Source organism: Capricornis sumatraensis, chromosome 6 (assembly GCF_032405125.1).
Source record: "Capricornis sumatraensis isolate serow.1 chromosome 6, serow.2, whole genome shotgun sequence".
In the NCBI taxonomy this organism is placed as follows: Eukaryota; Metazoa; Chordata; class Mammalia; order Artiodactyla; family Bovidae; genus Capricornis; species Capricornis sumatraensis.
The window spans coordinates 68,256,615-68,383,174 of record NC_091074.1 but is presented as its reverse complement, the minus strand read 5'-3'; the positions used below and the strand labels follow the sequence as shown (position 1 = coordinate 68,383,174).

Below are 126,560 nucleotides of genomic sequence, written 5' to 3'. Positions count from 1 at the left end.
AGAATGTTGTTGCTGAGTCACTAAGTTGTGTCCGATTCTTTGCGACCCCATGGACTGAAGCATACCAGGCTTCCTCATCCTTTATCTCCGGGAGTTGCTCAAATTTATGTCCATTGAGTTGGTGATGTTATCTAACCATCTCATCCTCTGTTGCCCTCTTCTCATTTTGCCTTCAATCTTTCCCAGCATCAGGGTCTTTTCCAATGAGATGGCTCTTTGCATCAGGTGGCCAAAGTATTGAAGCTTCAGCTTCAGCATCAGTCTTTCCAATGAATATTCAGGGTTGATTTCCTTTGGGATTGACTAGTTTGATCTCCTTGCAGTCCAAAGGACTCTCAAGAGTCTTCTACAGTACCACAATTTGAAAGCGTCAGTTCTTTGGGGCTCAGCCTTCTTTACGGTCTAAATCTCACATGACTACTAGAAAAACCATAGCTTTGACTAAATGGACCTTTGTTGGCCATGTGATGTCTCTGCTTTTTAATACACTGTCTAGGTTTTTCATAGTTTTCCTTCCAAGAAGTAAGAGTCTCTTAATTTTATGGCTGTAGTCACCATTCACAGTGATTTTGGAGCCCAAGAAGAAAGAAAATCTGTCACTGCTTCCACTTTTCCCCCATCTATTTGTCATGAAGTGATGGGACCAGATGCCATGATATTTATTATTTGAATGTTGAATTCAAAAAAGCCAACTTTTTCACTCTCCTCTTTCACCCTTAAGAGGCTTTTTAGCTCCTCTTCACTTTCTGCCATTAGAGTGGTATTGTCTACACATCTGAAGTTGCTGGTATTTTTCCTGGCAATCTTGATTCCAGCTTGTGAATCATCTAGTGCAGTATTTCACATGATGGCATAGAAGTTAAATAAATAGGGTGATACATACAACCTTGTTGTACTCCTTTCCCAATTCTGAACCAGTTGTTCCATGCAAGGTTCTAATTGTTGCTTCTGATCCACATACAGGTTTCAGGAGACAGGCAAGGTGGTCTGGTAGTCTCATCTCTTTAAGAATTTTCCACAGTTTGCTGTGATCCACACAGTCAAAGGCTTTTGCGTAGTCAGTGAAGCAGAAGCAGATATTTTTCTGGAATTCTCGTGCTTTCTCTGTGATCCAACAGATGTTGGCAATTTGATCTCTGGTTTCTCTGCCTTTTCTAAAACCAGCTTATACATCTGGAAATTCTCTGTTCATGTACTGCTGAAGCCTAGCTTGAAGATTTTGAGCATAACCTTACTAGAATATATCATGGGCAAAACCTTGATTAACAGCAGTAATAGCAACTTACTTTTTTTAAAGATTTTTTTTAAAAATTTGGACTAGTTTTTAAAGTCTTTATTGAATTTGTTACCATATTGCTTCTGTTATGTTTTGGTTTTTTGGCCTCGAGGTATGCGGGATCTTAGCTTCCTGATCAGGAACTGAACTTGCACTCCCTGTGCTGGAAGGCGAAGTCTTAACCACTGGACTGCCGAGGAAGTCTTGACATCAACCCATTTTAAAAGTACCGAAGTATGGACTTGTTTCACTAGACACATGATCAAATTCATTTTATTACAAGGATTATGTCGCTTCTTTACATGTGACAGCCTTGTCTGCTTTAGGAAGAAAATGATACATTGAAGAGGGTGCTTGCTCTTGGGCAGCTCCATGCTGACAGGGAAGGTGAGCTGGATCCTGAGCCAGATGACCTTTCCAGATCATTCTTGGGGAGTTGGGCAGAGACTCTGGGAAATGTGGCATGAAGAACGGCCACGAGAGGAGGATGGAGAGGAACTGTGGAGGCTGCACTCAGTGGGACCCTTCCAAAAGTTTAAACCAAGAGGCCTTGCCATCTTGGGGTGTGCTGGAAGGAGGGGGCAGATACTGTCACATCTCCCTCCTCTTACAAGGTACGGCCCTGATCTGTTGTGCTGGTGTCTTCTTCTTCTCCACTTCCTTCCCTAAATCACTCTGTGCCCTGCGGGGAAGGTTGACTTGCATAGTTGCAACAGGACCCCTTGTCCTCTGGCTTCTGATGGGGTTCAGCAATGGGCGGACACTCGAGGGAGTGGGAGGAAATGCCTGCTCCATGCAGTAGTGCCCTTGGCTTCTGGAAACCACCTCACCACTTTGTGCCAAGGGGTGTTAACAGCCCTGTGTTACAGCTCGTGCCCTGTACTCTTCCTGTGGTTTCTTACATACAGCTCACACCTTTGTAAATAGTTCCTTTATGAAGCCTTCCTCAAATTATCCTGATTTGGGTGGGCCACCTGTTTTCCTGCCGGTCTTGACCAACATGAATGCCTCCATGACTCCTCCCTAAAACTGCGGCTCACATCTCCAGTCGAAGCCAGCGGGAGATCGTCCAGGGAAGACAGCCCTCAGGAGGGGCACCTGGAGAGGTTCTGGCCGAGCTGAGGCCTCTACCTGTGAACCATCAGGCAGGGAAGTGTCAATCAGCAGGCAACCTCCCCAGTATGAAACCAAGGTCCTGAGGTAACCACCTGTGCCACCAAGCACAAGGAGAAAGGACCCTGACCCAATTGGGTGCAGAGACGGTTCTAGAAAGATTCCACTCTCACTAGTAGGGACAGGGGGCAGATGGTGCACTGAGGGTTACTTTTTCCTGTGTATATTTCCAGGTTTTGGGGGAACACACTAAGTTATTTTTCACAATAAGAAAACAATAAATTTCATTTAGGAAAAATGAAAGAGTGGGTGGAGCTGGGGGCAGGGGTGTTAGGAAGCTTCCCCATGTGAAGGCTCCTGCCTTACCCTTGCCTTACCCTTACCAGCCTCACTTCCTGAGAACCTAACCTGACCTTGGACTTGGTATATGCCCTCTCTGCCTTTTGCTGTGGGCCAGTGAGAGAAGCAGGTGGAGGGTGCTGTGCAGACTGTCACACAAAGGGCAGGAGGGCTGTGTCCATTACTTTTATGATCCCTGTTGCTCCTTGGACCTGTCAGACCCCACCCAGGTGCCTGCCTTGTCAGTCTGATCTGACACTGAACCTAGTTCACTCGGGCCACCCACGGTGTCCACCTTCACAGAGCGCTCCTGCATGGCTGGCTCCATCCCTGAGGGACACAAATCCTGCCCAGCTGCCTGGTGCCAGGGAAAGCCCAGACCTGGCCTCTGGCTTGGCTCTGACCTGACTTGCCGTGTGACCCTGGGCTTATATTGCTTTCCGGGCCCACTGCCCTCTGTGTACAAAATTAAAGTCTGCTGGACTGGGGAAAGGAATTTCCCTAGGAATGATTCTGCAGCTTTCCCTTTCCCTCATCTGGCAAAGCTCACAATGCAGCTGGGAGAAAGGGAGAGAGGACCAGGACCTCTGGTCCCTTTGAGAAATACAGTGCCTTCTGTGGGAATGTGTGGGTTTGATTCCCACCAGCCAGGGCTAAAGGAAAACCATTCAATCAAATGAAAGAAAATAAAATGTCTTCTATGGATTTTGTGTGAAGGCCATCAGTGTTGCTGGCGGGTTTAACTTTCTTCCCAAGGTGCAGCTGAAACAGACCCAGGCTGAACCCTGAAGGAGGGGGCAAGTTCTAGGGAAAGCTGGCACCCAGCCTGGCTCAATTAATGTTTCCTCAGTAGAGTCCAGGATGTTCACAGGACAGAGGAAGGGAGCATGAGATAACGAGATCAGTGGGTGACCTTGAAGGTCTCTCCAGTCACTGAAGTTGGGTGGCCACGGTTCTATGCCTGGGAACTATCCCAGGCAGTATAGCTGGGAGGGCAAGGCCAACAGCTCTGGGTGCCATTCCAGCCTGGCAGCCTAGGCTCCAAACCTGACCTGCCTTGTGCTTCCCCTCACCACCCGTTTCCAAGTCATTAACGCCACTATACTACCACTGGGACAGACCCAGTGCTAATGAAGCCCTGCACAGCCTTCTGTCTGCTCCTTATTGGATTTTCTCTCCCACTCCTCACACTTCCCACAGCACACTGCCTTGTTCAACTAGGTGACCTACCTCTGTTTTGTATAGGCTAACCACAGCTGAGGGCAAGACTACTCACCTCTTGGTTGACAAACTTTCTTAATAGAAATGAATGTTCCAGAGTTTGTACTGAAGACACCCTAATGTCTGTGACTAATGCCACTAGTGACATCATGACAAGCTCACAGACTCTGAGATGTGAGCCTTGCATATGTTTGTGGCAAAAAGACCATCCCTTCCAACCACCCTGTTCTTGAGCAAACATTTAGTCTAGGCTGGAGGAGGTGAACAGGCCTTTGCATTGGATATGGGATGGGAGTTTTAAAATAACCAGGTCAGAGGCCTGAGGAATGAAGTAGGGCTGTTTACGTAACTGGAAGAACGCATTAAAGTTATGAAATCAGACAGTTGCTGTTATGGGGTTTCACTACCTTGTTAGTGAACTAGCTGCAGTTCATGGGATCACAACGAGTTGGATACGACTTAGCAACTGAACAATCACCTAGTTAGAAACACCTATCACAGCTGGAGGTAGTTAAACAAAATTTTTCATATCTATACCCTAACAAGTTAAGACTGCCAAAAACTGACTTTATCTTAAGGTGAACGCTGTTGGCGGCCTTGGCCGACTTACTCTTGCCCTCCTGCACCTCAAATTGGTTGGGGCAGCAGTGTGTTTGCCCCTGACTAGCCAACCAACTACGGCCATCCTGCTCCCCTCGGCCAACTGTCTAGTGTTGGCCAATACTACCCAGTCCTGGGCAAGGAGATACACGGGACAACTGTTGAGGGATTTCTGAGAATCATTTTTTTTATTCATAAGATACGATGGCAGCAAAGAAGGTACCATGACTCTAGTGCCCTTTCTTCTTCCTCAGAATGCTGTGCTTGAAGCTGGGCTTGTCGCCACCACCAGGAGACCATGATGGAACTGTGATCTCTTTACCATGGACATCCAACGAGGAATTGGTGGCATGAATGACACACATTTGCTGTCCCTGGTTTACAGTAAATGATGACTTACGAGAGACCAACAATTTAGTGTCACTCTGTGACAATCGAGCCTTAAGCCTGCATCCTCTGTCCTGGAGACCTTGGGAAGACCCCTGACAGAGCTGGTTGTGGAGTGAGGATTCCAGGAGATAAGCAGAATCTTTCCCAAGTTCGCCTGCTTCTTTTTGCCCTGATTAAAAATGTTTACATTCATCCCAGTCTCTCCTCTTCATTGCCATTTTTGCTCTGAAGATGATTGACTTTATTACCAGTCACTTTGGATAACTCCCTTGTTTAATAGGCCTCTCATACAAAGCACCCTGTTGGCTGTCCCTGGGCTCTGGTGGCTGATGGTTTCACAGTTCCAGGTGCGCACCTGGCCCGAGGGTGAGGCACTGTTGTGTGCTCCCAGACTGAAATGGTCTGGGGACTAACGGCCAGTTAGAGAGACACATACTCCCCAGAGGACATATCTAGCAGCAGCCTTCTCCTAGGAACTGAGTCATTTCCTGTGAGAAATCCATTCTGTCTGGTTTAAGTGGGGCTGAAGCTCCCCTGACTTTCCACCTCTGCCAGAGGTGGGCATGTGACCCAGGCCAGGCCTATGACCCTCTTAGGGTCCACTCCTGCCCAATTACTTCCTGTAGGCTGGACAGGAGGTTATTTCCTCTGTTTTCCTAATGTCTTATTAGTTTAATTACCCATGGCCTTATGGGAGCCTCTGAACCTTTCTCTGCAGTCCACTTTTCATGCAGTTATCTCATCTGCTAAGTTGCCCACCTCCCACAGAACCACTTTCTCCGGACTTCCAGGTCCTCCCTGCCTCTAGCCCCTGGAAGAATTACAGAAGGGCAGGGCCCACATTTCTCTCTTTTGCCTGTGCCCCGTCTTCCGCAGAGCCTCTACTAGCCTGATACCCTTGGGCAGAGCCAACCAGCAGGAGCTCTGTCCTGCTCTGAGGCTGGGCAGCCACTGACAGCCGGTCCCCAAGGCAGCCTGGCTGTGCTCACCACAGCCACTGGCTAGTGAGGAGTGCCATCTCCTGAACTGACTGGACCTGGGCTTGTTTTGCCTGTGACTACCTATGGTCAGAGTTCTCAAGACTGTGATTCTGTCCTTGGGGCAGGACCAACCTTTAGATCTTTTCCTCCCTTAATATTCCCCCCTCCATCAAACCCAAGCACCTCTCTCATTTCTCATTTCCTTCCCAGACCAAAAACTTCTACTGCTTTTTTAATAAGAAATTTAGTCATTCCTGGCTATTGCCCTATCCTGATGAGAAAGGGCCTCTGCAGTAGACTGTATCATTGTTTAAAATACTCATGGTCTGCCCCAGCTTCTTCCCTTCTTCCCCTCAACACACAGATACACACACATACACAAGAGGACGGTATGTTCCTCACTACCTTTTGGAGTCAGGGGCGGCCACGTGACTTGCTTGGATGTTAGCCGTAGGCAGAAATGATAGCGTCACTTCTGAGCAGAGACCTAACCACCAGTTGTGGTTTCCTTCATCTCCTTCTTCCCTTTGTGAGGACATTGCGTGGGTCCTGGAGTGAAGCACAAAGAGAAGAAGCACAGCAGACATGTGGCAGGAGCAAGATGGAGGTTGGGGGCCTTAGCCTCAGCTGACTGGCAGAACCTCTCAGGCCCTGATTAGCTGGCTCTGTCTCCACAGTGCAAAGTTCACTCTGTTCTAGGATATACCATAGGGCTGAAATATCGGGATGAACCAGTGGGGAGAAGAACTGCCTAACCTACTCCTGGTCTTGGAGTGCCTGAAGCTCTCTCAGTCCTGAAGAAGCTGGGGTTGAACCAGTGGGCAAAAGGACTGCCTAATCTACTCCTGGTCTTAGAGTGCCTGAAGCTCTCTGTCCTGAAGAAGCCGGGGTCTTTGTCCTTGACCCTTCTGCCAAGAACATGCCAGGGTCTGTTCTGACCAGCTCTGTCCCAGCTGCTCTGTTTTCCCACTTTTGAAGTAATCACACTCCCATAACTTCTTATTCAGAGCAAAGGACATGGCTCGCTGAAGAGTGATCAGTAGTTTCATTGTAAATGTGCACTTTGCTTAGAAATACACATAATCATATAAAATTATTTTATTAAAATAGAAAAGCTTTCCAGTATATTGCATTGAAGAGATTTATAGCAATTGCAACAAACATGCTACATCAGCACTGAGAAATTCTGAAAGCTTTAAGTGCCCACTTTTAAACAACATTTTGGTATAATAAGCATAACCCTATATCCTTCAGAGGGTACATATATATAACACTGAGAAAAACACCTCATGTAAATTCTAAGTTTAGGTGCATATAAACAAGAAGTATTACACTGAATAGCTTATTTAAAACTGTGAAACACATTCAAAGTATTCAATTTCTTAGACAACATGCAAACATTTTAATACTTAGATTGACACTTTTAAATATATAAACCACACTTCTTTATAAATCTGTATCAAAAAAGAAAAACAGAACACTTACCTACATTGTGCATATCACAAAAAACAAATGTATCTTCATGAACGGAAAGTACTGGGTTAACACACATGATTGTCATTTTACAAATATGGCTATTCACCTTCTTCATAATAAAATAGAAAAATCATGTATTATTTACATGAACTACTAATTATTTCACTTTTTGGCAATTACATAAGTAGCAGCAATTGGTTTAAAGGTTAATGTTTAAAAACTCAACATTTAACTTGGATGATACCAAAAGATATACATCTGTTAATATAAAAATGCATAATACAAGATGCTTTGATGCAATATAACTTCTCCCTTTCACAGAAGTCACAGACACACTTTAAGAACCACTGAGACTATCACTTAGGTACAATATATCATGTGAGTGCCATTTACTTAGCCTACTTTTGCTTACTTAACACATTAAATGGATTCTGAATTAGATTTCTATAAATTAAATTTGCCTGATGACTTATATGATAATTCCAAAGATGCCTTATCTTTTTCTCATACTCTAATACAGTGGCTCTTCACTGTGACTCCTCACTTCTAGACAGAGTAGGGAATTATCTGTAAACAAACACACACACACTAGGGGCACCTTAATACTGGAAGAACTCTGAAATGAAGTTTCTGTGATACGAAGTCCATAGTTAAAGTGAGCTGTCTTTCTAAAAAGTGATCATCTCATTTATCAATGATATATAATTTGTTTTGGGTGGGGGACCCATTTAACGAGCAAAATGTAAATTGTAAGGCAGTCAGTGATCCACCAGAAGGAAACATCCTCTTTTCCTTAGTATTTGGAAGAATATATTGTAACACTTGTAGAAACAAGGCAAAATCCTTACTAATACTGGTAATTAAGAAAAATACTGTATGGTGAACAGAGGTTAGAGGTGACAAGTGCTTTGCCTTGGCCACTATTCAACTACAAACCAGCAGTCCTATATGTTTTTTCCAAAGTAAGAAAATTAGATCAAGGACTATTTTGCAGTTTTCATGGGCATCAGTTGTGTCTCCAGACCCTGTGGAAGGTGAGGCCCAGGCTGAGGAGGAAGAGGCGGGAGTGATGGGGAGGCCGGGCCCTTGGGGCGGCTGAGGGCATGCTGCTGGAGACCTGCACCTGGGAGATGACCAGGGCAGACAGAGGGACGTGGGCCGCCAGAGTGGGGCTGTCAGAGTTGATAAGAGATTCGATCTTCTCTGCTTCCTTATTGCAGGCCTCAATCTGGGAGAGGATAATCAGATCCTTTTAATATAAGTCACAGAACCCACGAAAAAGGTCAAGTCAGACAAATTCCACATATATCCCAACACACGGAATACGTCTTCTCTTTATCCTTTTTTTTTTAGCAAAGTAATATTCTAATAAAGTCTTAATTTATTACACAAATAATAACAGCATCAATGGAAATCAAATTTTAAAAAAAAGCTATGACCCACACAGCCGCTGCCCTTTCTTTCCCCACAATCCTGTTCACCCCTTCTTCACGTTTAGACATTATCTTTTCACGCTTAAACACAGTCACAGGGACTGGCCTCTCCAGGGCCACCTACACATCAGGAGGAGAAGAGAGCGCTGAGACAGAATGAGCTTCCTCACTGTGGCAGCTTAGAAACCGCTGTATTCACTCCTGTCACTGGAACCTTCCTATGTTGATGCTGAAACTTGTGCCTCCTGAGTGAGGTTCACCTCTAGATTATGAGGAAGAAAACTCGGGGCCCATCAGATCAGTTCTGGTGGGCTCCTCCTCCCCAGTAGGAGCACAGCCCTTGGGAGACAGGCCTGGCCTTGTCACTGAGTGGCTGGCACCTGTCCCTGCCCTCCCTGGGCCTCAACCGTCTCATCTGCAAGATGAGCAGATACCTTTCCTGTCTGCACCTTCTGAGTCACAGCACATGCACCTCACCCCCTCCCCCTCCCCCGCATTCTGTTGGAAGCCCCTCCCCTGGAGCAGCTCTGTCCTCAGAGCTGCCGTACTTTCCTCCCAATTCAACGTGACAGGATGGCTGCACAACGCGTGCTGACCTCACCTGTAAAGCCTTTGGATGATGGTCCACAGGAATGATAAGGATCACAATTTCTGACTCAATGCTGAAGTACCCAAACACGTCACACTGTGGGACAGACACGTGCATGCGGATCTTCTGAAGTATTTCCAGAACTGTGATTGGCTTTTTGTTTGTAACCTAGAAAGAGAAAACAATTCTATTACCTGAAAAAAGAATTCCTTACTACTGCCTAAGCTTCCTTGTTACCTTACCTAAAACAAGAAGGCTCTTTTAATCCTAAGTGTGGGGCAGGGCCTTGCTGGATGAATTCTAAAAATCCACAGAACCCATTCCAGTAGGGTTTTTTCTGACTGCTGAGTTTTCTGGCTGACATAAACACTCTCACCAGGAGCACTTTTTAAGGGACAGTTCTGAGTTGGATGCCATGGGGAAATAATTAAAGCCTTCCTGTAAAAATACAGTTGTTTTCATTGAAACGGGTGTAATTTTTTTAGGTAGTGGCAGGTGTTGGTTGCTACACTTCTGCAATCTCATCTTCACAAGAGTAAGCAGCAAAAGTAATGGTACAAAAAAGGAAAAGGGGCAAAACCATCACGGGAAGATGGTCGATTCTGGACATACCCCCAGAGGAATGGGGACCACCTGAGGGCAGGCAACCTTGAAACTATCTGGGAGTCTACCAGCTGCTGGCTGCCTGGCTCTGGCTCCAGCCCTCACTCTGCTCACTGTGCTGGCAGGAGACCTTTTTTAAGCAAGTGCAGGCTACCTGGTTGCAGAGCAAGGTCACTGCACAGCCAGGCTGTACAGGGAAGGAGCACAGGATGGGGAGGCAGATGCCCTGAGCTCAAAGCCCAGTCCTCCTGATTGGGAGCTACTGTGTGGCCTTGGGCAAGATGTTCCTCTGCAAATTAGTTTCTTCATCTATGAAAGGGATGACACATTCTGTCTGTATGATTACTGACAAGTTCGTTAATAAGGTTTCAATAGTACATGGCACATAAAGCAACTTACCTTAGCAATAGTATCCAGTTTTTCTTTGTCAAACAAAACTCTTAACATTCCAGCACATAATGGGCAACAAGCACCTGTATAACAGAAACCATTCTGTTTGTGTTCAGAATTAGAAATAAAGAAAATTCAAAATAGTTGGTGAAATTACCAGCCCTTCCGTTTGTGCTGGGAAAGTTACCAAAGTCCTTCCTGATGACTGCGCTTTCAGATATCTTCCCTGATCAACCTGGAGTCTAATGATCTACACATCTACCAAAATCCTTCCTCCACTCCTGCTTTCCTGCGCCACTTCTCAGGCAGGGCAGCTGTGGCTGTGGGCAGCACAGGGAGAGCTGGCCTTTCCAGAGACTCGGGGCCTAGACCCTGCCCTACCCAGAGCTCACTGTGTGGTCCCAGGCAAGTGTTTCCTGTCGGCAAAACGCAGGAGCAAGTGTTTCAGAGAGCCCATGGGTGTTTGATTCAAACTGAATTTTAAAAGTTATTTAACTGTTAAAAAAACAATAATAACATGCCAGACCATGGTCTCCAGGAGGAAGGAGGCTTTGTTCACTCACTACTGTGCCCCTAGCACCGAGACACTTGTCTAGGATATAGTAGATGCTCAAGAAACATTTGCTGAGTTTCTGGACAGAGGAATGAGCTTGTTAGACTCCAGGTAATCTGTTCTGTGCAGACTTGGGATAAAGCCTCTTCTGGTACCTCTGCTTAACCGAAGAGTATGAAACTGAAAGGTAAGCTGTTTGAAAACTGTTACTGCTTATAATAGCCTGTCTGAAACAAGACTTCTTGATTATATGCAACTGAAACAATTCAATTAGACGTTAAGGCCAGTCTAAGACAACAACTATATTGTTTTTCTCAATTTAAAATGTTTGTGTTCATCAAAAATACTTCAATTGTTCATTAATGTCCAATTCTTTATTCATTAACTTTATAACAGGCAAACATTATGCCTTTGAACTAATAACCATAATTCTAGCAGTTAAATATTGCTGTTTATCTATTGGTGCTTGAGGTAAGACTGAAATAAGTTTTCCATATTGTTTTAAAACCACTAGACCAGATGATGTCTAAGATAGATCCACTACTTATTAAGGTCAGCCCAGAGAAATGCATCCAATCAGCATTAGGTGGAGTCAAGACTTTCTGAGAAGTTTAAACACACTTAAGTCAGCTTTATTCTTAGTGACTCACTCTCTGAAGACAGATAAGCAAATCCTCCCAATTCCACCCCTGCCCCACGCCCGGCACTGCCAGCCTACCAGGTGGGATGATGGGTTTGCACTCAGTCGCTGAGAGTGAAGGACACTTCACAGCAGCACACTCAGCCACAGAACTGTACTCGGAGAGGACCCCAACAGCCTGGCAGGGCCCATAGTAATCGACGGCCACCCGGTCCGAGTAGGCAGCACACATGCTGCTATAGGTCTCCCCGTTGTGCCCACAGATGAGCTCCGGGGCCCTGCAAAAAGGCTGAGGGCAAGAAAGCATACTTAGCTGTAAACTTCTAAGGGGCACTTTTCCTAACCAAGAATAGGTCTCCCTACTTTCAAGGAGAAAAGACAGTATAAATTCTTGGACATTGAAAAGGCTGCTAAACAAGGCGTGGGGTTAGGGGCAACAGGACCATCCCAAGACTGACTGAAGAGACTACTTTTCTCAGCCTCTCAGGGACCTGGGTGTTCATTCTCTGAGAACTGATATGAGATAAAAAGCCTCCCTTCCTCCCGACTTCCACTATTCCAGAAGAGCCTGTTAGAAGAAAACAAGACCAATCTTGATGCAAATTCAGAGGCCTTATCATTTCACACTGCTTCATGGGGTTGCAGAGTCAGACACGACTTAGCGACTGAACAATAGGATAGAGAGGGAAGAGAGGAGAGATGAGGAGAGCAGACGGACTCTGCATCCATGCAGAACATGTAAGAGAAAACCTGAAGCCAGGAAGAGGGACCAACAAGAGGGAATTCAGAGTAAAGGTATCAGTGCACTTAGAACATAAGCTCTAAGGGGAAACAAGCCCAGGGAGATGAGCTGAAGGGACTTTTCTTTAGTGAAAACCAGGAAAGGAGAAGCCAGCATGTCAGGTGTCAGCCGGCTGTGGGCAGGGATTGCTGGTCCAAGGCTGGGCTTCCTCCAGGCAGACAGCCCAGCACACAGATCACTGGTGTGTCAGTGGGGTTGTCCTCAGGGTTATTTTTTGACATGAATACCAATTTCACAACCCTCAAAGACTAAAGTAAACTGATGAAGACATTAAGTTTTAAAATAAAATAAATTATATATATTAGGTGGGAAGGGGTGGGAAGTGAGAGGGAAGTTCAAGAGACAGGACATATGTATACCCATGGCTGATTCATGTCGATGTATGGCAGAAACCAATACAGCGGTGTAAAGCAATTATCCTTCAATTAAAAATAAATACAGAAAGAATTATATAAGACAAAGCCTAATCTTGTAAATTATACTAAGTAAATATAAAATTCTAAATAAATCTAAAAAATATCTTAAAAAAAAGACATTAAATTTTAGAGAAGTTTTCAGTCAGTTTTCAGGACCCTGGGTAGATCTTCAGTGGAAAGAGTGGGGGAAAAGCTCTTTTCTTGGTTGTTTTCCCTCACATTCTTCTTGGGCTGTTTTCTTTCGTTTTTATTAGTTTTGTTTGTGCGGTTTTCTAACGAAACAGTTCTGGGCCCACAGAACTAGGGGAAGTGAAGATGCTGCTGACTCATGCCAGGGGTGCAAGGCTTTAAATTCTTTTCTAGTGGTTGGTGTCAAGAAGCCTCTCTTTTTGCTCTGTACACTAGAGGTGCAAAGGGTCATGAGCAAGGGGGCCCTCCAGTGTTAGGAGGAAAAGCCAGCCTCAGATAGTTCATTTTTGATAGAGGACTGAGTGCTCTAGACTTGATGGGATTCACAGAAGACCCTCAATGGGGGTCTCACTGCTGATTCACATGTAAAAGATCATAAGCTGATTTCATGCTCAGTGTACTTGGGCTTGTCAGGCCAACAGTAGTACCTGGCACGGGCCTTTGTATAAGAGGCTTTTCCCTCTCTGGTACAAAGTGCAGAGATTGCTGTGCTCCATGTGGTTTGTATCACAAACAGGATCTCGGACCTGGTCACAGGTGAGCTGTCTTGGCAAACACTCATATTGGCTACATCCAAATTTATCAAATGTCGTCAGGCAGACTTGTGGTTTGGGTATGCATCTGAAAAACACAAATGCAGCACCATGAGTCAATGTTGTAAGAGACTATAGCGGGGCTGGCAGGCAGTGGTGGGGCACGGGAGGCTGAAGAGAAAGTAAGAGAGCAATCAGAAACAGTCCCTGTGCCTGAGAGCTTATGGAGACTGGGGAGTCGAGCATGCATGTAAAGCAGGCCCTCAGGTAGAAAACCACATGCCAAATGCTCATGAGAATGAGTCATTCTGATTGGGGAGCCTGGAGAAAGCTCATGGAGGAGGTGGAGCCCCAAGGATGAAGGCCTGCCAGTCAGAGGGAGTAGCAGAGCAAGCATGTGATGCCCCAGACCCTATGGTGCTGGGGGAGAGGGCAGGGGGCCCTGAGGGCAGAAGCGAAGGGTGCTCAGGGTGGAAGAGGCATGATACGAGACCACCAGACAGGTCAGGGTCCAATGCTGGAGGTGTTCTTATCAATAATAAATGAAGCATTTTTCAGGGACTTAATTATCAGCTTGGCTAATATGAGTCTATCTTAAGAGAAAACTTCACAGCATATGCTGAAAATTTCAGGCTTCTGTGTTTATAAGGCTGAAGACCTGATGCTGGCTGGTTGTGAATCACTGAGAGAATGCCACCCCATGAAGCTGGGTTTTCCTAGTAATACCCGGATCTGGCTTCATTCTCAATCTCTGAACTTCTTCAGAGGGGATAGGGAGGATGGTTCTTTTCTTCTTTAGACTTCTTTGCCTCTCTCATTTCTATAAAGGGTATTTATAATTTTCTGTAAGAAGACAAGACCTAAGAAAATGTTTAACTTTTACGGGGTATTTAAAATAATAGGATACACAAATATTCATCTATAACATAAAAGGGGAAGAATATATTAGCTAACATCCTATAATTTCAAAGGAAATTACTTCTTTTTACACGAAATTACCACCACCACCATCACTACTACTACCTATGGCTACCTTTTCTGATGAGATTGAAAATTAGTATGTATGTAAAGACAAATTAAGAAAACAATCCAATTTATAAGCACAAATAACTAAGGAAAACTATAAGACACTGATAAAATAAACTGAAGACAATACAAACAGGTGGAAGGATATATGATGCTCATGGATTAGAAGAACTATTGTTAAAAATGACAGTTACCCGAGGTAATCTATAGATCCAATGCACTCCCTATCAAATACAAATAGCATTTTTCATAGAACTAGAACAAATAATTATAAAATTTGTATGGAAAAACAAAAGTTCCTGAATAGCCAAAACAATCTTGAGAAAGAAGAACAGAGCCCTCCCTGATTTCAAACTATACTATATAGCTATAGCCATCAAACCATATGGTACTAGCACAAAAACAGACACATAGATCAATGAACAAAACAGAGTCCAGAAATAAACCCACATTTTTATGGGCAATTAATCTATGACAAAGGAGGCAAGAATATACAATGGGTAAGAGATAGTCTGTTCAATAAATTGTGTTGGGAAAACTGGACAACTACATGTAAAAGAATCAAACTGGACCACTTTCTCATACCATACACAAATATAAATTCAAAATGGATTGATGACTTAAATGTAAAACCTGAAACCATAACACTTCTAGAAGAAAACACAGGCAGTATGCTCCCTGACGTTAGTCTTAGTAATATTTTTTAGGTATGTCTCCTCAGGAAAGGGAAACAAGAGCAAATATAAACAAACGTTGACTACATCAAACTAAAAAGCTTTTGCACAGCAGAGAAAACCACCAACAAAATGAAAAGGCTGCCTACTGAATGGGAGAACATATTTGCAAAAGATATATGTGATAAGGAGTTAATATCCTAAATATGCAAAGAACTCAAAGAACACAACATCAAAACAAACAAGCAAGCAAACAAACAAACAAAAAAACCCCTAACCCTAAGCAACCCAATCAAACAATGGGCAGAGGATGTGAAGAGACATTTTCCCAAAGAAGACATACAGATGGCTTAAAGGCACAGGAAAAGATGCTCAACATCCTTAGTAACCAGGGAAATGCAAATCAGAATCACAATGAGACATCACCTCATACCTGTCAGAATGACTATTATCCAAAAGACAACAAATAAGTCTCAGTGAAGATGTGGAGAAAAGGAAACCCTTCTGTGTGCATGTGATTGATGCCACCCATGTGCACACACAGGATGGAATATTATTCAGTTATAGAAAAGAATGAAATCTTGTTACAACATGGATGGACCTAGAGAGTGCTATGCTAAAGTGAAATAAGACAGAAAGAGAAAGACAGATTTCAGTTATATGTGGACTATAAAAAATGAAACGAACATTGTAAAGGAATGTATCTATGTGTACCTGTATCTATGTGTAGATGCAGAGAACAAACAGGTGATTGCCAGAGTGGGGGAGAGTGGGGAGAGGAGAGAAATTGGTGTGGAAGACCAAGACGTACAAAATTCCAGTTGCACAATAAATGAATCATAGGTATGAAATGTACAGTATGGAAAACAGAGTTGATAATTATGTAATATCCTTATATGGTGAAAGATAGTAACTAAACTTACTTCAAAATGTATAGAAATACTGAATCACTATGTTTATACCAGGAACTAACACAGAGTTGTAGGTCAATTATACTTTAAAACAGACAAACTCATAGGAAAAGATCATATATGTGGTTGCCAGAGACAAAGGGTGAGGGGAGGGAGACTTAGATGAAGGTAGTCAGAACCAGACATGGAACAACAGACTGGCTCCAAATTGGGAAAGGAGTACGTCAAGGCTGTATATTGTTACCCTGTGTATTTTACTTAAATGCAGAGTACATCATGAGAAATGCCGGACTATATGAAGCACAAGCTGGAATCAAGACTGAGGTTAAAGCGTTTGCCTCCAATCCGGGAGACCTGGGTTCGATCCCTGGGTCGGGAAGATCCCTTGGAGAAGGAAATGGCAACCCACTCCAGTATTCTTGCCTGGAGAATCCCATGGACTGAGGAGCCTGGTGGGCTGCAGTCCATGGGGTCGCAAAGAGTCGGACACGACTGAGTGACTTTACTTACTCAGATATACAGATGAAATCACCCTTAGGGAAGAAAGTAAAGAGAAACTAAAGAGCCTCTTGATGAAAGTGAAAGAGGAGTGGAAAAAGTTGGCTTAAAACTCAACATTCAGAAAACAAAGGTCATGGCAACTGGCCCCATCACTTCATGGCAAATAGATGGGGAAACAATGTAAACAGTGAGAGACTTTATTTTTTTGGCTCCAAAATCACTGCAGATGGTGAGTGCAGCCATGAAATTAAAAGACGCTTGCTCCTTGGAAGAAAACCTATGACCAACCACAGAATATTAAGCAGAGACATTACTTTGCCAACAAAAGTCCGTCTAGTCAAAGCTATGGTTTTTCCAGTAGTCATGTATGGATGTGGGATTTGGACCATAAAGAAAGCTAAGTGCTGAAGAATTGATGCTTTTGAACTGTGGTGTTGGAGGAGACTCTTGAGAGTCCCTTAGACTGCAAGGAGATCCAACCAGTCAATCCTAAAGAAAATCAGTCCTTAATATTCATTGAAAGAACTGATGTGATGAAATGACTCATTGGAAAAGACCCTGATTCCGGGGAAGATTGAAGACAGGAGGAGAAGGGGACGACAGAGGATGAGATGGTTGCATGGTTGCATGGCATCACCAACTCAATGGACATGAGTTTGAGAAAGCTCCGGGAGTTGGTGACAAATGGACAGGGAAGCCTGGCATGCTGGCAGTCCATGGGGTGGCAGAGTCGGACATGACTGAATGACTGAACTGAACTGAACTGAGTCAAAAGGTAACAAATTTCTAGTTATAACATAGTGATGTAATGTACAACATGATAAATATAATTAACACTGCTGAGAGTTACATATGGAAGTTATTAAGAGACTAAATCCCAAGAGCTCTTAGCACCAAGAAGAAATTCTTTTTCTATTTCTTTAAGATGATAGATGTTCACTAAACTTACTGTGGTAGTTATTTCATGATGCATGTAAATCAAATCATTGTGCTGTACACCTTAAACTTATACAGGGCTACGTGTCAAGTCTATCTCAAAAAAACTAGAAGAAAGAAATTGGAATGCATTAAGTTATAATTTTATAGAAATTTAAGGCATTTGAAGAGAAATGAAAAAGAAGATTAGAACTTCACTATCTATTAACATGAAGGAATGAGGACAAAGAATATCACGAGAAATTTGGTAATTTTGGAAGGAAAAACATTACTAATTTGAATACACAGAAATAAGAGGATCAACAGGAAAGGCTGAGAATCAGGGAGGGGGCAACAGATTACAATAAACACTATCAGGGCAGGGACTTGGTCTTGTCGACTACTGTGTCTTAGTGTTTAGAAAGACCAGTACAACAGGAGATACTTGATGAATGAATATGACTTCATTTATTTTCAAATTTCTATTTTTTAAACAACTATTTTTTGAACAGATAATACAAGCCCATGGAGAAAATGAAAAGACAAAACTGTATATAATGAAAAGTAAGTCTCCTGCCTATTCTTTGTATCCCAGCCACCCTCCCTGGAGGTAATCACTTATTACCAACTTCTTATTCATTCTTCCAGAGATATTTTATATAAGAACAAGCATTTATACATGCTGATTCAAAGAGCATGTGCACTTAAAATTTTGATATGCTTGGCCAAACTGCCCTCCATAGAGGAGGTACCAATCTTTGCCCCAATCCTCTCTTGTATGGGAGTGCCTATTTCCCTATATTTTGTTATCAAACTTTTTTATCTTTACCAATCTGGTAGATGGAAAATGGTACACAACTGTAGTTTTAATTTATATTTCTCTTAATATGAGAGAGGTTAAGCATTGTGGTAGATTGGCTAGAGCTCATTCATCAAATTCATTTAATTTTCTTCCTGGGCATACATCTGGATTATATTTCCCCAGTCTCCCTGGAAGTGTTGGCCAAATGAATAAGTTCTAGACAATGGAATGTGGCTAGAAGTAAAGATGAATTTTAACTTGGCCTATAAAAGCTTTTCAGGAGCAACCTCCATCATCTCCCTTCTCTTATTTGCCTGACAGAGGAGGACTAGAGGCTATAGGAGCTGGCTGAGTTGCTAGATGGAAAGATCCTAAGTTTCTGAATCACATGTGGAAAGGCACCTGCTGACAATCCAAATGGACTGTATTTGAACTTCCACCACGTAGAAGTACTGATATTTGGGGATTTGTATACAGTAGCTAGAGTTGCTCCCCCCAACTAATAAAAGCATCTTTTTAAGTGTTTAAGAAGCATTTGTATTTCTTTTCCTATGTTTATGTCCTTGGTCCATTTTCCACTGGTTATAGATCTTTGTCTATTTTTATTAATATATTAAGTTGTTCATCTTTTTCATATTGATTTGTAGGGGTTCTTTATATTATCAGATATTGTACTGAAATCCTTTTCTCTTAAGATTTCTCTTAGTTTTTCATTTGTTACCATGCAGAAAAACTTCATTTTCATGTAGTTGTATTTTTCAAACTGTTCTTTTATATTGATTTTGTATTATACCCAGCCAGGCCTTCCCATTTTTGAGATTTGTGGTTTTATTATAAAAGCAAGTCAATCTTATTCAGAAAGGTTACCAAATAGAAGGAAGCAAGCAGATAAACAGATACCAAAACAACTCTCAATTCTACATCCTGACACAACTATATTATACTTTTGATTTATTTATCATGTTTTCTTATGCGTAACACTCTATCTTCTTTGCAGAACAACTCTTTGGGCTTAGTTTTCATGATGTAAACTTTGCTAGACAGGGACCAATTCTCTTTGGTAAAAGAGAATTTAAATTTGTTAAAATAAATTTAACACAAGAGAAAATTTGCCTTTCTCTCCCTTCATACTGCACCAAGGTTTTCAGGATGGAGAAGCAATTGCTTATTCTCCACAAAACCTTCAAAAGGCAAGGACTGTGGTGCTGGGACGTGTCTTACTCAGCTCTCTGAGGCAGTCAGTGAAAACTTCAATTCCAGAAGCTTGAAACCTAAGAGAATCAGCAGTACCCTTCACCTGCGACCATCACAAGCAGAAATCCATCATTAAGGTGACGTCAACTGCACTCTGAGCTCCTGAGGAAGCAACAGAGAGAGGAGTCCCTAAACAAATAACTTCATAAAATACTGAAAGTGCACTTCCAGAGATTTCTCATGGTCGATCTGTACAGTGGAGGCAGGTTTTAAGTAGACTATTTTCTATTACTACCAGGCATCAGTAGCTAATAATAAGAATGCATCCATTTCTCTTGTCTTAGCTGCCGCTTCTCCTTGCCTCACACTTTGTTTCTGTCTTACAGAACTGGTCTAGCTTCTGGCATACACCATGCTCTCTCATTAGCAGCCATGAGATTTGCTCTGGTTACTCCCTCTGCCTTCATGAATACCACTTTTCCTCTACCATAAACCTTGCTGGCAGTCTCCTTCTTGTTTTCCCAGCTAACTACCACGTGCTCTAGAGGCTTTCTCAGGTTCCTCCAGGCTGTGTCAACTGCTTGACCTCTGGGCCCCCAGTCACAGCATATCACCAAGCAGCTTTACCTGGATCTTTCCCTCGAGACTCTAACTTCTCAGGGGAGAGAGTATCTTAATTCATCTTTGTATTTTTACTGTCTGGTATAGAGAAACCTTCAGTTGAAAAAGACAAGGAGGCATTTGACTTACCTTTGGTTTTTTGGGCAGGGATTAGGAGTACATGGATCCTTTGAGATGCATGATCCAAACTCAAACTGATGGTCCTGGAGGCCCACACAGCGAGCAATGCAGGCGCTGGGGTAAGTGCGTCCATTCTGCCCACAAACGGGGACAAACTGATCTGCACAGTTGCAGGGCAGACCTGGAGGGGGAGAGCACCTCAGCGATTGCTCCTGTATGGCCCCTTCCTCTGTTTTCTAATTAAGGTAAACCACTGACAAGCAGCCAGAGGTCTCAGGTTAAAACAGAATTTAACATTAGGTCAGGGGGGTTGGGGGAGGAAGGGGAGCTGTATGGAAGGGGGGATATCCTTTCATCTCTGTTTTTAAAGGTGGGAAGGTTCTGAAAAGCCATTTGTCTGCACAACGACTTTCCTTTGTTCCATTTATTGCCTGCTAACTGAGGGCTTCCAGATCTTGATCCCAGGGGTAGAGATCCTTGCAAACTAAACTATGGGTAGGAAAGGTAAAGAACATTTCTCCCAATCTGATATACAGAATCTGGGATTTAGATGTCTGATTCTGGTTTTAGGGGATTTCCAGAATGTTCAAGGATAATACCAAAAGACAAGACAAAGAATGAAGGTTGTAAATGCCTCACATAGGTTCTTTCCACCTCCTTAGGGAGGCAGGAAGAACAAGAAGTTAGTAACTTGGGAAGTTATTGTAACTTAAAACTTAAGAATTTTTATGAACATCTCCTTCTGAGTCCTGTGTGGACTGGGGCCCTGAGTCCCCCCAAATGTGTATACTTTGTGGCCAGTAAAATCTCCTTAGAATCTGCTAGCTAAATAGTCTTTTTTTTTTTTTTTGTCTGTGCTGCATGCCTTATGGGATTTTAGTTCCTCGACCAGGGATAGAACCCAGGCCCTCAACAGTGAAAGTGTGGAGTCCTAACCACTGGGCTACCAGGGAAATCCCATTAAATACTCATTAATGTAACTTATTCCAGGACATGAGGGGCTACACACTACAGGGAAAGAGGGTCCTGCTAGTTGTAAACTTCAACTTCTAAAAACATTGTGATGTAAATAAATAAGTAAAAGTCTTCCTTGTAAATCTTTAGTTCATTTCTCATCCCACATCATTTTTCAGTTTCTCTAGGCAGAATGAATTGTCCTCATCAGAGCACAGCAGATAAAGGATAAAAACAAACAACAAGACAATAAAAATAGACAACAACAAGACAATAAAGTAGCAAACCCTGGTTCTCATTGGGGTGGATAGAGGATGGGTTGGAGCTGGTCCTGCCTCTACTTCCCCATCAGTCTGCGTTCACTTCTTGTTTCTGATCTCCCTTTTATTTCCAGTGTGCTGGAGATACAAGGTTGGTAAATCCTATTCTGTTCTCTTTCTACCCTATTCCACGTGTAATACCAACTCAGAGTCAAGCTGCTGCTGCAACAGCAAGAAATGGTTTAAGGGCAATTACCTAACTCCTCTTTGCCCAGAACCAGATTTGGGAAAAAAGCAGATACCAGTGAATACTGGCAACTATGCTTCCCTGAGGGGCTTCCGTGATGGCTCCCATGGTAAAGCATTTGCCTGCAGTGCGGGAGACCTGGGTTCGATTCCTGGGTTGGGAAGATCCCCTGGAGAAGGAAATGGCAATCCACTCCAGCACTCTTGCCTGGAAAATCCCATGGACAGAGGAGCCTGATAGGCTACAGTCCATGGGGTCACAAAGAGTCGGACATGACTGAGCGACTTCACTTTCACTTTCAGTGAATACTGGCAACTATGCTCTGGTTGTTGACAACTGGAGTTTCTACTCAAGAAAAGAGCATCTCATCTCACTAACCTTGTCACTTACTGTGGCTGATGTGAGCGTAATACCAGAAGCATAACTGTTCATAAAAATTAAGTTTAAAATTACAATAATTTCCCAAGTTACTTCCCTGTTTTCCCCCCTCCCTAAGGAGTTACGAATGGAAGGAATCTATGTAAGGTGTTTACAACCTTTGTCTTTGTCTTGCTATTGTTATCACCCTTCAACATTCCAGAAAACTCCCAGATTTGACATATCTAAATTCTAGATTTTATATCTAGATTGGGAGAAATAGTCTTTACTTTTTCTTCCAGTAGCTTTGTTTATAGAGGTCCCTGCCTATATGAATCCAGTAAGCCACGGTAGGACAAGGAAGAACATGGTTAAAAAAAACAAACACAGAAGCAAATTTACAAAATACATGGACACTTTAGACTATAATGGTAGGGGTAAATGGCTATTTCAGCAGGTGGAAAACTTCCATTTAACTAAAACTATACAATCACTGGCCCCGTTCTTTTTGACTTATGGAATTCCAAAAGGACCTTAAGAAACCACTTACTTTAATGCCTTCAATTTATAGAGGAGGAAGTGATCCAGAGAGCAAAGTACCTTGCTCTCAGGTTACGTATTTACTTTACTGTGCACATTTGCAGTTAATGAGATGCTGCCTTCAAGGGAGAATGGGTACAGAGGATGAGGAAAGCTGCTGGATGACCACGGTTACCTGTGAAGGTACGACGGTCATCTTCTGAGCTGTGCTCACTGAGACACAGGCGGGTAGAACACACCAAATTGCCAGCAAAACAAGAACAGATATTGCAGTCGACATTAAAGGAAGTTCCATGACCTAAGAGAAAGAGAAATAAAATACTGATCTGTGTCATAAATTTATAAATAAATCACAAATAAAAAATTACATAGTTTTAAAATAGAAATTCTTGAAAGATGACTTCTGAATATATAAACTAGGGAATTAAACTTGTAATACTGGTATTTTCATATTGACCTCCCACCATATCCCCTCCAAACCCCTAATATGCTCATCTCACTAGACTGCTCCAAATTCTCTCCTATCTTACCATGTAAAGCATGATTTCAATTCCTCATCCCAGGTTCTTTTGTACAGAAAAGGTATTTAGTCAGTGAAAGTTTATGGAAAGAATGAGTTTATCTTCTGATGTTTTGTGATTCAAAGTACCTATGTTACATTTTAGCTAATTAGCATATGGACTAAGCAATGAATACCTGACTTGCTGGTCTAAGCAGAAATTTGCAAGCTCTTTTTAGTCAAAAGTACTCTTCTTAAAGTAAGATCTCACACAGAAGAGTGGAACAAGAGGCACATAAAAGCTGAACTACTCTAGTTGATGGGTAGGAGGATGGATGTAGAGGTAGCAGAATGAGCAGGTGGGGCGGGGAGCACATTCTCAAAAGTGGTATTTTTTTTCACAGTTTTTGAGGTTATATATTGATATGAAGCGTTATTAAAGGCTATAAGCAAAAGATGGTTTAAGGAAGCAATGAGAAAGCAAGACCCTCAGACTTCTAGAGAAGGTGATCAAACAGGGAAGTACTCTTAATGTGCTCTCTCCTAACCCCTAACCAACAGTGTAGTTCCCATCCCTTTGCTTTCCATGATATCAACCTCTGGGTTTTACTTCTGGGAATGGGGCAAAGCAGAGAACAACTGTTGAGAAAGAGGTGGGAAGGAGCAGACCTGTGTCCTTGCCTGTGGAGGGCAAGGGCTTTGTTGTCAAATAGGCCTAGGACTGAATTCTGCTTTGGTCATTTACTAGCTGGGTGACCTCTCTAAACATCAGCTTCCTTACATAGTACCTGTATCAAACAACTGGGAGGATTTAACGAGATAACACAGGCCAAGACTTAGCACAGTATTGGCACACAGTTAAGAGTTCAGTAAGTGTTAGTTACTATCAGCTGTTAGTAGTCCCTTCTTGATGAGGCTTCTAAGAGGGTTCCTTAGAAGTCCTTGTGTTCCGTAGAGTTTGAAGTATTCTTCCCTAGAATATCTGATTTGTAGACTTTTACTCTCTGGTGAGAACCCATCCAATGTTCTCCCTACCAAGTTAATACAACTAATCTTGTGTTAAAAACAATACAAAAAAACCCCCAAAACAGTTCAAGACTCACTTTTTCTTTTTCCTCCAACAATACAAGACTTCTGAAGGTCTATACAGTGCATCTCTATACAGTTTTCTAAGAGTCCACTTTGCCCACATGAGCAAATTTTATAACAACCAACTTCCCCTGCAGATGATGGCACCTGGATCAGTGTCCCTTGACGGACAATAAAATCAGATGCTTCTCCCAATTTGCAGCCTGTAGGGACAAAAATGAGCTGAGAGAGCTGGTACTGTTCCCTGATATTGTTTTGTGATATCAGATACACTTCACATAGTTTTATAGATACTGTGTGGCCACTAAAGATTACATAATAGAACTTTCACTAAACTAGGGAATTGCTTTGGTTCACTGGCCACAAACAAACAAAAATTCCATGTTCGGTCTGTGAAGTGGTGGTGATTAAAGGACACATACCCCAAAGTTAGCAACAGTTCTTACAAAAATGCTGTAAGTTAAGTAGTTCTTAAAAATTTTTAAGGCTTATCAAATATATTTTAAAATCACAGATTTTTTTTAAATGTAACATGGCAACTGAGAGTAATTTTAGAATAATCTGGTCAGAAAACTTTTAGTGATGGAATAAAGACACATCATAAATTCAAAGAAAAGTGAATACTTGATTGGACTTAAGGAAAACCCATTTATTTTTAATTTTAACAAGATTTATTATGATGCTATAGTGGATGTAGTATTATACAAATATTACAAATGGCCCTTTGAGATATGCTTATTTAATATTTTTTTCCTTTTTACTTCCCATGTTTAAAAACTAGCCCAAGGTTCTTTTTTCCTTTGGTTGTCAAGAACCTTATGACTCATTATGAGAATCTGGTTTTGAAAGTGCAATAAGTTTACAATCTAAATGACTACTGAAAATTATGTTTTTGTCTTCCTCTGCTTACATAAATAATACATGTTTATTTGAAAAACATAATTTAGAAAATAATCTTATTCCAAAGATAACTGCTATAAAGAAACAATAGCAGCACATACCCTTGCCCATCCCACACCCTACCCCACTTCTTACCCTGAACACAAGAGTATGGAAGGCAGGGATCACCAGATGGACACCCTTTCCGGTTTACCTCACAGAGCTCATTAGCAGGGCAAGGGTTTGGGTTACAAGGATGAGTCACCTCTTCTACAATGTTACCTAAAGAACTTGGCCCTGAAAATACAAAAACAGATCAGTTTAAACACCCAAAAGAGTAGAAGAGGTCTGTAAATTGTCTGAATTAATGACATCTGAAACAAATGGACAGCTCATGAGGTCTGTATAGGCAAAGCTATAGTTTTTCTAGTAGTCATGCATTGATGTGAGAGTTGGACCACAAAGAAGGCTGAGCACCAAAGAATTGATGCTTTCAAACTGTGGTGCTGGACGAGACTCTTGAGGGTCCCTTGGTCAACAAGGAAATCCAATCAGTCAATCCTAAAGTAAATCAACCCTGAATATTCATTGGAAGGACTGATGCTGAAGCTGAAGCTCCAATGCTTTGGTCATCTGATGTGAAGAGCTGACTCAACAGAAAAGACCCTGATGCTGGGAAGATAGAGGGCAGGAGCAGAAGTGGGTGGCAGAGGATGAGATGGTTGGTTGGCATCATTGACTCAATAAACATGAGTTTAAGTGAACTCTGAGAGATAGTGAAGGACAGGGAAGCCTGGCGTGCTGCAGTCCATGGGGTGGCAAAGAACTGGACATGACTGAGGGACTGAACAACAACATGAAGTATGGTTCAAGTGAGTTATTGAAATAGATTTCCTGATCAACTGTGCATTTAGCATAAACAAACATTCATTCATTTGTTTATTTACTGGGTGCCTAAGATAATGCCTGGCAAGGTTCTAGGTTCTGGAGATACAGAAGTGAACAAAAAAGGCAAGTCTCTATAGAGTTTACGTTTTGGTCAGGAAATAAACAATAAATAGACTCTGCACGTGTGTGTGTATGAATATAAGTAAAAAGTCAGATAACAATAAGCAGTATAAAGGGATGGACTGTAACATGTATTTTGAATAAGGTGGTCAAATAGATGCTTATGTCTAAGAGGGATAATTTAGCACATTCACCATAAAAAATGATAATTTATTATGGTAAGATGAACCCAAAACCATGATCATATTGGTTAACTTATTAAATAATGACCAAGGAAAAATCTCACTTAATATACAGTCATCCCTCAGTATATGTGGGGGGTTGATTCCAACACTGCCATGGATATCAAATTCTGAGAATGCTCAAGTCCTTTATATAAAATGGTGTAGTATTTGCACATAACCTAAGCACACTCTCCTGCGTACTTTAAATTGTCTCCAGATTATTTATAATACCTAATACAATGTAAATACTAAGTAAATAGTTATAAATAAAATGTAAATGCTATGTAAGTAGTTGCCAGGTATACAACATTCAAATTTTGCTTTTTGGAACTTTTTGGAATTTTTTTTCCTGAATATTTTCAATTTGCAAATGCAGAACCTGTGGATATGGAGGGCAAACTCTGTGTGATATTTTAAGAGTATTGAAATGTAAACAAAAGCATTTCTTTAAGTTTCCTCCCACTGAAAATAGTCTCTGTCTACACATATATTTGACTACTCTAATGGTATCCAGGATTATGAATACGTTCATTTTGCTTACTTGATTTTAGGCCAGACTTAGACTCTAAGGCTAACAGAGTATAGGGCTTATGGAATTTATCTCATCCAGCCCAATCATTTCATAAATAGGGAAGCTGAGGCTCACAGAAGTCATCTGCTTAAAATCAGAGAGGCCTATGATTCTAGTCAGGCTAATCCTCTCTTTTTTTCTACAGTTGTCACTAAGGTTAAGGACACAGTCTGTTTGTCTTGATTAAAATATAGTGGATATTGTGAACTGCAAATGTAGTACCCACTCTTTTCTTTTTACTTACTACCAAGTTGGCAATGGGCCCACAGATAAAAAAATCTTTCCCAGCTTCCCATACAATGAGGGGTGGTTTTCCCTTACACAAGGTAGCTAGAATTAAAATACTCATGTGTGATGGTAAAGTACAAGCAGTAACCTTGATGATGGAAGCCAAGTACTAAGAATGGTGGAGAAAGAAAAGGGAACCTGGATTCCACTGTAACAGCCCTAGATTATTTATTTCTGGGCTTTCTTTTGCTTCCATCTGTTCTATTATTTGCAGTTGAACTTATTATTTTTTTTTAGTTAATTTAAATTTATTTATTTTAATTGGAGGCTAATTGCTTTACAATATTGTATTGGTTCTGCCACACATCAACATGAATCCGCCACGGGCATACACGTGTTCCCCATCCTGAACCCCCCTCCCACCTCCCTCCCCATACCATCCCTCTGGGTCATCCCAGTGCACCAGCCCCAAGCATCCTGTATCGAACCTGGACTGGCGATTCGTTTCTTATATGATATTATGCATGTTTCAGTGCCATTCTCCCAAATCATCCCACCCTCGCCCTCTCCCACAGAGTCCAAAAGACTGTTCTATATATCTGTGTCTTTTTTGCTGTCTCACATACAGGGTTATCATTACCATCTTTATAAATTCCATATATATGCATTAGTATACTGTATTGGTGTTTTTCTTTCTGGCTTACTTCACTCTGTATAATAGGCTCCAGTTTCATCCACCTCATTAGAACTGATTCAAATGTATTCTTTTTAATGGCTGAGTAATACTCCACTGTGTATATGTACCACAGCTTTTTTATCCATTCATCTGCTGATGGACATCTAGGTTGCTTCCATGTCCTGGCTATTCTAAACAGTGCTGTGATGAACATTGGGGTACACGTCTCTTTCAATTCTGGTTTCCTCAGTGTGTATGCCCAGCGGTGGGATTGCTGGGTCATAAGGCAGTTCTATTTCACAGCTGAACTTAATTCTATCTTAACACAGGAAAATAAAGCTAGTTTGAGCCAGCTCACAGCACTAATGCCCCTTAGTGGTAGCCTAAACACTTCTCTTAACTACGTGTACTTAGTCTCTCAGTTGTGTCTGACTCTCTGCGACCCTGTGGACTTATAGCCCACCAGCCCACAGGGATTCTCCAGGCAAGAATACTGGAGTGGGTTGTCAGGCCCTTCTCCAGGAGATCTTCCCAACCCAGGGATCAAACCCTGGTCTCCAGCATTGGAGGCAGACTTTTTACTGAGCCACCAGGGAAGCCCCTAGACTATATAGTGTCTATGAATTTTATTCCCTGGTTTCCACCATACCTCCTGCTGGGAAGCTTAGCTCCAGAATCCATCAAGGAGATACAAATTTATTCTTCTAGCTCTTGGTAAGAGTATTTGGTACAGAGAAAAACTCCATTTTCCTGTACTAACCCAGACCATCATTCCTTACTCCCTATTTGGTGGGTAAGTCCAAGTTTCCACTGATATTTAGATGACAAGAAGCTGAAGACTCCCTAGGGGAAATTCTACTTGATCAAATCATGGCAAGGAGACAGCAATGATAAAGAGCTGGTTATCTGAGAATGCTGACACATGACTCATCACTAAAAATCCCTGATTGACAACAGTTCACTACCCACTCAGATTGATAATGATAGTTGCTTCTGTGTACATATTTTAAGATGACAATTCTTTCCTGGGCTGAAAAGGGCAAGCATATAAGATAAGAGTCTGCAGATGAGATATTATCATTAAACCACATGTTCTCAACAGATAGATGCTCATGCAAAGCAAACATCAAGGGCAGAGAGAGAAGGGAGAAGCCATTAAATTAAAAAAAAAAGTACTTACTGAGGTATGTATCCAAAGGTATGCAATTCTCCAGGTCATCTGTGGGTGACAGAAGCTCACAAATACTTTCAGCTGTGTGGTCTTCAGGGAATTTGTTCTGGTCCCCACATTTCTTGAGAATCTCTACACAATCTGATCTTGAAAAGGAAAATACACACAAATTTAGGATTTGAGGAACCTCCTCACTCCTCAGGTTGCCTAGCCAATATCAATTCTGTTTCAGAAGCTTTTCAGAAAGTGAGTTTTTACAACTCAACAATGTTTCACACTTTGTTAGGTGCATGATAAAAGAACAAGAGTGACGCAGACCTTAGGTTGAAGAGTAAGTAATGAATTACACTATCAAAGCATCCCTAACTCTCTCTGACCTGAGATCAAAAGCCTTGCTCAAATTTTACACTCATACCTACTGCCACTACTATCAATGTGGTTTTCTACTGTCATTGAAAGGAAATTAACCTAGGCTAGTCTGATGTGCTCTCTGTGAAATCATATTCCTTTCTTTCAGGGCCCATGCATGCTTGCTTCTTCCTTTCTTCTTCCCTCACTCCCCTTCCTGCCTTTCTCTTTTAAAATATCTGTTTATATCAACATTAAAGTGTTTGGCCTAAAACAGTTGGGAAATCTACCACTTTAAAATTTTCTGTCTTCAATAGAAATTTGACCCCTCTATAAAGTTTCTGTGCTAAGAGTCTATAAATTTCCCACTTGTTGCCTCTTGCCTTTCACACAGTAGTTATTTCTCAACTCTCCTCTACTCAGGCCACCCCCAAGTCATATCAGAGAATGGATCTGGACCCTATTCAAGATTTAAATAATCTGCAATCAGTTATCAAGTGCCCAGAAACTTAGGGGCTGGATAGTAAATTGGTTTTGGGAAAGGTTTTTGGAAAAAAAAGATGCTTGAAGAGAAGCTGACAGAGATTACTATGTAGTTAATGTTTCTGGTTTCACACACCACAGCAACTTTCATCTTTATTTTATCCAGATCCCCCTTTTTTTTGTCTTCCTATTTACTTAAAATTTTTTTAATTTTTTAATTGAAGTACAGTTGTTTTATAAATGCTGCATTCGTTTCAGATGTACAACAAACTGGTTTAGTTTTACAGATATATATATATTCTTTTTCAGATTCTTCTCTCTTATAGGTTATTTCAAAATATTGAGTATAGTTCCCTGTGCTATTCAATAGGTCCTTAAACTTTATCCTATAATAGATCTTAGTAAGTAAATCATTCAGAAATGTTTATTAGGAACAGACCCTATTGACTATATTTACTAAGTCTTTTTCTCATCAAACATTTCTGGAATATCTATTGCACTGTAGGATTATGCTCATTCCTGGAGAAGAAAAAGAAGAGAGAAAAGATAAGAAAAAAAGAGGTTCAAATAAGAGTGTTTATCCTCAAGGAGAGCAAACCTAACAGGATATAAGACAAATACACAAATTAAAATAAACGAGTAGAATAGTGCATTGAAGGTACTCACTGTTTCCTGAACTAAGTTCCATGAGAAAAGTACAAATGAAGGTCCACAGAAATTTGTAGTTTGGATAAACTATTATCAGCTGGAGAAATCTGGGAAGATTCCATAGCAATGACTGGAATTTAAGAGGGGCTAAGAAGGACAGTCAACATTCTAGGAATCAGCGAAATAAAATGGACTGGAAAGGGTGATTTAAATCAGATGACCATTATATCTACTACTGTGGGTAGGAATTCCTTAGAAGAAATGGAGTAGCCATCATGGTCAACAAAACAGTCCGAAATGCAGTACTTGGATGCAATCTCAAAAACGACAGAATGACCTCTGTTCGTTTCCAAGGCAAACTATTCGATATCACGGTGATCCAAGCCTATGCCCCAACCGGTAATGCTGAAGAAGCTGAAGTTGAACCGTTCCATGAAGACCTACAAGACCTTTTAGAACTAACACCCAAAAAAGATGTCCTTTTCATTATAGGGGATTGGAATGCAAAAGTAGGAAGTCAAGAGATACCTGGAGTAACAGGCAAATTTGGCCTTGGAATATGGAATGAAGCAGGGCAAAGGCTAATAGAGTTTTGCCAAGAGAACACACTGGTCAAGGCAACCCCCTCTTCCAACAACACAAGAGAAGACTCTACACATGCACATCACCAGATGGTCAACACCGAAATCAGATTGATTATATTCTTTACAGCCAAAGAAGCTCTATACAGTCAGCAAACACAAGACTGGGAGCTGACTGTGGCTCAGATCATGAACTCCTTATTGCCAAATTCAGACTTAAATTGAAGAAAGTGGGGAACACCACTAGACCATTCAGGTATGACCTAAATCAAATCCCTTATGATTATACAGTAGAAGTGAGAAATAGATTTAAGGGACTAGATCTGATAGACAGAGTATCTGATTAACTATGGACAGAGGTTCATGACATTGTACAGGAGACAGGGATCAAGACCATCTCCATGGAAAAGAAGTGCAAAAAAGCAAAATGGCTGCCTGGGGAGGCCTTACAAATAGCTGTGAAAAGAAGAGAAGGGAAAAGGAGAAAAGGAAAGATATAAGCATCTCAATGCAGAGTTCCAAAGAATAGCAAGGAGAGATAAGAAAACCTTCCTCAGCAATCAATGCAAAGAGATAGAGGAAAACAACAGAATGGGAAAGACTAGAGATCTCTTCAAGAAAATTAGAGATACCAAGGGAACATTTCATGCAAAGATGGGCTCAATAAAGGACAGAAATGGTATAGATCTAACAGAAGCAGAAGATATTAAGAAGACGTGGCAAGAATACACGGAAGAACTGTACAAAAAAGATCTTCACGACCCAGATAATCACAAGGGTGTGATCACTCACTTAGAGCCAGACATCCTGGAATGCCGAAGTCAAGTGGGCCTTAGGAAGCATCACTACGAACAAAGCTAGTGGAGGTGATGTAATTCCAGTTGAGCTATTCCAAATCCTGGAAGATGATGCTGTGGAAGTGTTGCACTCAATATGCCAGCAAATTTGGAAAACTCAGCAGTGGCCACAGGACTGGAAAAGGTCAGTTTTCATTCCAATTCCAAAGAAAGGCAATGCCAAAGAATGCTCAAACTACCGCACAATTGCACTCATCTCACATGCTAGTAAAGTAATGCTCAAAATTCTCCAAGCCAGGCTTCAGCAATACGTGAACTGTGAACTTCCAGATGTTCAAGCTGGTTTTAGAAAAGGCAGAGGAACCAGAGATCAAATTGCCAACATCTGCTGGATCATCAAAAAAGCAAGAGAGTTCCAGAAAAACATCTATTTCTGCTTTCTTGACTATGCCAAAGCCTTTGACTGTGTGGATCACAATAAACTGTGGAAAATTCTGAAAGAGATGGGAATACCAGACCACCTTACCTGCCTCTTGAGAAACCTGTATGTAGGTCAGGAAGCAACAGTTAGAACTGGACGTGGAACAACAGACTGATTTCACATAGGAAGAGGAGTACGTCAAGGCTGTACATTGTCACCCTGCTTATTTAATTTATATGCAGAGTACATCATGAGAAACGCTGGACTGGGAGAAGCACAAACTGGAATCAAGATTGCCAGGAGAAATATCAATAACCTCAGATATGCAGATGACACCACCCTTATGGCAGAAAGTGAAGAGGAACTAAAAAGCCTCTTGATGAAAGTGAAAGTGGAGAGTGAAATAGTTGGCTTAGAGCTCAACATTCAGAAAACGAAGATCATGGCATCTGGTCCCATCACTTCATAGGAAATAGATGGGGAAACAGTGGAAACAGTGTCAGAATTTTTTGGGGCTCCAAAATCACTGCAGATGGTGACTGCAGCCATGAAATTAAAAGACGCTTACTCCTTGGAAGGAAAGTTATGACCAACCTGCACATTAAAGAGCAGAGATATTACTTTGCCAACAAAGGTCCGTCTAGTCAAGGCTATGGTTTTTCCAGTGGTCATGTATGGATGTGAGAGTTGGACTGTGAAGAAAGCTGAGCGCTAAAGAATTGATGCTTTTGAACTGTGGTGTTGGAGATGACTTTTGAGAGTCCCTTGGACTGCAAGGAGATCCAACCAGTCCATCCTAAAGGAGACCAGTTCTGGGTGTTCATTGGAAGGACTGATGCTGAGGCTGAAACTTCAATACTTCGGCCACCTGATGCGAAGAGTTGACTCATTGGAAAAGACTCTGATGCTGGGAGCGATTGGGGGCAGGAGGAGAAGCGGACGACAGAGGATGAGATGGCTGGATGGCATCACTGACTCAATGGACATGAGTTTGTGTGAATTCCAGGAGTTGGTGATGGACAGGGAGGCCTGGCGTGCTGCGATTCATGGGGTCGCAAAGAGTCGGACATGACTGAGCAACTGAACTGAACTGAGCTGAAGAAGGACAGGCAGTGGGTTAGTAAAGATGCAGGTAGGAGGAAGATTATTTTAGGCCAATATGGAAAAGTGGGAGAACATTTGACATGTGGGGGTGGTGACTCTACGGATAGGCTGTGGGTAGAGATCATAGAGGGTCCAAACCAAAACTGGAGAGTCATTATGATGAAAGAAACTTACTTGCAAATAATACTGCCCCGTGATTTACTATGACAAGGCTTAATCTGCAGCGAACAAGCTATTGCTTTCCACATTTCTGGTTGGCACTTTTTAATGTCAAGAACAGGTATGTTGATAAATGGCATCTTTATGCTTCCTTTTTCCCACAGCTTCATGTCATTCATGGCTCCTTGATCTGACTGAGCATTGCAACTCCTGAAAAGTTCTGTTGGCCTAAAGAGAAAAAAGGCCAGAAGGAATCAGAGGCAATTATATTCTAGAAAGAAGCAATGTGTAAAATCTTGACATGCCAATGTATCAGGAAAATATATTTTTTTAAAGAAGAAAGTGCATACAACCCATCAAAGAATGTTAACTTTGAATGTATGAAGATTCAAAGTAGACATCAGCACTAAGACTCTGATTGAAATTTTTCTTTATAATACAGATTTTTGTGAGGCACTTAAAAACTTCAAAACACTGTAGACTATCATCTCAGACCATACTATTTCTTTCATCTCAGAAAATAAGTTCAAGTTTTAAAAACTGAGTTATAATTTATAAAAATAAAATTTATAGATCTTATGGTTAGTTCAATTTGACAAACATATACATTCACATGGGCATATCCAAATCAATGAGCAGCATTTCTATCCTGTTAAAAAGTTCCCTTGTGTCCCCATCTAGTCAATGCCCTTCCCTGCTACTGCACCCCAGAGGCCACCACCATTCATATTCAGATCACCAGAGATTAATTCTCAAATGGAATCATACTGTATGTAGTCTTCTGGGTCTAGTGTCTTGAGCTAAAGAATCTTGAGATTTACTCATGTTGTGCATATAAATTGCTTATTCTTTTTATTGTTCAGTCGTATTTTATTAATAAATGTATCACAATTTGTTTATCCCAGTGGTTCCCAAACTTTTTGATCTCAGGACCCATTTACACTTTTGAAACTACTGAGTTCTCAAAAAGCTTTTGTTTATGTAGACTATATACACCAATACCCCATCATCATATTATAAATCAAAACAGAGATTTTTAAAGTACTTATTAATCCATTTAAAATGATAAACCCATTACACGTTAACAGAAAGAAGAGAAGGGTAGGTCTGTTTCACGGTTTTGAAAATCTCTTTTAATGTCTGGCTTTATAGAAGACAGCTGCACTTTCATATGTGCCCCTGCATTCAATCTGTAGCTATATCACACCTTAAAGCAGCTGGAAAACTTCACTGTTCTCTCTTTTGAGTGAAAAAGGCAAATGTCTTGGTCATGTATGGATGTGAGAGTTGGACTGTGAAGAAGGCTGAGTGCCGAAGAATTGATGCTTTTGAACTGTGGTGTTGGAGAAGACTCTTGAGAGTCCCTTGGACTGCAAGGAGATCCAACCAGTCCACTCTGAAGGAGATCAGCCCTGGGATTTCTTTGGAAGGAATGATACTAAAGCTGAAACTCCAGTACTTTGGGCACCTCATGCGAAGAGTTGACTCATTGGAAAAGACTCTGATGCTGGGAGGGATTGGGGGCAGGAGGAGAAGGGGACGAGAGAGGATGAGATGGCTGAATGGCATCACTGACTCGATGGACATGAATCTGAGTGAACTCCGGGAGTTGGTGATGGACAGGGAGGCCTGGCGTGCTGTGGTTCATAGGGTCACAGAGTCAGACGTGACTGAGCAAATGAACTGAACTATTATAAAAATAGTTTTAATCTCATGGGGTTTTGGGAAAACAGAACACACTTTGAGAAATGCCAGTTTATTCATTCATTCACGGGTTTAGTGACATTAAGGTTGCTTCTAGTTTTCATGTCTCTTTTCCCTGGCTATGAATGGCACTGTTGGGTTATAACTTTCTAAGAAACTGTCAAACTGTTTTCCAAAGTAGTTATATCATCTTCTGCTCTCACCAGAAAAGTATGAAAATTCTAGCTGATTTACATACTTGTCAGTCTTTGTAGTTAGTCACTCAGTTGTGTGTAGTGGTATATCACTGGTTTTAATTTGCATTTTGCTGATGACTAATTGGAATGAGCACCTTTTCATGCACTTATTGACCATTTTGATATCTTCATTTGTGAAGCATCTTTCCAGCCTTTTGACTTTTTAATTTGTCTTTTTACCATTGAATTGTAAGAATTCTTTATATATTCTGGACATTAAGTTCTTTGTCAGATATACGTATTAAAAATATTTTCTGTCAGCTTGTGGTTTGCCTTTTCATTTTCTCAATGGTGTCTTTCAATGAACAAATTTTTTTAACTTTAAAAATTTATTTGAGATACTGTATTATTGGGGTATTATTTACATACAATATAACGTGATGAGCTTAAGAGTTCAGTTCAGTAAGTTTTGAAAATTATATTCATCTATATAATCAAACCCCCAAATAAAATAGAGAACATTTCTATCACTCCATAAAGTTCCCTTATACATTCTTCCAGGCAATTTCCCTTTCTGCCAGAGGCAAGGACTTTCTGATCTTAACCCTTAATGATTACTTTTTTCTATTCTTGAACTCATACATGTGGATGTGTTTTGGGTTGGGCTTCTTTCACTCACTATAAGATTCATCTGTGTTTTGGGGTTTGTCAGTAGTTTGGCTTTTTTTCCTCTCCTGCTAGGTACTAGTTATTCTATTGTTTAAATACCACAATATGTTCTTTCATTCTCTTCTTGATGGATGTTTTATTTATCCGCCTCCACTCCCCACTGGAGAAGGAAATGGCAACCCACTCCAGTGTTCTTGCCTGGAGAATCCCCCAGACTGGGGAGCCTGGTGGGCTGCTGTCTATGGGGTAGCACAGAGTTAGACAAGACTGAAGTGACTTAGCAGCAGCAGCAGCAGCTCCCCATTTTGGAGTTCTTATGAATAAGGCTGCTATGTAAGCCTTTTGGGGGAACATATATTTTCATGTCTCTTGGATAAATGTTTCAGAATGAGATTGCTAGGGTACAGATTTAACTTTCTAAGAAATTGCAAGAAGGGTTTCCAAAGTGCTTGAACACATCTTATACTCCCAGCAGCAAATTATGAAAATTCCATTTCATGCACATGCTTGGCAGTCTTCTGATTTTAGCTATTTAGTGTGAGGGAGCATCTCATTGGGGTTTTAATTTGCATTTTTGCATGACTAATAGTAATGAACTTTTTCTATACTAAGTGTTTGGTTTGATGTCTTTTTTTTTTTTTTAATGTCCTTTCTGATGAAGTGTCCTTGGAAGTTTTTTGCCCATTTTTCAATTTGACTTTTACTATGCCATTATAGGAATTATCTATATATACTGGATATAATACCTTTGTCAAATGCATCTGTGTGTGATTGTGTGTGTGTGTGTGCATGTGTGATGTAGGAAATATTTTTTCTCAGACTGTGGCCTGTCTTTTCAAATTTTATTTTATTTATTTATTTATTTATTTTTTTCTTTTCAAATTTTAAATGGTACCTTTTAGTCAACAAAAATGTTTACTGTTGAACTCCAGTTCATTATTTTCTATTATAATTAGTATATTGTGTCCTGTCTACAAAATCTTTGTCATCATGGTTGTTTAGAGATTCTCTTATTTTTTTTTTCTAGAAGCTTTTATTTTTATTTCTATGACCTATTTTGAATTAATGTTTATGGTGTAAGATAGAAGTTAAGGTTCCTTTCTATTTTCATACAGATATTCAATTGTTCCACCATTATTTGTCAAAAAGCTGTTACTTTTGCATTGAGTTGCCTTGCTTTGTTGAAAATCAAGTATCAGCACAGTGTGGGTCTACTTTTGCTTCTCTGTCATTGACGTGTTTGTCTAAACTTATGCCAATATCATACTGATTTAATTTCTATTGCTTTATAATAAGTCTTGAAATCATGTACTATAAGGTCTCCAAATTTAGTCTTTAAAAATACTGTTTTAGTCATTCTAGGTTATTTGTATTTCCATATGAATTTTAGAATTAGACTGCCACTTTCTATTTTAAAAAGTCATTTGGGATTTTGATTGAGATTGCACTGACTAGAGTTCACATTGGTTTCAGAAGAATTAACATCTTAACAATATTAAGATGTTCTAATCTATGAACATAGCACTTCTCTCCATGTATTTTCTGTCTTTAATTTCCTTTTGCAAAGTTTCTGGTTTCTAGTATAGAGTTTTTGTACATCTTTTGTTGAATTTATCTCTAAGTATTTCATATTTTTTATGCAGTTGCATAGATTTCTTTATAAATTTCATTTTCTAATTGTTTGTTGCAAATAAACATAAATACAAATTTGCTTTTTTATGTTAACCTTATACACTATGACTCTGTCAAATTCAAGGATTTAAGGGGAGTTTGTATGCAGATTTTACGTCATCTCCTTTTTCAGTTCCCTCCTTTCTGGGATTTTCTATTTCCACATCCAGCTACTCTGGCAGCCCCAAACTTTGATCTCTTAACTCCTCAGTCCAATACTGCTACTTTTTGCTTGAAATCTATATGCCATGCCAGGGGCCTAAGAGTGCCTATGAAGGAAAAACTGGATAAAAGTGGCCCTCACTCAGTGTGGTCTAGATCTTTCATGAGATGTAGTTCTTCCTGCTTTAGGTCACTCTCAAAGGCCTTCAAAACAATTATGTTTTTGTAGTTTGTGTAGGGCTAATAATTGTTTTTTTTTTTTAATTTAAATTTATTTATTTCAGTTGGAGGCTAATTACTTTACAATATTGTATTGGTTCTGCCACACATCAACATAAATCCGCCATGGGCATACACGTGTTCCCCATCCTGAACCCCCCTCCCACCTCCCTCCCCATACCATCCCTCTGGGTCATCCCAGTGCACCAGCCCCAAGCATCCTGTATCGAACCTGGACTGGCAATTCATTTCTTATGTGATATTATACATGTTTCAGTGCCATTCTCCCAAATCATCCCACCCTCGCCCTCTCCCACAGAGTCCAAAAGACTGTTCTATACATCTGTGTCTCTTTTGCTGTCTTGCATACAGGGTTATTGTTATCATCTTTCTAAATTTCATATATATGCATTAGTATACTGTATTGGTGTTTTTCTTTCTGGCTTACTTCACTCTGTATAATAGGCTCCAGTTTCATCCACCTCACCAGAACTGATTCAAATGTATTTTTAATGGCTGAGTAATACTCCATTGTGTATATGTACCACGACTTTCTTATCCATTCATCTGCTGATGGACATCTAGGTTGCTTCCATGTCCTGGCTATTCTAAACAGTGCTGCAGTGAACATTGGGGTACATGTATCTCTTTCAATTCTGGTTTCCTCGGTGTGTATGCCTTGCAGTGGGATCACTGGGTCATAGGCAGTTCTATTTCCAGTTTTTTAAGGAATCTCCACACTGTTCTCCATAGTGGCTGTATTAGTTTGCATTCCCACCAACAGTGTAAGAAGGTTCCCTTTTCTCCGCACCCTCTCCAGCATTTATTGCTTGTAGACTTTTGGATCACAGCCATTCTGACTGGCGTGAAATGGTACCTCATTGTGGTTTTGATTTGCATTTCTCTAATAATGAGTGATGTTGAGCATCTTTTCATGTGTTTGGTAGCCATCTGTGAAGCCCAGAGATAAATCCACATACCTATGGACACCTTATCTTTGACAAAGGAGGCAAGAATATACAATGGAGAAAAGACAATCTCTTTAACAAGTGGTGGTGAGAAAACTGGTCAACCACTTGTAAAAGAACGAAACTAGAACACTTTCTAACAGCATACACAAAAATAAACTCAAAATGGATTAAAGATCTAAATGTAAGACCAGAAACTATAAAACTCCTAGAGAAGAACATAGGCAAAACACTCTCTGACATAAATCACAGCAGGATCCTCTATGACCCACCTCCCAGGATACTAGAAATAAAGGCAAAAATAAACAAATGGGACCTAATTAAAATTAAAAGCTTCTGCACAACAAAGGAAACTATAAGCAAGGTGAAATGACAGCCTTCAGAATGGGAGAAAATAACAGCAAATGAAGCAACTGACAACTAATCTCAAAAATATACAAGCAACTCTGGCAGCTCAATTCCAGAAAAATAAATGACCCAATCAAAAAATGGTATTTTTTTTAATATAAAAAATATTTAATTATATCAGTTTCCTATCAACATACAAGTCACTGAAGGCTGTTTATACTGGCCATTTCCATTGGTTGACAGGAGGCTCTTTCACCAAAGGATCCCATGGTTTTCACTGAACTGTTTTTCTTGTCAGGCTTAGATCCTTTTCAGCTTGAAGAATCAATCACCTCTTCCACTTGGCCACCCTGAAATTGCTCTCCTAGTTTTTTAACATCTGGTTCCGCTTTAACCATACTCAGCTTCTCATTTGTAATCTGTTCTATATACTTCCTATATGCTGCATTTTTTAGGTATCTGTCCAAGAACATCAAGAATCTTTGTATACAATATTTTTAGCGTCTCATATGGAGTCTTACATACAGCTAATCCCACAAGGTCAGTGGTCTTCAGCAAGCCCGCCATGAGAGCCATAATTGGTATTGGTATTAGTTCTATACAAACTGCTCCACCATTACTGTAAGTTGGGAATGTGTCCAAATTTAACTTTAAACATTTGATAGATTTCAAATTTTCTCAACCTCTAAGCTAGGTCCTTATTGGCTAATATTAGCTGTAAAGATATCTCAATTTTCTTTCTTAAAATAATAATCTGAATACTTTTAAGAGGATAGAACTAGCTTGAGGTAAACTCCTCAAGGTGTGTTAGCTTGAGGTAAACATCCTATGAACTTCCTTCTGGATCAACTGATTGATTCTCTTCCTTTTTGCCCTCTTGATCTCTGGGCTGTGCCTCAAACATCAACTAGCCCCCTTTTCTTTAGAAATTCTCCCTCTCTGGCTTCTCTGATACAGCATTCTCTGTGCTTCTGGATGCCCCTTTCCTGGTTTTCTTCATTCCTTCTTCAGCCATTAATTCAGTTCTTGGCTCTTATTTTTCTTACCATAATGATTATCTCAGGAAAACACCTATGCAATTGCTTCTGTAAAGAAAGCTTTTGTATGTCATAGTGGACTCACTGAGTGTGAACTTCAATCAATCTGAAGGTCCTTCACAGCAAATTGTCATAGGAGGGTATTTGGATGAGTAAATTGTTCACACTGCTTTATTCTACACTGAGTTATTTTTTCACTGGTGATGCAGAGGAAGGGAGAGAGGAAGAATGGGAGATTGAAGGCAGAGGGACTCTGCATTCCAGAAGTTTGAAGCATCTTTAGATCAGAAGTGGCTTTGTTGCAGTGCTTCCTTTCCCAGTGGTGATTTACCAGATAGAATATAGCCTTTAAAGATGAAATGATAAAGATATACTACCTCCTTTTAACTTCAGTTCAGTTCAGTCACTCAGTCGTGTCTGACTCTTTGCGACCCCATGAATCGCAGCACGCCAGGCCACCCTGTCCATCACCAACTCCCGGAGTTCACTCAGACTCACATCCATCGAGTCAGTGGTGCCATCCAGCCATCTCATCCTCTGTCGTCCGCTTCTCCTCCTGCCCTCAATTCCTCCCAGCATGAGAGTCTTTTCCAATGAGTTAACTCTTTGCATGAGGTGGCCAAAGTACTGGAGTTTCAGCTTCAGCATCATTCCTTCCAAAGAAATCCCAGGGCTGATCTTCTTTAGGATGGACTGGTTGGATCACCTTGCAGTCCAAGGGACTCTCAAGAGTCTTCTCCAACACCACAGTTCAAAAGCATCAATTCTTCGGCGCTCAGCTTTCTTCACAGTCCAACTCTTACATCCATACATGACCACAGGAAAAACCATAGCCTTGACTAGACGGACCTTTGTTGGCAAAGTAATGTCTCTGCTTTTCAATATGCTATCTAGGTTGGCCATAACTTTCCTTCCAAGGAGTAAGAGTCTTTTCATTTCATGGCTGCAATCACCATCTGCAGCGATTTTGGAGCCCCCCAAAATAAAGTCTGACACTGTTTCCACTGTTTCCCCATCTATTTCCCATGAAGTGATGGGACCAGATGCCATGATCTTCATTTTCTGAATGTTGAGCTTTAAGCCAACTTTTTCACTCTCCGCAGGAACAAAATCAGAGCTCTTAAGGAACTCCTGCTAAGGAACATTTTAGCAGAGTTCCTGCTAAAATGATCTTTTTTCACTTATTTAAAAATAAGACAATTAATGATAAAATACTTCCATTCCATTTATAGTAATTTGTTCTTACCTGTTGTTAAAATTAGTGCAGTAAGTAAGGTTTCTACAGCCCAACTGGCAAGGTTCCCGGACATCTGCTAAACAGGTCAACATGGACACTTCCACTGGATTATATTCACAAAAGCGATCAAACTCTTGCCAACTCTGTGTATTGCCCCAGCTCATGCTATAAAGTTTAGTACACAGTTCTCTGAAACAAAAGCACAAATACAGAAACATACAGATGAGCCTCATGAATATTTGATTTGCATAAAACTTAAAACTCTATGAACTGTGCTTTAGAATATAAATGAAAAAAATATATACAGAGATCAAAAGACTAAGACCTATCTTCTAGAATTTAGAGCCCCTAAAATTAACCTTTTACATGAAAAAGTTAGCTTTATCATCGATCTCTTTTCTTTGCCATGGTTGCTAGAAAGCTTGGTGCTCAATTTAATGTTTAATCATGGTATTTGTACATCCTTATTCTTGGCACAAGTATTCCCCTCTATATTTCTGATCTCTCTTTTACCTTTAAATAACCTGCCTGCAAATGCAGGAGACATAAGAGATGCAGGTTTGATCCCTGGGTCAGGAAGATCCCCTGGAGGAGGGCATGGCAACCCACTCCAGTATTCTTGCCTGGAGAATCCCATGGACAGAGGAGCCTGGCAGGCTATGGATCATAGGGTTGCAAAAAGTTGGACATGACTGAAGCTACTTTGCAGCAGCAGCAAATCAGCAAATGTAGAGCACATGGTTCTGCTTCTACCAAAACATAGTCCACTATATTTATGTTCCAGTCACATGAGGCAAAAATGTAACTTGATCCTCAGATTCCTTTTAAGAAGCATTATAGGCTTAGGGTTCACTAGCTTCTCCCTGAAAAAGTATCCCAAGCAACTTATAGTCCCTAAGATATACCAAGACAGCCTATATATAAAGGCTTTAAGAATTTCAAAGCTGCTATAAACTATTATATGTAGCAGTATATACTATATATATATATATTATTGTAGTATGTATGTATTCTTATTTTAGTACTCGATGATTACAAAGCAACTTCGGTGCATATACATATATAGCTGAAACAAAATCAGGATCATTTCCAAAGTGATTTCACATATTATACTCGGGAATTTTTAACATTGACAAATGTAATAAGAGTATAAAAAAATTAATACATAATATAAAATTTTAATACTACCAGAATATGCAAGGTCACAAGTAAAAATTCTCTACCTCTGTCACATTTTGACTCTCATAATTCCCTCTATAAGGAGGGTATCTTTACTTTTATAAGTTTGCTCATTCACTTTACCAACATTTATTGAGTGCCGATTTCATGTGAGGCCCTGTTTAAGGCACTGGCTATGCAGCAGTGAATAAAAGAAACAAAGTCCCTACTCCCAGTGGAGCTTACACATCATGGGGATGAGAAAGTTGAGGTACCTTGAGGTACCAAGATCCAACAGGCACCTTGATCTGGAAAATCAGTCCTTTCTCTAGTCCTAACTTTCTGTATGACCTTGGACCTTGTTTAATATCTCAAGTTAGTTTTCTATATATAAATAAGAAATTACACAATTGATGTCAATTACACAAATTGACATCAGTCATAAGATGATACCAGTCTTGTCAGATTTCATGAATATGAACAAGATGAAAGTGAAAGCATTCAGTAAACCATAAAACCTTACATCAAGATAAGAGATGTAGTGTTTCTTACCAAAATTCTTCTTGGATGACACAGGCATTCCAACCTCCAGTTGACTACAGGGCACAACTCTTTAGGAGACACTCAAAGAATTATTCAGGATCCTTCCCAAATATATACATTTATAATTCCTATCAGTAACCCAATTTCCAATTACAGGACCAACTTAACTTCTCTTTTAGCCCTTCTGTTAATTTTCTTTGGATGTTTTCCAAGTTTTTCATATCTTTGGTAAAGTTTAATGAGCTATTCTAGGCACAATTTTTTGGTAAAGTCTATCCAATTTAGGAAACACAGAGGAATTTCCTGTTGGTCCAGTGTTTAGGACTCCATGCTTCCACTGCAGGGGGCCTGGGTTTGATCTCTGGTCGGAGAACTAAGATCTCGTAAGCTGTGTGGTGCGGCCAAAACAAACAGCCCCCCGTCGCCCCCTCACAAAGGACTGCTTCACTCTTTGTATGTCATATTTATTTCAGGATATTATAGTAACATGTGGTACATTTTCACCCAAAATATCTCTAATAAAGCAAACTTCTGTTTCATCTGTGTTCTACCATTACTTTATCTCCATTTATTCTTGTCTCTAGATTGTGTTTCCTCGAGCCTACACAAGTAGTATTGTTAGTATTTTATCCCTAAGTGCATCACCTAAATAAATGCCAATACACTGCTGTCTAACTCTGGATACAAGTGTCAACTCAGGTTATTCACCAATATACACAAAAAGTTGATTAAGTTCAAAGTTTCATAGTTTAACAAAAAGAAAATCTCTTAGATGTCAGGTCAAAACATCTACATTATAGGCTTACTTGAGGATAACCTCGAGGGTAGAATTCATATTGCATCATCTTTAAATATTTAATGGCTGCCAATGCTACTCCTCTCATTCTAAAACACAGTGCTTTTAGCTCAATGTACAAAAACAATGTTCTATATATACATGATGCTCAATAAACACCTGCTGGATGAAAGAATGAGGGATTTTATATCTTCTGAACTCTTAACACTACACAGTGCAAGAATATAACATATATTTCCTTAAATTCATTAATTAAAGTGCTATTTTCTACTGGTTTTAATAAAGGAAAATGAGATACTGACCTACATGTTGAAGTGTTTGCTTTAGAACAACAATGCAGTTTAGCACCATCAAGGCCTGTAGAGGGAGGAGGATGCAGAGTGACTCCAGGGTGAACAGACTGTGAGCTTTCAAGAAAACACTGCCAAAGTGGATCCTGAGGCAAAGGCTGGGTCTTACAACCCTCGATGAGGCCATCGACAATCTCCATTTCTGTTTTCTTAGACATCAGAATTCTCTTGCAGGCACTTTGGCAAGCATGATCTTCAGCTCTGTCACAGCAATACAAACCTACAGTTTCAGAATAGAAGTGGATTAATTAGCTGGTTTTATAGCAGGCATTGCTCAGGCAGAAGAATCAAGTAGTATACTGGAATCCATTACTACTCTGAGTCATGTCAGTATCTCCAGGATATTGAGCCTACCAAATTCTCTTTCCATTGCTTTGCAGTGTAGCAAAAAAGTGAAAAGCTAAAGGTGGACTAGGTATCTATGATCAGATTCTCCACTGTGCTCATTCATGGGCTCTCCAGCATCATTCCTAGATAAATGAAAGATCCTCTTACACCGAAGAGGTCCTTACATGCAAGGTGTTTTATGTTCCTGGAAAGGATACAGTAGATCAAATTGGAATTATTTCATGCTAGAAACAACTACCCAAAAGGATCATGTTCTCGACATAATGAGAAAGATGACTTATTTTAATAGTAATAATCACAAATACTGTATTTCATCACATTTTGGGATAAAAAGATTTATAAATCTGTACAAATTAATCTAAGTAGCAAATGGCACCCCACTCCAGTACTCTTGCCTGGAAAATCCCATGGGTGGAGGAGCCTGGTAGGCTACAGCCCATGGGGTCGTGAAGATTCGGACACGACTAAGCGACTTCACTTTCACTTTTCATTTTCGTGCACTGCAGAAGGAAATGGCAACCCACTCCAGTGTTCTTGCCTGGAGAGTCCCAGTGACGGTGGAGCCTGGTGGGCTGCCATCTATGGGGTCGCAGAGAGTTGGACACAACTGAAGCGACTTAGCAGCAGCAGCAGTAATTTAAATAACACAATAACAAACTCTGACAAGGTATCAGTTTGTTATACTTTTCTATAAAAAACTAGAAAGCAAATGAACACTTTCAACCAGACTATAGAATTCAAATGGCTTCTTTGAAGTAGTTTTCTTAGGAGTTTGACTTCTTAAGCCTATTCAGGCATATCTGTTTGTAGCTTTCTTTTCCAGTTTTCCTATATATTAGCACAGACATATGAGATGGTTGTTCTTTTACCCTTAAAACATTTTCTGCCTTTTTTTTTTTTTGACCTGCTATCTATCAACTTTGCTTCAGCAGCACCTCTTCATAGCCTAAATGTCAGTGAAGACAGATCTCTCTTTAAAATAAATGAATGTTATTTGCAGCAAGTGCTTCACCCTCTGATTTTCCTCATACAATCACAGAATGTCACAAGCCTTAGCTAGAATCTGGCCAAACAAAGCATAGCACTGCTTTTGAGTTTACAAAAACAAGTCTTTGAATATCCCAGTGTAAGTCAAAACACTGGCATCTGGCTTATAAGCCTTTTGCCAGTTTTACTTAATTAGTCAGTTACTTTAAGTCTGATCACCTCTAAATGAAGAAAATGATTTATAGGCTTTACAAAGCTGAGATTCTAAAGATCCCATAAGGAGCAAGTTCATCAGGAGGTCCTGACTTTTAAAAAGTATGAGAATCTCATTTATATTGACATATTTATTATAAAAGTAACAAATGGTCATTGGTAAAATTCAAATATTACACATCCAAACAATGTGGAACAAATAGGTATTAACTAAAAATGAATCTTACTGTATACATTTAGTTCTGCAACTTCCTTTCCTTGCTTAATACATCTTTGACTTCTATAATAAATATACATTTTTTTGGTATTGTAGTGGATTTACAGAATTGTGTTAGGTCCAGGTGTACAGCAGAGTGATTCGGTTATACATATATTTAAAAATTCTCTTCCATGTTAGTACAAGATAAACAATATAGTTCCCTGTGCTATATAATAAATCTTTGTTGCTTATCTATTTCATATATGGTAGTGTATATCTGTTAATCTCATACTCCTAATTTATCCTTCCCCACGCAACCTTTTCCTTTGATAACCACAATTTTGTTATCGGTCTGTGAGTCTGTTTTGTAAAATGTTGATTTGTATTATTTTTTATTAGATTCCAGATAAAAGTGATATACTATTTCTCTTTGACTTATTTCACTTAGTATGAAAATCTCTAGCTCCATGCATGTTGCTGAAAATGGCATTATTTCCTTCTCTTTTATGGCTAATATTACATTCTATGTTATCACATTTTCTTTATCCATTCATCTGTTGATGAACACCTGGGTTTTTTCCATGTCTTGGTTATTCTAAACAATGCTGCTTTGGACACTGGCATGCATGTTTCTTTTCTTTTCTTGTTTTATGTCAACATTAAAACTAACAACTAGATCAATACAGCTAATAATTTAAAAGCTTAATATATGAGAGAAAAGTATCAGCACTATAGCCCTGGAAAAAATCTTTATGTTCACCAATAGACATCCATTATATCTGTTTTGTGTATCATGTTCCTTCTAATCTGTAAAAATCTCATACAGAACAATGAGTTCTGGGTTGCAAAAGAGGATTTATTTTTGCACCTGTCTATATAAGTCTTTGTCTACAAATGAAACACAAGTGGTAGTATGTTTCTTTTCAAATTAGAGCTTTCATCTTTTCCACATATATATCCAGGAGTGGAATTGCTGTTCATATTTTTAGTTTTTTAAGGAACCTCCATACTATTCTGCATATTGGCTGTACCAATTTAAATTCCCACCAACAGTGTAGGCAGGTTCCCTTTTTTTCACACCCTCTTCAGCATGTATTATATTATTTGCAGACTTTTTGATGATGGCCATTCTGATTGGTGTGAAGTGATACCTCACTGTAGGTTTTTTTTTTCTCTCATTGTAGTTCTGATTTGTTTTTCTCTAATAATTAGCAATGGTGAGCATCTTTTCATGTGCCTGTTGGCCATCTGTATGTTTTCTTTAGAAAAATGTCTATTTATGCCTTCTGTATATTTTTTGATTAGTTTATATTTTTTGATATTGAGTTGTATGAGCTGTCTATATATTTTAGAAATTAAACCCTTGTTGGTCACATTCTTTTGCAATTATTTTTCTCCCAGTCTGTAAGTTGTCTTTTTATTTTGTTTATGGTTTTCTTGCAAAAGCTTATAAGTTTCATTAGGTCCCATTTGTTTATTTTGTTTTTATTTCTTTTGCCTTGGGAAACTTATCTAAGAAAATATTGCTATGATTTATGTCAAAGAATATTTTGCCTATATTCTCTTTTAGTTTTATGTCATCATGTCTTATAATTAAGTCTTTAAGCCATTTTGAGTTTATTTTTGTGTACGGTGGGAGGCAGTATTCTAACTTCATGGATTTACATAACATACATTTCCTTTTTTGCAGGTTGTATAATGTTATTATTACAGAGATATGTAGTTTATTTAATCAATTTTAATCAACATCCTATCAGTGGACATGTAGGTTATTTCTAGTTTTTCTCTATTAATAGCAATGTTGTAGTAAACATCCTTTATGTGAATAGATGTGTTTTTACAAATTTGTAAGTTTTCTTAAAGGACAAATTCTGAGAAATGGAATTACTAGATTAGACCAAATTCCCCCTCCCACCCCCAAAACACCCATACCAATGAATTCTCCCTTCAGGATAGAGAGGGCCTGTTTCTTCATACCCTCAACAGCTCTGTCTTTCTTGGCATCTTTTAGCTAAGACAAAAATGACCAATCTGCCAAATCTAAAGACCAAAGGAGGTCTAGTGTTTCCCAAATGACCCAGACTATAGATATCTTCACGAATTTATTTCCTTTTTACAAATTATTTTACCAAAGATTGAAATGAGAGGAATACATATGGCTTTTACTTACTATCTGTTGGGTTCCTCATTGGATAAGACTGGGTGTAATTGTTCACACAGTGTATTAATCGTGGACTAATAGAGGCACAATAATTTTCCACTGCTTTGATCTGAGAAGGACCAGGAGAAGAATCTGTTCGGAAAATGGCTTGACAGTATTCTCGGCAGTTTGTGTGATGGCCTGCATAACTGCAACAAACTGATCCCACTAGAGGAAAAAAAAGATGGCAGTGAAATGAAATCAGCCATTCATTAACATTCAATCATCATAATAATGCTGAAACAATTTGTGTCTTTTTGAATTTGAGAAATAAAACCACGCCATAGAAGACATGTACTTAAAGTCAGAACTATTGTAAGCATAGCCATGGGGATACTCAGGTGGTCAGTGGTCTGAGAAAGTCATTTTTTGTCAATTTATAGTCTACAATGCAGTGGTCCTCAGCAGGAGCAGTACCAGCCCACAGGAGAACTTGAATGCATGTGGAAGTATTTCTGGTTTTCATAATAACTTGAGGATATCTGCTGGCATTTAATACATGGGGGTCTGGGCTGTTAAATGCTCTGCAATGTACAGGACAGTCTCATACAATCAAACTGTCTCCCAAAAGCTAATAGCACCCAGGGTGAGAACCACCAGACAGTTTCTTTCCATGTCAGATTAGTAGAGATTCATAAGCAAAGCAAAAAAAAAAAAAACCAAAACATACCAAACAACAAAACTCCAAATAGCTCCTTTATAAAATAGGACTGGTAAAAACTAAGAGATATCAGGACCATTTCATAAATTTGCAAATTATATATGTCTATCTTGAAATAAAACCCCCAAAGTTCTATGCTGTTTAAACATCTCCAAGACTAGGACTAAATTGAAAGTTCTCAACTTATAACTGATATGACCTGCTTCAATACTGAAAAGTAAAACCCACATTTGAAATAATTGATTCTCGATTTACATATTTTTAAAAATCAAAGTAGACTGTTTATCTGGGAAGAGCACGATGAGTGGCTAGGGGTGAAGATGTGGGATTTATAATGAAGAGGAGCAAGAGGCCCTCACAGGAAAGGCTAAGGGGTCTGTGGGAGGCCAAAGGGAGCCAAAAAGGTAGAGGGATGGCCATAAAAGGTTAAGAAAAAGGCAGGTGGGAAATCTCTGATAATTATTAGGGATGGTTATGGAGGAACCAGACTCAGGTTTTGGTGACTTCTATAGAACAGGGAATTCAGGTGGCTTCCAGAAATAATAATAATGATAAAATTATATACAAATGAACTAAACTAGTACCAGACTAACAGCAAGACAAGCCTGTTTTCATTCACAGCTACATTTATCACTGTCAACCTCAATAAGGCTAAAACTGAGGGTAGAGGTGATGGATGCTGAGGACAGAGAGACAAGAGAGAATGAGGCTGGCTTCCCTGCAGTGTGGGAGGACAGAAAATTATGTGTCAAAGACTATCTGGGAAATCTTGAACTAAATCCCAATAAAAAAGGTAGCAAATAAAGTAGAGACAGATAATGTTTCTGATATTTTAATACACCCACTACCAAGCTCATCCAAACAACTCTTTGTTCCTTGGGTGCATTTCCCCATCTCCAACTGGTCTCATTGTTTCCTTCACCTCATTCCTTCCTCCAATTTCTACTGTTCACATGTCTGTCCTTCTAGGCCCAGCTCAGGTACCAACTCCACAAAGTTACTTCTAAGCACCCTTCAGGAGGTGACCTCTCCTTCCTCTGAACTCCCACAGCACGTTCTCAGTAACTTAAACCCATACCTACCACGTTCCAGGGTTCTTTGTGTACAGATTATGCCCTCCAAGATGTGTATCTGCCCTGCACAAAGCAGGGCAAGCAGTCAGTGAATATCTGGAAGGAACTGAGAGGTAGCCCTTAGCAACTGCTGCATTATTTTACATCATATTATGTGTGCTCAACTTCTGAAAGTTATCCAAGTGGGGCATGATCTTCCTCTAAAACACCCAGCACTATTATCTGCTTTGTAAATCTCCAACTAAGACATGGGAATTGTTAGAATTCATGAATGGCTTGAACGCTCTAGAGGAAGCAGCCTATCAGAATCCTGCTGTGCACATTCCTTCAGATGGTTTAGCAACAGTCTGTTATAACAGCAAAGTGTTGGCAATATTTATAATAGCTAAATCATGTTCTGTAAGCTGTGTTGTGCTCTTTGGATTGCTGGTATAACCACTGATAATATACTTACTTTCATTTCTGCTAATGCAACTGAAAAGAGCATTCTGTAAATTAAAGAAAAACAAATAAAAAATTAACAACCACACAGAATTTCTAATTTTATTCCACTTTATAGTTATACAGAAATCAGGATATCAAACTGCTTAATCTTTCTCTAAATCCAAGATTGACAACAAAGAGACTATGATATAGCATCCTGGTGAAAAGAGAAACCATCTTCAAACACATTTTGTGGATCAAGATTATCACCTAAGCCATAAGTTGACCACATTACAGCAAACCAAGTTTATGTAAAACTTTACCAACGAACATATGAGGGGGAAACTACCATGTAGTAATTTCAATTACTTCTTGCAGAATATAAAAAAGCTTTTAGAAAATAATAAAGGATATTTAGGGAAATACATTAATATATTTCATATAACCACAGTATTTTAAGAGTTGAAAGGACCTTACAGATCACTTCTAATTATACTCAAACATGGCCATACACTAGACTCACCTGGGCTTCCTAGACTTTACCCTAGACTACAGAATTGAAATCAGGAACGAAGCACAGAAATCTAAGTTTTAAACAAGCCCTCGAAGATGATTCCTGTATAGCCATCCTAAGGACCAGAGTTGGGGGATCTCTACTACTTTACAGATAAATAAAACATTTCCTCAGCAAGGAAGAGACAGCCCCAAGTCACAGAGCAAGTCAAAACTAGAACCTGAGACGACAATTAACATTTCTAGATCTCTTAGATCACTGTTTAGAAAACATCATCCTGGCTTAAAGTAAGGAAAATAAGAAACAAGACAAAAAAATTTCTTGTACAAAGTGAGTCGAATGATCAGGGCTTGTTGGCTAAGATTAATATCACTCACATTTGGAAGAGGATGAATTATTAAAAGAATATGTTGTTGTTCAGTCCCTAAGTTGTGTCTTGACTCTTTGTGATCCCATGTACTGTAGCACGCCAGGATTCCCTGTCCTTCTCTATCTCCTGAAGTTTGCTCAGATTCACGTGAACTGAATTGGTGATGCCATTCAACCATCTCATCCTCTGTTGCCCCTTCTCCTGCCTTCAATCCTTCCTAGAATCAGGGTCTTTTCCAATGATTTGGCTCTTTGCATCAGGTGGCCCAAGTATGGGAGCTTCTGTATCAGTCCTTCCAATGAATATTCAGGGTTGATCTTTAGGATTGACTAGTTTGATCTCTTTGCTGTCCAAGTATTGAAGCTTCTGTATCAGTCCTTCCAATGACTATTCAGGGTTGATCTTCTTTAGGATTGACTAGTTTGATCTCTTTGCTGTCCAAGAGTCTTTTCCAGCACCACAGTTTGAAAGCATATGGGTATAAATAGAAGGTAGATAGAAATCAAGGGCACCCTTATTAATGAATACAGATGATTTTGGCTTTTAATTGTAACTAACTTCCAAGCTGGCTATATGATCTGGACTTATTAAAGGATTAGCTTTACTGACATTTAAAACTTAGCTTCAAGGATCCATCTATGCAGTTGTATGAAGCTGTGATGCATTTTCTCTACTCAATAATATTCTACTATAGGAATAAACCACACTTTGACTTATCCAAAGCAAAACAAAATACTAGGACCCATAGATAAGGGTCAATAAATTCACTCAGTATGACTTCTTTCGGCTAGAGGCCTCATCAAACAATATAAAATAGTGAAAAGTAAGTATTCTTGGTATTCTTTAGTAGTGGTCTTTTTTATATTTCTCTTCATCCATGTTTCTGTGTTTTAGTTTAACTTTTCAGCTACCTATTATAGGTAGCTCTCTATTTTGGTTCAATGGTTTTAGGAACACCTTCAATAAAATGACCTAAATCAATATTAAAAAGTCATCTGTTACAAACTTTCCAGCCCCTCTTGATTGGGTCAATAAAATTCTCATTGTCTTTCTCCTTCTAATATGCCGGTTGTTCCTCTAGGTTTTAGCTTTTTTGGTCTTGTTCCTAAGGAAGTATGGTTATTATCTTGGTGGCCACCCTGATTGCATGCAGGTTGCACAGCCTGATTTCCATTTTTGTTCTTCTTCCAGTTATTCTTAAATTCTCTAGAGCTGTAGTTCTGAAGTGGAGGTGATTGTGTTTCCCAGGGAACATCTGACAATGTTTAGAGACATTTTTGGTTGTCATAACTCATGGAGTTGGGGTGCACTACTGAACTGACATCTAGCAGGTAGAGGAGTCTAGAGGTGCTGGGAAACATCCGACAATGTGCAGGACAGCCCCCCTACAACAAAGGACTATCCAGCCCCAGATGTCAACTGTGTGAAGGTTGAGAAATCCTGCTCTAGAAACTTACAAACTTGTTCAAGCTTGATTTTTAAAAACCTCGATCTTAAAAGAAATACCACTCTGGGTCACTCTTGTGGATCATTTAGCTTCAGCGAGAGACACTAATCATCTAATCCAATTCCTTATTTGACAGAAGCCAACGACTGAAGTCTAGAAAGGAGAAATACTTGTGAACCCTAGCTTTCACCCACAAACGGGTCAGCAAACTATGGCACACGGGCCAAATCTTGATCACTGCCTGTTTTTGTAAATAATTTTATTAGAACACAGCCACACTCATCATTTACATATTATATATGGCTACCTCACACAATAATGGCAGAGTTGAATGGACAGTAAGCCTACAATGGTCTATAAGCCTAAAATATTTGCTATCTGACTCTTCACAAAAAGTTTGCTAACCCCTGACATAGAAGGACTCAGATGTCTCTCTTGATGTCACATCCAGAGCTCAGAGATATTCCCTAAGCATTTCTCATTTCTCTTAATGTTCACTTAAAGACCCTTCATGCATACAGTTACTCTTAACTTACTGAACTAAAGAAATATGAACTTTCATATTTCTGCAAGGCAGCACCTCTAGTGTTAGTAACATATTTACATCTTTCTTTATCAATTTTAAGGTTTCAAAGAATGTTCCTTGCAGAGAATAGACTGGTGGCTGCCAAGAGGGAGAGTGTGGGAGAGGGCTGGATTGGGAGTTTGAGATTAGCAGATGCAAACTGGTATATACAGAACTGATAAACAAGGTCCTACTGTATAGCACACGGAAACTATATTCAATATTCAGTGATAAGCCATAATGGGAAAAAGAATGTATATATGTGTATAACTGAGTCACTTTTGCTGTATAGCAGTAACACAACACTGTAATTCAACTATACTTCCATAAAAATATAAAATTAAAAACTTAGAAAATAAAAGAATGGTCCTTCATTCAAGTATACTGGTATTTGATAAATTCATCAATTCTCTGTTGCTTACTTTATATACATCATGATTTTATCATATCCTTCTCTTTGATAAAATTCTTAACTGCATGTAACTACACCTAAAGTATAAACTATAGGTAACTTTTTCTTTGGCGGGGGGCACACAGCATGTGGGATCTTAGTTCCTTGGTCCGGGATCATATCTGTGTTTCCTGCATTGTAAGCATGGAGTCTTAACCACTGGACTGCCAGAGGAGTTCCAGTAACTCTACATTTTTACTGCTTATTGTTGTTCAGTTGCTAAGTCATGTCTGACTCTTTGCAACCCCATGGACTGTAGCCTGCCAGGCTTCTTTGTCCATGAGATTTCCCAGGCAAGAATACTGAAGTGGGTTGCTTTTCCTTCTCCAGGGGATCTACCTGACCCAGGGATTGAATCCCGGTCTCCAGCAGTAGCAGGTGGATTCTTTACCGCTGAGCTACCAGGGAAGCCCTTCACTGCTTAAACTACTGCTGGTCAGTTTGACAGGGCTTAGGACACAAATGAGTTGCAGCACTGGCTTACAGTTTCTTCATTTCTTTCAACGGTCAATCTTGGAGGTCTTGGCTAAAGTCAAGTCTTAAGTCTGGTGATCGGATCAAATATCTGATCGCCATCTAGTGGCAAAAGCAGGCAGTAACTGAGGGTATATACTTGGGTTTATATGGAGTCTCTGTTGACCTCCTGCCACAAATACTATACCCATATAAACACCCCCCCACACACTCATTTTACGCTAGAAGAGATCAAAATTAAAGGGTAACTGAGGTGAGAACCTACCACAACCTCAGAGACCCAAAGGACAAGCCAGCATGTGGGAGTTGACAGTGTCCCAAAAGATCTTCAAGTCCCAAAGCCTTCATGGTATAGCTGGTGAGACAGATATATACAGTAAGCAAAGGGCAGAGCTGGGGCTAGAACCCAGAGTGCTCCGCTTGTGCTCTCCTATGACACTATCCTGTGAGAAGACTTTGGATTATTATTTTGAAAGTAGCCAATGCAAAGCTGAATTTATGTCCATAGAGTGATCTATTTTAACAGTCTCTGTTTTTAAAATCAACCTCTTAAATTGTGAAAAAAATAATCTTCTTGGTTATTATATCCTTTAAGAATTTTTGAACATGAAGTCTTTCTTCAGGCAGCTGCTTTCATTAACTAGTTCCCTGCCCTACCTTCAATGGTTTTTGAGACCTGCAATAAGCCCTTCCACCTAGTACTGGGAGCAGGTAACCTGTGGGCAAACCTAGCAGAAAAACTAAGATACAGAGTGAAATCAACAAGAACCCTATGTGATCTTTCATGTCACATTAACCTTCCTTTTGGGGTCCAAGTAGGAGGCACATTCTGCAGCTTCAGCTTCTTGTTCATAAGTTAGCTCTGTAGATTTATTTTTGACCTGGTCACCTGCTTTTCCACTTCAGTGACCCCTTCTAACATTTCTCCATTTGTCCACTTGTCTCAATCCTGTCTCTGTCCCACTGCCCTTCTACTATAACTGGTCCCCCCAGTTCCCTTCCCCATTCTCACCAATGATGATGATAAAAAAAAAACAACAACAAGGATCGTATGAATCTTATTAAAAACAAACAAAATCAAGTTTGAATCTTGGATATTTTAGTCACTTCTGGAGAAAGACCCAAAAGAACACATTCTATGAGATGTTAATGTTTCCTATTCCCAAGGCTGCTAGTTAAAAGTAAAAGGGGCTGTTTTGTTCCTAAAGCCTCAATAAATAATATCAGTTTGCTTTGCACAGATGGACTGAGATTTCTCCCAGTTTGAAGTTTTGCATGAAAAGTCTAGCTTATTAAATGTTAAATCAGAGATTAAATAGTTGACCTTTTTTTGGGTCGCACCACGCAGCTTGTGGGATCTTAGTTCCCTGACCAGGGATTGAACCTGGGCCACAGCAGTGAAAGCACTGAGTCCTGACCACCAGATCGCAGGGAATTCCCCAACAATGGAACTTTAAAAACATGTTTTTTTAAACCTCTACAAGATGTTTTCTCCTTGTTGTGGACACCATGGCTTTTTAGTGAAAAAAAAATCTAAGTGACTAGAACATGTAAAGGAGTTTAATATGACATTGTTGCTGTTTAGTCACTAAGTCATGGCTGACGCTTTTGTGACCTTATGGACTGTAACCCATCACGCTCCTCTGTCCATGGGATTTCCCAGGCAAGAATACTGGAGTGGGTTGCCATTTCCCCCGACAGGGGATCTTGCTGACCCAGGGATTGGACCTGTCTCTCCTGCATTGGCAGGTGGATTCTTTACTGCTGAGCCACCAGGAAAGCCCCTTAATGCGACATGGACATCACTAAACAAGTGATTCTTCAATTTCTTCAGCATTTCAAATAATGTCATTTCAATAGTGGGGAAAAAATGAGACCCTAAACTAAGATTAACGGGTCTAGACTGCTCAGAGGTTCATGATTACCACAGAGTAAGCAAATTCACTGGCAAGTACTATAACACCTGCAGAGTAACACAAGGTCTAGAAGAGAGCTTACATAGAGTATGTGTCTGTGGCAGACTGACTGCAGCAATGCTTTCAATTTGTCACACTTCTCTGTGTCTTTTTCTCTCACACTAACTCTGGACTTAATCATGTGATTTGCTTTAGTTAAGGGGACAGCAGTAAGTGTGAGGAAAGTAGCTGCTAAGTCACTTCAGTTGTGTCAGACTCTGTGCGACCCCATCGACGGCAGCCCACCAGGCTCCCCCATCCCTGGGATTCTCCAGGCAAGAACACTGGAGTGGGTTGCCATTTCCTTCTCCAATGCGTGAAAGTGAAAAGTGAAAGTGAAGTCACTCAGTCGTGCCGGACTCTTAGCGACCCCATGGACTGCAGCCTACCAGGCTCCTCCATCCATGGGATTTTCCAGGCAAGAGTGCTGGAGTGGGGTGCCATTGCCTTCTCTGAGAGGAAAGTAGAGGCCTGCACATATATCAATACTTGCAGGTTTCACTTCCTCTCTTGGGCTTGGGCCACCACCATGGGAACTTGTCTGAGCCAGGCTGTGAGAGCGCTGGGAGAGACTCGTGGAAGAGAGCTGAGCTGACTTAGCCAAGAGCATCCTAAATCAGCCAGGCCCTGGCTGATTTGCCAGGTGATGGCAGAAGCATAAGTGGGCCCAGCTTGCTCAAATCAGAACTGCCTAAATGCATAAGAAATAATAAATTGTTATGGTTCTAGGCTATGGGGTTTAGGGATGGCTTGCTACACAACATTACTGTGATTACAGATACAGTATTCAGTGCTTTCTCTGCTCATTCAAAGAATGACTAATTCATAGACATTTACACAGGGTTTTCACATAAAACTGCTATTTACTCTGAAACAAAGAACCTTGTGTACTGTCCAGAGTGGGAAAATTTTCTATTAAAAATTCTATCTGTAAAAATACTAACTGTAGAACCTATTTACAGGCAACAAATTTCTGTTCATCCTTTAAGTCTTACCTGCTCTGTGAAGACTTCCTCATTACCCTGGGCAGGGTTTTTTTCCTCCAGGCTTCAAGGTGTCTTATACAGACTTTTAGCAATGTACTTGGATTTGTATTATAATGGACTATTTGAATTTCCCTCCTCCCATGGACTAGGCTATGGACTTCTTACTGTTCTCAGAGTACAATGATCCTTCCATCTTTGCACTCTTAAGAACAGTGCCTGGTACATATTAAATGTATCAACTCAATGAACACTGAAGGAATGAATGAATGACAGATGCAAAGAAAAGTGAGACATGGACTCTGCCCATAGGAACTCAAGCAATTAGCATTAAAAAGTGACACGCAAACAAAGAGCTACACTATAAGGTGACAAAATGCTACAATAAATTATGCAAAGTGTTTATGCTGCTGCTGCTAAGTTGCTTCAGTCGTGTCCGACCCTGCGCGACCCCACAGACGGCAGCTCACCAGGCTCCTCCGTCCCTGGGATTCTCCTGGCAAGAACACTGGAGTGGGTTGCCACTTCCTTCTCCAATGCATGAAAGTGAAAAGTGAAAGTGAAGTCGCTGAGTTGTGTCTGACTCCTAGCGACCCCATGGACTGCAGCCTACGAGGCTCTTCCATCCATGGGATTTGCCAGGCAAGAGTACTGGAGTGGGTTGCCATTGCCTTCTCCGAAAGTGTTTATAAATAGCAACTAATATTTTTGAGTGTGGAGGGAAGAGGGCTGAGCAGACAAGATTTTAAAGAGGTACCATCTAAGCCAGAATTTGGATAGGGGCTTTGGTATTCTGCGGTGGGGTGGGATTTCACAGGTGTGCGGGTAAAAGGGAGTTCTGATTTGTAATATTTGCTGATATGTGTGGCATAAATACCCCCAACATGGCTGCTTTTCAAGTTAAAAACTGGCTTGCAAAATTCCTGAATATTTAACAACTGACCAGTTCTCCCTAGCAGGTAGGAGTTGGCTCTAGCCTACTAATGGATGGGAACGATAAGATGGATTCAGGGAGCAGGAATTCCAGGAGGACAATGGGTGGTACAACCCACAACTAACTAACAAAACACACAGCCAATGTGGTAAGTATAAGCAGTAACCTACAGAACTGTCAAGGAGGGAAGAGTTAGGACCAAGAAAAGCTTAAGTACACCAGGTTGAGGAACATGAACTGTATCTTATGGGTGAGCCACTGAAGAATTTCAAGGAAGGGAGTGATATGACCATATCTGGTATTTAAAGAGGTCACCCTAGAAGAAATGGAGATAGTAAAATTAAAAAAAAAGAGGAGAAAGTAGAGACAGGGAAGCTACCTGGGCAGCTATTGTAGTAGTTCCCCAAAGTGGTATAAAGGCCTAAAACAGGCTATAACTGAGGGTCTGGAAAGGAGGCCCATTTAAGACATATTCCACAGGCAAATCTTTAGGGTTTTATGGCTAGTTGTTGTTTTTGTGGGAAGTGGTGAGAAAGAAGAAATAGTAGACAAATACCTCTTAGGTTTTTAGTTTGTGTATCTGGGAGGACTGTACTTGAACAACCAAATGAGGAATATAAGAAAGATGGTAAGTTTTTGTCTGGGGATGAGTGTATGTGTGGTGTTGTGCAGCAGTAGGGTAGAGGGAAGGAGAGGTAGGGAAGATAAATTAGTTTGGCTGATTTATTGGGGCAATCAAGGTAGATGAGATTCAGTTCAGTTCAGTTGCTCAGTTGTGTCCAACTCTTTGCAACCCCATGGACTGCAGCACGCCGGGCCTCCCTGTCCCATCACCGGAGTTTACTCAAACTCATGTCCACTGAATTGGTGATTCCATCCAACCATCTCATCCTCTGTCGTCCCTTTGCCTCCTGCTTTCAATCTTTCCCAGCATCAGGTTATTTTCCAATGAGTCAGTTCTTCACATCAGGTGGCCAAAATATTGGAGTTTCAGCTTCAACATTAGTGCTTCCAAGGAATATTCAGGACTGATTTCCTTTAGGATGGACTGGTTGGATCTCCTTGCAGTCCAAAGGACTCTCAAGAGTCTTCTCCAATACCACAGTTCAAAAGGATCAATTCTTCAGCACTCAGCTTTCTTTATAGTCCAACTCTCAAATCCATACATGACTACTGGAAAAACCATAGCCTTGACTAGACGGACCTTTGTTGGCAAAGTAATGTCTCTGCTTTTTAATACATTGTGTAGGTTGGTCATAACTTTTCTCCCAAGGAGTGTCTTTTAATTTCATGGCTGCAGTCACCATCTGCAGTGATTTTGAAGCCCAAAAAAATAAAGTTTGCACTGTTCCCACTGTTTCCCCATCTATCTTCCATGAAGTGATGGGACCAGATGCCATGATCTTCGTTTTCTGAATGTTGAGTTTTAAGCCAGTTTTTTCACTTTCCTCTTTCACTTTCAAGAGGCTCTTTAGTTCTTCGCTTTTTGCCATAAGGGTGGTGTCATCTGCATATCTGAGGTTATTGATATTTCTCCCGGCAATGCTGATTCCAGCTTGTGCTTCATCCGGCCCAGGGTTTCTCATGATGTACTCTGCATATAAGTTAAATAAGGAGGGTGACAGTATACAGCCTTGACGTACTCCTTTCCCGATCTGGAACCAGTCTGTTTTTCCATGTCCAGTTCTAATTTGTTGCTTCCTGACCTGCATATAGATTTCTCAAGAGGCAGGTAAGGTGGTCTGGTATTCCCATCTCTTTCAGAATTTTCCAGAGTTTGTGGTGATCCACAAAGTCAAAGGCTTTGGCATAGTCAATAAAGCAGAAATAGATGTTTTTCTGGAACTCTCTTGCTCTTTCGATAATCCAGCAGATGTTGGCAATTTGATCTCTGGTTCCTCTGCCTTTTCTAAATCCAGCTTGAACACCTGGAAGTCCATGGGTCACATACTGTTGAAGCCTGGCTTGGAGAATTTTGAGCATTACTTTACTAGCGTGTGAGATGAGTGCAACTGTGCAGTAGTTTGAGCATTCTTTGGCATTGCCTTTCTTTGGGATAGGAATGAAAACTGACTTTTTTCCAGTCCTGTGGCCATTGCTGAGTTTTCCAAATTTGCTGGGATATTGAGTGCAGCACTTTTACAGCAGTAGATGAGATTGCCTAGATAGAAAAACCTGGCTATTTGGATTAGATGGGGTCATAATCTAATCAGACTTGAGCAGATTTCCCTTTGGGGATTGTCTCATTCAGTTCACTTCTGAGAAGAATGGACTAAAGAGGAAATATATAAGCTCAACAGACTAAATGGGAGCTATTCCCTTCCACAATACAAAATATGACAAAACCAAAGAGCATACAAATGGAGAATAATCATGATTTTATACTGTCTTAAGCCAGTACTGCAGGACCTAATAGGTTTCGCTCTTTTTGGAGCTCATCAGCTGCAGGTAACGGCTCAAATCTAGTCCCATACAGCATACCTGTAGAGCATTTTACCATTACAAAGCCTCCCATCCACCATCTTCTATTTATTATATTCTGACAATCCTTGGAGTTTCCTTGGTACTAACTAAAAAAAGCTTTACATTTAGGTGCTGAAGGCTCTGCTGAGGCAAAGTAATCACACGACTCTTATTGTTAAAATTCCCCAAAGTCAACTGTCCACAGCCTAGGCTGTCATCTGCCATTCAAGAAGGCCTACTGTATTCTTGGAACTACTGCAGCACAGATCCAATCACACCGAGGCACAGAAGGCCTCAAGCTGTCCAGAGAATACTGCTGGTCCCTGCCCTCCCAGCTCTAAATTTCGGGAGCTATTTTTTCATTCCTTTCCTTTATGCTTCTGGTAGTAAATCTAGAATCAAAGTTAATTTGAGAGAAAAGGAACAAAATAAAATTAAAATAGAAATATTTAAAGCAGAATATTTATTGTGACATTTCCTGACGATACACTATATACCATACAGACATACATAAATATGCACCAAACAGTGGCATCCAGGGGTACCATGAAGTGTGTGGTAAGCTACCATTTGTCTACAGAAGGGTGGAAAAGAACTACGTGTACATATTTACTTTCATGTGCATAAAGTGTCTCTGGTGACTTTAGGAACTGGGTGGCTGTGGTATAAGAGGTAAGAAAGAGACTTTATTGTATACTGTTTTGAATTCTGAACATGTGAATACTAAAACAAATAAAATGAAATTTAACACATACCTGCACTCTTCTCTCATGCATTTAGCTGCGTGTTCAAAGAACATTGTTGACAGAACTGAGCTTGGAACTCACAAGGCTGACCATCTTTGTTCTTGTGGTTCTTAGAGCCTCTTTTTAACATCCTCAGAGTCTTAAATTTACCTCAGTATTCTCACAGAACCAGAGTCCCAAGACATAGCATTATTTTAGTTTTCTTTATCAACAATTTAGTTTAAAACTTTAAATGGCTTAACTTAAAAAAAAAATCCTCACAAAAATATCTTCTTCTGGCTTTCCTTCATACTTTCTTACCTTCCTTAATTAACATCAAATAATGAGTGAAGGAAGCTAGGAAGAAATAGAGAACTGAAAATTGTATTTCTGAAAAGAATATAAAGAAAAGCATAGAGAAGGATCTGTGAAAGAAGGAATAAACAAGTAAAAACATAAAAGTCTGATGATAAATTTGCAACACTGTATTTCAGTGGTTCATGCAGAAAATGGAAAGGTATATAGATTTATGGCCATTATGTTAAGAGAATGGCAGGTAAGGTCTGACATAAAGGCATGACACAGGTTTAAGAACCTAAAACTAAAATTTGTCTCATCATGTTAGAGACATTGCCAAGTCTCTGGAAATATATCAGCCTCACATCATCTTGATGTTTATTCTGACATTCAAGAAAATAACCACCAACAACCAATTTTTGTTTTTAACCACCATCTTGGTGGCTAGAAGAAAATGTTTTCAGCTAGCCTGTAGACAAAGACTATGCATAAAGTTTCACACCTCCTGGAAAATATGACTACGTTTTTACTTTAGTTCTAATCAGCAAATTTGCCCTAGTGTGGCTAAACGTATATGGCTCTACTTTATATCCAGCATCTATTCTTAGTGCTTTCATTCTAGTTGTTGAATATTTTAAATGTCATCCCTGGTCTAACATCACACATGAATAGTTGTGGCCTGATCAATACTTCTAGGTGGGTTAAGACCAAGTTTGTGAAAACATATGGTGAACCTAGAACTGAGCATGCCTGTGACACTTGAACATGTCCATGACAGAGTTATCAAACTACTGGTTGATCCTGGCAACTCTAACCAAATGGGTGTGATTCTGAAAGAAGTACTCTCAAATACTGAAGGAAGTATTCTTTCTCAGGTATTACTCAAAATAAAAGAACTGCAGAGACAAGTCTCTGCAGACTCTCTAGCCAAGTCTACTGTCCCACTGCAGAAATCTCCACAGTGTGTTTATCCAGTAAATCTTTGCTTAAACACTTACAGTAATAAGAATTTCTCTTTTTCTTGGAAATATATCAATCCACTATTTTCAATGAACATAGAAAGGATCCTCCTACTGAAATGTCAGATCAGTATATGGCTCCTCCTCTTTCCATTCCCTAAAAATGCAGTTTTCAAAATCAGCTCTCACTTTTTTCTACACTTCCTCTTTCACAGAGCTTTCCTTCACTCTTGAGATTCAAGAGTTACTTTGTGGTTGACTTTGGGCATGATCTCTCATTTTTAGTCTGGTATTCCTAACTACCTCTGTGTGTGTGAATGCTCAGTCACTAAGCTGTGTCCAACTCTTTGAGACCCTATGGACTGCAGTCTACCAGGCTCCTCTGTCCATGGAATTTCCCAGGCAAGAATACTGGAATGGGTTGCCATTTCTTTCTCCAGGGAATCTTTCCGACTCAGGGATCGAACCCACATCTCTTGCATTGCTGGCAGATTCTTTACCACTGAGCCACCTGGGAAGTCCAACTTAACCTCTGAGATATGTGATTTTTACATTTAAAAAAGACTTAACACTCCATATACTTCTATTTCTTTAAAATCCCTTCCCATGCTATCTTTGCTGTGTATTTTCTCTCTTTTTTAAAAACTCAATATTACCATTGTTTTCATATAACTTGTGTGTTTTAATTTAGTCCCTTTGTATTTTTATTGTTCTTTTTCCTTTGCATCTCAAATAATTATAGATATTTTAGAACTTCCTTTAGAGAAGGACTTTTAGAAACGGTCCAGTAACAGCAATTCTCTGTCTTTGTTGTCTAGAAACACCTTAATTTTGCCTTCTTTCTTGAAAAATATTTTTACTGGATATGACAGTTATTTTCTCTCAGAACATTTTAGGTATCATTCTACTGTCCCTGGCTTCCTCTGTTGCTTTGAAAAGTCAGCTGTTGAACTCCTTTGAAGACAATGTCTTTTTTTTTTTCTGACTGTTTTTAAGATCTTTGGCTATGAAGTATGTCTGCAATGTATGGATATGAAAAAAAAAAATTCTGCCAGCTCCTTCTTGGGCCTGTGTTTTTTCTCCTTCCTCTAGTATTCCAATTAGAACACTCATATCCTCTATGTCTCTTACGTCTCTTTCAGCCTATCCCACTGTGCTGCTTTTTCATATAGCTTCTTTAGTCCTATCTCCCAATTCATTAATTGTTTTTTATACTTCCCTGAACATCATCTCCTATACTCAGTTCACCATAACAAATCCTGAATGATGGACTCTTACCTTCAAACCTTTGATTTAGTCCCAAATATTTGACTCTATTGCTATCATCCTAGTTGTGGGCCATATTTGTTTTTAGCTAAGTTAGAGAAATTTGAGGGATCTAAAACTTAGCTTGCACATATCTATGACTTAAAGCTTTTTAAAATATTGGACTTATTTGTTATGCTGATCTCTTATCACAGAATCTTTATTGTCTCCTTCTACTTAATAATGACTGAGCCCCCAAAATATAATTTTTCCAGGATCTGGTCCCACTTTACCTATCCAAGCAGATTCTCAGCCCTAAATAGGCCTATCTTCTTTTTAATCCCCTGTACAAGCCATGTGCACGTTTGCTAACATGCTTTTGATACAGTCTCCTAACCCAAATTATATAAATCCTTTCAGGCCTCTCTTTTTGCAGTTTCTGCTGATAACTCCCAGCATGCTCAGTTTGCTTTCTCATTTCCTTGAGTCCCTGTGTGTTCAGTACATATTTTAATTATCTTGACTCAATTAGATATAATTCTTTAGTATTTGAAGTTGAGCTATATGTAGCTTAACCATAATTCTAACCTAGATCTGATCCAAAGTTTTTATATACTTTTATTTATTTTTGGCCAAGCCATGTGGCTATGTGGGATCTTAGTTCCCCAACCAGGGATGAAACCCATGCTCCCTGCAGGGGAAGCACAGAGTCCTAATCACTGGATGGCCAGGGAATTCCCAAAAGTTTGCTTTCTAATATAATAAAATTGCTTCTCACTATTCAATAAATATTTGTTGACTTGTGTAAAAAAGAAACCAGATGTTGCAAAATCATATATGAAAATGCTTTACATTTAACTAGTTTATCTTAGCTTAGCTGGAACAAAGTAATCTTAAATGGCATTAAAATTTTTAAACTTTATTCATTTAAATAAATTTCTCAGGAAATCTCCTCAAAGGGGATTCTGCAGCAGTTTATCAGTAAAGATAAACATTAGCTCCTTCAAAAATGACCACTCATTCTCTGACTCACTAGTCAAATTATGCAACTTCATCCTTTAGAGTAAATGTTAACTCCTAAAATTGTAAACCTAAAGTAATAGCTTACATATTTGGGGAAGTTCACTTCCAGGGGCCACTCCAGTGTTAAGGAAAAGGTACTAAAAACCTAGTTTTATGTTTTATAAACTATTCTCATGTTGATAAACAACTGATCCAGTTAAAATAGGTTTCACTACACCAAAGTTACCCACTTCACTTTATAACAAATAGCCATTATGTCTACACTAGAGTTTATCAATCTAATGAGAGTGACTGTTATTTGGGGTTTATAAGGCAGAACCTTCTTTCCATGTTTAAGTGCTCTTGCCTCTCCTTCTCTTTTTATTTCTAAATAACATACAAAATATCAAATTGAATCTCAAATTATCTTGATAATGCGTACAGTCAGTTTTTTACATATGTAAACATAATATTATATATATATATAACATATATATACTTTACACATATATATTACATATGTATTTTATTTTTATATATATGTGAAAGAACCATCTTGACATGTACATTTTTGGAAGATATTAATAGTTGCTTAATTCTAGGCCAAATAAGGGAGGAGAGACTGAAAAAGAGAAACTACTCTGCGTAGTTCTCTCATAGGACAGTGATTATCTCTCTTACCTTTCCTGTCCCGTCCTTCATCAACACATACTGGCAGACTTCCTAGGTCAATGCAGAAATCCAGACAAGAGAAGGAAGCACACTAAAATAGTGGAGGACAGGCTACAGGAGGTGGACAGTGTCAGTGTCATGGACATCATGTGGGAGAAAAGAAGGAATCGTGGCAGTTAGTCACTTTGTTCAAGAGAAACTAAAGCAGTTACTTCAGTGGTAGAGAGCAAAGAAAAAAGATCTTTTACTTCTTTGTAGAAAGGCTCTTTTCAATAAGAACAGACAAGAACTGCAGTTAATTTGGAAATTCGTCTTCAGAGAAACAGATAAAACTTAGCAATAGTATAAAGGAACAAAAGATAAATAAGACTTTTTTTTGATTAAAAAATATTGAGAGATTATTTATAGGCTTTGAGGAAAAAAAAAATCAGAACCATAATCTAGAACCAGTGAAGAGGTTGTTCTATTTTTCTTCTCCGAGAGAATACAGACTATTAAAAGCAATAGGAATCCCAATGTTTATATATAAAAATGATGAATGAGTAATGTGGACTTGTATGCTTAATTATACAGCTTTGTACTATGAAAAAACATACTGTCACATTTAACAATGAAGTTCTAGAAACTGACCAAATTTTAGTATCAGTGAGGAGCTTTTATTTCACATCAGGGACAATCTTTTGTACATACTTACATGATGTGAAATACTTCCTATACCTCTGCCCCTCCTCAACCTGTGTCCCCATGCCCCACCCAATCTATCAATAAGTACTACAGTGCTTGAAACACCACTGCTAGGAAGAGTCCCTCGAGATTTAATACAGCCTTTGAAATTTAGTATGTACCTCTCCCCTCCAATGTATGATGCTAGGAAAGTATGAAGTTACTCACGCTAGCAATGTGATTATTTCTTCCAATTAGAAGTAGTTCATAAAGGTGGATACCTGGATGAATCAAGGTATAGGAAAAGGGGCAAAAGAAGATATGGAACCTAAGAAAAACTATTTTACAACCTAGGATACAACCAGTAGCTGTATTATGAAAACATAGGTTAAAGCTTCTGTATGTGTGATTTAGGCATTTCTTTCAAATTAATGCTTAACTGCAACAAGTTAAAGTCATAACATTTCTAAACAAAGTAAATGACATTTTTCTCAAGACTATCTTTTCTATAAAGTAAAAGGTAATTTATTTAACAATGAATTCATTTTTAAAATTTGATTCTATCAATTCTGATAACATCTGATTCATTTATCCAAATTTGTTAAAATGCATACCTCATATTCTTTTCTGCAAACTCTGGAAATATCATTTTTTGACGATGCCTAAAAGATAACAAATTTCTCAATTAATTTATTACACATGCTCTTCAGTATGAAACCAAAAAGAATACAAACATAAGTATATGTAATTGCTGGCACAGCAGTCTTTACTTCATCAGGGAAAACCTCATGCTCAAATATTATCCAAACAAATCTCATAATTTTTTAAACAAGCATTAGCTCCAGATATGCTAGAATTTCATTCTTCTATGGCTTTAATGTCACATAATGACACAGTCCTTTTGTTATTTCAGAAACTAGATAAGTTTGAAGGAAATGTAAATCAGAGGACTTTTTTAAAAAAGTCTAAATTCCATTCTGTAACAAATTTTCTTGGGAAGCTCTGCTGCAGTAACTTTTCTTATGAAGTTCTGCCAGGGCATTTATAATTTGCTTTTTCTTTAACCCTTCATATTCTAAGTTCCCGTATGAACCCATATCCTCAGAAAAAATCCATACCTAACAAAGGAGACAACTAAAGAGGGAAAGGCAATGCCAGGCAACTAATTAATAAAAGTTATTTTTATGTAATTTTCTTAACAAGTTTATGAAGAAGAAATTAACCCTTCTACAGATGAGGAAACGGACACATAGAGAAACAACATGACTTACTAAAGTATATACTTTTCATAAAAAACAAGCCAAAACACATCTGCTGAGGGGTGGCTATTCTTCCACCTGAATACAGTCCCCACTTAGAAATACAGTCCCAGAGCCATGGGCTCTGGTTCCTTTTTCTATTTCCTCCTCTTCTATTACCTAGGCTCACGCAATTCTTGACAGATAGCTGATGAGGACAAGGAAAGCGAGAAGCAGAATGTACTGACAACTATTCTGTGTCTCACGAGATACACTACAGTTCAAATCCTCTACAACTCAGTTTCACCTCAATGCCTGCAGGAGAACAGCAGATAGTTAGGCTGCGTGCTGCCCAAAGAGTGTGGTTCAGAGGTCTGTATGAAAGTGAAGGTGTCTCATATACTTCTGTTCAAAGACCAGTCACTAGAAGAAGAAAATAAGACAAGGCTTTGCAGCTGCAGTTTCAGGGCCACTTAAGTTTCCCAGTTAAGAGTGCTCCCACCACTTGGAGTAAGAGGAGCCTGGAGACCAGTTTTACCACAGCACTCTGACAAATCACTATGAGCATATAGTGAGGAAGAGTTCAGGGGTCTAACTTGATTCAGACCTGAGATACATCAAATCAGAGAGAAGTCATAATTCACTGTAGGAGTCATGCTCACCTGAGGAGCAGAGAAGGAATAAAGAACACAGTCAGAGTAAATCCATGATGAAAGACAGAGGGAAGATAAAAGCAAAATAAGCCAACTGTGTCAACTGCTTTCATCCAAGCATGCCTGAAATTTATACCACTATTTGGAGTCGTTTAGCACTGATTAAGCATGACCACAGGCAGAGTACAAAAGTCCTTGATTTCAATAACATTTTTTCCTTGTGTGGCAGAGAGAAGTTAAAGCACAAGAGAAGGCTAGCGTCTTACAGGCAGCAGATGTAACTGAAAAAGCAGCATGTCTAAAAGGAAATGGTCTATGCAAGGAATGCTAAATTTGCAGCTGCTATGGGTCACCTCTCCAGAAATAGGCAAGATCCAGGACACAGCTAAAACTCAAACTATACTGCACTCTGCTTAAGAGCCTCATTGCCAAGTGTTACCTGCTTGCATGCCTGTCGACATTCCAAGGTAATAGCCAGTTCACAGCAGCCTAAGCCAACCCAGCCATCAGACTTCTTAAACACACCTTAAAAACAAAATGTTCAAATGTTTTGGTCATAAGAAGTGACAAAACAAACTGGTTCAAGGATACCACTCAAGTCAAAGCAAGTTTCCGTAAGAAAACTAGCTTAGATAGCAGGGTCTCAAAAGTATGAAGCCTCTCCTCCCACCCTGATTCTCAATGCTATCAGTCTTCTCAGGGTCCCTCACAGCCTAATTACCAGGTCCTTTGTTTTTTCTCTCTTCTCCCTGCTCACCTTCTCTTTAGCTCATTCTCACTCTAGGGTGGACAGAATCTCTAGAGGGCATACAGGTTAAGGAAAGCAATGACTTTTTTCACTTCTGGACTGTGGGTTCACAGAGGCAGGACTCCTATTAATAACTTAATAAGCAAGCAAACAAAATAGGGCATGAGTATTATTGTATTCAAAATACCTAGAATAGCATAAAACCCACGATGCTGTTTAACAACTGATAGTAAACAGACAGGAACATCTCCTGTGAGCCATGACTGATTTTGATAGGTACACTTTACTGTGGGGCAAAATGACTATACTGATGCAATTTATGCACAGTAGCTATTTCTCCAACCAAATTACAGGGATACCAAAAGGTGGTAAAATTATAAAAAGAGTTCTAAAGCAATTTTAAGATCCCTTTTTGCAATCATAAATGTCAATGAATAACTCCTAGATAAAATTAGGAGATATAAGTAACGATTATGATAAAAGAAAAGATTTACTTGTAGGAATGCTGTAAATTCCTTATCTCTTTTAAGAAATGCTTTATGCTGCTTCCATGTAATACACAGATCTGCAAATTCACATGTACATTAAATTATTTCCATTTGAAAAAAATGTCAGGGATTCAAGGCAATAGGTCACATAGTTCTCTATACGAAACTAACACCTAATATAAAACACAGAAGCATTCCACTAAAAAAAAAAAAAAACAAAAGCAAACAAATGGCCCATGGACAGACAAAGCTCTCAAAATATAATCATAAACCATCCCAACTGTTAAAACTGGCTAAGAATACTGCATATCATAAGATTCTATATCCCTATATGTTTAAATGGTATTAAAGGGCAGCAGACTCCCATCTAGTCCCACTGCCTAGTATAGTTTCCTCTTGATCTTTGCTGCTTGCTACTCAGAATTGCACATATTCTATAAAGAATTTTGAATGGAATCAATGTAGGTCATAAACTCTGTGAACTTTTATACCATAATTCATTTTCACATATCCAGTACCTTTTGTGTTAGTCGCTTAGTTATGTCTGACTCTTTGCAACTCCATGGGCTGAAGCCCTCCAGGCTCCTCTGTCCATAGAATTCTCCAGGCTTGAATACTGGAGTGGGTTGCCATTCCCTTCTCTAGGGGATCTTCCCAATCCAGAGATCAAACCTGGGTCTCCCATATTGCAGGCAGATTCTTTACCATCTGAGCCACAAAAGGAGTTCTTACCTCTTAAAAAATATTAAAGTATTCAACAAGCAACTACCTTCACTGAACCCTTACTATATACAAAGCCCTTTATCAGGTATTTTGTGGGCTAACGAATAGATAAAAATATATGATTTATCCCTTTATGGAGATTACAGTTTGGTAGGAACAATACACACACATATATAATTATAGACATTAGGTAGAGGGATAATTAGGAGAACAAGCAAGGACGGGAGCAATTCCAAGAGGGAAATAGTTCAATTTGTTTGAAATGTAAACTTTCAATAGTGTGAAAACCTTTAGAATTCAGAGAAATGTAAGCTATACTCCCTTTTTTCAAGGCACTGGCTTTAACCAGGACTGGAAAACGAGCTCTCATCCTAGGAGATCAGGAATGCCAACAGGGAGTTTGGGCTTTATTCTGATTGAAGTGGATAGCCCCTGAGGGAGTTGTTTTGAAGAGGGTGGGGAAGACAGCTATGGTGTGTTGAAACATGAGTTATGAGGTTACTGCACAAATCTACCCCAAAAGTGTAATAATAAAGGCTTGAAAGGAATAGCAAGGATGGATACAAGATTTTACAAGAGGGTGAATGAAGCTAAAAAGAAAAAACATTCAGAGATAATGACTTGAGGGTTTCCAGTCTACTGTCATCCATAACAAAAAGCAATTATAAGATGAGTTTGGTTTTGAGTCATGCTACCTGGATGCAGAGATCCAAGTAGAGAAGACCAGAAGTCATAAATAATAACTTGTATTTGAAAATTATCTTCTCAGAGCTGATTAGATAACAGTTCTGGGAAGGAATGTGGTTACCAGGGTGAGTGTGGAGAAAGAAGGGAAGAGGACCACACACAGGAATAGCCATGGTAGTTACAGGGGTGATGGTGTGTGTGGGGGGTGGGGTGGGGGCGGCGTGGGGATAAGAGAAGACAAAGTCACAAGGCCAAGGTGAAGTCACAAGGAGGTAGTGGTTAATATATCAACTGTCACATGGAAGTCAAAAAGAACAAGTACTGAGAAAAAGCTATAAGATCTAGGAACCAAGAGATCTTGGTGATCTTTCAAAGCCCAGTTTCAACAGAACAGTTGAAGTGGTAACAAGAGTACCAAAAAGGACTGAGTGAATGAGAATAAATTATACATTTGAAAATTTGGATGCCTCCAAGGAGAGGATAGAAATCCAAGGGTATATATTAGGTTACAGGACTATGACACAGATTTTACAATCACAAAATAAATTTTAATGTTACACTATTGCTTACCTGGCAAAGATGAATTCATACAACTCCAAATGTCAACCTAAAATTGTAATCACCAAAAGACTTTTATGTAGAAAACCAGTTTCAAAATACAATTTCTACAGAAATTATGTATAGCTAATTTGATTATGTCTGTCTCTATACAATCAATGATCTAGAAGCATCAACCAGCTATCTGGGCAAGAAAAAATAGAAATGAGATGTAAAAATACTGCTTGCTGTTTTCTTAACTTCCCATCTGGGATACCAAGGACAAGTATGGTTACTCAGGATGTTTACGGGAATAACTGTTTCTAAGCACAGAGATAAAAGTGCCCGTTGAGTGATTAAAGTAAAATATGTCAGTCAGAACTGTTTGATCATCAACTTTCCCATTTAACCCAACCTACCTTATCTAAACAGGCTTTCTAATGCCAGTTCCGACTTTCTTAGCTTGGCCATGAGCATCCCAAACATGGGATGGTCCATGCATTAGAGACATTTTAAGTTACATGATTCAGACAGGCATGCAATGTATTTTTAGTACACCAGATACTGAGAAGACAGAAGTAATGAGAAATTACACATTTTCCCTTACCCTAAATCTGACTTTTTAAAACTTAAAATAAATATAAGATTTAGTTATGGTTTTCATAAAATTGTCAAAATAATAATAAGTAAAATTCTCAATTTCAGAGAAACTATTATTATGAAATTTAAAGACTAGAACATATTTTTATATAATACTGTTTTTATACCTACATCATAAACAACAAAAGATGAAAGACAATATTCCATCCAGCAATTCATATGAAGATCTTTTTAAAGTATCCAGTTAAATCTAATATTTTACTTTGACCACAAACCCCAATCACACTGAAAAATTTGCTAAATCAAAAGTAACTCAACAGAGTGCTTCATTAGACAAAAACTTCCATAGTTAAGTCAAATAATACCTACCATTGTTTCAGGGCAATAATCTGGGGCTCGCTGCAACAGATGTTTTAGTCGCGATTCACTTTTTGAGGAAAATATCTACTTGACAAAGACAAAAAAGTTTTATGGCATTTTTTCAATAAAAAAATGGAAGAGGTAAATTTTTTTATCCTCTAGGTTTATCAGTTGTCTAGAATATTTCCCAATTTCCCTTCATAAATGTGCTTTATTGTAAAACATCAGTCACGACTTCTTATATAAATTCAAATTCTAAAAGTTTTAATTTCAAATCTCCAACTGCCTTCACACAGTGGTTTTCACTGACAATTCAGCAACTTACCCCACTATCATCTTCCTAACTTTCTACAGCCATCAAGTGCATTAGTATTCACTCCAAATTAAAACCTAAATATCAGTAGAATACCCTTTCTTCGCTCCTTACTGGTTGAAGAATTAAAGACTTCTTATTCCTGGCAATTCTCACTGTCAGTGAGCTCTGCCAGCTTTAGCATTCTAGCCTCTCACTCCTTGGGTGATTGGGGCGACTGACTTACCTGATTGTTGAATCTGACCAGGGAAAGTGAATCCAATTCTTACCTCTCTTCCTCTGCAAGTAAGTCTATCTGGAGTTTAGTGCATACCTGGAGATAAATGCTATCTACGTTCAGCATTTGCGTAACTAGAAATAAAGTAATTTGGTCAGGGAAGAATTTTTTTTATTAGGATGACTATAGTATTCACTTACTTTGCTACATTATAGAATTTCTAACACTTTAGATTTTAACAAATTAGTCCTTGCCTGCTGCAAGTACCTCATAAAAAATAATTTACCCTATGGAACATTAGTGGAAAAAACAAGAGGAAACAAGGCAAAAAGTCAGGAAAGAAATGCTTCCAAAAGTAGGAGAGTTACTTTAAAAGCTCTCTTATGGTGACACCATCAAGAGGCCATTTTTGCTTTTAAAAAGCTATTGTTCTGGCAGTAAATTTGCAGAAAACTTAATCTGCTATAGTGTTTTGACATGAATTCTCTAGCAGCTATTTAGGTAAGACATCTTGTTATACTTAGAGTATCTTGAAAAATCTTTTTAGTCTCTGTTAGGTAGTGCTCTCATTTTTAGGAAGTAACAAAATCCAGGTTATTACTTGAAAACTCCTCAAAAGATGATTAAGGCCATTAATTCTCAACTGGTAAGGCTACAACTACACAATCAAGATGATGAAAAAAAGGTAAGACATTATGAACAGCTATTGTTTCAGTGGAACTTGCCTTAAAAAGGTTCAAGCAGAACTACAGAAAAGTTTCAAAGGTGGGAAATCAGTCCTGAATATTCATTGGAAGGACTGATGCTGAAGCTGAAACTCCAATACTTTGGCCACCTGATGCAAAGAACTGACTCATCTGAAAAGACCCTGATGCTGGGAAAGACTGATGGCAGGAGGAGAAGGGGACAACAGAGGATGAGATTGTTGGATGGCATCACCGACTCAATGGACACGAGTTTGAGTAAACTCCGGAGTTGGTGATGGACAGGGAGGCCTGGTGTGCTGCAGTTCATGGGCTCCCAAAGAGTCGGACATGACTGAGCAACTGAACTGAACTGAGTACAATGAACAACCACATAAGCCTTCATCTAAATTCACCCATTATTAACATTTGCTTTAACTTTCTCCTCATATGCACATTATTTTTATTACTTTGATGAAACATTTAGAATTCATTACAGACATGATCATTCATTCCTAAATTCCAGCATGTATCTTCTAAGAATAAGGACACCATCCTAACTAACCATAATACAATCATCAAATTCAGTTCACAGCACTGGTAGGTACACTATTATTATAGCTCATATTTAAATTTCACCAATTTATCTCAATCACATCCTCTATAGCAGTCTTTTTTTTTTTTTCAATTCCAGGACCCAATACAGAATTATACACTGCATTTAGCTGTCATATTTCTTTAGTTTCCTTTAATCTGGAAGTTTCTTGTGTGTTCTTTGAGGCCTCAGGAACTGCAGCCTGCCAGGCTCCTCCGTCCATGGCACTTTCCAGGCAAGAATACTGGAGTGCACTGCCTTTTCCTACTCCAGGGGATCTTCCCAACCCAGGAATCAAACCCGTCTCTCTTGTGTCTCCTGTATTAGCAGGCGGGTTCTTTACCACTAACACCACCTAGGAATTCCTGGGACATTTCTTGACCTTTGTTTTTGTAACACTGGTATCTCTGAAGGGTACAGGCAATTGTTTTGAGGAATACCCCTCAATCTGGGTTTGCCATATTGTTTCCTCAGGATTCAGGTTATGTATTTTGGGTAGGAATTCCACTTCAGATACGGTGCCCCACCATGTTCGCAGACTCATGTTAACTTGTTCCATTACTGCTGATGTCAACTGACCATTTAAGTGCTGTCCAACGGATTTCTCTGAAACAATTACACTAAATAATATCCTCAATAATTATCATGCAAGCTTACCTGTTCACAAACATCACGGCACATCTGGTTATCCTTTGAGTGATTACAACACAGTGCACCTAGGGAGAAAAAATGAACACCTAATATTGCCTACTGTTAAAACACAATGATTAAGCTAAGTCAGATGGTTACACAAACCACTTATTCGACAGATTATTACTATTATTATCCATTTTAACTCAACAAACCTTTGTTGTGTACCTATTTCAAGTCAAAGCTGGTGCTATTTGAGGACACGGTTTTTGCCTTTAAGAGCTTGCAATTTCACAGGAGAGACTGTCATTTAATAATAATTGCTACTATATACTTTTTATGGGCCAGAATTTTACTACTTGCTTTATGATTATCTCATTCAACCCTCAATAATTATCCTATGGACTACATTCTATTATTATTCCTATAAAGGAAGGTTAAATGATAAAAAGATACTGAATTTTGTTTTGGACATGTTAAATGTAAGTCTCCATTATCTCAGTGAAATAAATAGAGATTAGGTTTGAAAACAAAAAGAGTTGAGGGCTTGAAGTGAGGTTGTATATGTCTCTGATAGCCACTGTGGAGAACAAAGGAAGCAACTACAAATGTTTCTCAAACTGTTTTCTATGAACACTGTTTCATGATGTGTTAATATCTATTCCTCAAGAGAAAATGTTTCATGTTCAAATAAATTAGGAAACAAAGGATTAAAAAGTTAAAGAGAAATTTTTAAAATTATTTTATTTTTATCCCCTGGAGAAGGGAATGGCAACCCACTCCAGCATTCTTGTCTGGAGAATCCCATGGACAGAGGAGCCTGGCAGGGCTAGTCTATGGGGTCGCAAAGAATCAGACAGGACTGAGTGACTACACTTTAATGCCATTTTTATTTTTTAAACACCAAAAAAATTTTGCATTGGGGTATAGCCGATCTTAAATTCTTAAGAATCTGAGAAATTTCTTTCTCAAATCGGAGAATATTCTTAAAGAGATGGGAATACCTGACCTGACTCCTGAGAAATCTGTATGCATGTCAAGAAGCAACAGTTAGAATTGGACATGGAACAACAGACTGGTTCAAAATCAGGAAAGGAGTATGTCAAGGCTGTATACTGTCGTTCTGTTTATTTAACTTATATGCAGAGTACATCATGCGAAATGCTGGGCTGGATGAAGCAGAAGCTAGAATCAAGATTGCTGGGAGAAATATCAATAATCTTAAATATGCAGATGATACCACCCTATGGTAGAAAGCAAAGAAGAACTAAATAGCCTCTTGATGAAAGTGAAAGAGGAGAGTGAAAGTTGGCTTAAAACTCAACATTCAGAATACTAAGATCATGGCATCTGGTCCCATCAATTCATGGCAAACAGATGGGGACAATGGAAACAGTGACAGACTTTATTTTGGGGGGCTCCAAAATCACTGCAGATGGTGACTGCAGCCATGAAATTAAAAGACACTTACTCCTTGGAAGAAAAGCTATGACCAACCTAGACAGCACATTAAAAATCAGAGACGTTACTTTGCCAACAAAGTCCGTCTAGTCAAAGCTATGGTTTTTCCCTTGGTCATGTATGGATTTGAGAGTTGGACTATAAAGAAAGCTGAGCACTGAAGAATTGATGGTTTTGAACTGTGGTGTTGGAGAAGACTGAGAGTCCCTTGGACTGCAAGGAGACCAAACCAGTCAATTCTAAACGAAATCAACCCTGAATATTCATTGGAAGGACTAATGCTGAAGCTGAAACTCCTATACTTTGGCCACCTGATGCAAAGAACTGACTCATTGGAAAAGACCATCAGGGAAAGACTGAAGGCAGGAGGAGAAGGGGACGACAGAAGATGAGATGGTTGGATGGCACCACCGACTCAATGGACATGAGTCTGAGTAAGCTCTGAGAGCTGGTGATGGACAGGGAAGCCTGGTGTGCTGCAGTCCATGGAGTCACAAAGAGTTGGACATGACTGAGTAACTGAACTGAACTGAATAGCCAATCAATAATGCTGTGACAGTTTCAGGTAAACAGTGAAGGGACTCAGTTATATATATACATGTATCCATCCCCCCCTCCCCCACCCCAATCCTGCTCCCATCCAGGCTGGCACATAACACTGGGTAGAGTTCCATGTGCTATGCAATTGATTTTTGTTGGTTATCCATTTTAAATATAGCAGGGTGTACATAACTTCCCGAAGTCCTTAACTATCCCTTCACTCAACCCTCAACCATAAGTTCGTTTTCTAAGTCTGTGAATCTCTGCTTTGTAAGTAAATTCATTTGTATCATTTCTTTTTAGATTCCACATATAAAGGATGTCATATATTTTTCCTTCTCTGACTTACTTCACTCATATAACAGTCTCTAGGTCCGCCCATGTTGCTGCAAATGTCCTTATTTCATTCTTTTTAATGGCTGAGTAATATTCCAATGCTTACATATATGCATGTGTGCGTGTGTGTATACAGATATATATATATATATACACACCACATCTTCTTTATCCAGTCCTCTGTCAATGGACATTTAAGTTCTTTCCATGTCTTGGTTATTGTAAACAATGCTGCCTTGAACACTGGGGTGCATGTATCTTTTCAGGCCATGTTTTTCTCTGGATATATGTCCCTGAGTGGGATTGCAGAGTGATATGATAGTTCTAGCTTTAGTTTTTTAAAGAACCCCCATACTGTTCTCCATAGTGGCTGTACCAACTTATATTTCCACCAACAATAGAAAGAGGGTTCCCTGTAAAGATAATTCTTTACTGGACTTTATGAAACCTTTAATATATTAATATGCATCATTAATCTCCTAAAAAGGATCTAAGTAGACAGATTTCTCAGAGCACGAGATATTTTTCTCATGCCACTTATTTTACATCTCAGCATGCCAATTTCAGAAACATCACAGAAAAGGAAAAATGTTGCCAAGCAGCATTATGAGCCTAGAAAAATTAATAAATTAGTGATATAGATAATCAGCAGGGGCATGTCATTATTCTAGAATGAAGCTAACTGGGAAAAACGATAAAGCTGAATTGATCAGGGGCTGTTATAAAGTGCTAAGTCAAAAGTGACAAGGACATGAAAATATCACATTTCAGGCAGCTAGATCCAATACAATGCCTACATATGTGTGCATGTATATATATACATACACATCTATATCAATCTCTTTAAATGAAATCTATATAATTTCAGTATATAAAATAGATGACAGCAGAGCTTTTTTGATTGAAGGTAAGATTGGTATTGGGAAGAAATGAATGAATAAAAAAGGTTCTCTTTAGCTCTTACCAATATCCTTTTAAGCTCAAAACTGATATTGTTACTCCATAAAACAATAACAGGGCATGTGATATTACTAACATATTGCCACAGTTTAGTTTCATAAAACACTACTGTGGGACAGGCTTTCTAATGCTATATGGAAAAACGTGTCTTAAAGTTTTAACATTTGACTTAAAAATTCTGAAAAAGTGAAAGTGAAGTCGCTCAGTCCTATCTGACTCTTTGCAACTCTGTAGACTGTAGCCTGTCAGGCTCCTCCATCCATGGGATTTTCCAGGCAAGAATACTGGAGTGAGTTGCCATTTTCAGCATGTAGAAATTCCATTAAGTTTCAGAAATTAAAAAATTCCCTGTTTATAGGCTATAGCTACCTTCTTAGAAGCACTGTATTCAAGGATGGGCCCAATCACTAATGAGACTTTCTCACAACATCCCTCTCTTCTCTGCCATGCCACACCATGCTGAACCCCCTCCCTTTTAAGATCCTGTTATGTCCCCAGCCTCATTAGAATGAAGAAGACAGGCAAGAAAAGAAAGGTGGGGCGGGGGATCTTCTGTGTGACATCGATGTGATCTTTTGAAATGCTCAAGTTGTTGCCACTTTCTACTATCTTCCAACACAAAAGTCACATGAGGACAGAAAATCCAGCTGATGGAGAGCAAAGATAACTCAGGATAATACATGATCCCCATAAGCACAGGCTTAACAAAAAGAAAACAGGCAGGCAAGAGTCTGACTTGGGCCTAGGAATTTTTGGAAAAAAAGTTTCTTGTAGCAAAGGTCTATTTAGAACAGAAACATGAAATGTGTCGCAATTAAAACTCCAATAACAATGAAAGATTTGTTAAAAATATAAAGGTTTATTTTTTCCTATTTAATAGTGAAGGTCAAATTTATAGTGGGGTGATCCCCAAAGTTAAATTTTTAAAATGATTCACTTTTTCATTAAGAAATCCCAAAATCTGGAAAAGAAGAAAAATGATCTAATATCCCCACTGTCCTGTCAGAACGTGTATTGACATTTTTGACATATTTCTTTCTAGTCTTTCTGACCAAATGGGATTAGAGAGCAGCCTGAAGTCTTCTAGTAGTAATGCCCTTCCCCCTCCTAACCAAGCATTCCTCTGTAATAATACATTTCCTCTCTTGAGAGGAACTGCCACCCTCCTAGAACAGGCTAGGGGACCTATACTAAATCATGTTCTCCACATTTTATTTTTAACATTAGTCATCATTATATTTGTACACATTTTTCTTTCTTTGAAACAACAAAAACTTACTAGACTCTTAAACACTGCATACTTTATGTCTACAAATAGACATTAAGTCATATGCCTTTATTAAGAATGAGGGCAAAGGATTCAAATGCAATTAATGTGGCAATTAAAGGTCTTTGTCTTTTCAGAGCTTTTAAAATGGATTAATTGGGTCATTCAACTATTAGAGTACAAAAAACTCTCCAAGGCCTAATGTTTTATACAAAAGAAGACAGTGAATTCTAGAAATGCTTCATTTTTATAATTTGATTCTAACCTAATTTCTGGTTCTTTAAGAATAGTTTAAAACTCTGGTTATCTTCATAAAATGGAATTGAACAGATAAAGGTAAATTAGTTCAAAATAACACTTGCTATTGACAGGATGAAAATAAATAGCACAGATATCATCCTTATTAAAGACATAAGCATGAGTGTAATATTTTGCATTCTTATTTCTAAACTCTGAAAATATAAAATTAATAAAAACCCAAAACTGATTACTAAAAGCCACATATATTGGATTTAAGAGAGTATTAGTGCAACCTAGAAATATTTGAGCAGAATTACCCAGTAATTAGAAACATCAAGGGTTGGCTGCTGGTTTGGGCCATGTGCCTACTAAAGACAGGCAAGCAAGCAGGAAGCACATGCTCCAGCCACAAGGGAAAAATGCAACTTCTGAGACCAACTAGCATTTAAAAAAACAATTACACACTCTAATCTAAAACTAAAATATTCATAGAATTATAGGATATTTGAAGTTAAAAGAGAGTTTGCTATAGAAGACTCCCAAAACCTCAATTTGGTTAATGAAAAGCCAGTATTGTTTTCTTTTCTAAAGAAAATAAAGATTCTTTCTAATTAATGTATTTTTAGAGAATTACTAAAACAGAATACATATATGCTGCACTACTGACAGGGAATAAACTAAATCTGAGCTGATACTGCAAAAAGACCATTCCAAATAAAAAAGGTATGTTAATTTTAAAAATCTTATCTTATTTTCAAATTTTTATTTCCCAAACAGTCTGGAAATTGACCATCCCTTAAAAACATTTAAATGACAACTGCAACTTTAACTTATAAATGCATTCTTACAATTGTCACATTTATCCCTTGGAAGGTGGATGTGTGCCTGTGTATATACATAAAATATATCATCAGCCAAGAAAGAGCCAAAGAGTAAAATGATTATTTATATACCTACTACCTGGATTCAACACTGTACCTTTTTCTTGACTCATTTACAAGTTACAGATATCCTCCACTGCTTGCCTCAAACTGTAATGCTACAACTGCCAATTAGGTTCATTCTCTTCTGTTATCAATATGACTGCCAGATTAATTTTTTAAATTACTTTTCATGATGTCACTCTTTTAATCAAGGGTCCACAATGGCTTCCTGCTATTTCAGTTCTAAATTTTCTCAAGTCTTCTTCTTACCTTCCCCTCCCTGATCTTCTACTATTTTTTTAACAAGGAAAGCCTCTATTTATACAATAATACCTTGATCACAGCCTTCTGCCTGTAATGCTTAGTGCCCTCTTTCCAGCTGACATAAATCCCAAACATCTTTCAAGGCTTAAAATTAAGCCCCATCTCAACTCTAAGTAAGCCTTTCTTCTCTAACAACTCCAGGCCATATTGTTCTTTTGGTTAATGTCCTACTATTCCAGTTAGAACTGAAAACTTTATCACTTAACTCTAATAATTTCATGTGTGTACTAATGATATTTCCAGACTGAATGGGAACTTCTTGTACACAATTTAGCACAGTGCTCAGCTCAAAAATTTTTCTTATTCACTGGTTAATAAGTAATAATTTCCTACTTATGCAAAGTATTTTTAATCAGAAAAAAATGTACAAAAAGTTTATTTCTCTCACTGTATCACTGTCATACCACATTTCCCATGTGGTAAGGGTCCCATTATGGACCAAGCCATAATTTAGCAAATGTCATAAGAGTTATTGACCCAGGTCAAAAGATAGGCTGGACCCAATCATATGCACAGGCACAGAGGTATGTACCCAGAGGATGGTGGGCTCTACAGATATCAGGTCAAGATGAGCTGCAGCTGAGTAAGTTTTATGGTATAGAGAAACCATGAGTAAGAAAAGGAAGCTAGTGGTGGAGAATGGGGAAGGCAAGAGATGTAGAGAGACAAGCTATGAGAGACAGAGGAAGACTGTCTCTAAAAGTAGTCTTGGCCAGTCAGAATGGCTGCTATCCAAAAGTCTACAAGCAATAAATGCTGGAGAGGGTGTGGAGAAAAGGGAACCCTCTTACATTGTTGGTGGGAATGCAAATTAGTACAGCCATTATGGAGAACAGTGTGGAGATTCCTTAAAAAACCGGAAATAGAACTGCCATACGACCCAGCAATCCCACTGCTGGGCATACACACAGAGCAAACCAGAATTGAAAGGGACACGTGTACCCCAGTGTTCATCTCAGCACTGTTTAGAATAGCCAGGACATGGAAGCAACCTAGATGTCCATCAGCAGACAAATGGATAAGGAAGCTGTGGTACATATACACAATGGAGTATTACTCAGCCATTAAAAAGAATACATTTGAATCAGTTCTAATGAGGTGGATGAAACTGGAGCCTATTATACAGAGTGAAGTAAGCCAGAAAGAAAAACACCAATACAGTATCCTAACGCATATATATGGAATTTAGAAAGATGGTACTATAACCCTGTATGAGAGACAGAAAAAGAGACACAGATGTATAGAACAGTCTTTTGGACTGTGGGAGAGGGCAACGGTGGGATGATTTGGGAGAATGGCAATGAAACATGTATAATATCATATGTGAAATGAATCGCCAGTCCAGGTTCAATGCATGATACAGGATACTTGGGGCTGGTGCACTGGGATGACCCAGAGGGATGGGATGGGGAGAGAGGTGGGAGGAGGGTTCAGGACGGGGAACACGTGTACACCCGTGGTGGATTCACGTTCATGTATGGCAAAATCAATACAATATTGTAAAGTAAGTAAAAAAAAATTAATAAAAAATGTAGTCTTGGTTCCTGGCAGCTTTCCAGTTCCCACAGCAGTCCCTGAGGTTGTGCTCAATTTCCTATCCTTGGATTTCCATGTTCCCTGTTAGATGCTATCTAGCTAGCTCCCTACTCCTAAGCCACCTTGGTTTCTGTTCTTTTGGGGGTCAAAAGACCCTAAACACATTATTATACATCATTATGAAACAACTAAGCAAATGACTCCTCAGATCCACCCCCACCCCACAGACGCTAATAGCCAGTATTCTCGGATAATTCCCGTCTCCATTCTATGCTATCTATTCCCATCTATAAAACAAGGGATCTCAAAGTATTTGTGTCTGGCTCCCAATGATATAGTCCATGGTGAAAATGTTTCTCTTAATACTTATTACACTTTTCTTGAAGTCTTCTTCATGTAAGTTATGTGCTCTACATTATGTACTACATATTTGACTAAATCGTATGATTTTTCCTCAAATATATTCAGATTTAGAATATAAATGGATATCTACAAATATAACTACACAATACTAGTAATGCAGATATTACACACTTTTTGGTGATATTTAACTTATATGCAGAGTACATCATGAGAAACGCTGGGCTGGAAGAAGCACAAGCTGGAATCAAGATTGCCGGGAGAAATATCGATAACCTCAGATATGCAGATGACACCACCCTTATGGCAGAAAGTGAAGAGGGACTAAAAAGCCTCTTGACGAAAGTGAAAGAGGAGAGTGAAAAAGTTGGCTTAAAGCTCAACATTCAGAAAACGAAGATCATGGCATCTGGTCCCATCACTTGATGGGAAATAGATGGGGAAACAGTGGAAACAGTGTCAGACTTTATCTTTTTGGGCTCCAAAATCATTACAGATGGTGACTGCAGCCATGAAATTAAAAGATGCTTACTCCTTGGAAGAAAAGTTATGACCAACCTAGATAGCATATTAAAAAGCAGAGACATTACTTTGCCAACAAAGGTCCGTTTAGTCAAGGCTATGGTTTTTCCTGTGGTCATGTATGGATGTGAGAGTTGGACTGTGAAGAAAGCTGAGTGCCAAAGAATTGATGCTTTTGAACTGTGGTGTTGGAGAAGACTCCTGAGAGTCCCTTGGACTGCAAGGAAATCCAACCAGTCCATTCTGAAGGAGGTCAGCCCTGGGATTTCTTTGGAAGGAATGATGCTATTAAGCTGAAACTCCAGTACTTTGGCCACCTCATGCGAAGAGTTGACTCACTGGAAAAGACTCTGATGCTGGGAGGGATTGCCGGCAGGAGGAGAAGGAGACGACAGAGGATGAGATGGCTGGATGGCATCACTGACTCGATGGACGTGAGTCTGAGTGAACTCCGGGAGTTGGTGATGGACAGGGAGGCCTGGTGTGCTGCAATTCTTGAGGTCGCAAAGAGTCGGATACAACTGAGGGACTGAACTGAACCGAATGTCTGATATTCTCACTAAACCATAAACCCCATGAAAGCAGAGACCACGTCTGTTTTTGTTTACCAAATTATGTACCTAGTGCTTGTCACAGTGTCTGGCACTATTAACCCCTCAATGAATATTTGCTGAATGGAATACTTACAGGTGTGACATTTAATTTAGTAAGCAATGGACCAAGGGGAGTTAGTCCTAATATCCACCTTAAACATATATGAAAACAGAAATTTTGATTCTCTTCCTGACTCACCTGCCAAACTTCCAACTTACTTCTCCCCATCATCTTGACCTCAGTAAATAGCAACATTTTCCACAAAGTTGCTCAAGGTGAAGATCTAGAAATAATCTTTAATTCTTGCTTCCCTCACTTTCCACATCCAATCCATTAGTGATATATTCTGAATCTGTCCTCTTTAATCCCCATCATCACTCTAAGAATTATCTCCTACCTTGACTACTACAGTGGCCTAATAGCTCTGCTTTGATTCCTACCCTCTTACAATAACTTTTTAAAATTCAGCAGTCAGTGTGATCTAAAACAGAAATGAAAGCATACATCTCTTAAAGGTCCACTGGTTTCTATTTGCACATACAATAATAACCACAATCCTTAAGTGGCCTTTTGCACAGCTCAGTACTATCTGCATGCGTGTGTGCGAAATCGCTTCAGCTGTGTCTGACTCTCCTGAGTTCAGTTCAGTTCAGTTGCTGCTCAGTTGTGTCAGACTCTTTGCAACCCCATGGACTGCAGCACGCCAAGCCTCCCTGTCCATCACCAACTCCCAGAGCTTGCTCAGACTTATGTCCATCAAGTTGGTGAGGCCATCTAACCATCTCATCTTCTGTCGTCCCCTTCCCCTCCTGCCTTCAATCTTTTCCAGCACCAGTGTCTTTTCCAATGAGTCAGTTTTTCACATCAAGTGGCCAAAGTATTGGAGTTTCAGCTTCAGCATCAGTCCTTCCAATGAACATTCAGGACTGATTTCCTTTAGGATTGACTGGTTGGATCTCCTTGCTGTCCAAGGACTCTCAAGAGTCTTCACCAACACCACAGTTCAAAAGCATCAATTCTTCAGCGCTCAGCATTCTTTATAGTCCAACTCTCAAATCCATACATGACCAAGGGAAAAACCATAGCTTTGACTAGACGGACCTTTGTCAGCAAAGTAACATCTCTGCTTTTTAATGTGCTGTCTAGGTTGGTCATAGCTTTTCTTCCAAGGAGCAACCATCTTTTAATTTCATGGCTGCAGTCACCATCTGCAGTGATTTTGGAACCCTCTAAAGTCTGTCACTGTTTCCATTGTTTCCCCATCTATATACCATGAATTGATGGGATCAGATGCCATGATCTTAGTATTCTGAATGTTGAGTTTTAAGCCAACTATTTCACTCTCTTTCGCTTTCAACAAGAGGCTCTTTTGTTCTTATTCACTTTCTGCCATAAGGGTGGTGTTGTCTGCATATCTATTATTGATATTTTTCCCAGCAATCTTGATTTCAGCTTGTACTTCATCCAGCCTTGGTATTTCACATGATGTACTCTGTCTATAAGCTAAATAAGCAGGGTGACAGTATACAGCCTTGATGTACTCCTTTCCTGATTTGGAACCAGTCTGTTGTTTTGTGTACAGTTCTAACTGTTGCTTCTTGACCTGCATACAGATTTCTCAGGAGACAGGTCAGTTGGTCTGGTATTCCCATCTCTTTCAGAATTTTCCACAGTTTGTTGTGATCCACACAATCAAAGGCTTTGGCATAGTCAATAAAGCAGAAGTAGATGTTTTTTTGGAACTCTCTCACTTTTTCAATGATCCAGTGGATGTTGGCAATTTGATCTCTGGTTCATTTGCTTTTTCTAAAACCAGCTTGAACATCTGGAAGTTCATGGTTCTTGCACTATTGAAGGCTGGCTTGGAGAATTTTGATCATTACATTGCGAGCGTGTGAGATGAGTTCAATTGTATGGTAGTGTGAACATTCTTTGGCATTGCCTTTCTTTGGGATTGGAATGAAAACTGACCTTTTCCAGTCCTGTGGCCACTGCTGAGTTTCCCAAATTTGCTGGCATATTGTAGCACTTTGACAGCATCATCGTTAAGGATTTGAAATAGCTCAACTGGAATTGTGTCACTAGTTTTTTTTGAAGTGATGCTTCCTAAGGCCCCCTTGACTTCACATCTCAGGATGTGGCTCTAGTCTAGTGATCACACCATCGTGGTTATCTGGGTCATGAAGATCTTTCTGTATAGTTCTGTGTATTCTTGCTACCTCTTCTTAATATCTTCTGCTTCTGTTAGGTCCATACCATTTCTGTACTTTATTGTGCCCATCTTTGCATGAAACGTTCCCTTGGTATCTCTAATTTTCTTGAAGAGATCTCTAGTCTTTCCCATTCTATTGTTTTCTGACTCTCCTGCTGCTGCTGCTAAGTCGCTTCAGTCGTGTCCGACTCTGTGCGACCCCATAGACAGCAGCCCACCAGCCCTGGCTAATTCACCTGCTCATTATGTTGCAACCATACTGACCTTCAGTTTCTTCTTGCTTCAGGGCCTATGCACTTTCTGGTCCCCACCCTGATCTTTCCTAAGGACAGCACCTTTGGTCTTCACATTTCAGATCAGAACTTTACCCTCTCAAAGAAGCTTTTCTTGACATCATTATAGAAAGAACCACTCCTCACTACTCACACAATTCTTTATGCTACCCTCTAGTTTCCTTCACAGCATATTTATCACTACTAGAAATCATTTTATTTATCTGTTTATTGTCTATCACCGACTCAATCAACATGAATCTGAGCAATCTCCAGGAGATAGTGAAAGACAGGGAAGCTCCAGTCCATGGGGGCGCAAAGAGTTGGACATGACTTAGTTACTGAACAACAGTCTATTTCCCCTCTACTAGAAATCGAAGCCCTTTGAAAGCGGTAACCCTGAACCTAAAACAGTGCCTGATATATAGTAAGCGTGCAAATTTTTTGCAGTATCTCTTTTGCTCTTAAAAAAAAACCACATTTATAATATATAAAAACCACCTGTTTGACATCATTCTACTTTCTTCAAAAAGTGGCAAAGGATGAAAGGTATGATTAATGAAAGACTGTTTAAATCTAGGACTATAAGACAGGAACCTTTAGTAGCATACCAGAATAAACTGTTATATCTGGCTTCTCACTCCTTTTACAGTGTGGGCCAAGATAGTTCTATTTGAAAGGAAAGAGAATCTGTTTCTTATTACATTCCTCCAGATAGGCGGTCACTTTTTCTAACTTAAAATTCATTACATTCTTTTTCAGGATCCTAGGCTATTACATAATTTCTTAAATATCAACTTATTGAAACCTAGACCTTAATGTTACATCTTTCTCTCTTTAGTACAATTAGAAAATATCTTAGATAGAAACAGAGCTAGTATCAGGTGACATGACACACAGATTCTCAGACTGTAGCACAGGGTTCCAGCCTATCCTTCAAAGGAAACACTAGAGGTGCTGAGGAGGAGAGCTGGGGGTCAAGGAGACCAGAAAGTACACTGTGGAAGTGTGGCGTTACTCCAATGTACAGGGTGTGGCCAAACTTCACAAGAGATAATAACTAACAAGTCAAATCATTCCTTCCCTCTCCTCCAACAGGAATGAAATCTCCAAGTCAGAACAAATAAGACTTGTAAAATGCTTTATACCAGAGGAGACAGGATTACTCAACCTTGGATGGGGTAAGGAGATGAGAATGAAGACTGAGCAGGAATACAAGTCAGGCCTTTATTGAAACACAATTTAATATTGTTTTCTTAATTTTTGTCTAGGATTGAGGAACATTTTCCACACTTTATACAAATCCACAGTGGAATCCTTTGTTCATTATATTACTCAATGTCTTTTATGTAAGGAAGCAGGCAATATATGCCTAAGAATTTAGTACAAGAGACAATTCTCACTTTTACATCAAACTTGGGGGTTTTCCTTTTTTAGCAAACAATGCAAATTCTGTGTTGTCATGGATGTTTTGAACTGGTAGGGCCTTTAGAAATCTGCTAGCCCAGAATTTCCTAAATTGGGATTGAGGTGCTATGAAGAAAAAAACAGTTCTTTAAGCAAAAAGGTTTCTTTCTTTCTTTGCATAACAATTTTACTGAGATAAAAGTCATGTTAAATTAATAAAACAAGACCACTAGACTGAGTTGGCGTCAGTTCCTTAGTAGCCTACCTAAGTAAACCAAAACTTAAGCCTATAATGCCCCAAGGTTAAGAGATCAAAATCCTAAGGACAATCAATCAGGAACAGTCACCTGGGCTTTCCCAAATAAGACACCTGCTCAAACTATAGCCAATCAAACATTTCCTTGCTTCGTCTCCACCTTTTCTATAAAAGTCCTTCCTGAGCTCCTGTTACTTCCCATTTGACACTGTCCAAATTCAAATCAATTTTTGCTCAAATAAACTTGCAATTTTAATATGACCCCGTCTATCTTTTAACAGTAACACATTATAAAATTCATACTTTTAAAGTGTACCATTCAGTTGTTTTTAGTATATTCACAGAATTGTGCTCACTATTTTTCAATTTCAAACATTTTCATCACCCAGAAAAGAAACCTCATACTCATCAGCAGTCATTTCCCCATTTCTCCATTCTCCCAGCAACAAGTTTCTTAACCACAGGAATCTTTGCAAACTATTGTGAACCTAACCTGTTTGTGAATTTATAAGAGAGGGGTACAGTGTACAGTGTTTCCCAAACTTACTTAATAGCTAATATGCATGTGAAGTGAAGTGAAGTCACTCAGTCGTGTCCGACTCTTTGCTCTCCCATGGGCTGCAGCCTACCAGGCTCCTCTGTCCATGGGATTTTCCAGGCAATAGCCCTGGAGTGGATTGCCATTTCCTTCTCCAGGGCATCTTACCAACCCAGGGATCGAACCCGGGTCTCCCACATTGTAGAGAGACGCTTTACTGTCTGAGCCACCAGGGAAGTGTGTGTATTATCTCAATTATTGCGATAAAAAATCTATGATAATCTTGAATCTTTTTATACAATAAATGTGGATATTAAAGCACAAAGAATAAAGCTACCTAAATTTGTTCAAATATTCTTAACTATATTCTACTCTACTATTTCCCACAGAACTGACCAGCTATGGGATAATAGGCAACTAGTTTTCTAATGAATCAAAACTTTGAAAGTGCTTTAATTCAATTTCTTTAACTTAAAGAGAAAAAACAGGACCCAGGAAAGTAAGCTGATTTAGCCCCAAATATACAACATTCTTTCTTTCTCCTTTGATTTGTCTAATTGACAGCTTTGTTAGAACTCAATTATAATTAACTATATAACCCCAGGCTCCTGACAATTCTCTCCCTTCTTGAAATACTCTTGGCTCAAACAAATCCTTTAACTCTTGTATGCTACCTTGAAACCTGTTGAGGCTGATTTTGCTCTTTCCAGGTGTGTTTCCCTGTGAGCAATGCACTTCTCCACTTTCGCATGTATAAATTCCAGCCATCTTTTAATATCTAGTGAAGCTGGGGCATCATTCAATTATCTTCCCAACCTGAGTGGACATCATCATCTCTCTCCCTGTGTGCACTCACAGCCCTCATCGCTTCATGTGGATACTTCAGCCTGGAATTGGAGCCGCTCCTGTCTTGTGGCACCCCACCCCCTAGCTAAAGCTGGTGGAGGGCAGGAGGTGGCAACAACTACTAAAACCCAGCACGTGGGAGACACTCAGCACTGAACAGCTTCCTATCCACTCGTGGTCTAATTCCTCCAGAGCAAGAACAAAACTCTCCTCAAGTCAGCCCCCAAAGAGAGACTTCCCTGATTTCTAATCTCTCCTGCCAGAGCCCAGCGCTGTCTTGGACACACTGCATACCCACAGAGAAGAGCAGCAGAATCGGCTTTAGGAGACTTGGACCTAGTCTCTGCCTGAGACTTCAGAAGTCAGTCAGGCTGCAGAGCACACAAGTGCTCGCTGCCCGAGGTCGGCCTTTCTGAACCGAGGGTCAAGTAACAAGCAACAGTAACTGGCCAGGGTGGAGGTAAGGCGGAGGCCCCTCCAAAATCCCGTCCCACCCTCGCGACGGTCCTGGGCGAAAGCATTTCGCGCTCTTCGGACAGAGACCCGAGCCGGATGAGAGGATACGGGCTGAACTGAGGGCTCCTGCTCGGTGGGTGACAGGGAAAGGCCTCGAACCCAGGTCACGGCTCCCAGTTCAGGGGATCTGGGCGGAAAGAAGGAGGGTGGAGAGGGGTCCTCCTCGTCCCGCCTCAGTCCCTCCTGCCGCCTGCTGGGACCTCCCGACCCTGGGTCACCAGACTTGGACCGGGTCTGGGGGTCGCCGGCACCCCCGCCCCCTGCTCCGCGCCATCTTGGAGGGCTGAGGCGACCGCTCTGGACCTCCTCGAACCGCTGCTCCAGAAGTTACTCACCCGCACTGCCCGGGGCCAGGCCCCCTGCCACCTCCGCGACCCCAGCCACCGTCAGGAGAAGCAGCAGCGCGCCTCGCGGGGAGGCCCGGACGGTCGCCATGTCCAGGCCTGGGGCTCCAGGGCAGCTTGATGCTCGGACCCAGCCTGCCCGCCGCGGCAACTCGCGGAGGCCCCGCCTCGGTGGCCCGGACCCTTGGTGATTGGCTGCGGCGCGAAACCCCGCCCCTCGGCCGCAAGGATTTTCCAAAACCTGCTGGGGGCGGGAACCTGCCCGAGACCCCGCTCTTTGTTAAGGCCCAGCTAGCTGTCTGTCCGCTTCTGCTGCTGAATCTGGCAGCCGGCGTTCTCCAAGAGGCGAGTCAGAGGATGTCAGGGTTGGGAGGGTCCTAAGGATGACTCGATCTCCCGAGGTTTGCAGATCCGGTCACTGAGGCACAGCGGAGAGACCATTAGCCCAAGGTCACGCCGCAAGTTCTCCTGAGAACTGGGTCACAGGCCAAGGCTGAACCAAAGGGACTTGTCCCTTTCACGTACTTCGATGATCTTAATATCCTTTCTGCCGGACGCTGCCTCACACCCCAAGAGGGCGTGTCATCCGGGACAGCTCCACCTCCCCTGAAATCGGAGGGGCTCTGCCTCTGACAATCTCCTGACAAGAGCCCGAGGCAAGAATTCGCCACCAAACCTCTTCGGCACGTGTAGCCTCACTGTGTCTTTGATGTTCTAAGGACACCTGATGTTGCTATCAGGAGAATGTGGAGAGGAGAATGCTTGTGTATCTAAATATGGAGAGCCTTGAAGGCCAGGCTGGGTTTAGACTTTAAGAGACAATTTAGAGGTGGGTCTGCTTATTATCAAAGTGTTCAACGCCCACCCCGTTCCTGTGTCCCTCCTTCTCTCCCTCTCCTTTCCTTTTGTCAATTACGTAATACATTTTCCCCTTTCCTCTTCCTTAAAAAAACAAAAAGCAAACATAACCACTGTTACATTTTTTAATATGGAATATCATTAAATATCCAGTGTTTACATTTTCCTTATTGTCTCATAATTTCCTTTTACAGTTTTCAAGTTCCAACCAAAGTCTATGTATAGAAGTTAATTTGTCTTTTAGGTCTCTGTCTATTCTCTCCTTTAGGAAAATGTGAATAAGTTACAATAATCTTTCTAAAACGTTTGCTCTGGCAACAACCCTCTTGCTTCTCTGAGAGACCACCTCTTTATTTACAAGATGGAATGATGTACAATTATTCAACATGATATCAGAGGCTCTCAACATTTAGACCCAATCATCTTTATCAGTTTCATCTCACCTTACATCCCACTCCTCCCTAGGAGAGAAGAGTAAAAAAACCTAGATTTGCGCTGATATGGTAGCCACTAGCCACATGTGGCTGTTGAGTACTTGAAACATAGCAATTCCAAACTGAAATATGCTGGAACCGGATTTGGAAGACTTAGTATGAAAACAAGAACCTTGCTTATTTAACTTATATGCAGAGCACATCTTGTGAAATGCCAGACTGTACAAAGCACAAGCTGGAATCAAGATTTCCGGGAGAAATATCAATAACCTCAGATATGCAGATGACACCACCCTTATGGCAGAAAGTGAAGAGGAACTAAAGAGCCTCTTGATGAAAGTGAAAAAGGAGAGTGAAAAAGCTGACTTAAAACTCAACATTCAGAAAACTAAGATCATGGCATCTGGTCCCATCACTTCATGGCAAATAGATAGGGAAACAATGGAAACAGTGACAGACTATTTTCCTGGGTTCCAAAATCACTGCAGATGGTGACTGTAGCAATGAAATTAAAAGATGCTTGCTCCTTGAAAGAAAAGCTATGACAAACCTAGCATATTAAAAAGCAAAGACATTCCTTTACCGACAAAGGTCCATCTACTCAAAGCTATGGTTTTTCCAGTAGCCACGTATGGATACGAGAGTTGCACCGTAAAGAAAGCTGAGCACCGAAGAACTGATGCTTTTGAGCTGTGGTGTTGAAGACTCTTGAGAGTCCCTTGGACTGAAAGAAGATCAAACCAGTCAATCCTAAAGGTAATCAGTCCTGAATATTCACTGGAAGGACTGATGCTGATGCTGAAACTCCAACACTTTGGCCACCTGATGCGAAGAACTGACTTACTAGAAAAGACCCTGATGTTGGAAAAGATTGAAAGCAGGAGGAGAAGGGGATGACAGGAGATGAGATGGTTGGATGGCATCACCGACTCAATGGACATGAGTTTGAGCAAGCTCTGGGAGTTGGTGATGGACAGGGATGCCTGGCGTGCTGCAGTCCATGGGGTCGCAAAGAGTTGGACATGACTGAGCAACTGAACTGAAAATGTTATTAAAACTAATTTCACCTTTTTTTTAAAACTTGGTTTTGTTTTAAAATGACTTTATTTTTTAGAGTGGTTTTAGGCTCACAGAAAAACTAAGCACATTACAGAGATTTCTCGTATACCCCCTGCTTCAACATACAATATACTCACAGACCCCTCCACTATCAACATCCCACACCTCAGTGGTGCATTTGTTACAACTGATGAAGCTGCACTGCCACATCATTATCACCTGAAGTCCCCAGTTTACCTTAGAGTTCATTCTTGGCTTTACACATTCTGTGGGTTTTGACAAATGTATAATGACATATAGCCACCATTATTCTTTTTACTTTTTTTAATGTGACTGTTAGAAAACTTAAAATTATGTATATGGTTCACTTTGGGGTTCATATAGTTCTATTGTACAGTGCTGGTGTAATTACTTTTCATTTTAAACAAAGGTTAATGTTCAGAGATCATCTTTAAAGTGCCACTTTTAAAAAATGTTACTCATCAATGATTTTTTCCTGAGCTCAAAACATGTTTCTATATTTCAGATAAATAAAACCCATCTAATCTTTTGATCCATTTTTGTGTATTATGATTTCCCCATCATTTTACTTTCATTTCTTTATAAAGTATTTCCAGTAAGCTTCCTGGAGAAATCATATAGTTGGTTGCTTTTTAAAAAAAATTTAATATGATAATATTTGCCTTTTAATGCGAGTGTTTGGATTTAATGTAATTATTGATATATGGTTGAGTTTAAATCTGTCTTGCAATTTGTTTTCTATTTACTCCAGTTGTTCTTTTTTCCTTTTTCCTACTTTTCCTACCTTCTCTCAGAACAATAAAAGTGTTTGGAGTGTTGTTTTTATTATTTCATTATATCTCTTCTGTTGGCTTATCAGCTCTACTTCTTTGTTTTATTTTTCAGTAGGTGCACTAGAGTTTAGTATACAGTTTAACTTATTACAGTTCACCTTCAAATAATAATTATCACTTCATGTCAAATGTAAGACGTGACACCAGTATACTTCCGTTTTCTCCTCCCATCTTTTGTGCTAACGTTATCATACGTTTTGCTTCCATGCACTGTTATTATTTTGGTTTAAATAGTCAATTATTTAAGAGATTATAAAATGAGAAACTGTGTTTTATATTTACCCATATGTCAAGCATTTCTGATGCTCTTCATTCCTTTATGTAACTCCAGATTTCTCTTTGGTATCTAGAGGAAGATAAATATTTTGATTAAGAACATGGCAGGTTTTGCTGATTTTAATTAACTAGGACCCCATACATTGGTTTTGGGAGTTTATGCATACTATTAATACATTCCTGAAGTTAATTTTTAATAGAAATGATTTTTCTCAGTTTATTTAGTTTAAACACATTTTCTTACCAATCAGAGTCAGTCCCTCCACTCCCATCAGTCCCCAGCAACTTGACTCACTGGGATGGGGAAGGAAGCAAGCCCCTGGAAAAGGGAGGCTGTAGTGGGCTGGGACACAGAACCCCAGAGAGGCTTGAGGTAAGAGGGGATCTGAGCCTTGTCTCCCATGGAGCTCAGAGAAGTGACATACCTCATAAAGTTCCCCTGCCCTTTGGTTGCAAATGTGTCCTGTTCCTTGCTCCCCATCGAGAATGACACAGAAGAGGAGCTAAGTGTTTTCTGTCTCTGGCTCAGATGGTAAAAAATCTGCCCAACAATGCAGGAGACTCGCGTTCGATACCTGGGTCAGGAAGATCCCCTGGAGAAGAGAACGGCAACCAGTATTCTTGCCTGGAGAATTCCATGGACAGAGGAGCCTGGTGGGCTACAGTCCATAGGGTTGCAAAGAGCTGGACACGACTGAGTGACTAACACAGGAGCTGAAAGAGCGGAGAGCCCAAAGAGGCCTCCAGATCAGAACAAGGAGGCTGTAACTGGTATCTGCATGGTCTACACAACTGGATGCCAGATGAGAATGCAGGTATCAATGGGGATTGATTATGACGACTGAGGACCAGATGTCCTGCCTTCTTCCCCAGTCCCAGCTGGTGGGTTTGACTCTATATTTTTCCTCTCAAAACTATGGAGGGGGTTGGGGAGAGGCCTTGACTCAGCTGAGATCCTACTGAATTGACTGAGATTAAGTTTCAGTCGTTCGGCAGGAAGGGGACTTGCAGAGACAAGTAGCTGTTGATCAAAGATTTGTGCAGCCCTGCTACAAACTGTCGCTTAGAAGCAAATGCCCAGCCAGAACAAACATTTTCTGAGTGCTATCATGTTCTCTGTTCAGTTTACTGCCTGTGACTATAACCTTGGAGAACAAAGGATCCAATGCCTTGGAGCAAAATCGGTATTTGACAGTCCCATTGCCCCTATATTGAGATCTCACAGGACAGAGAGAAGCCCTAACACCAAGTCATTCAATAAGAACACATTATAAAACTTAACATTGTGACCTCAGTCTGTGATGCTGGTACACTATCTTGCCAGCGTCCAGTAAGCCCTCTAAACATATGAGCCTGTGAGTATGAAATTGTCCCCATTCTCTACTTTCCTTGCCTTCTTACTTCAGCAATTTTCAAACTTAAAAAATATTATTTTTATTTTTTAGCAATGGAACCCTTTTCCCAACAAAATCTTACAGAGTCCTACCATATAAAATAGAATAAAAAAGCTACATTTATTTTCTCAGTTCAAATATATAATTAATAATAATTAATTGGTTCAAAGACAATAAATGAGAATTCAGATAATAAATGAAATTTTGATGAACACAAAAGCTTGAAATTGGGAATATGTATGATAATTGTGGGCTTCCCTGGTAGCTCAGCTGGTAAAGAATCTGCCTGCAATGCAGGAGACCCTGGTTCAATTCCTGGGTCAGGAAGATTCCCTGGAGAAGGAATAGGCCACCCATTCCAGTATTCTTTGGCTTCCCTGGTGGCTCAAATTGTAAAGAATCCGCCTGTGATGTGGGACGCCTGGGTTCGATCCCTGGGTTGGGAAGATCCCCTGGAGGAGGGCATGGCAACCCACTCCAGTATTCTTGCCTGGAGAATCCCTGTGGACAGAGGAGTCTGGCAGGCTATATTATAGTCCATGGCGTCCCAAAGAGTTGGACACGAATGAATGACTAAGCACAGCACAGCATAATAATTGTAGTCACACCAGTTTGGCTTCCATTTCTGTACTTTGTTTTTGGTTGCCTGTTGTAGAGAAAATCTTGCTTCATACAGATGAGTAGTTTGTAAAGGGTCTTGGTTTTTGAATTAGCCCACCTTGCATTCTCTGACTATTCTTCGTTCAAATTAACATGGTATCTTGAAAAAGAAATATTGACAGATTTTTATTTCAATACTGACTCAGGAACACTTATGTCGATACCAAAATCTGCACGTGGATATTTGTAGCAGCTTTGTTCATAACTGCTAAAACTTGGAAGCAACCAAATGTCTTTTAGTAGGTAATTGGTTAAATTAACTGTGATACCTCCATACAATGGAAGATTGTTGAGCAATAAAAAGAAATGAGCTAGTCAAACCACAGAGAGTGTCGTATGGAAGGAGAGAAGGTTAGCACCCACCTTGACAAGGATGGAAGAGGCCCTTGGGCCTGACAACACACAGATGGTTAAGGCATTGATACCTACTTTGTGGCATCTAACCACTATTTTTAAAAGGGGACGGTGGCAGCAGAGGATGAGATGGTTAGACAGCATCACCAACTCAATAGACATGAGTCTGAGCAAACTCCGGGAGACAGTGAAGGACAGTGAAGCTTGGCATGCTGCAGTCCATGGGGTCGCAAAAAGTCAAGCACGACTTAGCAACTGAATAGAACAGAATAATAATCATGATGTTGGAAATTAAAAAAAAAAAGAAAACCAATATCAACAGCAAAAAAACACCCCACAAAAAGACAGGGATGAAACTTAAAAAGGCATATTTTCTGAGTGAAAGAAGCCAATCTGAAAATGTTACATACCTTCAGATTCCAACTCAATAACATTCTGGAAAAGGCAAAATTACGGAGACAATAAAAAGATTAGGGATTGCCAGGGGCTAAAGGGGGAGGCCGGAGAAGGCAATGGCACCCCACTCCAGTACTCTTGCCTGGAAAATCCCATGGATGGAGGAGCCTGGTAGGCTGCAGTCCATGGGGTCGCTAAGAGTCGGACGCGACTGAGCAACTTCACTTTCACTTTTCACTTTCATGCATTGGAGAAGGAAATGGCAACCCACTCAAGTGTTCTTGCCTGGAGATTCCCAGGGATGAGGGAGCCTGGTGGGCTACCATCAACGGGGTTGCACAGAGTCGGAGACAACTGAATGAAGCGACTTAGCAGCAGCAAAGGGGGAGGGAGGGGTGTAGAGGCAGAGCACAGAGGCTTTTCAGGTCAGTTAAAGTGTTCTGTTTAAAACTATAATGCTGGATACATGTTATTATACATTTGTCCAAACCTACACACCAGGAGTGAACTCTAAACTATGAATTCTGGGTGATGATGTGTCAATATAGATTCACTGATTGTAACAAAGATACCATTCTGCTGGTGGATGTTGACAGTAGGAGAGGACGTCGGCAGAGGGGGACCTGGCATATGGAAACTCTCAGTAATTCCTGCCCAGTTTTGCTGTGAACCTAAACTTGCTCTAAAACACAAACTGTACTGATTTTTAAAATGCCAGTTTGACATTAAAAGTAAAAAAATATTGATTCACTAATAAAGTTTGGATAATTGCTCAAATTTCTTATCATAAATGTAGTCAGAGAAGTAACACTCCCAAAGGTCTGGTTAACTCCAATACTATGTATAATGTGATGTTATTACTGTGTGGCCACTTCCATGTTCCTTTGTCATTGTGCAATTGGCTATGACACTATGATGAGAACATGCACCAGCAGATGATTCTGAGCTTTGCCCAACGCTTAACTGGAAACAGTGCACATTTGTATTCCTTAGTACTATTATACGTAAGCAGTTGAGCCGTAGGCTTGGATTTGAGAAATGATCAGTGCAGATTTACACTTTTTCTAATCAAGGACACATTCAAAGAAGATAAAAGAAATATGCAGAGATGGTAGGAAAAGATTTATTCTGAGGTCTATGAACAGCAATCAACTCAACAACACACATACTATTGTGATAGTGGTTTCTTGTGTGTCAAAAATCAAAATGCAAGTTTGTGTGTGTCCATGGTCTTACTTAAAAGTTATTTAGTTATTTAGTTTATACATTAAAGAAGCTCAAATCAAATATTTGTAGAGCCCATTTGGGAGCAGCTTGATTAGACTATATTATTCAAGAGTTTTGTACAAGAGTTTTGTATGTTGGAACATGTCTGTTTTAATTCTGATACCCTCTTTCTCTTCCAAAATAATGAATCATGCTCTCTTCCACAGCTGGAATAAATATGTCATTCTGTTGTCTTTTTTCGCTTTGTATAATCATGATGGTGTTTACGAATTCTAATCCATCCTGTTTCTGGCAGCATGTGGTGTGATGTATGTATCAAAGGCAAACCTTCATTCAGTTGAATGTCACTGTTGTCCCACTGTTTATTAAAAACTGGTTCCTCTTCATGCTATTAATTTTGACCTGATGTGTATATGTATTAAATTCTTGTAGTTGGAATTAATTTTCTGGTATCTCGTAACCACTGATTTTACATACAAAAAAACATCAACACTTAGAAGACTCCAACATCATTACCTTCAAAAGATCCTTGTTCAATTATACTTTACAAGCTCAGTAGAGTCTTCTGGGGAATTAAAAATACCAAACAACTTTGTTTCTAAGCCCAGTTTTCCTATTGGCCTTACCACAGACACAGTAAAATTTGAAATGTTGTAGGGTAGAGACCAGGAGAAGGCAATGGGAACCCATTCTGGTCCTGTTGCCTGGAAGGTCCCATGGGCAGGGGAGCCTGGTGGGCTGCAGTCCGTGGGATCGCGAAGAGTTGGACACGACTGAGCGACTTCACTTTCACTTTTCACTTTCATGCACTGGAGAAGGAAATGGCAACCCACTCCAGTGTTCTTGCCTGGAGAATCTCAGGCAAGGTGGAGCCTGGTGGGCTGCCGTCTATGGGGTCGCACAGGGTCAGACACGACTGAAGCGACTTAGCAGTAACAGCCTCAGAGACCAGAAATGTGAATATTAAAGAAGCTCTTTCATTTGTTATAATTTGAGAGCTTCCACCTTAAAACATTAAGGTTATTGTCTTATATTTATACTCTCAAGCCCCTGGTCCATCACTCTGCCTTCCTTTATACTCCCCAAACACTCACCATTTTTTCCCTGACACAGTCTGTCATGTCTAGAATTATGTTTGTTCTCAATTATTTGGTACTTTTACTAGTGTAAATAAGATATTATTTCTGTTTTTATTTTGCTCTATATTGATGGAATGTAGGAATACAATTGACATTTGAGAAGTTATTTCTATATCCTTAACTTTCCTGAACTCTTAGTACTGATAATATTTTTTTAGTTAATACTTAGAAATACAATCATTATGTTTTCTGTAGAAATTGACATCTGTTTCTTCCTCTGCTATGTTAATGCCTCATATTTTGTACTTGACAACATTTTTATATCTATCTGCACTTGACTGCACTTTAGTGCTATTTGAAGTGGGAATGGCTGGTTTCTGGTCTAGCATGGAAAAAGCTTGGGAGATGCCATACTGTACTAACAAGCGAAAATCTGAACAGACTTATTGATAAACCAACAATTCTTCTTAGACCTGGAAGAGAAGTGAGGTCACAGGGCAAACTGCTACCCCCAAACTGGAGAGAGCAGCCTGGGTTGCTGATTGCTGGAGGACTTGGTACCTGCAGGAGTTGCTTCCTTGCCTCTCTCCTCAGTCCCTTGTCCCTAGTCCCAAGTCTTGCAGGGCCTACTACTCAGAGGTACAGCGTCACCTAGGAACTTGGCAGAGATCCAGAATCTCCAGCCTCACCTCTGACTCAGTGAGTCTGGATCGGTATTTTCACAACCTCCCCAGGTGACTTAGGAACCTTTTCAGGTTTCACAAGTACTGACCTCAGGAGCTTGCAGAAACGTCCACCAGATGGCAGGTTTGCAGCAGGCACAGGTATCCAGAGACACCACCGGCCACCCAAGTTCATTGGCATAAAGCAGCTATGATGTGATGTCACCGTGGTTATGCACAAAGTCAACCATTTCTAGCCAGCACTTCTAGAAATTCGAAGCTCTTTCCTTCTAGGTTCTTAGATAGAAGTTTCCGTTGCCTATGAAACAAAGGCATGATGGTCAGTCTACTTTTTAGTTTTATTCACATGGTCCACAATGTGAACCTTGGGAGACTCCCTTCTGTTTGCTGGGTTCTCACTTCTCTACCAGGACAATGGGGAGTTTGGAGACCATGTGTTCTGGAGTCTGAAAATCTATGACAGTCACTCAGTTAGGTGTTTCTGACTCACCACAGCAGCCTTCACATCCTTGTTCCTCAGGCTGTAGATGGGGTTGAGCATGGGGGTCACCACCCCATAGAAGAGGGAGGTGAGCTTGTCTGCAAGGTCCTGTTTGTCTGCCCCCAGAGGGTCCTTGGATTTGCGCTTCCCATACATGAAGAGGATGGTCCCATAGAAGATGACCACAACTGTGAAGTGGGCAGAGCAGGTGGAGACCTTTTTCTTCCCTACTGCTGAAGGGATCCTCAGGACAGTAGCAGTGATGAACACATGGCAGAAAAAAGATGAACAGAACTGAGATGCCCATGAAAATGACAGTTGTTATCCCCATGGTGATCACACTGATGGAGATGTTAGCACAGCCCATGGCACTTCAGGACAGCCAGGATCTCACAGGTGAAGTGGTTGATGACGTTGTCCCCACGGAAGGGCAGCCTCACAGCCTGGGTTGTCTGAACTACAGAGTTGGTGATACCAGCTGCTCAGGAGCCAACAGCCATGGGCAGGTAGGCAGCCTTGCTCACGATGACAGAGTACCTTATGGAGTTGCAGATGGCTACATAGCGGTGAAGTGCCATCATGCTCAGGAGCACATACTCTGTTCCCACAATGGTGAAGAGAGGAACATCTGCATGGCACAGGCTGAGAAGGAGATGGTTTTCCTGGGGGTCAGGAAGCGGTCAAAGATGAGGGGGACTGAGGAGGTTGTGTAGCAGATGTCCAGGAAGGAGAGGTTCCCCAGGAAGAAGTACATGGGCGTGTGCAGGCGGGAGTCAAGGATGGTCACCAGGATGAGGACCCCATTGCCCAGCAGGATCACCAGGTACATGAGCAGGATGAGCACAAAGAGCTTTCTCCAGCTTTGGGTGGGCTGACAGGCCTAGGCAAATGAACTCCACCAGAGGGGAGGTCTGATTGGACCTGTCCACAGCGCATCTGCTCTGTCACCTGCAGGAACTCAGAAGCTCAACCTCAGCACTCTCTGACTGAGGTGCTGGCTTGCTAGTGAGGAATGCCCTCTCTGCTGAGCAAGAGGAAATCAACTTTAACAATGACGGTTTCTCTGCAGTTCTCAGTAAGATTCTGGGGACTAGAAAAGAATCTAGTTTGTCATCTTAAGCCACCTTCTGTGCAAGAGACATCTGAGATGCCCCAGTGGGGATTTAATTCACCTGATCAGACATACTCATTTCTACTGAAATATCCTAGATGGTGGACTTCTCTTGTTAAATCTTGGTCAGAGAGGTAGCATTGAAACATAAATTGTTGTTCAGTCGCCCAGTCGAGTCTAACTCTTTGCGACCCCACGGACTGCAGCATGCTAGGCCTCCCTATCCCTCACCATCTCCTGAAGTTTGCCCAAGTTCATGTTCATTGCACTGGTGATGCCATCCAGCCATCTCATGCTCTGATACCTTCTTCTCCTTCTGCCCTCCATCATTCCCAGAATCAGGGAGTTTTGCAATGAGTCATCTGTTCGCATTAGGAGACCAAAATACTGGAGCTTCAGTTTCAGCATCAGTCCTTCCAATGAGTATTCAGGGTTGATTTCCCTAAAAGATTGACTGGCTTGATCTCCTTGCTGTCCAAGGGACTCTCAAGAGTCTTCTCCAGCACCACAGTTCAAAAGGGGCATCAATTCTTTGGTGCTCTACCAACTCTCACAACCATACGTGACCACTGGGAAGACCATAGCCTCGACTATATGGACCTTTGTTGGCAGAGTAATGTCTCTGCTTTTCAACACACTGTCTAGGTTTGGCAAAGCTTTCCTGCCAAGAAGCAATCGTCCTCTGACTTCATGGCTGCAGTCATCATTTGAAGTGATTTTAGAGCCCAAGAAGAGGAAATCTGTCACTACTTCCACCTCTTCGCCTTCTATTTGCTATGAAGTAATGGGGCCAGATGCCATGATCTTAGTTTTTTTTAATATTTAGTGTTAAGCTGGCTTTTTCACTCTCCTCGTTCACTCTCATCAAGAGGTTCTTTAGTTCCTCTTTGCTTTCTGCCATTAAGGTGGTATCATCCACATATCTGAGGTTGTTGATGTTTTTCCCACCTATCTTGATTCCAGCTTTTAACTCATCCAGGTTGGAATTTCTCATGATATGCTCAGCATATAGGTTAAATAAACAGGGTGACAACAGACAGCCTTGTCATACCCCTTTCTCAATCCCGAATCAATCAGTTGTTCCATACAGGGTTCTAACTGTTGCTTCTTGACCCACGTACAGGTTTCTCAGGAGACAGGTGAGATGGTCTGTATTTCCATCTCTTTAAGAGCTTTCCACAGTTTGCTTCCACATGTACATTACCACATGTAAAATAGACAGCCAGTGGGAATCTGCTGTATGATGCAGGGAGCTCAATCTGGGGCTCTGTGACAACCTAGAGGGGTAGGATGGGGTGGCAGGTGGGAGTTGGAAGGGCGTTTCAAGAGGGAGGGGCTATATGTATACCTATGGCTGATTCATGTTCATGTATGGCAGAAACCAACACAACATTGTAAAGCAATTATTCTCCAGGTAAAAATTAAAAAAAAAAATCTTCGTCAGAAAAGTGAGACCAGGTTCACTTCATACTTTTCTCCCTTGGTGTCCAGGGATGGTGAAATGATCAGCCCTGAAGCCACAGCTCTTGGCAGGCTTTCTTTGCTTCATAGTATCCTCATAGAAACATCTTTTGACCTCCCCCTTTCCTCCTGTAATAGACAACCAGGCCCCAGGCCATCCTCTCATCCGTCCCTTCACCCCATCCTGTTTTCCTGTCTCCATGCATCAGCCAACATGACTCACTCACACATGACTCTGAAACCCCACAGCCTTTCAGGAATGATGCACTGGCTGTAAAAGAGACAACAGTTCCAGGGAGAGGGTACTGATGGGTCACTTTGAAAGGGCAGGCTGGACAGGAAGGTCACCTGGGGAAGGTAAGGAGGGTGAGGGCTGGACTTGGGCAGCTGTGTTGCGGAGTATGGTTGCATTCTAAGGTGTTAATCATCCCCCTGGCTGCAGTGCCATCCTGGCCAGTTTGAACTGATGCTCCGGGAAACCAGGCTGCATTTAACAGCCACAATCTCAGCCTCTGGAGAGCCCCACTTCCCTGATTGATATCTCATTCCATTGCCACTGAAGTCAGGCTAATGCCTCATCCCTGACTCTGAAGACCTCAGCCTTAGAAAAGGAAATTCCAAACATCTAGTCTCACTGAATTTTTCTTTGTACATCCAAGCTACATCCAATAATCCAAGAGGATCATTAAGCAATATTCCTGTCCACCAATGAAGATCTCATTACCTTTTTAGTAAGCCCATTCTAGCTTTATAAATCTTGTATTATCAGAAAATTTTGTCTCTTGGGTCAAATCTCTTAATATCTTCCTAGTTCTAATTCTAGTTCTGCTCTCTGGCATGTCACCCCTTTCTGCCCCAAAATAGCTCATCAGAGATCTAAAGATAAAGATGATTCTCTTAATTCTCCTCTTTTCTTGGGTCACACCCTGCGCCAGGCAAATCCAAATGTCTATGATAGAATCCAGGCATCAAGTCTTGTTAAAGCTCCCCAGATGGCTTCAACATTCAGCCAAAGTTGAGAACACTATCCTAACTTTGTATCCCAGGTATTCCATTCTGCCCTTAGGACTTTTTAAAAACAAACAGACACCAACAGACAAACAAATCAAAGTCTTTAGAGACTTTCGTGATTTCTTCCTGGACATTTGCTTGATCAAAAGACTTTCCTGGAATAAGCAATATCCAGTGACAGGTTTTGAAGACAAGCCACCTTCACCTTCCTTGGGCTTTTCTGAGGCCCTATTACCAGTCACATTATACCCTCTGCCCCTAAATGCAAAGGTCAGAATGACTTAAATGACATAAATGACTGACTGCCTGTCTCCCCTGACTCTTTCCCACATAGGTGGGGTCTGCAGGAACTCTGTCAGGGGCCCCATACCTCCGAGGTCAGAGTCCCTCTCTGACCCAGGGTCTGGATGTTATGAATCCCCTTGAACAGCTCCTCTTCCACTGGAGGAAGGAAGACATATGGCTTATTCATGAGTGGAATCACGGTTCCAACCTCCTCCTTCCTGTCATAAGAATAAAGATGAGGAATGTTTCCCTTTGGCATCGCTTAAGCCCAATAAATTTGATTTGGAAGTAATTCATGTTTGAAAAGATTTTCCAAAATACTTTCTTTAGTTCAGTTCAGTTCAGTCTCTCAGTTGTGTCTGACTCTTTGTGACCCCATGGACTGCAGCACGCCAGGCCTCCCTGTCCGTCACCAACTCCCAGAGTTTACTCAAATTCATGTCCAACCATCTCATCCTCTGTCATCCCCTTCTCCTCCAGCTTTCAATCTTTCCCAGGATCAGCATCTTTTAAAATGAGTCAGTTTTTCGCATCAGGTGGCCGAAGTATTGAAGTTTCAACTTCAACATCAGTCCTTCCAATGAATATTTAGGACTGATTTCCTTTAGGATGGACTGATTTGATCTCCTTGCACTCCAAGGGACTTACAGGAGTCTTCTCCAACATCACAGTTCAAAAGCATCAATTCTTTGGTGCTCAGCTTTCTTTATAGTCCAACTCTCACATCCATACATGACTACTGGAAAAACCATAGCTTTGACTAGACGGACCTTTGTTGGTAAAGTAATGTCTCTGGTTTTTAATATGCTGTCTAGGTTGGTCATAACTTTTCTTCCAAGGAGTAAACGTCTTTTAAATAGATGCACAAAAATAGTCATAGAAACAGTTATGGGGTGGAAGCTACCTGCTTATTCAGGGCTTCCTAAAACACACCATACTGGCTATCCTTCAATTCTGGCTTTCATTATTCTGACAGACAACTGTAGACCCAGGTGTGGCAGGGTCCTAAGGATCTAAATAGACCAACCTCCCCATCCCACTCTCAAAGAATGCAGGTCTACTACTTTGATTATGGTGCTCTGGCCTCAGCTGGAATACTTGAATGAAGCAGGCTCTCTGCTTGCTGAGGTTTATTTCATTTTAAAGTAGTTCCCATAGATAGACAGTTCTGCCTCCCTACAAATTCCATCTGGCTCTACCTTTTGCAGCCTTCAAACAAAGTTGGTTTTTTTCCCATGCCCTCCAAATATTTAGAAATAAGTTGGTTTGGGCAATAAGATGATATAGAATTAACCTGGTTACTCTTACAGCATCCAAAAAAATGTCGTATAGTTTAGAGGAATTGTCCACAGCTCCTGAATAATTGTGAGATATCTTTCTGGATATTATGTCCCACCAGGATGGATTGTGCTGGTTCCAGCACTTGCCATACCACTGAAATCATCTCTTTCCTCCCATTTTGAGACCTATTCCACTGAACAATCAAATCTATTCTTAGAGCTTCCCTACTGGCTCAAGGGTAAAAAATCTGCCTGCCAATGCAGGACACACAGGTTGATCTGGGAAGATCCCACATGACACAAAGCAACTAATCTCATGCTCCACAACTATCAAGCTTGTGATCTAGGGCTTGGGAGCCACAACTACTGAGCCTACTACATGCTGCAGTTACTTAAGCCCACTCTCCCTAGAGCCCACGCTCTGCAACACGAGTAGCCACAACGAGAAGTCTCTGCACCGCGACTAGAGAGTAGCCCCTACTTGCTGCAACTAGAGAAAAGCCCACGCAGCGACGAAGACCCAGCAAAGAAAAAAAAATACATAAAATATTTTTTTAAGGTACAAGGAGAAAAAACAATCCCAAAAGGTTTTTTAAAAACAATCTATTCTTAGAAATGAGCTTGTGCTAATGAGAATCTTGGAGTCCTTTTATCAAAACCTTCACTTACCTTTATCAGAAACGTGGTGTGAAAGGGTGATCACTCTCCTAAGGGTTGGGGACAGGCCAGTTGTCAGAAATAGCCACACTGGATCTCAGGCACCCAGTGCAGGAAGAATGGGAATGTGTCAGGCCCTGCAGTTGGTGAAGGTCCAGGCCTCTCCACTCCTCCTGACTTGGTGCTCCAGGAACAATCTCCAAAGAACTGGCCATTGCCTATAGAAAGGAAATTGAGTCTCAGTTTCCTTTTGGGGACTTAGTCCCGAAAGTCATTTATAGTTTGGAAAGTGAGTTGTACTCAGTTTAGAAACTTTGTATTCTTCTGGGATAAAACCCCAAAGATCCAGTTATACTGAAGGCCCTGGAGAAGGTTTTTTGCTTGCTGCCTCCCTCCCTCCTTTTCATATCCTCTTCTGCTTTCTTTTGTCAATATATTCCTATAAAGACATCAGCCTTAGCCTGGAGCCTGATGGCAAGTCATCCTGCAGCTCACTCAGCCCCCAGGTCCTTTTCCCTCAGTTGCAGAAGCAATTCTGTCACCCTCAGCCTGGGTTTGCAGCAGTTTTGGAAGGAGAGTTAGAGTTTGATTTTAGGATGACTACTCATCCCCAGAGTGGTTAGGTTCCATGAAGCATCATGCTGTGTTCTTTCTGGATCCTTCAGCTTCCTGTCCTCTGCGTATCCTCAGTTCTTCATCTGAGTCACTGATAGCAGTACAGCACAGGCCAGGCATGGATACAGAGCCCTGAAGCTCCATGAGAGACCATCACTATGGACATTGTTATTCAGGGTGGAGTGGGAGGCAGCCACATGTAGAGGAGTAACACACTGGCTCAGTCTTCAGGGCATTCCCCCTCTGTATTGAGAAAAATGAGTTAAAAGTTAATTATGGCTCTTCTTGAGCTGGAACGTCATCTTCTTCCCTCAGACACTGGAGCTCCTGATTCTTGGGTCTTCAGATTCTCATTGAATCATACCTTGGTTTTTCCGGTGCTCTAGTGTGCAGATGGCAGACCATGGGACTTCTCGGTCTCTATATCTTTTATCAATACAATACTTCTACCTAAAAGTAGCAAAATATATGTTTTCTTTTCAGGTGAAACTGGAACTTTCTCCAGGATAGATCATATCTTAGGTCACAAAACAAGTCTTAACAAACTTAACAATGAAATTATGCCAAGTATCTTTTCTGATCACAATCAAATGAAACTAAAATCAATAGCAGAAGTAAAACTGGAAAATTTAAATGTGTGGAAATTAAACAACACACTTGTAAGCAACCATTGGATCAAAAAAGAAATTAAAAAAAAGGATATTAGAAAATATCTCAAGACAATAAAAAATAAAACACAATATGCCAAAATTTATAGAGTGCAACAAAAACGGTACCAAGAGATGTGGGAAAATACTGGTTGTATTGGGCAACAACTGATCTCCAATGACACTAGAACCAAGTATTTCAGTTCACTCAAGAATAGCATAAGGAACTTGAATGCTTTTTCCAGCCACATATGTCTAGAACTTCATGATATAAGTGATAAATTTAGACAAAGTAGTACAAGAGGAGAACTTCCTGGATGGGAAAGACCAAAGGAAAATATGGATAAACCCATGACTGTGATGTGAACTGTGCAGATTCTTCACTGAATGTGGAACCCAGGTACAGGAATCACATTCATCACTATGAAGTAGAGCCAAAGAAAAGATATCTCTGGGACTGTGAGTGCAAAATGATTACAAATCCATAATGAAGGATGGAGTATGACAGTTGCCCTTTTTATAACAATGTTTATGTAAGTGGAAGGAGGTTGGCATTGGCTGGGTGAGAACAAAGGGTGACCACAATGGCCTCTCATCAGAGACATCTTATTCTGACAGCTAAAACCGATGTGCTCATAATAGTAGCCTTGTTGTAATCTTTGGCAAATCGGAGCTGGATTGAAATGCTCTCAGATTACTTAGCTAAGGGATGTACAAATGTACTTTTTTCTTTTAAGGGCAATTTATTGAATTGTTGATTTGCCTCGGGTAGTATTATTTATTTCCTCAGATTTTTTTCATGTCAATCTGTCATGAGTTTACTCGCATAAAGGGAAAAAAATGATCAACACAGATTTTCTTTTAGCAGGATAATATCTTCTTCCAATCAAAGAACACAGTATATCTTCCTATCTACTTAATGTCATCTTCAATTTCTTTCAACAGTGTCTTATAGTTTTCTGAATACAGGTCTTTTACCTCCTTAGGCAAGCCTATTCCTAGGTATTTTATTCTTTTTGATGTGATTATAAGTGGACTGTTTCCTTAATTTTTCTTTCTGATAGTTCATTGTTAGTGTGTAGAAATGCAACAGATTTCTGTACAATAATTTTGTATCATGCAACTTTACTGGATTCATTGATAAGCTCTAGTAGTTTTTGGTAGTGTCTTTATGTTTTTATGTATAATATCATGTCATCTGCAAACAGTGACAGCTGTATTCTTCCCTTCCAATTTGGATTTCTTTTACTTCTTCTTCTTGTCTGGTTGCCATGACTAGGTTTTCCAATACTGTGTTGAATAAAAATGGCAAGAGTGAGAACCCTTGTCTTGTTCCTGATACCAGAGGAAATGTTTTGAATTGAATCTACAGATTTAAAATAATCCTTTAAAAAGATGCACATGCCATTCTTCACAGATCAAAAATAAATAACTTCAAAATTTTTACTGAAGCACAAGAGACCCTGAGGAGCCAAAACAATCTTGTGAAAGAACAGAATTGGAAGTATCACACTCGTTGACTCAGACTATACTACAAAGCTACAGTAATCAAAATCGTATGGTACTGGAACAAAAACAGATACATAGATTAATGGAACAGAATAGAGAGCCTAGAAATAAACCCATGCACTTTTGGTCAATCTATGACAAAGGAGGCAAGAATATCCAACAGAGAAAAGATAGTCTCTTTAATAGTGGTGCTGGGAAAACTGGACAGCTACATATAAAAGAAGGAAATTAGAACATTTTCTCACACTATATACAAAAATAAACTCAAAATGGATTAAAAACCTACATGTAATACTGAAACCATAAAAGTCTTAGAAGAAAACACAAGCAGAACAACCTCTGACATAAATCATATCAATACATCCATGAGGCTACTGTATTATGCTAGAGGTAGAACTAAAAGTCACTGGTGCTCTTGGTTGTATAGGCTGGGATATGGCTTCCTCTACAACAAAAAGGGCAAGTGAATCAATCTGGTCTATGATGGTCTCCGTGGTCTGATAGACACCAAACCTATCTCATGTCTACCTTCCTGAACAGCCACCTGCCAATCTGAGAGGGGACGATAGAAGTAGCTGTTGTAGTAATTTACTTGGGGATGGTGAATGGATCTCCCATTCTCTTCTTCTCTTCCCTGTAATACTTAGAGTCTCCTCCCCATAATATTCAGGGTCCTCTAAGTTAATTCTCAAGGGAACACTGAACCAGCATTAACTGCAACCAAACAGATCAGCCCGAGTATCCCTATTGGGGGCCAGAATTGGTTGTGAGCAGCTGGTTCTTAATAACTCTCATCCTGACCTAGTTTTGCTTTTTTGGTTATAAGAAACTAAAATCCACTCAGGCTATCTCAGGGAAAGTTCTATTGTTGTAGTGGTTCTAAGTAAAGATGCATTTGGGGGCAATTATGGAACCTTATATAAATCAAAGAACAAGATTCTTAACAGGCAAAAGTGAAAGGATTGAGAAATGGAGAATGTTCTTTTTAAAAAAATTATGTATTTATTTTTGGCTGCACTGAGACTTCGTTGCTTTTCACAGGCTTTCTCTAGCAGAGACAAGCAGGGGCTACTCTTCAATATGGTCCAGAGGCTTCTCATCGTGGTAGCTTCTCCTGTTGCAGCAAACAGGATCTAGGTCACCTGGGCTTCAGCAGCTGTGGCTTGTGGGCTCAGCAGTTGTGGCTTGGAGGCTCTAGAATGTGGACTCAGTAGTTGTGGTGCACAGGCTTAGTTGCTCCATGTCATGTGGAATCTCCCCAGACCAAGAATCAAATCCATGTCCCCCACATTGGCAGGCAGATTCTTATCCATTGTGCCACCAGGGAAGTTCAAGAATGTTCTTGATAGCAAGCAACTCCAGGAAACCCAGAAACAGAATTCATGGGTTCATCTTTTGAATCTCCTCTACTAATGAGACAGACACTTCCTATATTTCTTTCTCTCTCTCTCTCTCTCTCTTTTTTTTTTTTTTGTCTTTTTTCTAATGGGCTTCATCTGCTGACTGATAGCTTTTGCTTCCCACCCCACCACCATAACACCAATCTTACCTCATGGAATCTTTGGTGGGTCCTTTCTGATTTAAGTCTCATTAAAGTGATTTTGTCTCCCTGTTTCTCAAGTCCAAGTTCCCCAAAGATCACTCTAACTAGCCCAATTCACCCTTTTGCTTCAGTCGGATATGTGAGTGCCTGCATGCTTAGTCACTTCAGTCATGTCTGACTCTTTGTGACCCTGTGGACTCAGCCTGCCAGGCTCCTCTGTCCATGGGATTCTCCAGGCAAGAATACTGGAGTGGGTTGCAATACCCTCATCCAGGGGTCTTCCTGACCCTGGGATCAAACCCACTTCTCTTATGTCTCCTGCATTGGCAGGCAGGTTCTTTACCACCAGCACCACCTGGGAAGCCCTCAGTCAGATATATACCCTCAAATCTATAGATTACCTCATCTGGGGTCACAATTGCTCCAGTCCAGTGAACTACGGCTACAGGGCAACTGCAAGTGTCACTGGGTTGAAGCTGGAATAGATCCCTTTGGAAGCAATGTGGATAGAGGAAGCTCTATGGCATCTTTATGATGTGATATGAGTTTGACTCCATCGATCTGTCCATAATTAGCAAACGCTACAGTACCTCACTTACCAATCTTTCAGTCCCACTATGATTTCAGCCACAGCTGTGTGGACAGTTTGTGCAAGTTAGACTCACCTTGAGCTAACAGTATCCCACTTCAAACACCATCCATCTTTCTACTTCTCTGCCCCAGACCTTGTCCAATGCTATGGAAGTCCACTGTGCACAGCCCAGAAGAACAGGGGTTACAACGGTGGGAGGCAGGATTCTAAGATGTCCCAAAGATTTTTTACCCCCTGGTGTACACACTCTGCATAATCCCCAGGACTGTAAAAAATGATGACATAATTGGCCTTAACATAGAGATTATCCAGGTGGCCCTGATCTAACCATGAATTCTGTAAAGGCAGCGAGTTTTTCTCTGGCTAGTAGCAGAAAGGGAAGCCAAAGATTCAAAGCACTAAAAGAATTTGATGCACCATTACTGACATGAAGATGGAGGGGCCATGCAAAAAGGAAAAGGGGAATTCAATCCTGTGGCTGCACAAAATTGAATTCTGCAACATAAATATGCTTGAAAGTGGATTTTCCCTCAGAGCCTCCAGATGAAAACTTAATGCAGCTGACACTTTGATTTTAGCCATTTGATACCCTGAGAAAAGAACCAAGTCATGTCATGCTGGATTTCTGAACAGTGAACTAATAAATGAGCATTGATTTAAGCTGCTATATTGTGGTGAGTTGCTACAGAGCAAGAGAAAACTGGTACAAGGAAAACAAACAGGACAAAAAAATGATAGTTTCATCATTAAAAAAAAGTCAAGGGCCTTTAGTTACTCCTCAAGGGCTATAGATAATATTCTGAGCCATATCCTTTGAGCTGTTTTATAGACACTAAAGCCCCTACCAGGTGGAAGCAGTTAACTTGATGACTAGATTGTAGCCATGACATAAGCTGCCGCAACTCCGAGAACTGGCCTTAAAGGAACAAGAATGAATGGACCCTGGAGCCGAAGACTAACTGTACTTAAAATAATCAAGGTGATGTTGATTAGACCACCCCATTATCAATTTCAAGACAATCGTCAAGAGTTGACAGTGCTGTTTTTGCATGTAGTTCCTTTCCCCACCTGTAAACGTTCTTGCCCACTGATTGTCAGCTGGGGGAGTGGGGTGGAAATTGACCTTTGACAGGAGTCTGCCATCCCCTACCCCAATTGTCAGACTTTAAAATAAAGCAATCTTCCCTTTCTACCCAACTTGCCTCTTTGTTGGCTTTTGAGTAGCAAGCAGCCAGACCTCACTTTTGGTTAACAGTTCTACACAGAAAAAAACAAAATACTTGAAAGTCTTAGTACCACTAAAATTTCCATTTGTCTCTTTTGATTATATTTATAACATTTTAATGGATATTTACCAAATTCTGGTATCAGAGGATTTCAGACTTAGGCACCAAACTACAGCTGTGATATGATACAGTATACTGGTTCTGGGTGAAGCCAAGAAGCTAACCAGCAGCATCAGAAATGAAAAGGCTCTTTCCACTGACAACCTAACGACATCCCTGGGTTACCATTTCCCCATGAAGACAGTGAGGAATTTGGGGGTCTTGCACTCTGGCAGCCTGGGAATCAATGATGGACACTCAGTTAGGAGTTTCCGATTCACCAGGTTCCTCACAGCAGCCTTCACATCCTTGTTCCTCAGGCTGTAGATGATGGGGTTGAGCATGGGGGTCACCACCCCATAGAAGAGGGAGGTGAGCTTGTCTGCAAGGTCTTGTTTGTCTGCCCCCAGGGGGTTCTTGGATTTGGGCTTCCCATACATGAAGAGGATGGTCCCATAGAAGATGACCACAACTGTGAGGTGGGCAGAGCAGGTGGAGAAGGCCTTTTTCCTCCCCTCTCCTGAGGGGATCCTCAGGATGGTAGCAATGATGAACACATAGGAGATAAAAATGAACAGAACTGGGACTCCCAGGAAGATCACATTGGCCACGACCATACTGATCACATTGATGGAGATGTCAGCACAGGCCAACTTCAGGACAGCCAGGATCTCACAGGTGAAGTGGTTGATGACATTGTCCCCACAGAATGGCAGTCTCACAGCCTGCAATGTCTGAATTACAGAGTTGGTGATACCAGCTGCCCAGGAGCCAACAGCCATAGGCCTGCAGGCAACCTTGTTCATGACTACAGGGTACCTCAGGGGGTTGCAGATGGCCACATAGCGATCAAACGCCATCATGCCCAGAAGCACACACTCTGTGGCCCCCATGGCAAAAGAGAGGAACATCTGCCCAAAACAGGCTGAGAAGGAGATGGTTTTCCTGGGGGTCAGGAAGCTGTCAAGGATGAGGGGGACTGAGGAGGTTGTGTAGCAGATGTCCAGGAAGGAGAGGTTCCCCAGGAAGAAGTACATGGGTGTGTGCAGGCGGGAGTCAAGGATGGTCACCAGGATGAGGACCCCATTGCCCAGCAGGATCACGAGGTACATGAGCAAGATGAGCACAAAGAGCGTTTTCTCCAGCTTTGGGTGGGCTGAGAGGCCCAGGAGAATGAAATCCATCAGGAGGGAGGTCTGATTGGACCCGTCCATAGTGCTTCCTCTCTGTCACCTGCAGGAACTCTGCAGTCAACCTCAGCACTCTCTGACTCCAAAAGTGCCTGGGCATAAGGGCAAAAATCTCTGCCCTGTTGAGCAACTGGAGAAGAGCTCTGACAATCTGGTCATGTCTAAGGGGCTCTAGAAAAATTATGATAGAGATTGGTATTTTACTTCTGTTTTCAGCAGGAATAAAGAGTTAATTTGGACTAACTCATCTGCAGATGAAAAAATTTAAAAATTGGGCAAATGATTTAAAACTTTTGCATAAAGCACTTGGCAAGATAGATAAGACGACAAGGAATCGCAGAGTCAGGATTCAGGGGGAAGAAAGGAATTCGGAGAAATATATCCGGCTTTTGAGACTATGTGTCAGCTGGGGCATCTGCACCTTCTGGAGGTGGCCTCTGAGAGACCAAGAAGTGTTACTCACAGCCTCCTGGAGGTAGAAACATGTCTGAAGTGCACGGCCCACTGTGAAGGACCCCTAACTAAACCTTCTCCCTTTGGAAAGAAACCAAAGGGCACCACCATAGGAACAAGAGTTAATCAGAAAGAAACAGGTGTTTACAGGTGCTGCAGCTCAGCTTCAAATCTTCTCGAGCTCTGAAATTGGACTGAGGTGGTCCCCAACTTTTGATGCTCCCGAATACCTAACAGAAGCAAACACAAATCTACCTTGAAGGAAGGCAACATCATCACTACCTCTAAATCAGGTCCACAAATAATTCTGCAAATACAACGCCTGGCACACATTGAAAAAGAGTAAGTCACACAGGAGACAAGACGACATAAATGAAAACTGATGACAGGAAAAAACGGAAAACCAAGCCTCCTTTCTTAGGGGAAGGTGACAGACTACAGCTGCTCTGGCCTGGTGTTGCCTGTTGAGAGAATTAACCCAGACACAGTGCCAAGGCCTTCACCTCTTGTTGACCCTTTGGTACACCCGGGGCACAAGTGACCCTTTCGTGCACTGTGGGCAAGCTTAGGGGAGACTGATGGACTGTCTCTTCTTTTCTTCTTTCTCCATCTGCCTCACCAGAGGCACTGGCTTCTGCCTGAGACTCTTTCCACAGTTCTGAGTCCTGCTCTGTCAGCCCTTCTTTCTGGGAAGCTTGAATCTCCCCTCAGACTTCTAAGAGCTCCCCAAACTAGGATTTATTCTGGACCAGTGGGGAAAAAAATGGTAGGTAACACTGAGGATGTTGGACATTTGCCTTTATTTGCTCTGTATCTAAGATATTCATGAATTCCCATATCTCCACCTCTTCAAGTGTTCTCAGTCATCCAGCCCCTGCCTCGACTATACACGGAACCCTCCTGCCTGGGAGCTCTGAGACACTTCTCTGGTGGTGCCCAGCACTGTAGCTGTGACCAAGCCAGCACCACAGTAATTCAATTCAGGCCGACATATTTATTGAGCATCTGTGCTGAGGCAGGCACTATTTCAGGTGCTGGGATCACAGCAAAGAAGGGCACATCTGCAACCTCAAGGGGCTCAAAACCTAACAGAGGAAACAATCACGCACATAGTCACACACACAAGTAATTATGTCATCCTCGACCAGAACAATGCCTCTAACACTATTGACACCAGGCTTTGGGACTTATTTCGCAATCTGTGCCCTTTCCAATGTGGAAAGCCCCTTGCTGTGTTCCTCACGGCCCTCTGGCCTGCCTTTGGCTCCCTGAATGATGTGGGGCGCTGTGCTTTCTGGCGAGGCTCATTTCACTTTGAAGTAGTTCCCCTTTGATATTGAGCTGAAATCTGCTTCTTTGCAACATTAATCCCTCTTCCACAGACAGCCCTCCAAATGTCCAGAAATAGCTTGGCTTCAGCATGAATATAAACAAGAGTCCATCTCCCTTTTTCTCCCAGGACCTTAAAACAGACATATTTCTCATGAGTAAATGTACCATCCAGAAACTGACTACATAGGCTGGTCAGTACTGAGAATGGCCCCCAACTTGAGCATGGCTCACCTGCCCAGAACACAGTGCCACCTGGATATCTGTGCTGAGACAGTAAATCAGTGCCAGGCTGGGTTTTCACTCTATGTCAGCCAGCCCTCCAGACTTTTCCCCAAACTTGGATTCTGTGAAGAAAATATTCCCTCCACGTCATCATCACTAGATCCAGATTCGTGGCTCATTATTATTGCTGGATGTTGGATTCTTAACTACAAAAGAAGAAAAAGCCTCCCAGTTTTAATCAAGAAGGGACAACTGTGTGAGAAAAAGATTATGAACTGTGGAGTCCCAGGCAACCCTTTCCTCTCTGCACAAAGTGGGGTGAGGCCAGATGACCTTAGAGACTTTTGCAGTTTGATGGGTCTATTTGCCTCTGTGAGAATAACACCTTATCCATGAAGGGTTTCCTACCTCACCTTCTCAACCCTATTCCATTACAGTCAAGTCTGATAGCAGAAATGCCACTGCACTGATGAAACTTTTGGTGTCACCAAATCCTGCGCTTACCTTTATCAGAGACATGGTGAGCAAGAAGGATCTGCTTACTAAGGGTTGGGAAGAGGCCACATATCACAAAGAGCAATACCAGGTGGGAAGTATCAGGGTGAGGGTTCAGAATGTGTGACAGGTGAAGGGTCCAGCCAGTTGTCTGCCCTGTGTCTCCAGCACTCAGGGTACAATTTCCAAAGGACTGGCCATCACCCTTAGAAGATAATTTAAATTCCAGTCTGTTCCTTGGGACCATTTTGTCCCTGAAGTCATTTAAAGTTTGGAAAGTGAGTTGGCACATTTAGAAACTTTGTATCCTTCTGGGATAACATCCCCAAGATCCAATTATGTTGAAGACATCAGAGGAAGTTTACTGCCTGCTTCCTTTCTCCCTCCCTCCTTCTCTTCCTCCCTCCCTTCCTTCTCTCTTAATATCATAATCCCTTTAACAGAGTCCAACAGTCTGCTGGTCAATGATTACATGGCTCATTCAGATGCCAAATCTTTTCTCCTGTGCTGTAGTCAAGCCTCATCACCCCAAGTCTCTGCCTGTATGTTGTTGTGTTAGTCGCTCGGTCATGTCCGACTCTTTGCAACCCCATGGACTGTAGCCCACCAGGCTTCTCTGTTCATGGGATTCTCCAGGTAAGAATACTGGAGTGGGTTGCCATTCCCTTCTCCACAAGTCTGTGCTTATGCAGTGGTGTATAGGGGTCTGAGTGAAAGACATATTCTCTTCCGAATTTTTAACTTGTGGCATTAGGGCCCTTGAAGTATTCCGCCATGTTCTTCCTGAATCCTCCCCTGGCATCCATCTCAGTCATTGCCCTTTCAGCATCCTATCATCTGGTTATGTGCTCCCAGACCTTACAGGGATCCCAGATAAGATGTGACCCAGAATAGGGATGGATCCAGAAAAAGGGTATCTTCCTTTATCCAGCAAATGATTATTGAGTGTGTACTGTTACACAGAAGGCAGAAATGTGCCGAGAACCAGGGTCTAGAGACAGGAAAGTGAAAAGAAAGTTACCAAACAAGGAAGGAAGCACAGGCCAGGGAGAATGCCCATGCTTACGTGATAGCCCAGAGGGAGGCGAGGGCCAGACCTCCTGGAGGAGGTAACCCAAGGTCCGCAGTGCGCTGGCACTGGCTCACAATTGTGTACATCTCCTCTGAACTCCCATCCAGTGACTTTGTTGGTAGCTTGAAATGGGCTATCCTAGGAGTGTTTACACCACAGAAATCAGCAAATGTTCCAGATCGGGGCTTTTTCTGACTTGGGGATGTGATTGTTAAACATTCATCAGGACACCACTGGAGTGGAGAAATGTCTGTCTGCCAGATGAAGGGGAGTGGGGAATCATTCCAGCCAGAAAGGGCTGCATAAATCAAGGCACAGAAATGAGAAGGAGCCCCTGGAATAAGGAGTGACCAGCAGGGCAGTGTTGCTAGAGCACAAAGGGGCTGAATGGGAAGGAAGGCAGGGCTGGACCCATGCTGACCTTTTGGGACATCCTGAGGAGCTAGGACTTTCTTCTGTAGCAGATGAGGAGGCGGTTGGGGCTTTTAAGTAAGGGTCTGACACGATGAAATCTGCATCTTAGGTTGGTCCTTCGAGCCACAAAGTGGAGAGAACACTGGGGGCAGGCAGGAGGACAAGGTCTAGAGAGAGAGAGAAACACTTCAGGCAAATGAAGATAAGGATACTGACTGGGGAGTGATTGAGGGGTGAAGATGAGAAGATTCGAGAAATGTTTGGTAGATACAAAATACAATATTAGATTTTGGTTGGATGTGACAGACAGGAAAGAGGATAGAATCAATGTTTCTAGCTCAGATGGTGGGTGGATGATGGTGACATCCCCAAGGTAGAGGATATTGATCAAGCTGATGGTTTGCGGGAAGAAGATGAATTCATTTTGGAGTATAGAATGTTTGAGGAACTTCCAGAAAAACATGGGGGAAACGTCTGAGCTCGAGACTCATCAACTTATCCATCACTTAGGGACAGTGGCTGGAACCGCTCTGCTGTCTGTAGATACAAGCCTAACTGTACTGCCATGGGAGATTGTTGGCAGACCCCTGAAGTGCCAGTCATACTGTCTATAGTTTCCTTGACCTCTGGGCCGCTAGGGACCCATCTGCTCTGTTATGAGAACTTTCCGAGGAAGTGGATTTCTGAGGATAGAAAAGTGACTCCCTGTTGGCAGGGGAGAGAGTAAGGCCACGGAGACCAGTGATCCAGAGGAGGTCAGCAGGGGTGTGGACAGTCAAGGGTCAAGATTCACGAGTGAGGGGCAAGCAAGGACTGGAAGAGCAGTTGACTCCAGAGCAGAGGAACTACAGGCAGCTGCTCTGACCATGCATAAAAACACCCTCCTTCCTCTGGGAGGCCTTAAAGGGATAACTGGGACCCCAATCCTGGAAGTCTAGATAGACCAGTGCTCTCAGGCAGTAGCGTGCATCAGAATCACCTAGGGGACCTATTAAAACACAGATTGGAAACACACAGGTACACACAAGCACACATACTCGTGGGTGCACAAGCAGGTTGCTGGGACCCCCCCCCCCCCAGAGATTGATTAAGTAGGCCCAGGGAAAAGCCCAGGAATCTGCATTATCATCAAGTTTCCAGGTGATGCTGATGCTGCCCTCTGCCATCACATTGAGTAGTCCGGGGCTAAACTTCTTACTAACTCAGCTTGTGGGGTCTCGAGGCATTGAGATTTGAGGTATTGCTGAAAATGCTTCTCCTCAATACTCCTCATTGTCTAGGGAAGCCTTGGACAGACTAGCCAAGGGGATGTCGTGTTTTAATTGGACAAGAGGGAGCGCTGTGTGTCAGAAATCTCCTTTCTGCAAATGTGTGCGTGTGTAGATGAGTTTGCCAAAGAGAAGTGGACTGAAGGAGTAGTCTGAACTCCAGCAAGCCCAGCACCCCCTGGGGAGACATCTCTGTTTATTGTGGCATTCTGAGGACAAATGTGGACATGACACCCCCAGGAAATTCACAAGGCCTGTAACCAGATCACTCCTCAAGACATTTGGAGATTGTGTCAGGTGTCGGGAGTAATAGCACGTTCTCTATGAAGGCAGAAAAGCAGCACTGCCATTTTGAGATGATCCCAGGGCTGGAATCAGGTGCTCTGAAGGTCAGAGAAACAGAACTTTCCTGAAGGGAAGGGAAGGGAAGGGGTGGTAGAGGGAGGGGCCAAAGCGCTGCCCCTTCATGGAGGGAGCCCACTCGCGTGGCAAGAGCTCAATGGAGAAGCGAGTGTGTAATCTCTCGTGTCTGAACACTGGGTCATCTAAACAGTACTTGTCTGATTCACCGCTTTGTCCTAGGAAGCCTCATGTTCTCCTTCTGAGGGGGTTCCTTACGTTGTTTCCAGGCTCTGTAGCAGAGTGGCCGAGTCTCCACCACGGCAGTCTCTGGACAGTGACCCCCAGGAGTTGGGGGACAGAGAATTCTGCCATGCAGGGATGAGCAGGAGCCACTCAGACCCTGACTGACAGGCCAGTGCCTGTTTAATCATCTGGCCCAGTGGTGCCACCGTGCCCCCACCCCCATGAACCCCACAACATCCCCTAACCCTTGAGGAACTCCACGTGTGAAGGAGGGGGAGGCTCCTGGCACTTAGAGGGCAGAGGTTAAAAATGCTAGACATTCTGAATACAAGTTACTATAGCCCAGAAAAGGAGGGTCCTTCCAGCTGTTCACATCCAAGTATCCCTCATACCTGCCTCAAGGGGTTTGGGGAGCACTAGATAAGATTCTGGAGAAGGAAATGGCAACCCACTCCAGTGTTCTTGCCTGGAGAATCCCAGGGACGGGGGAGCCTAGTGGGCTGCCATCTATGGGGTTGCACAGAGTCGGACACGACTGAAGTGACTCAGCAGCAGCAGCAGCAGCAGCAGCAGCAGCAGCAGCAGCAGCAGCAGCAGCAGCAGCAGCAGCAAAGATTTAGAAAACATCTGTAAGTTAATGGCAACCTTACTAATAGTAATATCTCACCATTATCTCAAATTCAACAAATCAACCGGCTGTAAACTGTCTCAGTCACGGAAGCTCTTAGTCATGTCTCTATTTCTAGTAACTAGCCTGGAGCTGGGCACAGAGGAGTAGAGAAACTGTTCACGGATATGTCAGAGACAAGCGTGTAGCCACCCTACCCCCACCAGCCCAGACAGCCTCTCCTTCTAACTTCCTCCAGGTCTCAAGATCTGGGATTTTAACCGTTGTTCATTTTTCTCTCTCCTGCATGTCCCACCCCCAATCGATCTCTAACTTGTAGAATTTCTTCCTTCTAAATATCTCCCAGGGCCGCTGTCTCCTCTGTCCCTGGTACTGTCATCCTGGGCTGATTCTGCCTGCCCCTCCCAGGCGCAGCCCCCTGGACAGCTTTGTGACATTCTCAGACATGTCTCAGTCCCTGGCTGGTCCCACTCTGCTGGACATTCTCTGAAGGCAAAGACCCACTTCTGGCCATCATGTCCCCCACCCACCCCTACCCTCTGGTACCTGGCACAAGGCCTGACACACATGACGTGTTTGTAGTGTAGAGATTGTGCAGAGTGGAGGGCAGGCTGGTAGCGGAGAGAGAGAGAGAGAAAGAGAGCCTGCGCATGTGCACTCTGCATCACCCAGTGGAGGGGAGGAGAGCCTAGGTGGCCAGGAATCTGTCCGAGGACTAGTCAAAGCACTGAGGCCCAGCTTTTTCCCTTCTAGGCAGTTCTGAGGGTCAATGAGAGAATCAATTGTTAGACCAATTGTTGGTCCAATTCTTGAACCAACTGTTGTGTTCAAAGCCTGGGAGAACTCTGACTACCTGGCCAGAGAAAATTCTAAGCTGAAATATCCTTGTAGTGAGAGAGGAGCTTTGGGTAGACTTTACAACATTGCCTAATTGGGTCTATGAGGTGAAGTCTAAATTCTGAGTCTCTCATCAAACTTTAAATTGTTTCTGGGACAGGGCCTGGCCCCAAAACAACCCAGCTCTAAACTCCTGAGTCATCGTGGGACCCTCTGGAGAGCAGGGTGGAGCACAAGAGAAGAGGGTTCTGGGCCGGGGGCTGGGCACGGCTTGCCCGCTGGCACTGTGGTGCAGTTTCCTCCAGGCTGGAGGCACCTGGGTGAGTCTCAGCCTTGAGAGTCAGCCCTCGTCTCCTTGTCTCATAGAGCCCCAAAGGCAGGCAAGGGCACTGTAAGTAGCTGTGGCTGAACTTTGGAGCCTTCTACACTCATGGTCACTTGGAGACACCAGGACGTTAGACAACAGTTAAAGGGTGTGTGTCTCTGTTAAGAGCACATGCCCAGCTATTGCCAGAGCAGCTCAGAAGGCTATGGCCTGTATGGCCTCCTTGGTTATGGCTTGGTAGCACCCAGATGGGCAGCTGACACCAGAGACAGTCACTTCTCCTGGCCCCCAGTAAACTGGCAGCCTGCCCACTCCATGGCCTGCCTTTCTGCCAGCAACAGACCCAGCCTTCATGGGGTCCCATACTGGGTAAGTGCTGGATGACCTTCAGGGCTGGTTCTTCACCAGCTGGGGCTTCCCTGCATTGGCAGGTAAAGAAGCTCACCTGCCAATGCAGGAGACTCGGGTTTGATCTTGGGTCAGGAAAATCCTCTGGAGAAGGAAATGACACCCTGCTCCAGTATTCTTGCCTAGAAAACTCCATGGACAGAGGCAGGCAGTCCTTGGGGTTGAAAAGAGCTGGACATGACTGAGCATGCACACTTCACCAGCTGGGAGCAAAGAAAGGAGTCTCCGGCAAAGAGGGCTGAATGGAGAGGGTGCAGGGAGAAGGACTGGGCTAGGGGGACAAGACAACTATTTCATGTTTGGGAACACATGTAAGAATTAAAGATTTTAAAATTTAAAAAAAATAAATAAATAAATTTAAAAAAAAAGCTCTGAGGGCTGTTACTCTCGCAAGGGAGCTCGTCAGTTTAGCATGTGCCCAGGAGGCTGGCTTAGGACTAGGGAGGAAGGGAGAAAAGGGTACACGTCAGGTCCCTGGATAACTAACAGCTCAGGATTCCCGACAACAACATCATTGTAGGCCATGAGTGCTGCCATCATTATTCAGAATGTTCAAGCAGAGGCCGAGGAATCACCTCCTGAAGACAGGGCCCCTGTAACAGGTGGGTTAGAGGAGGGGACTGGATTGATTTAATATCTGAAGATTCTGCCAAGCTTCCAATCTGGCACCCCCCACCACCCCCTGCCGATAGTAAAGGAGCCTTTCTCTAAAAAGGATTCTGCAACCCTTAATTCCTGGTATCCTGACATAACCTCTTTTGGACACTGTATCATCACCAAGTAGGAGAAAAGCACCTCTTCTTCAGGTCCAGGTGCAATCCACAAATCTCTCTCTTGGCCTCAGTTTCTCCACCTTTAAATCAAGAGGTCAGTGATTCCTGAGACTAATGTACATCAGAAGTACATGGGGAGCATTTATTTAAAACAGAAAAACAAACACTGATCTCTAAGACCATGTGTAAAGGTAGGACCCAGCAATATGTCCTTTCTTTCACTGTATTTTCAATTTTTTGGTTTGCAATTTCTCCCTCCATTCTTTTTTCCTTTTTTTTTCAACTGAACTATAGTTGATTTACAATATTGTGTTAGTTTTAGGTGTACAGCAAAGTGATTCAGATATATATATATCCATATGTATATATGGATATGAATATATATGTATATGTATATATTGTTTTTCAGATTCTTTTCCATTATAGGTTATTATAAAATATTGAATATAGTTCCCAGTGCTATACAGTAAATCCTTTTATATATTTATATATAGTAATATTATCTGTTAATGCCACATTCCTAATTTATCCCTCCCCTGCTTTTCCCATTTGGTAACCATAAGTTTGTTTTCTATGCCTGTGAGTCTTTTTCCATTTTGTAAATAAGTTCATTTGTATTATTTGTAGATTTCACATATAAGTGATATCATACATTTTTCTTTCTCTAACATACTTCACTTAGTATGATAATCTCTAGGCCGATCCATGTTGCTCTAAATGGCAATACTTCATTCTTTTTTATGGCTAAGTAATATTTCATTGTGTGTGTGTGTATAAGAATTTCATATATATATATGTTGCAATTTTAAATATGTATACACCCACACACCCACACACCCCCCCCCCACACACACACACACACCACATCTTCTTTGTCCATTTAACTCTTGAACATTTTGGTTGTTTCCATGTCTTTGCTATTGTAAACAGTGCTTCCATGAACACTGGGGTGCATGTATCTTTTTGAATTAGAGTTTTCATCTTTTTCATATTTATACCCGGGAGTGGGATTATTGGATCATTTAATAACTTTATTTTTAGTTTTTTAAGGAACCTCCATACTATTCTCCATAGTGGCTGTACCAGTTTATATTCCCATCAACAGTGTAGGAGGATTCCCTTTTCTCTAAACCCTCTCTAGCATGTATTATTTGTAGACTACTTGATCATGGTCAATTTGAAAGGTATGAAGAGCTACCTCATTGTAGTTTTGGTGTGCATTTCTCTAATAATCAGTGATGTTGAGCATTTTTTTCATGTGCCTGTTGGCCATCTGTATGTCTTTCTGGGAGAAATGTCTATTTAGGTTCTATTCATTTTTTGATTGAATTTTTAAAAAATATATTAAGCTGTATGAGCTATTTGTATATTGTGGAAATTAAGCCCTTGTTGGTTGCATTGTTTGCAAACATTTTCTTTCAGTTTTAAGGTTGCCTTTTCATTTTGTTTATGGTTTCCTTTGTGGGCAAAAGCTAATAAGTTTGATTAGGCCCCATTTATTTATTTTTACTTTTGTTTCTTTTGCCTTGGGAGACTGAACTAAGAAAATATTGCAATGATTTGTGTCAGAGACTGTTTTTCCTATGTTCTAGGAGTTTTATGTCATGTCTTATATTCAAGTCTTAAAGCCATTTTGGAATTTACTGTATATATGGTATGAAGGAGTGTTTTAATTTCATTGATTTACACGTGACTGTCCAGCTTTCCCAACACCACCTGCTAAAGTGACTGTCTTTTCTCCATGGTATAATCTTTTCTCCTTTGACAAAGATTAATTGACTATAGATGTGGGGGTTTATCTCTGAGCTCTCTATTCTGTTCCATTGATTGATATGTCTGTTTTTGTGCCAATGCCATCTATTTTGATTATTGTACCTGTGCAGTATTGTCTGATGTCTGGGAGGGTTATGCCTCCAGCTTTGTTCTTCCTCATGATTGTTTTGGCAATTCTGGGTCTTTTGTGGTTCTTTATAAATTTAAGGGTTATTTATTCTACTTCTGCCATGGGTAATTTGATAGGGATCGCATTAAATCTGTAGAATGCCTTGGTAACATGGCTATTTTAGCAATATTAGTTCTTCCAAGAACACAGGATATGTTTCCATTTGAATCATGTTCAGTCTCTTTTGTCAATATTTTACAGTTCTCAGCACAGAGGCCTCTCACCTCCTTGGCAAAGTTTATTCCTATGTTTCTTTTTATGGGATTTTAAACAGGATTTTTTAAACTTTCTCTTTCTGATATTTCATTTGTAGTGTAAAGATGTGCAACAGATTTCTGTATGTTAATTTTGTATCCCAGCAATCTATATTTGTAACCAGCACTCAGGCAGATATTAGACAGCAAGTTCCATGTTGTTTTGGGAACCATGCAGCAGGGTGTGGTGATATGTGTGTTCTAATTTCTTTGGCAGTGAAGTTGTGATGATTTACAATGTGACTCTGGATATTCTGAGAGGCTGAGTAGAGTTACACGTGATAATATCTGCAAAACATCTGAATGGCACCAGACAGCTTGTGACACAAGGTCCCACTCAGTGTAGGCTGGGAATGTGAATTCTGAGTGGGCTCTTACTGTCAGGTAAGGTTTTATTCCCTTAGGCCAAGTCTGAGAGCAGCCAAGGTGCGGCATGGTATGATTACAGGGGCAATGCACAAGACCTGCTCTGCAGATCAAATTTCTGGAGACTCTGGTGGACACTCCATGTTATAGGCTCCAAAAACTAAATTTCATCAGATTTTTCAAAGAATGTTAAGATCAAATGAACTAATTCATACTTGTTAAACTCACAAAACATTGAAGTGTAAAACAGATACTGTATAAGAAATAGAACTGCTCAAGAGATGAGAAACTTTATGTTTTTAAGCCAGCGCATCTCTCCCTGTAAGACTATCTGGGAAGTCGAATTAAAATAGAAACCTGGTATGTAAAGAAGAACTAGATCTGGAGGAATGGACCCTGTGGCCTTAATGGCCAAAATCACTGAGCTACGACAGCCTGAGGACCCCAACTACACGGCAAAGACAGAGTTATTCAGAAGCCTCTGATTTGCTGGTAAGTTCTGGATATACACAACATCTATAGACATAGGACATTGCTTTAGGAATCATTGACTACACAAAAATGTCCTTCATTTTATTAAGTTTCATGAGATTTTTAGTCTGTTCTTCATGCTTTTGACTGATATACAACCTGGCTTTTAGATAAGTGGATTTTTAGTTGAATCCCACAGTGTAGGCTTAAAATTAGAGATATGATACATATTATGATCTGCCTGTATTGACATAAGCAAGCCATCGGAAATCAAACATGTGTTTTCTGCCTTCAGTATTCCTAGAGGTAAAAAAGAGAGATTGAAATGGAAGCATCCAACCAATCCAGTGTGACAGAGTTTGTCTTGCTGGGCCTCTCTGCCCACCCCAAACTAGAGAAAACGTTCTTTGTGCTCATCCTGTCCATGTACCTGGTGATCCTGCTGGGCAATGGGGTCCTCATCCTGGTGACTGTGTCTGACTCTCACCTGCACACGCCCATGTATTTCTTCCTGGGGAACCTCTCCTTCCTGGACATCTGCTACACAACCTCCTCAGTCCCCCTGGTCCTGGATGGCTTCCTGACCCCCAGGAAAACTATCCCCTTCTCAGCCTGTGCCATACAGATGTTCCTCTCTTTCGCCATGGGAGCCACAGAGTGTGTGCTTCTGGGCATGATGGCATTTGATCGCTACATGGCCATCTGCAACCCCCTGAGATACTCCATGGTCATGAGAAAGACTGTCTATGTGTCCATGGCTGCCAGCTCCTGGCTGGCTGGTGGAGCTAACTCCTTGGTACAGATCTCTCTTGCAGTACAGTTACCCTTCTGTGGGGACAATGTCATCAACCACTTCATCTGTGAGATCCTGGCTGTCCTGAAGTTGGCCTGTGCTGACATCTCCATCAATGTGGTCAGTATGGGGGTGGCCAATGTGATCTTCCTGGGGGTCCCAGTTCTGTTCATCTTTGTCTCCTATATTTTCATCCTCACCACCATCCTGAGGATCCCCTCAGTTGAGGGGAGGAAAAAGGCCTTCTCTACCTGCTCTGCCCACCTCACTGTGGTGATCATCTTCTATGGGACTATTCTTTTCATGTATGGGAAGCCCAAATCCAAGGACCCCCTGGGGGCAGACAAACAGGAACTTGCAGACAAACTCATCTCCCTCTTCTATGGACTTCTGACCCCCATGCTCAACCCCATCATTTACAGCCTCAGGAACAAGGATGTTAAGGCTGCTGTGAAGAATCTCGTGGTTCAGAAACACTCCACTCAGTGATCATGGGATGTGTCCCATGATATGATCTGCACACTCTGATGACTGTCACTTGAAAATCTCAATGCAAAGTAATGCCAGGTGAGGGGCAAACTCAGTTTAGAGCCATGCTACCCA

At 40.8% G+C, this 126,560-nt stretch overlaps 3 protein-coding genes, 3 non-coding genes and 2 pseudogenes across 6 annotated transcripts; 2 read left to right on the top strand and 6 right to left on the bottom strand.

Moving 5' to 3' along the window:
- Positions 1–7,134: 7,134 nt before the first annotated feature.
- Positions 7,135–90,429, bottom strand: RECK (reversion inducing cysteine rich protein with kazal motifs). Its single transcript, XM_068974099.1, has 21 exons — positions 90,330–90,429; positions 74,912–74,970; positions 72,456–72,530; positions 71,520–71,556; positions 68,743–68,828; positions 67,027–67,074; positions 50,725–50,758; positions 48,507–48,704; positions 44,542–44,809; positions 41,752–41,931; positions 33,567–33,779; positions 29,020–29,156; positions 25,289–25,429; positions 24,268–24,456; positions 22,841–22,963; positions 20,317–20,488; positions 13,439–13,631; positions 11,682–11,892; positions 10,420–10,493; positions 9,430–9,585; positions 7,135–8,623 (listed from the first exon to the last, which is right to left on the bottom strand). The coding sequence occupies exons 1-21, from the start codon at positions 90,427–90,429 to the stop codon at positions 8,402–8,404; spliced, it is 2,916 nt and encodes a 971-aa protein (XP_068830200.1). The 3' UTR covers positions 7,135–8,401.
- Positions 39,683–40,035, bottom strand: LOC138081504 (NADH dehydrogenase [ubiquinone] 1 alpha subcomplex subunit 5 pseudogene; annotated as a pseudogene).
- LOC138081578 (small nucleolar RNA SNORA40) lies at positions 47,129–47,246 on the bottom strand. Its single transcript, XR_011145033.1, has one exon. It is a non-coding gene; the product is annotated as a small nucleolar RNA SNORA40 (small nucleolar RNA).
- Positions 90,430–93,171: 2,742 nt separating the features above from the next.
- LOC138080734 (olfactory receptor 13C7-like) lies at positions 93,172–104,220 on the bottom strand (annotated as a pseudogene).
- LOC138081580 (U6atac minor spliceosomal RNA) lies at positions 96,203–96,328 on the top strand. The gene has a single exon (XR_011145035.1). It is a non-coding gene; the product is annotated as a U6atac minor spliceosomal RNA (small nuclear RNA).
- Positions 104,221–107,951: 3,731 nt separating the features above from the next.
- Positions 107,952–108,079, bottom strand: LOC138081571 (small nucleolar RNA SNORA69). The gene has a single exon (XR_011145026.1). It is a non-coding gene; the product is annotated as a small nucleolar RNA SNORA69 (small nucleolar RNA).
- A 4,232-nt stretch (positions 108,080–112,311) lies between these two features.
- LOC138080733 (olfactory receptor 13C7-like) lies at positions 112,312–113,343 on the bottom strand. The gene has a single exon (XM_068973601.1). It carries the CDS (start codon positions 113,341–113,343, stop codon positions 112,312–112,314), a length of 1,032 nt encoding a protein of 343 aa, XP_068829702.1.
- A 12,146-nt stretch (positions 113,344–125,489) lies between these two features.
- LOC138081160 (olfactory receptor 13C7-like) lies at positions 125,490–126,446 on the top strand. The gene has a single exon (XM_068974273.1). The coding sequence runs from the start codon at positions 125,490–125,492 to the stop codon at positions 126,444–126,446; it is 957 nt and encodes a 318-aa protein (XP_068830374.1).
- Positions 126,447–126,560: the final 114 nt, after the last annotated feature.

Coding starts and splice junctions, on each gene's coding strand:
- RECK (XM_068974099.1), bottom strand. CDS start 90,429: ATGGCGACCGTCCGGGCCTCCCCGCGAGGCGCGCTGCTGCTTCTCCTG. Junction 24,457..25,288: donor TCCATACTCTTGTGTTCAGG/GTAAGAAGTGGG, acceptor TTGTCCCTACAG/GCTGCAAATTGGGAGAAGCA. Junction 22,964..24,267: donor TGTTGGAGGAAAAAGAAAAA/GTGAGTCTTGAA, acceptor TCTTTCTCTTAG/GTCATGGAACTTCCTTTAAT.
- LOC138080733 (XM_068973601.1), bottom strand. CDS start 113,343: ATGGACGGGTCCAATCAGACCTCCCTCCTGATGGATTTCATTCTCCTG.
- LOC138081160 (XM_068974273.1), top strand. CDS start 125,490: ATGGAAGCATCCAACCAATCCAGTGTGACAGAGTTTGTCTTGCTGGGC.